Genomic DNA, 121896 nt, shown 5'->3' with positions numbered 1-121896 from the left:
AGTGTTAAAATACCATGTATATTTAAATCATTAAATTTACATTTACATTTATGGCATTTAGCAGACGCTCTTACCCAGAGCGACTTACAAAAGTGCTTTGCTAGTTTGAATAGACTAGAATTCAAAGATACCTTAGCTTAGACACTACTAGACACAAGGCAATATTGAAAATTAATGATATTAGTCAATTAATAATAAATATAATGAATAAAATTTTTGTTACTGTAAATAGTTAAGTGAGTAGTAGTAATTTGAATGGCAGTTTACACTTTTGGAAGCAAACATTAACAGTAAGCTCAGTTTGTATAAAACAAACAAGATGAAGAGAATTATCATAAAAAAAAACACAAAACCGTTGTGCAGAGCCGCTGGGTGTATTGATGGGTAGCACAACTCGTCAGAACACTGGCCTTACACCAAACGACTTTTCAAGTGATTTCACTGACGCAGATTTCAATGTCAGAATAAAATCATATGAGTCTTGCTAGAGTTGCAGCTTGCTCTTGTCATTTTGATCGACTTAACTCAGTCTTTGTCTTGTCTTGATGTTTTGATAAAACCAGCTGTTATCACAAGTTTTGGCTCATGCAAATTGTGACATGGACATTGTGAAAAAACAATAGGTGCTGTCCCCATTCATTTTTCCAGGGTTGTGTTCACATTCTGCACCGTCTTATTTTTATTTATTTATTTTTTTTGCTGTTTTCTTCCGAACAAACTACGGCACACATAAAGGCAGCTGTGCCCAAAAGCTGCTTCTCTTTCTTGTAAATTTCAACTAAAAGCATGATTCTCTGTCTTTGTCTTTAGATGTAAGAGAGTGTCTGACTATGGTCTTTTCAAAAAAGTATTCTAGGGTGTAGTTAGTGGCCCAGCTCACATGGCCCAAGAATTTAACAGTATTCTGGATTCAGTCATGGAATAAAGCTTTATGTTTAGACTTTAAGTTATCCTGCAATGATATGGCCACTCTTTTTAGGCTTTGTATTTACACAGATGTGGCACAGCAGTACCAAGTTAATGCTTTGTTTCATTTGAATAAACACAATAATAAGTCCAGTTTTAGTTTCACACTACATTTCCCAGCGTGCTTTGTGGTACACACAAGGAACCAACCAATCAGCGCGTAGGACCTGAAACATAAAAGGAAACACCACCGTTTCTCTTCCTTTTCGTTCTCTAGTGGAAGTGCTGTGGTGAGTGTTTACAATCCTTAACCATCCAGAGTTTTCAGACTTGATTTTTAGTTATTTGCTCTTCGATTTGGGTAATTTGGATAGCTACGATTAGGTAACGCTAAAAATCTTGATTATGAAGATATGTTAATCGCTTTTTTAAGATATTGGGTCGTGATGGCTCGTACCTTGTGCATTGGCTACACAGTATTGTTGGTTTAATGTGAAGTAGCCCGCTTTTAAATGATTATTATTCTGGGTTTTTATAACCATTTGTCATAACCTGCATCTGATTGTGGATGTTTGTGTGTTTTTTTTTTTGTATTTGGTTTAAGGCTCTTATCGAAGTCGATTTTGTCCGTGTAGTGACCGAATCGGTCAAAAAGGAGCCTACAGTAAAACTTTCACCGACGGTCGCTGTTCAGTTTTTGCAAAAAGTTACTGATTAGCAACAATATGGGGAAGGACACTATTAGCGACTACTTTATCTAATATTTATGGCTTTGAAATATACCTCTTGTGAAGTCTATGCGTTTTAATAGACTACTGAGTAATGTTTTCCTCCCCCCTTTACAGTGATTTACGGAGCCAAACGAAATGGGAGCGACGATCGTGCAATGCTTCTGGGAGCGCCTCAGTCGAGGTAACTTGGCTTACCACACTTAAGCCGGGAAGTTGGTTTGTTAGTTTTGAGAGTTGTCCTGGTTTATACAGTGACCTTAGGGAGCTGCTTAATCTACAGAGCTAGCTAGTTAATGGGGAGGAAAGTTGCAAGGCTGCCCTCTGCTGTTTAAGTAGGGACTCATTGGCACTTTTTGCTGTCCCACCCTAAATGACTGGCCAAATTTGCTTTTGCTATCAACTCCTCAGTGCTCACTCCTCTCAAATGAGGAGGATCCTTTGTTAATGGATATATATAATGGATATACTGCTCAATAGTCACCACTCTTAAATGAGGGTACTTTAGTGGAGTATGTATGTGCAATGTATATGGGACCCATATATGTTGGCTCTTACATGGCCCTTATCGAAGCTGTTCCTGTTTGCATGTAGCTGGTACAGTCAAGAAGGCGCCTACAGAATCACTTTTGCCGACGGTCGCTGTTTGGCTTAAAGTAGCCGTTTCAGCAACATTAAGGAAAAGGACATCTTGCCGCCTCAAAGTTTTTTACGAACTTGGGTCAAGACTGCTTTCTTACAGCTGCTTTTGTTACAGGTCTAGTGGAGTGTTCCCACTGGTTTGGACCGCCCTAAAGAAAGAAATTAAAGTATAATGGTAATTTGCATCCACTATCTATTGTTTTGACTTGGCTGTGATGACCCACTTGCCCTATCTGAGAAATCTCAATTATGAGAACTTTCCAAACCTCATCTCTGAGCCATAAGTTGTAAACAGTTCAGTGCTACTTGGTTGGCTGCTTGGTTGGCAAATTTGACTTGTTTTGCTTGTCTTTATAGACCAAATCTTTTCACCGAATAAGATCCAGATCTTGTGCTTCCAGTATGACAAAGGTAAATAAGTCTTTTTTTTTTTGCTGACTATTACATTGAACCTGACTATGATGACTCACTTGCCCTATCTGAGAGCATCTATTATGAGACTATCATAATCCTCATTTTTTCCTGAGTCTAGGTTTATTTCAGTTTTGCCATTTGTAGTGGTTTATCCTTCTTGTAATGTGGCGGTTTTGTTTCATTTATTTTGTAGGGGTTTAACCTTTCTCAGTGACCTGGATTTTCATGAGTGGCAGGTATACACCCCCCCCCCCCCCATCCCTTTGAACCCAAGTGTGATTTTGCACTGTTGCTTTTAATGAATGGGCTCTTGTGCAAATCCATTCTTCAAATGCTGAGTCTGTTTAATGTCTTGTCTAGGGTGGTGACTTGGATGACGGGTTGCCCATCCTGATGTCCTTCAGCAGGTATGCCAGCACAGAAAAGCATAGATAAACTTTAAATCAGATCAAGGATGACACCATTTTTTTTTATTGTGACTGCTGGATGAAGCTTGCGGATATGGGACTGAGATCTAACAAATTGCACTTATCTATTTCTGTGCAATGCTGGGTTTTGTATTAACTTTGCCTCTTCTTTGCACAGGAATGACGGATGGTTGACTGGTGCAAATGGAGGAAGCATGAATGCAGTTTCCATTATGCACTTACCCTGCTGTCAGTGACCTGGATTTCAATGACTGGTACGTAAAATAATAGGATGACTGACCTGAACAGTTCCCAAATGTCTCTGTAGTATGGACTTTCCACATACATGCTGGAGATTTTTTGCTGCCATACATGCATACATGCTGCCATGTGACCCAACTGGTACCATAGGGGTTACCATTGCCTCCATGTCTAATGCAGCTGACATCAGTTAAAAGAACTGTGTTTTTCATAAGGCGGCCATACTGTCTGATTCCAAGTGCTAAAATGCCACAATACTGTCGTGGTTGACACTCCTCAAATCTTGTCCTCAGAAGCAAAAATGTATCTGTAACCTAAATGTTTCAAATATACTCTTTAAATGCTAACTTTTTGTTGTCCAGGTGGTGATGTGGGTCAGCTTCATTCAGCATGAAAGTGTTGCTGTGCAGCAGGTATGCCATCTTACTGGTTATAGTGATCCAATAAATTAACTTTAAATCTGATCAAGGATGATAACACTTGATGGTGACTGCTGAATGAAACCTTGCGGATATGGGACTGAGATCTGAATATTACTTGTGCTTGTCCATTTCTGCACAATGCTGATTTTTAATTGTGTTCTATTACATTTCCTTTCTGTGAACTACTGTAGGCCTGACCAGCTGTGCAATGAGCACTGATGCTACTCTAGAGCATGTCATGAGAGGTGAGAAATGGCAATTTTCTAACTACAGTGGATAATCTGGGGGAAAGTTAGAGTTGACTAAGGCTTATGTATCTTTTTCTGTCCACAGGATGACTGCAGTGATGGAGACTGAGGCACTTGCAGTTCTTCAAAACAAATCTTGGTGCTTCAATTGATGAATAAAGAGTCTTAACTTATGTTGTACATTGTTTTATTTACATATTCATGAACAACTGATGTTGCCTTCAGTTTCAATGGTAGTAACTGCCTTACACTAGTATATCAAGTCATGCATGTTAAGACAATATAGATGGCAAAGGTGTTCAGAACTTAGGTTTAAGGCTAAACTGTATAGTGAATGCCTAAATCACCTGTTCTAAACTAAAGTCAAGTCAACAGGCAAGACTATTTAGTCTTAAATAGCCCTATGTACTTTTGTTCAATCCCTGATTTGGACCAGCTCCTTAAATTAACATGCTAAGGGCTAGAGCTGCTCAGCACTGGCTGAATGAGCACTTAAAGCTACTCTTCCCCTTAAAGTACATGGCTAAGTTGCATGAATTACCAATAACACTACTGTAACAGAACTTCAACCATTTAGCTCCATGAATACCAGGAAATTCATTAAACTTGAGCTTGTTTTAGTATAAACACCTGTGCAATTTTCCAACTATGGCAACCCTGTAAATAAAATGGCATGAGTACCTACTCTTGACAGGTGCTTTACACAGTACTAAATGAAAACATCTGGTCCTTGATCTTAAAAATGAAGGACACAAAATGATTTAAAAAAAAAAACTTTATCTGTGGCACAATACATAACCCAGGTCCTTGGACACTATTTCACAATTTGCATGTACAACTGCTGGACCCAGCAGAATAGAGAAGATACTGAACACACTTTACTGACTAGGTCAGTCCTGGGAGACGGGGGGCAGTTTGAACTCCACTATCTCAGAGTCTGGAGAACTGCTACCACTGTGGTCACTGTATGTATCGCTAAAGAGGCAGACAAGAAACAAAGGTTAGTCATAGGAAATCTCAAGTCCTTCAATGGGTTGACAGTTACTTTTACAGTACAATTAAGTTTCAGTAAGCAACAGTCATAGCCATGTTACAATTATAGATCTATTATGGGTCCCTAAACAGAGTTTAAACCTAGTGCTAGTACACTTCTCTTTAAAACCATGAATTCTGTGTTGTCCAGGCAAACATTTGTAATAGGGAAAGAACACAAAAATCCACCAACTAGCATTATGCACATTTATTATTTAATATTCTAAGTGTTTATAAAAAGAATAAAAAAATAAAAATAAAAAAAGTACAACATTAGTGGAAATCAGAACAATGGGCCCAATTCACCAATAACTTCCCAGTTCGGTCTTAACCTTGTTCTTACAAAAACTCTACATAAAATGTATGATGTTTTCAAACTTCACAGCTGTGCTTTTAGAATGATGGATCCCACACCCTTGTTTACTAAACAAATCCTAAATAAGAAAACACTGGTCTTTTGGTGAATGAGGCCTATTGTTTATTATTGTCCATGTTTGGTTTAGCTTTTCAGTACTAAACACAATACTAATACATTAAGCTTTTATAAGGTGTGTGAGAGAGATGTATACCGTGGCGAGAGGCGGCAGCCCTTTTGCAAGTAACTGTGAAGTTTTCCAGCTGCGGCCAGTAGCAGGCCAAAGTACGGAGGCGAGGGCTTGATTGGCCTGGATGTGAATTCTGGGTGGTACTGCACGCCCACAAAGTATGGATGGTCTAAAATGTGAAAGAAAAGTGTTAGATACAAGTAGTTTGGTGTAAGCAAAAAACACTAGCAATAATGTTACTGTCTTGATCCATAATTTATAAGGTGGTTCCTGACATAACCTGATGGTCTGTGGGCCTACATAAACTTTGATTTAAATTGTAGTATAAACTTAGATCACAAAATTTAGTTTAGTCTGGACAATGTTAGTAGCTCAGCTGATCTAAGTAAATGGTAAATATTTGCCTAATGTGCTTTCTGAAATTTGAATAGCATGACCATATTGTCTATGAGGGTCCATGGAATATTTCTCCATATCTGAAGGGGTCCAGGTCAACAAAAGGTTTGAGAACCCCTCATCAGCCCATCTGTAACCTTCTTAAACAACCTCTGGAGCATACAATTACAACATGAATATTAGAAGTGCTTTACATAGACTTCTACCATTTATATTTGTTTAGTTTGAGTCTTAGCTGATTAGCTAGTCAGATAAATTAAAGCTGGGTTCCAATGTGTGCTTTTTTTTTAATGTTTGTTTAAATATAATTGAAACAAAACAGATATGACTGTGCTCTTGAAGCTGGTCTCACTCACCCTCCAGTTCTATGACCTCCATCCTCTCTCCTTCTACATCCTGTCCCACAAAGTGGAAGCCTTTTTCCTCAAAATGCTGCTTCAGCTCTGGGTTCACCTGGACAAGCAAGAGTCACAATTCATAACTTCACATCCAGTGTGCCACTCCACAAGATTCCACAATAAAATTAAACAACAACGTTAGTAGGTCAGCAGCAATGCCAGCAACATACTTCAAACCGATGTCTATGCCTTTCATCTACATAATCTGCGTCTCCATAAAGTTTTCCTAGAAAAGAAAATATGTAGAATTAAACTACACAAACATTGGTACCAAACAATGAGTTCTATGGAAAAAAGTAAAACGCTTTCTTACTCAAAATGCTAGACTTTGTTTTGAAAATGGTCCGCCTCTTTCCAAGTCTCATGGTGCCGCCCATTTGCCCAGGATTGTGCTCAGGCATATCAATCACCTGCAAATATGTTAAATAAGAACTATGCACACAATAACCCAACAAGTTCTAAGTCTATCAAAGAAACTGGACCAAACTATGCACACAATAGTTGCACACAACTATGCAACACAGGAGTTTTATAACTGAAGAGCCTGTTTGCAGTCTCTTTGACATGCACACCTACCAAGCCAGACTTCACTGAAGTGAAATGTTTGAAAACTTATCCACATCTCTTTCAGTTACAATTTATATTACATGACATTCTGGACTCCTTTTGTGTACTTTTTTAATGCCAGTTTTACAGTGTGTCCACTGGCTTGGCCAAACTAAAATTCACTGAAATTTAGAGTGACTCACCACAGGGTATTTCGATTCCGGGTCAAATTCAGTGGAGTTGGCATCTGTTAAGTGAAAGAAAGAGCCAGTTACATACTGAGCCACTGACACTAATACAAGGGCAGTGGGATTGCATGATTTGGCCAATTTAAACCAAAAGCAGTAGGACTTACCTGCCCAGCCCAGCATGTTCCTGGCAAATTCACAAACTGCAAGCTGCATACCCAAGCACACACCTGAAACCATTAAAGTGCAAGTTAGCCAGTCTGAAAGAGATGCCAGGGTGTATGATCACAAATTCCCTTTAAACCTTTTAGATCTTACCCAAGAAAGGTTTCTTCTGCTTGCGGGCCCAGCTGATGGCCTGAATCTTGCCCTCTGTTCCTCTCACTCCAAAACCGCCTGGTACCAGAATACCACTGCAAGCACACAATACACAAATAACTATTAATCTTCAGATCTTCAATCTGTCTATTGGATATACGATTTAACTGGTCTGGACACTATTTGAGTAAAAATTTTAATTTTATGGTCTCACTCAAGAATGCCTCTCAGAAATCTCCCTATTTCAACTACAAAACTACTTACTCTGCACTGCACAGTTTTTGCCAAGCCTCATGATACTTCACAGGTTCGTCCTGCAAAGTAGCAGGCTCCAAGTCTGCAGAATCAATGTACTAATGAAAGCCAGAGAAAGACAAGTTAATAAAGTGTAAATACACAAAAGGATAAGATAAGTGAGACAAAGTAAGACAGCTTGTAAATGCAGGGCTATTTAAAGCTCGTTAAGCAACACAATGCACACACCTACATTTCAAAACTGCACAAGCAAGGCAGGCATATCTGGAAAGCAGATGGTAGTGCTAAGTGATATCTTGTCTATACTGGTATTGGTGTTAAACAACAATATTGATTTTAGCTTTATCAGTAGTGACAAACAAGTGCGATGTAGGTCATGCTTTGTGCGCACCAGTGTTTATAATACTGCATAAGATTTCTTTAAGAGATATTAAGGGGAAAAAAGTGCAGTGTTTACATTAACTATCACAAAAGCAACTACTACAATGGCTTGGTGAAGATACTGGTATAATCGCTCACTGAAATTGCCCAAGTGCCACTGTTTAAGTGTAATCAAATCAAAAGTTTAAAGTCTGCATAGTATCAGAGACTTTATGACACTAAAAGGTGAAAAATGCTTAAAAGACCTTTGGCAATGTTTCCTGTTGCCCTACACAGGAGCATGAAGTCTGACTGCATGCTTACCTTAACCTCTAGTTTGTGGCTGATGGCGAGAGCAGAGTGTTCAAGGGCTTTGATGACTGAGGCGTATGAGTCAGAGAACTTTGTGTACTTCCCAACCAGGGCAATGGAACACTGCTCCAACAGTCTGTCTGATCTGATACACAAAAACACACAAATCATAAGGTTTATTTACTATATATATATATGCTTTTCAATAAATCTGCAGAAATGTATTCACTCTCATTATGTTTTTTTTTTTTCACTGCACAAAGCCACAAAAATACAGTAGATACGAACACTATTAAAATAAAACCCATCACATTTACACTTCTCTGCTTCTTAAGGCACCTTCTAAGTGGTCTGAGCAATCGAATCACAATACACAAGACACATGGAGTTCCTAGGTGTAAACATGTTTTATAGTTCACACACCTATCAGACATCTCCTTCCACTTGGCAAGCATCTTTCTGGGTCTGCTTTCGATTGGCAGGTCCAGCCTGCGGCAGAAGTATTTTACTACACCCTGGTCCTCCAGCAGCAGGGGCACTCTGTAGATGGATGAGACATCATGGACACAAATGACCTAGATAAAGAGGGCAGAACACAAACAATAAAGCGAAGGTTACATGGCAGACCATGTTGCTTAAATGCATTTTTTTGTGATAAATCTAAACATTTTTATTAGTATAAATTAATTTTACATCACATACATTAATTTTAAAATCACATATTTAAATGAAACTATGGACCAGTCTCACAGAGAGGGATTAACCCAATTCAAAGCCAATCACAGAATGCTGTGCAGAAGGTTTAATCCCTGTCTGGGAAACTGATTATAAAAGTTTGATTTTAAACTATGATCTGAGGTTATAGTACAGACAGGTAAGGAGGTGTAGTTAAACATGCATAAGTCTGATTCACTTCCATGCAGTTTAAGTTTACTACAAGGACAAAACTGACCTGTTCAGGTTCCACATGGCAGAACATGGAGATTTTCTCTTTCACTGAATTATCAAGCGGTGTGGAACAACGGCACATGATCTTGAAAAACAAACATGTATGTGAATTCTCCTTTTACAGACTATTTTGCATAGAATTATGATGTACAGATTCTTGTTGCGTTAAGCTGTTGCTGGTTATTATGGCTTAAGTCAGAACACACCATTCAGAAGCTCACAGACGATTCCTCAACCCAACCAGGGGCATTAAACGAGCATGGACATAATCAAAAACTGCTTAATGCAAAGAACTGTTACTAAACAGTCCAAAAGCCTTTCCAATATATCATGGTAAAAGAACACCATTGTAAACCAATGGGTGTAACTTCTGTTGCTATGCTACATGTAAAAAAAAAAAAAAACCTGTACAATTTGTTGTTGGCTATCTGACTTTAGTAAACTGAAACTTTGAATAAACAAGAGAAAATAAATATAACAAATAATTCAGTGTTTCTTTTCATATGTGATTAAAGATGAGAAGAAATACTCACCAGGTCTGGGGACAGGCCAAGCCCTCGCAGTTCTCGTACACTGTTTTGGGTAGGTTTGGTCTTCTGCTCACCAGTAGCACTAGGCTGAATATCAAACATGTTTTTATATATATATATATATATATATATATATATATATATATATATATATATATATATATATATATATATATATATAAATTTTAATTATACAGAAGAAAACTAGACATGCTGTCTTACATTTTTTGCTTGCGTTAGGCTTGCATTTTTACAAGATTAGTGACTTCATTTAAGACGTTTATACTGTAGTGTGGGTGGCTAATCATGAAGGAGTGCTCACCTGAGGAACCAGACTGACGTGGATGTTGCAGAAATTTTCCCTTTTCACTTTAAACTGGAACTGTCTGAATGCCTCAATGAAAGGCATGCTCTCAATGTCTCCGACTGTGCCACCCAACTGCAGACACCAAGAACACATACAAAAAAAAAAAAAAAAGAACATAAAGGGCTTGCAAGGTGTGTACAAAATCGGTGTTGATTCTGTACACCACTGACTTTACAATTGTGGAAAGTTTTGAATATTTGGGATAGCTCAGCAACAATGCTTTTGAGGTACACAACTGGGAAACGTCTTGTGAAGATCATGTCATCTACTTGTGTCAATCATCAATCATTTTAAAAGGGGAACTTAATAAAAAATAAAATCATTAATTATCACTCCTGTTGTAAACCCGCCTACTCACAGTCTTCACAGTAAGATTTTCCAGTTTAAAGAGTTCTAAAGAAAGTTTTTGTCTAAGAAACACTGGTGTGCTTTGAAATAGACAAAAAAAAATTACTTATAAAAACTAACTTTTGTTCTTCATGTCAGTGACAATTTTAAGACTGTATAAATTGCATTTTGAGGGTACAAAGACCTTCATCCCCCCAAAAATATATAGAAAATAAAAAAATAAAATAAATTAAAAAAAAAAAAATAGCTAGAAAACATTGTAATGTTTTAAACAAAAAGAGGCTGTTTAAATTTCTATCTCTTATGTATGACGGACATTGGATGCATGGGTAATTTAAGCTGAAGTTGGCTTCTTATTTGAATTTTGGGTTCTACTTAATAGTGTAATTTTCAGTGGGAGTAACACATGCTATTCCTTATGTTAAAGAGTCTAGGCTACTCAGACAGTCAGTCATTTGAGAAGTAAATATTAATGTTATTTATATATATATATTTTTATAATTTGAACATGGCTCCCTAGATTTTATTTGTAAAGACTGTACAAACTATTATGCGTTTGTGAGCTGCAAATACAGGCATCTTGATGAGGAATCTTTTTTTACTGTGTTGATATAAAAACAGTTGAAATTATTTGTCTTGAAGGGTTTAAAGTATTAAGTAGAAGCTTGACATATAAATCAATCAACAATATTGGCAATCGCTTGCCTACTTTTAATATTTTATATTTATACCAGTGCTATTGAATGACTGTTTGGGAGCTGCAAGAGTTGGGTCTTATTAACAAAACTTACCTCAATGACACACACTTGAGGCTCCATGCCATCATCATCTACAGGGATTCTGGCCTGCCTCATCACCCACTCCTGAATAGCATCAGTTATGTGTGGCACCACTGAAATGAAAGATGGATGGATGGATACAAATGCACAAGTGTCAACAGAGAATATATATTCAATTTATTTCCATTTATTTCAATTTGTTTCCAGTACTTTAGACTGTACGAATGTCAAAACCCCACAGACTCTGATGTGGAAGTGTGACTGATCAGCATGTTCATTGTGCACACTGATTAGTTATCTATAGTCTTGTGCAATGTCACTACAGCAAAGGCCAATAATGTGACAGAATGGAATTACGGAATGGTACCCTGTGCAGCCCTACGGAGTAAGCATTCATGTTCTACAAAATCTCCAAAACAGCTGAACTTACCCTGAACAGTTTTGCCCAGGTAGTCTCCACGTCGCTCCTTGTTAATCACAGACTGATAAATCTTTCCAGTGGTGAGGTTGTTGTCCTTGGTGAGGCGGATGTCCAGAAAACGCTCATAGTTGCCCAAATCAAGGTCTACCTCTCCGCCGTCGTCCAACACAAAAACTTCACCTACGTATTGGCATTAAAAATAAAATCCTGTACAGTAAAGCAACCAATCATCTAGACCTTGCCCACTGTGATTTATACATGCATCACAATAATCCACAAAACATCTGGTTACCTGACATTACTTATTATATATACTTAGACACTACTAGTATAGACTTCATAAGGCTCTGTGGGAACCTTTGGGTTATATATATATATATATATATATATATATATATATATATATATATATATATATATATATATCCCAAAACCCTGACCCACTGACTGGTGCCTCTACTCAGTTTACTAAACAACACTGCACACACAGCAATACTGTTCAGACCTTAAGACCTTACCGTGCTCATAGGGAGAGAAGGTCCCAGCATCGATGTTGATGTAGGGATCAATTTTAATGGCAGTGACATGGAGGCCGCAGGACTTCAGAATGGTACCAACACTACTTGCAATAATGCCTTTACCAATCCCAGAGATTACACCACCCGTTACCAGAATATACTTCATTATGTTATTCATCCACTGCAACGACAGGAAAGGACATGGGCATGAGGCACAGGTTATAAAAACAACCAGCATATAAAGCAACTACTTTGTATTAAGGTTAAGGTGCACATCAGGTAAGCTACAGTACGGTCTGTTAAGGTAATGTCTTCTGAAATCTAGGCTAGGCTTAACACAGAGCTACTTGTGTTCTCCCTTTGCAACTACTCTTCTGGGAAGGTGTTCCAAAAGTTGTTGGAACATTGCCATAAGAATCTGATTGCATGCAGCCATAGCATGGTTAGATATGGATATACAGACTCCATGGAATGCAAGTTCCAAACCTCTATCCAATGCTTGGCAAAGGCCATGGTGACTAGCTGCTCCAGATCCTGCATCCCACTTTAACTATTGTTTATGCTCTTCTATTCATTTAGAAGGAGTGTCTGGATAGTTTCAGACATATAAGTTAGTGTAGATCAATTGTTTACTGGTGGTCAACACAGCATCATCTTATCTGACCACCAGTCGATTGAAGTCGACGACCAGAAGGTCTTTTGCACAATGTTAGATCACGTGAGGTCCTCTGTTCGCCTTCTCTGGTCCATGTGGATGCAGGACTTGCACACACACACTTCTCCATGTTGTTGCGCAACAACCCAACACTACTGTCCATCGTGAGCTCGCCATATTTCAGAGATATGAAACCCATCTCGACTCTAAAATACGCATAAAGCGAGCGAACGTAGCTGGCGCTAGTAAGATCATGAAACGAGGTCCGTTTACTACAGTGTAAACAACCTGGACCACATGACATCACACATGGACAGCAAGCTAGCTAGCTAGTTAACTACACCATCTTTTGAGGCAAACAATGGCGCTGTGGCATATTTCCCCCCCAAATATTACAAGGGCCGTGTTGACTTTGCTGACTGAACAAATACAACTACATTACAGTGTGACTAGCTACATTACTAAAGTAACACTCGGGGCTAACCAACAACAAGTAGTTATCCGATGGGCAAAAATTAAAACGATGTAGCCAGAGAATTAAACACTCAAGAATGCACCAAAAAATCCTTTAAATTAGCTATATTTGTTATAAAGAACAAAAAGATGTCTATTTATATTATATAGCTAGCTTTTTTTAAAGAGAAAGCTGGGTTAGTAACCGCCTTTTCTAGTCTTCTGACACTTTTTTTAGATTGGCTAATTTAAAAAGACATGTACAGAATTGAAGGCTGTAGTGAAGGACTCACCTGCGAGAAAAGAAGACGTTTTAAACAGATTACAGTAAACTAGCTAAAGTCGTGACGGCTACTGAGACAGAAAACGTGCTGAAAGCTGGACACGCTTCATCAATTCCCGGGTTCCACACCACTGCAAGGTCTCCAACACGTGTTTCTGGGGAAAGGCGCCAGAACAATGATAACCTCAGTGAAGGCCAGTCTTATTTTCAAAATAAAAGTCCAAGCGTTTTCCGGACGGGTATCGTTTCCCAAACGCGCAAAAGCTCAGTGGAAAATACCAGTTATGTAGCTAGTCCTGTGAAGGCCCCCACGCCAAAATGTGCACGTGGCACTAACATCACCATATACTCTATAACTGACAAATCTAAATCTAGGCAAATCTAAATCTCTCTTTTTGATATACCCAAAATAGATTTATTTATATATTAGCGGTGACAATGAAAGAATGAGATAAATAAATCATATAATGGTTCTCAAAACTGGACTGATTTGCTGGACTGATCTGTGGCAGGTCATTTCAGTGCAGCTCATAATTTTTTCACCATTACTTCACTCAAATCATGTGTTCATTTCTTTCCTACCCTACTTCCATGTATTTGTTGATAGTTGTTTGGATGTTTGCGTTCAAATACTAGTCCACTAGACCTCTCTACAAAGCACAATTTGTGTATTTTAGGCTCTAATGACTTTCTTTGGTGAGCCAGCTTAAAATGACGTAATCACGCCTTCTGTAGAAATATTATTTATTGTACGAACAATAAAATAAATACATTTCACATTAATGTTTGGGTGTCTGTCAACTAATAGCATGTTAATGTAAACATTTTCAAACTATTTTTTTCATGCACTGTTAACACCTTTTTTCATCATACATCCATAATTTTAGGTTGAAGCCCAGTTGTTTGCGAGCTGTAGTTGCTAAAAAAATACAGCCATTAAATTGTTTTTAAAGGAATACCTTTAGCACTGTCAGCAGTGCATGGTGGGCAGTACTCATGGGTGAGTGATGCATCAGTCAAGAATGTACAAGCTGTATGTCTGAGAGTGAGAGGCTACAGTAATGAAGGAGCTGGACCACTGACTGTACATAGTATCAATGTTAGTATATTATATTATTATATTGTATTTATATAATGTGTTATTTTATATTTTTTTTATTTTGAGTGAGCACATGGCATAGGCCTAATTTATCCAGCATGTCAGAAGTATTGGTCTAAGAACACCTCTCGTCAGCTGTGTCACAGAATTCAGAAGTCTGTAGAAATAACATACTTTAAATGTTTCTGTTTCTGAAAGTATTATTATTATTATTATTATTATATAAAGTTACTTTGACCACTTGCATATTTTGTCACATGTCCATATTCATACAAATGTGCTACATTTTTCAGGTTACATTTAAATCTGTTGTTTTAAGCTTTAGTTGAGGACTAAGATTTAACTAATGACTCGTTATAATTAACATAGAATTACATAAATCTACACATAATTAAATCTACCTCAGCGTTGGTGTTTTAGTTCCTTGTTGTTTTAATGTCAGAAGGCTAATTCTGATTTGTTGAGGAGTTGAATCAGGTTTCTTAGACAGGGTATAATGCTAAACTCTGGTCTGGTAACAGGGTAACTTTTTGATGGGTTCAAACCTAATCTTTACATTTACTGAATGTGTATGTTTATGCATACTTCCTAGATATTTACAGTCAAAAGTTAAAAGTAAAAGTACACACAATGAAATGCTTAAGGTGATTTTAAGACCTTATACCTTTTCCTCACCTTATCAATGTTGAGAACAACATGTACATATGTATGACTATAATTAACAGAAATAAAATAGTAAGTACACCCCTACACATTAGTGTCATCTGGGGTTAAATATATTATTATAAATTCTAAATACTAGAATCAATCATTTAACTGTCTGATGGACCATCAGACAATCTCCAGGCTTGGTCACCACATTACATTTAACCCAAGAGCAGACAGTAAGATGCTAAAAAAGGCTCTAGGAAACCCCAAGTTTCATCCCAGGATCTGCAACCAACGTCTGTCACAGATGCACTGTCTGCTCCAATCTGGGCAAGACAAATGTTTGCTAATGAATATCTAGGCAAGGACCAGGACTTCTGGAACAATATGCTATGGACAGATGAGTTAAAGATAGAGCTGTTTGGCCGCAGTCACTTGGCTTTCATCATGAGTTTAGCACAAGCTAAGATTAATGATATGTGCTAGCTATAGTGATCATTACCAAGAAAACAAATAGCCACTATGTTTTTGCGTAATTGGTTTATATTATAACATATGTTAATATAATTGTACATTCTTATATATATAAAAAAGTATGAATTATATAATAAGAAGAAGTGGAAAGAATGTGGATGAATAATTGAAGGAATCGTTACACCAGATTAGGAGACATCTTCCCCCTGGGGCAGTTTTTAAATGTTATAACAACAACAACAACATAGGCAACATAGAGTTATACTATCAGGTATGAAAAAGCCTGTGTTGGTATTACACCGTTAGTGTATTTGGAGGTTCTTCAGACCTTTAGTCTAGGTTTACAGTGCATGGACATTGATTGTAAGTGGTCCTCTCCACCCATTTTTGATGCCACCTGCAGGTGGCAGCATTGCTCTTGCAATCACTGTCAAGGCCACTAATCTCAATAATACTGACCTTGAAATGAGACTCATTCAGCATTTCTCTAACGTTACCCCTACGCTAGCTAACTCTCCACTGTCTCCTTGTTTGGGAATGTGAACACGACTCTCAACAGATGATTCAGCGGCGAGCAGAATTAATTGTTAACTTCATGAGTCACTCTATGATGGCAGTGTGTGGTAGGCTTGAGGTTAGGGGAACAGCATGGAGGAGGGAGTGTTCAGAGATCTACCCTTAAAAACGCAACGTAACTGCCTCAGGCTGTCAGCAAGATGTGGGAGGGCCATGTTATTTCCACTGGAACGACCATGTTTTCCAGAGAGGCATTGAAGGCACATGTAGACGTACGCACACACACACACACATACACACTCAAACCCACTTCCATCCAAAACACTTACACCCTTGTGCGCCATGCAGTGTGAGGGTGAGACACAGTTCACTGGAGTACACTGAGAGGTCACTTCCCAATTTGTCTCAGTCTGATTACCCAGCACCCCCTATCTCATCATAACACCCGCTTTTCCAGTAACCCTCAGACTACGCAGCGGACACAGCGTCCTTTGTAACCGCACTCTAGACTATGGACTAATTCATACCAGGGGACCGATCAATACATTGTTTTTCTAATAAAATCGGACAGCATTTAGGTTCCAAGTGGGCAACCTATAATACACACTGATCTTTATAAGACATCAGTTTAATCACATCAGACCTAACATACATATTGTCAGCCATCCATTCGAGACCTTTTTAAATTTGCACCCCAGAGTAGTTAGGCTACATGCTGCCACTATAATCAGAGGATTGCTGGTTCGAATCCCAGGCCATGCTGCTTGCCATCAGCAGCCGGAGTCAGAAAGAGAACAATTGGCCTTGCTCTCTCAATGTCACTCCCTGCATAATGTTGGTTAGCACAGGTGTCTGTTAGCTGTTGTATCGGAGCTGGGGAGTCGTGCTTTCCTCCTCTGCTGGCTGCCTAGCAATGCTGCATCAGAAGCAGTTTGAAAAGTGCCGGTGGCTGGCTTCACATGTGTCGGAGGACATAGGGAGATGAGGAGAATACTGGGTAGGAACTGGATAGAAAATACAATACAAGGGGTACAATAGAAATACATTATTGCAATTAAAAAAAGAGAAATAAATGCTTCAAATGTTTTTCCCAACAATGTCATAGAAAAACCACTTTTGTTTCCACAAAGAAACCATGTTTCTAATAGAGGTGTTTATGTATGAAGATCTAGTTAGAGATCTAAAGAATCATCACTTAATTTTATAAATGGATAATATAAATTGGCCTTTTAATATAAATTGGACTCTTAATGTCACAGTGAAAACCTACAAAGTAGGTAATGTCAATAAAATAAAAATGTTATAATGTAAAAAAAATGTATTTTCTAGTGTAAAGTAAAATTACATAATAGCGATTGCATGATAGATAGGGACAGTCCTTTTCAAGTCCAGACACAAGTCCTCTATAGGATTGTTTTTTGGACTTTTACTTGACTACTCCACAACATTCTCCTTGTTGTCTTTAAACCTTTTCTGGCTTGCTTTTGCTGTGCACTCCAGGTCATTGCTGGAAAATAAATATTCTCCCAAGTTGTAGTTCTCTTACAGACTGAATCAATTTGTATTTCAGGATTTCACTATATTTTACTGCATTCACTTTACCCTCTACCTTCTCAAGACTTCTAGGGCCTGCAGCTGAGAAGCATCCCAAAGCATGAGACTGCCACCACCATGATTCGTGCTTGATGATGTGTTTGATGTCCGCCAAACATGGCATCTAGTCAGACTGCCAAAAAGCACCATTTTAGTCTCACTAGACCAAAGAACCTTCTTCCAGATCTCCCACATATCTTTGGGTGAACTGTAGTGAGGATCTAATTCTCTTTGCTGCACTCCAATAAAGCTCTGACTTGTAAAGAACCCAGGCCACAGTTGTTGTATGTAGAGTCTCTCCCATCTCCCAGAGTAGTCATAGGTGTCTTGGTGGCCTCCCTCACTAGTCTCATTCTTGCAGCATGTAAAGAAGGCCTGCTCTAAGCAAATTTACACACATATGCCACATTCCTTCCATTTCTTAACAATTAATTTAACTGAACTTCAGGGGATGTTCAGTAACTTGGTATTTGTTGTATCCATCCCCTCTTCCATAACTGTTTCTCTGAGTTATGTGGAGTGTTCCTTTGTCTTCATGGTGTATTTGTAGCCAGAAAAACTGATTAACCAGTGTCTGGACCTTCCAGACCTCTTGCAGTCATGTCCAGAGAGGTTGGCTACAGTTCTGTAGAACTTAAACCCCAAATAATATGCACAATTGTAGTGACAGGAACATCAAGCTGCTTAGATACGGTCCTAAACCTGTCTATAATTTTCCAAACTGAAGACTGTTCCTACACCTCCTAGCCCAAATACTCCAGAGGTATATAATAATTCACAGAAAACAAAGACAACTGCTATGAATAGATCACTGACATGACATTAGGTCTAATATGGTTAACTTAAGCCTTTCAACATCAGTGAGGCCCAAGCCCTCCTACATCTTAATGAAACAGATAAAGAAAGAGAGATTGGAGTGAGAGTGAGAGAGAGAGAGATATAGAGAGAGGGGTGGTGGTGTTGAGCTGTGATGACCGCCAACATCGTTTTGTACGAACATGCACGATTCTCAGCTGGAAGAGCTGCAAATATGGCAGCTAATGGATATTGGTATTGAGTTGTGTGAGATAAGACATGAAGCTGCTGATTACTCAGGGGGCGGAGATGACTCAGTTAACTGCTAGAGAGAAAGAGGGAGGGAAAATAAGAGCTGACCACTCAAGGGTCCGTGGTTATTGCTGCGCTCCAACCGTAGATACCGCTGTCTCACCACGCGCATTATCAGCCGTTCTCAAACATAATGAGACAGTTTTAATTCATCCCGGACCACAAGGCTGATTTAATTAAACTGCCCCAGTAGTACAGCACCACACACACACACATCAACACACATACTAACTCCACCACCACCACCACCAGCACCACTACCTCCAGCCATCCTGCAATTTCCTTTAATTAAAAAAAGCAAGAGCGGCAATGAGATTCAGAGCACCCCAGTTAATCAGACCCTCTACAACATACACACACACATTCACTACCATGGACACACAGACAGGAACACTCAGTATCAAAGAACAACAATGCGGGATCATGAGTTATGGTGGACCATGGTGGATTTTGCAATATTGCAAAATGACGCAAAAGGTCGTGTGCAAAAATAGAGCACAAAGGGTAACAGAATCTGTGTACTTGTTGACATCATTGCAAACGTTCACTGGAATATTTATTATATTGTAAAGGTAAATAACATTTGAAGTGATTTATTGTGCCATATCAACAGTAAATGACAGTAAAATTGCAGTTTACTACATCACAGAATTATGTGCTGTACAATTACAGCAGTGTTTCAAGTGCAAAGCTCCTCATGGACCTAGTTTGTAAAGCACTCACTCATACACGTTTAGCAGTCTCAAGACTTGATAGCGCCACACGGCTTAAGTACACTTGGTGGCCTCCCTCACTAGTCTCCTTTTTGCATTGTCTCTCAGTGTGTAAGGAAGGCTTGCTCTAGACAGATTTACACATATTATATTCCTTCCATTTTCTCAGAGTTATGTGAAGTGTTCTTCTGCCTTCATGGTGCATTTGTAGCCAGGAATACTAATTAACCAGTGGTCGGACTTTCCAGACAGGTGTCTTTACACTACAGTCACTTGTGATATAGGTAATCTACATTTCCAACTGCCTGGACCTTTGTTAAATTAAGTCAGTCACTTTAAAGAAGGTGAATATTTATGCAAATACTGATTTTACATTATATAGGGTTTTTTTTGTAAATTCCTGTTAAAAATTATATTATATATTATATTATATTATAAATGATACTTGCCATTTATAAAAACAATAAATAGGTGAAAGCATCCAAGGGGTGAATACTTTGTACAGGCACGGTACTATTTGTTGCTAAGTTTCCTTATTATCATTATTATTAGACGCAAAGCACCTTATTGGCCTAGTTTGTAACTCAATTTATGCTTCTGTGTTGAGTCAACACAGAGCCTACGCCATAGCCTGCAAGTGCGTAGATGCGTCTGCATTGCTCTGCAGCCAAAACACTAGTCTGGTAATGGGGGGGGGGTTCTTAATGCCACTGTTTTGACTGTGTTGGTGTATTACAAACAGTGGTGACTGAAACTGAGCGGATTATGCTGGGGTTGTACTTTTACTAAAATTTCTGCAACAAAAGAGAGAAAGGACGTCGGAGGAGAGGAGAGTCCATATGGCCATTGAACCGAGGCAGAAGAAGGGTGAATTTTCACATTTGTCCAGCCACTGAGATACCCAATGAGGAAATGTAGGTAGATTCCATGACCTGTGTTTGTAAATTAGATTTTAACTAAATAAGATGCCACCAAACGGACCAATCACAGTTGTTACGGTCTGGGTTGCCACAACACGTAGTTACGTTTCTGGGGAGGTGTGCGTCAGGCTGTGATTTAGGCTACAGCACAGGGTATGCGGATATAGGTGATGTAGGCTATAGCGTAGATTTGACTGTTTCTAAGTCATTCTATGAAACGGATGTCATTTGTGTCTGCAATTTTGAATTTCATGCATTATGCATGAAAAATGTGCTTCCAAAGTTTTAATATTTTAATTGATTAGTTTTAATTGATTAATTAGTTGTTGTCAACATTATATATATGTATATACTGTAGTGTATAACTTTGGTGATGCAGGCAGGATAATGCTCATGTGAACTATACAACGCTGTATAAACCAGTCATATTTGTGTAACATTTAGTAAATATTACTACATTTTATACTGCATTAGTCCACATATTTCTTTCACTTTCAGTGACGATTCTATATCTCTAAACTTGTAGAGCGTGTCCATCTTTAGTGGTGGCTAAAAGCACAAATGATCATCCAAACCACCTCGTCATGCAAAATGCAAAAGGGAAAACTGTTTTTTTTTTTAGGTTTAACACTTTTAATACAGATAAAATTATCAAATTGATTGGCATGTGTGCTAGGACAGGAACGTGACCACATGAAGAACTACGGCCATTTTAGGAGGAAATTTTTCCACTCCATCACGTAAGTATTCAAGTATTTATTTGAGTTGAAGTTTGTTCTGTATGTTACCACATGAAAAAAAAAAAAAAAAACATTTTCAGTGTCGGCAAATTTTCTTTGGAGGATGAACATGTCTTTTGCATTGTGGAGTTTTAAAGAATTATTCCTTTTGATGAAAATTTGTAAAATTGCAATGTGGAAATGGCACCCATTTTGTAGAATTTTTTTAAGTGTTCCATAAATTCAGTATTTCCATTAGCTACTGTTTTGCGCTAATCATTGAAAGTGAAGTGACATGCTTGCAGGTGAGGAAGGGATGCAAGCATTTAGAGACAGCCATCAATCACTTTCACACAGCTGTAGCAACCTACATTAGCACGTACTAGCGTAAAAGCAACCAGAGTGCATTGTTCCAGCTTATGTGATGATTCCTGTACTTGTGCGTGTGCACATGTGTGTTTTATGGTTCAGTCTGCTCCTCCATGGCCACTCTTTTTCTTATCTAATTATGAGGAACAGATGACATTTGAGCAGGCACTCCACACAGTGAGCTATCTGCCTGTCATCTGGACGCATCGCTGGGTCTCCAGCTGCCCCTCCCATGTGCACGAAGCCCTGGCTTCTTCACCATTTTCCTCTATGAGTTAATTACATTTGTGATCTCTCTCTCTCTCTCTCTCTCTCTCTTTTCACTTTCTCTCCCTTCTTCCCTAACTCCTGACTCTCTTCTTAAATGATACAGGGCTTTAAACTTGTTTTGCGTCATAAGCTAATTACATTCGCTCTCTCTCTCTCTCTCTCTCTCTCTCTCTCTCTCTCTCTGTTTTTTTCCACTCTTTCTCTGTTTCTCTCCCTCTTCCTCTCTCTCTGCAAAAAAAATCCAGGCTGCTTCTTTATATTTCACTATAACCTAATTACATTTACTCCCTCTCTGTCTCTCTGTCTCTCTCTGTCTCATCACCTGCTCCTCTCTTTGTGCTTTGTCTCTCTATTTCTATCTACCCCCCCAACTCACTTTTTTTTTCTCTCTCTGTCTCTCTCTCTCTCTCTCTTTTTCTGCAAAGAAGGCCAGGCTCATTCTCCTTTCTTCACAATGAGCTAATTACATTGCAATTCTCTCTCTCTCTCTCTCTCTCTCTCTCTCTCTTTCTCTCTTTTCTGCTCTGTGTTGCTCTATGTCTATCTCTCTGCCGCTGTCTCACTCTCTCTCCCTGCCCCCCTCTTTGCAAGAAAGCCTGGCTGCTTCACCGTTCTTCACCATGAGCTAATTACATTTGCGTTCTCTCCCTCTGTCTCTCTCTCTCTATCGCAGCTGGTCTTCTTCTTGGAGTTCAGATACCGGGAAAAAGTAAAAAAAAAAAAATCAGCGGCTCTCCTTCTCAGGCCTGCTGTGTTGCCTGTGAATATGAAAACACAAGGCCAAAAAGCCCTCGCTCCATTCTGCAGGGAGTCATGCCAAGTCAGCCTGATATGGATCTCTCCTTGGGAATTTTCACAGAACTGTGATGTTACCAACACGGAGAAAATCGAGGCTGAGTCATCGAGGCCACTCAGCTTCTCTTTTTTTCTCCACCTCTGCCAATGTGATCTGTTCATTTATCCCTTCATCCATTCTAGCAGCCTCGTGACTGACTACTTTGTGTTAAGTAAAAGGTTTGCAACATGATACTTCATATTAACCCCTTAAGCCACAGACTTATCATTTTGTTATTAACCTAAACATAAAGAATCATCCAAGAATCAAATAAACGTTTTCTCACTTACCCCAAATGTATTCAAGACCTGTTTGGTGACTAAAGCTTACATCTTTAGCTCCAAAGTTAATGTAACAAGACTTGTGTAACATGTCTCTCAAACAAACGTTAGATAATATCTTATAGACTTGCTTGTATGGTTCCAGATATTGTATGACACAACTATTAAAAAGGTTACAAATACAGATAAAACATTCAGATGGCTGATGCTACTGTTTTTAGCTTAGTGATACAAGTTTATTTTTCTTACATAACAGAACTAACAAAACTACTTAAAACATCTGAATAGCAAATAATTTGGATAGTGAATCTGATTGGTTCCTGTTTGCACTAGCTAACTGACATTTACTCCACCTTGAGTTCAGTCTTCTGATGGTTGTGGTTTTTAAGTTTTAGTTCTGATTTTGTATCCATTTTATCCCCAATTTGGATCGCCAATTACCCAACTCAACCCATTTATATTCTCCCCCGCGTCACATGGAATGCGTCCAGCACCGGGAGAGTGAGGACAGACACAAGCTTTCTCAGACACATGTGCATCTTTTTCCAAACTGCTGGTACTGCAACACGACCGGACAACCAACGCACTCGAAGAAAAGCACCAGGAAAGTCCCTAGCTCTGATGCATCAGCCAGCTGAAAGCCAAAGCAAGCCAGCATTGCACTTGAGTGATGTTGGCAGAAAGTGCCATCTACCCACCCTGGAGAGAGCAAGGCCAATTGCCCTGGCTGCCGATCGCTAGCAGCATGACCAGGATTTGAACTAGCAAGCCTCTGGTCTTAGAAGCAGAACCTTATTCCGCTGGACCACTCAAGGCCTGATGGCTGTGATGCATTTTTCAAGTAGCCCAAGAAGCCCTGTGCCTTGCCATTTTTGACCTGTGACTGCCTTTTAAAACTGCCCTTGCAGAACTAGATGGCTTGTGTGGTAGGAAGCCAAGCCAAATCTAAATGGCATGTTGAAGTCTTGTTTTCTCTCCTATGCAGCCCACAAAAAGCTGACAGGGTTGTCTTATTTAACAGTTTGACAACTGGTTGGTAGACATGCTAGTTTGTTGGTTGGTAGTGACGCCATATTGTCAAATGCATTTGAAAGTGAGTTTTTCATAATGCATCCAGTATCCACTGCACACAGTATTTAGTGTGTAGCACTGCAGTTCAATCTTGCAGACTAAAGGCTTGTTATTATCTGCTTCATCAAATGTATTGCCAACAGAATGGAAGGCACTGGAGTAGCCAGTCCTTGACCTGTAGGGCACCTTGCCTAGTATTAAGAGTCCACTAGAAGGGTGTAAAGCCCACCAGCATTCCCTGTGATTGAGTGCCATCAAATACCCTTAGGAGGTGTTGGAGTGGTGTTTGTGTTCCATAAATAATCATTCTACATCAGTACTAGACTCCCTACTGAACATGTAACAGTATTCCCTATTAACATTCTTGATTTTATGAGCTTGTTACTACCAATTTTTGAGCACATAGTTTATTTGTTGATCCCTGTTAGTTTTGGTTTTTAAGCTTTGCTTTTTTATTTTTTTGCTTTGGAAGAAAAATATTCTGCTGTTTTTTTGTAGTTTCTGTAGATTTCAGATTCAGGAGGACTATACAAAAGGACTATAGTTCCATTCTGGGTGTAATTTGTCTTTTGCGCTCAGTTACTCATTGTGTATGTCCTCTGCATTTTTAATCTATCATTGTCCTGTTCTTGTTGTGTACTGTCCTGTACTGTCCTTGTGCTGTCTGTCCTCATCTTGTGCTGTATTTATCCCACATCTCTATCTCTCTCTCTCCCTCCCTCTCTCTCTTTCTCTGTCCCTCTCCCTCTCTTTCTGTCTCTGTCATATAGTCGCCCTCCCCACATCATTATGTGCTTGAAGTGCCCTTTGTGATGCTGTGCAGTTTGAGAAGCCGAGCGAATTGGTTGTATAATTGTCTCTTATGTAACTGAGCGAATTAGGCAGCAGATACGTTTAAAAAACGAGGACAGGGACCAGTGGCTGAGTGTGCTGCGCGCAAACTCGAGACGTGGGGGAGGGGAGCTTTCCACATGAACGTGTGTTTATGTGTGTGTGTAGTGGGTGATATGAGAAAGTCATGTAGGCTATTGCGTTTGTGCGTTTTGTTTTTTTTTCCTGTTCTGTGCACTGTGTAAAAAAAGGTACAGCCCAAAGGCATGCACCAAAACAGTGAGGGAAGATACCCGAGGCCCTGCGATTTGCACACATACAAAGGGCTGATGGCCAAGAGTGGGTGGGTGCAGTCCCCTTTTAAGCAAATGAAGAACAGAGAGCTGGGGCTGCTGGAAGCTGTGGCAAGGGCAGGGCAGTGCAGGGGAAGCTATGAGGGGGAGGGGAAGGTTCAGAGCTGCTTGCTGGGATTACACCAGGCGGCCGATGGGAGTGGAGATGCAACACTGCCTTCACACCCCAGCCTAAAGAGAATGTTACACCTAAAACATGCTAGGCCACCGCTGCTGTCCTGTGAAGCAGCGGTTCTCAATGCTTGATCATGGAGTAACACTGGAGTCTTTCTTTTCCTAACACACCTAATCAGCTCATTAAAAGCCCTGGCTGAGTTGAAGTGGGTGTGTTGGTTTGCAGACAGATTTGCATAGAAATTACACAATGATATGAACTTCATGTATTTGTTAATTTGTACTAGGGTCCATGGTGTATTTGGTCTTTGAAATGTGGATCCAATACAGAAAAGTAACCCTATTCTGAACAGATATGGAAATAAAAAATTTCCCTCACATGTCGTCAAGCTTGCTGACAAACCGAAAATGAAACCTAAGGTGTTTAACACACAAAGTATGCACTAATATAACACTGATTTTTTTATGTAGTCAAACAAGTCCGTACAAGTGACTGTATTCAGACTGAGAGTTTTCAGGATTTATCTTGGAGAATGGTTTATATAATACACTGATATCATTTCACTCACCATCTTGGTGGCTGCAAAACTGGCCAACACAAATAGCTAGTGTGTTTTTAGCTGACATAACACCAACTAGCCAACACAGCTAGCTAGTGTATGTTAGCTGCTGTAATGACAACCAGCCAACAGAGATAGCTAGTCTTTGTTAGCTGATGTACCAGAAACCGGCCAATGCAGTGTCTGTTGCCGTAACTGCTACCAGTTAACATATCTAGCATCCTTTAACTTATGCAACAGCAACTAGCCAACATGGGCAACTAGCGTCTGTTAGCTGTTGTAACAAAATCGGCAGTTCTCCTCCGAGCATGTTAAGCTGTCCAGTGACTTTAGCATTCATAAAAAAAACTAGCATTCTTGGCTCTTTATTTGACTTACTTTAGCCTCCCAGAGATTGTATCATTTGATGGGGAATCCTTACATGTGGATGGAAATTGGCAGTAACTAAATTGTTGCTTTGACTAAACTTTCAACATTAAAAACATGGATCCAACTGATTACAAAATGAGGATAATGTGTTTATTTTTTTGTACTGGACGTAAGCCATTGACGTTTAAGCGCAGTGAGTGCTGTGATGATGACCTTAAGTGAGGTAAAATGCACATGCACCAATCGGGAGAGATGGAATGTGAGGAATGTTCTGAAGCTCCCAGCAGGGCGAAGAGAAAATGCACACACACACACACACAGACACAGAGAGAGAGTCAAGGGGAAACATCAGAGGGGGAGGAGGGGGTTGTCACAAGTTTGCAAGTTTGGTCCAGGAGGTTCTTTCAGCAAATTTCAATAAACCTCTCTCTTTCTGCTTCTCTCTTATATACACACAGCCTCCCTTAAACTCAGTCGTTATGGCAGTCCACAGTAATTGGTGTATTCTACAAGTATTCTACAAGGCACTACTAATTAGTGGCTTATTTGTCTGAGTGACATATAACGATAGATTACACATACAGACATTTTTGCACCTGTCATTCAAAAACTACTGAAGGAAGAAATCATATGCAAAAAAAAGAGACCACACTCAAGCTTTTAGAATTCTGTGCTGTCCTTTTCATTTCCTAAATGTAAAACTATCTACATGCTTCACATCAATGATACAGTATGTCATTATTTCTACAATATTAATGGGACATTTTGTCATGTATCCCAGGTAGGCCTAGAACTAAACATAACCCTAACCTTAACCTGAGTAATTTTGGGTACTTAGGTTAATATCAGGGTTATGTTTAGGCCTAGGCTCAACAATATTGCAAGTATTGACTTTTCATTAAAAAAGGTGGGCTAGGTAACTTTGTCACTGATACCTAGTCGGGCATTCATATTTGGGGCCAACATAGAACCAGAGGACAAAACATTTTGGTTTCGAGTTGGGCGACCCATACAGGCCCCACATTCGCATATTAGCTGGAACATAGGGAAATTTGTCAACTGTTCATGCTAAGTATAACCACATTATTCATGATTAGCATGTAGTACATTCTAAAAAGATATAAATAAAAAATGTGCTATTTTTGTCTGTTGTGTAGGCCACATTTTTATTTGCTAGGAAATGTTGTGGCTTCAGCCAAATATTTTGTTGAAAATTCCTTTCCTGTCTGTGCCCCCTGATTCTGCTTGATCTGTAGCTTAAGGCCTCAGTAAATATACTAACAGAGCTGACTAGCTCATGGATCCACATGGCTACTAGATCAGACAAGGCATAGAAAACAATGCTTTTGTAAAGTATTCAGGCAAGACTGAGCTCGCTCCACTAGTCTGACCTAAACACTGCCTAACTGAGCTCCAAAACAACACTATATTTCTATACAAACTGGCCTGATGTAAAAATGTGTGGAAAATTTTAGTATTGCAATACAAAAACGTGAAATGTTTTAATTAAATTATTTGTTGTTTAGTGTATTTTTCTCTCTCAGTGTAATACTTGTTTACAATTTGTTTGTTACATGTCATACTTGTGTTGCTCTCACCAAGTAAAATTTCTTTTATGTGTAATATACTTGGCGAAATAAAGCGATTCTGATTCTGATATCTAATGGAAATATATTGTTTGAACATCAAGATCTGTGAATGACCAGCACCAACCCACAATCCGCTTCAGCACTTCATCATCTTATATACTTCAAATCCCACGCTGAGCACTGGGCAGCAGATCTCTGTTGGCTTCTTAAAGGACCTGTTAAATATGAAGCCTAAGTTCTGGTTTAGGCCACGCCCACTTCTGATTCAAATCTAAATATAGATACAAATATTGTAATCACTAAACAGGTACAGAAATTGCCATTATAATAAACCCCTTTTACAGAGTACTAATGTTGAGCTCTGTTTTTCCCACAAAATGACAACTTTCCTTGTAATGTGCTGTAAATGTACTAAACAAACACACACATTGGCATGTACGGAGTTTGCGGTGAGGAACAGAGTGTCTTGTGTCAGCTGAGGAACAACAGGGCCTGCGATAAGGCCGGAGATCATGTTGTTAGGACATTCATTACTCATACATTCATCAACACGACAAGAACAAAACATCCCCGCAAAGCAGGGGCTCCTCAGAGATACTGCTGAGAAGAAAACACACACATACACTAACACGTGCACGCACACACACACTCCATCTTAAAGGTTGTACAGAGCTTTTACCTCTGCTGAACTGAACCCTTGGCTGAGTTCCCTTGGTGTCAGACACACTGGATGAGCTTGGCTTGCGTAACCAGGGTTAGATAGAATAACGTGAAAATACGAATACTCTGTCCCAAATGTGCTCAAGAATATATATTTAATTAAAGTGCATAAAAAGAGCAGCTCAGGACACATTGAGAGTACATTTAGACAAAACCAGGATCAGAATAAGAACAACCTTTTTTAGGGTGGGTGAACTATAATAACAACTGCATGGTTTCTTCAAAAACATGTAATTTCTTCTTTCTAATCCCTTTGGAAGATTTAGAAATAAAGTAAAGGACACGGTTTGTAAAAAATAATAAGATCAGAGATCTTTAAACATACATACTTGCATCCTTTACAGCGGTGCCACGACAGTTGCTAAAGCAGGATTTTCTGGTTTAAAAGCTACCATCCTAAGAAAAACGGCACAGGCCAGCATAAATGAACATTTGTTGTGTTTTGAACACTGGTATGCTGGTCAACCAGCACCGCACCAACACCAGAACTGGCTCAGACCAGCTTGGAATTTTATGTCGGTCTTTGCAGTGTTTTTCAGCAGGGGATGTATCATGAAGGCGCAAATGACACAGACCTAGGTTAGCTGGATGTTGGTTAGCTGCATTGAATGCTAGTGTCTACAATATAGGATACATCCTTGCGCATTATGTGCAAGGTCTTTTTTTTTTTATAAATACACACCTTTCCTAACATACCTTGCTACTACTAGTAGTATTATATTATTAGTTAACAACAACAACAACAATAATAAAACATAATAAATAAATAAAAAATAATAATAGTAATATGAAGCAAAATTTACTTTTTCAAATAATATTGACTGAAGTACTTCATTACATTTGAATATATATAATTATAAAGAGCTGTTGCGATAGCAGTGGCATTCCAGCCTGAACTGTGAAGTTAATTATGCTACTATACATTATGCTGTTCAATTAGCATTATAGCTAGGTCTACATAAGACTACATAAGACTACAAATGACTGTCATTAGCATTATAATAAACTAGAAACTTAAAGAAAAATGTTTATAGTAACCCAGAATCACAAGTAAATTCAGGAAAATGTACCATTTTCTTCCAAAGGTGTAAAAATAAGACCCTGCTAGCATACATGCTAAAAACGGAAGCAACAGATTATCTGAGGAGCACATTAATATGGGGTCAGCAAAGTAGCTGCCTGGCTATTTAGATTTAGTATGGCTCATTTTTTATGTGGGTAGAGTAAATTAACCTGTCTTTCTCCTTTTGTTTTAAGCTAAATAAAGATAGAATTGTTTTTTTTTACTATTTTGTTTAATGACAGAGGAAACACTAATGCTAGCTTGGTTGTATTAACCTGTAGATCAGTGGCTAGGCTAGTAAGCTTTCTGGATTGACCTAGCACTGTTACTTCGGCTACATTCATGTTGCCAGGCTAAGATGCCTTGAATCTGTTTTTTTGTCTTAATGTGACACAATTCAGATTTTTTCAGTGCTGTGTGAACATGTTAAATCCGTTCTTTTCAAATCAGATTTGTGGACATGTGACATATATTTCAACGGTCAGATTGGATTGCCTGTACACATGCACTTAGTGCTATTGTCATGTTGTTGGCAAAAAACGTGATAAATGCATCGGTGTGCGAATGCATGCCGTTTTGCAATTTATAATTATCTCCAACAGAAAAGGTAAAGAAAATGTGGTAAACTGTGGTAAGGAATATACCAGATACATACGCCAACTCACCAGGTTGGCTCAGAATGATAAATTCTCGACAGTGAAATGGTTAGCGCTGGCTCCCTAAATACCCCAGCCTCAGGTGAACCCGAATCAAATACACGTGAATACAACTTAAAACGTGGCTTGAGACATGAACAGAATGGCAACATAAGAGTCTGAGACCAAAGCCGTGAACGACGGGGACACCCCGGTCGCTGGCCAGCAACCTGCGGCGCATGAACAGCCGCCGAGGAACCCCGCCAGCCAGGAGTGCTGGGACTGACCGCTGAAGACGCAGGGGCGCAGTACTAGTGGAGAGGCGACCATCCCGGGGGCTACGGCCGTGAAGATCCCGCTAACATGCAGGGCCAACACCCTGATCGGCCGGCACCCAGGAGCGCACCTCAGGACCATACCCCTCCCGGACCATGAATTGGGGCATTGGGGTATTGGGGCAGCAAGCAGAATTTGGGCAGCCGGCACCGCTCGCCTTGGGGCAGTCACGGGAACCACCACCTGACCAGACCTTGAAACTGGGGCAGCTGGAGCTGCTTGCCTGATAAGAGGCACAGATGCCACTGCCGGGACATGAACAGAGGCGGGCGGAGCCGCCTTCATGACTTGAGTAGAGGCGGGCGGGGCCACCGACATGACTTGAGCAGAGGCGGGCAGGGCCACCGACATGACTTGAGCAGAGGCAGGCAGGGCCACCGACATGACTTGAGCAGAGGCGGGCGGGCGTCGCCTTGACTTAAAGAGCTAACTAGACACTACGTGGACCAGATACAGACAATCAATGAAAATCAATGAAACAAAGAACACGAATCAAATACACGTGAATACAGCTGGAGGTGGAGTGGAGGTGTGTATGGCTGTCACTGGAACTGCCTCACTTTCAATTATGTGAATGCTGACAAAAGCAGCAGGATGAATTCCAAAGTATAACATGTCTGTATTATCATGACACAAACTGATTGCCTTGCACTGCACAGTAGACTTGGCATTAATGTGACATGTATCATCTGCAGAATTACAGTGATGAACGATAGTACTGTGATGCAAATTTAATTGTGTAAAGTATTCCATGTGGGCACATTACAGCAGCCTTTTGCTTCTTTTAGTCATGTGACCTTTTACTTTAAAGATCTGTTGGGTTAATTGTGGGGAAAAAGTGATATGTTTAGGAGACAGATGTTTGGATTCATGAAGAGTTCCCAGTAGTTTCTGAATTAAGTATTGAGCAACACACTTTTTCAAACATGTTCGGTATGGTAAGTTTCCAGTAGAACATGCACATCACATGACTCCCCCCATGAAGTTCATTTGTAAACCTAAATATTGCTAAACAAGCATATTGGCAACAAGCGTACCTCCTTTTGCATAAGCAGAGGAAATTAACTCTAAATGCCTGTGGGGAACTATATTACAACTCATCTGAACCATCAGGACACTTAAGGTGCAGGAAATGCTGAGCTGGATGATATATCCAGAGGGGTACTTACAGATTTGTAGTATTATCATCCTTGTTGATGATCTGTTTGCTGTACAGAAGGCATGTAACTCTGTCAACATCCAGTGGATCTCTGCATTAGTCTGGTTGGAAACGGAAATACTGCCAAACTGGTGTGTGCCCCCTTATCTGGACAAGCTCATTAATTTTCTCTTTACAGGGGAGTATGCATGGAAGTGGAATGTGAAAAAAACCCCTACAATTATTTGCATTATAAATCCCAAAGTCCAGTTAACATAACATCCGATATATCAAATATCACCCCAAGGCTTCTTTACAGTGCAAATGGACAGTGACCCAAAGCATACTATGAAAGCAATCCAAGACTTTTTTAAAGCAAAGAGGTAGAATGTTCTGCAACAGCCAAGTCAGTCACCTCATCACAATCCAATCAAGCATGGACTTTCCCTTGATGAAGGCAAAACTACAGGTAAAACGACTCAAGAACAAGCAGAAACTGAAGAAACCTATAGTGGAGGTCTGATGTTGGAGTGCTGGAAAATTATCTCCTTTTTTTTTTGCACTTTTCTTTCCTGCTTGCTGTCTCTTCATTTATTATGCTTAACGATGGGACGTAATTGCTTTTGATCATCAGCTGCTTGATAGAGTGTTTCCCTGGTGAATTTGTTCTCTCTCTTACTCTTGCTTATTGCACGTAAAATGATTAAGGCATGGATGCAACTGCTGAGAGATGAGAGGTTTATCAAATAAATGCACTCCATCAGCTCTCTCTTCATTTTTATTTCATTTTTGTTACTACCTTCTCCTCCTCCATTTATATTTTCACCCTCTACTTTCTGCTCATCTAGCTGCAACCAGTCTTAAAGAGGAATTCAACCAAAGTTTGGCATAATTAAGAAGTGGAGATGTAGTCATTCAGAGTGGTTTGGTGCGAAATTGTCAAACATATAATTATTATTCTTTAAAGTGGTGACAGTTGCTTTACAAGTTCAGGGAATACTGGCCTTGGCAGAAAGAGGCAGCTATCACAGGCAGGTTTTCAAAAATCCCTAAGTGACTGCAAAAGACCTGAAGGAAGATTTGTTGGAAGCAGGCACTGATGTTTCAGTCTGCACAGTAAGGCCCATACCAAACATTGAAGGTGGAACACCATTAATGGTGGAACACCTCTACTGACCCAAAAGCACAATAAAATCCAGAGTCTGCCTAAAACCATGTAAATGAGTCACAGAACGTTTGGGATTCTGTTCTGTGGAGCAACAAAACATTTCTGGATTATGGATTAGCAGTATATCTGGAAGAGGAATGATGGATTCAGCCAAGTTTTAGGACATCCTAGAAGAAAACACCATGCCTTTTGTTGCTGTAGCTTGGGTGTCATTAGACCTTCCAATACGACAATGATTCCAAGCATACCTCAAAATCCACCAAGGCTTGGCTTCAGAAGAAGTCCAAGGATCTCCCTTGGGATCCCACAGGCCCATATAAGGACTTTTGCCTTGTTTTCGGTTGATTTGTGTTTGATCCATGCTCATGTGTTGCACCTGGGACTGGGATCACTTAAGGAGCTTCCTGACTGCGACTCTCGGCCGTGAAATAATTCTCCACCAAGCTACTCTTGTGGTTTCATTTGTCCCCTTCATTTGTATAGTTTGTATCGCAACAGGCTGACCAACAGCAGCAGGTGGCGTTCAGGGTTCACAAAGCTGGTGTAAGCTTTGTTGGAGCCCACTGGTTCTCCTAGGCCAGTCACCACCTTCCATAGTCCGTATCTGGTGGGCAAACCAGATGCGTATTCTGGCAATCCTGCTTCAGAGCTTAGTGTTCTAGCAATCAACTGGACGGCATCGACCAGGCGAAGATTGTCTTTTTGGTATCCCTTCTCACGGGCAGAGCTCTGGATTGGGCCAAAGCCACCTGGGATGAAACTACATGAAAAACCCTCCTCGGACTACCTCAAGCAGTTTAAAGCTTTCCTGGCCCGAAAAGAAAATTGTGTCCTGGTCCTCCTATTGTCAGGAGCACCTAGCCCCTCTCTGAATCATGTCAACCACTAGAGAGAGCACTGAACATGAGGTTCAGGTCGATCTGCCCCCAGAGTACATAGACATGCAGGATGTCTTTAGTAAGACCTAGGCTACAAAGCTTCCACCTCATTGCTACGTATTGACTATCGCTTGCTGTACATGATAACTAAGCGCTACCCCTGGTCCCGTCCTACGGGCGCCTACGGGCGCTACCCCTTGACCTGCCCACATATGTGCACAAGGTCTGTCTAGTCCTGGCAAAGCTTAGGGCCCACCAGCTCTTTGCTAAACTCAAAAAATGGAGGGTCAGATGGACCAGATCAAGGTCCAGGCAGTCCTAGATTGGCTTTCTCCTGGCTCTGTAAGGAGGTCCAGCAGTTTCTGGGGTTTGCAAATTTTTATAGACGTTTCATTCGTCTATAAAACGAGTCCTTCCAGACGCTGAAACGCGCGCTCACGTTGGCCCCGTTACTTCGCCACCCCAACCCTCTAAAGGCATTCGTGGTTGAGGTGGATGCCTCTAACACCAGGGTGGAACACCGGGTGTTCATCCCACCTTGTCTGGCCAAACACGCCATGACACTAAACACTAAAGATGCTTTGTGTGGAATTTGGATAAAGTACTTGTTATATTAGTTGTGTTGAGCTATTTAAATTGATCTTGTCTGATTTGGTTGATCTAGCTTTTAGAAGAATTGAATACTACAGATGCCCAAGTCCTTCTTAAAATGTAATTCGGCAGACATAAAAAAAGAACTAGTGGAAATCACCTTTTAAGCAATTATTCCTTTTGGCTTGTATTATCTCCATTCATCATCACTTTGTTCCCCTTTCCTCTCACTTATTCTGTTTCTCACTCCATATTTTTTCACTCTCTGAACACTCTCTTTCAGTCTATATTTAACAATAGTTCTCCTACTGCTCTCTGACACACAATTCTATGTATAATTTAAAACCTAAGCAGGCAAATATGTTAGAACGCTATTTAACAGTGGCCTGAAATTATAAGTGTGTAAAAATAACTCTTCACAACTAGAGTTTTTACCACTGAAGTATATACTTTTACAAAACAGGCTGTGGGTGATCTGGAGTTCTAGGAAAGCCAGGCTTTTTCCTTGTGAGAAGTAAAGACCTGCAGCAGGTGCAGGTAAATTCAGATGTGTTTACATGTAGTTAGACATTTACTACAGTGCTGAAATAACAGACGCCACCCTTCTCACTAGCCTCACTTATTGCGCAATTACATTTGCCATGACTTTGAGGTTATTTCATTGATCATTTTGTTAAGAACCTCACAAGAGTTCCTTGGCAATTACCAGCGGCCTAGTTACACAGTCTGTTTTTATCTCTAAACATTTTAATAGTTTTTATTTCTTTCTTTTTTTCTTTTTTTTTTACAGGAGCTGCCATGCGCACACCAAATTAGTGGACTGAGATCCCCTGAGGAGGTTGGTCTCGGTCTGCTTCAAAACAAACTCAGATGCGGTTGGGTTGAAGTAAGAATGCACAGCGGACCAAAAATGTCTTACGGACAAAACACAGAACAAACTGTTCTGTCCTCTCTGTAGGCCTTCTTTACTACCTGCAACAGACGAGTTTGTCATGCTCTCTTGACACATGGACATATTTTATCATCACTTTATGAGTTGTGAGATTAATTCATGCAGTTTTAACATTTGTAGCGGCAAGCTAAAAGCTGTTTAAAATGCTCATTATTCACACACATATGACTGCACAGATCAAACACGTACATGTACAAAATGCAGATGTTATTCAAATATTTCACATTTAAAGAACCCATATCGTAAAAAAAAACCCAACAACATAGGGTTAATGTATGGAAAAGAACTCAAAAGCGACTGATATTGTGATGTTATAAATCTTGAGCAAAAAGTGATCAACAGTAATGAAAACAAAACAAAAAAGTCTCTCTGATCTGGAATTTAGATTTATTTAATTTATTTGTAATTTATTTAAATGGTATAATTACAGACATACACTGTGTCCACAGTTGTACTTGTCAAAGGCTAAAGTCTGCATACTATTTGCCTCCTTTCTGTAGCAACTTGTTTTAAAACCATAAATCGCCTGCTTAAAACATTCACTTGCTGCATAATATATCTACCCCTTGACAGACGCCACTGTAGATGATAATAAATATATATATATTTATATTCTCATCTACAGTGGTATCTGTCAAGGGTATATATTACATTTCATTCAGCTGACAGTTACTAATTATAATTGGTGTGTATTTAACAGTTCCTGCTTGTACTGTACCTTGCTGAAATGTACGTTTGTAAGAACATCTCATAGCAGCTGATGTAGAATGCTTTTTCATTTTTGCCAGTCTGCTAGGGGAGACCAACATAGTCACCATATTGGAACCAAGGAAGCCAAACTTTAGACATTAACAAACCCTAAGTCACACAGCTGACTCTGAATGAGTATTAAGCAGTGCTCTAGTCAAGTCTGAAGGAGCGAGTCAACTGTGAGTGGCTGACCGGAGCCAGGAGGGTCTCACTCCAAAATTTTCCCACGGCAGCAGTGGAGCATTTTTTTCATGTTACACAAAATGGTAAATGGTTGTTAAGCTCTCCATGTGGTCAGAATGTCTGAATCAGTTATTTGTTTTCTTTTAATTACTACATTCCATGTGCAATTCTAGAAACTTACATTTAAAATTTCTTTATGCCTTTTTGACCTAATGGGTACATGGCAAATTCTGAAATCCAATATTTTATTCATATCTATTCATAATGTAGAAATGTGGACCATATCCAACTGTATTAACAGTATATCGACTTGTAGCATTTATTTTGTAGAGGGTTAGACACACTGTATGTCCAAATGTTTGTGGACACCACTTCTAATAAATACTTTCAACTACTTTAAGTTGCACCCATTGCCACACAGATGTGCAAATGCACATAGCGATGCCAATAGTGTAGAACACAGATCTCGGGAATGATGGTTCTCCATTCAATTCTTTGGGATGTGTTAGATTTTGGAGACAAATGCTCCTCCAAAAAGTCTTCCCTGGACAGTAGAGACAGTTCCTCCAACAAAAGTATTCTTTTTAATACCCTTGTCTTCATAAAAGACCATGAATGAGCAGGTGTCCCAATACTTTTGTCCATTTAATGTACTTTTCTGTCAATGCTGTAATCTGCACTTTTAAACCTCAGGCCTTGCTGGTTATTTACTTTGCTTTGTCTTCTTCATCATTGCTCATTTTTTAACTACCATTAAAAATTAATTGCTGTCAAAAATTGTATTAGTCAAAAATTATATAAGTCAAAAATTATCATTAGGGCTTAATCCATGAACTAAATTCATTTGTGTGGCTGATGTTGAAAAAGCTTTACAATAATCTTACCTATTGACAGGTATAAACATTAGTGACTCTAAATTAAATTAAAAGGCCATAGATAGTTTGAGAAGGCAAGAAACATCAAATCAGGTTATAACACAAAGAACAAATAGGCAGAGAATGGGTGAGCAGTGAACTAGTATGGGAAGGTTACTACCTGTGCCACACCTGGAATGCTAAACACCCTGTATGTCCTAAGAACATGTCACTCAACCTCCTGTGTGTCAAGTGTCCATTACAACCTGACAGCATTATCAGTACCTGTGACAGTCATGAGGAAGGTGGACAGACAGCATGCTGAAGGAAATCAGTACTGTAGTATTGTGCGCCATCATTCATTTTTGACATAAAAAGACATAAATGGTTCTTGATGGCTAAATGGTAGTTTAGATATCAACTAATAGCTGCTCTCTAAAATGCTGAATTAAAAACAACCCAATTTTAATTTAATTTAATTTTCACAACCCAGCTGAGGGTTACTATATAAGTAAACATACGCTGGATTACACTGACCCAGTTTCATTGGGTTATAAAAATAACTTAGTTGCTTTGACTAAGCACTGGTTTGTATGCAAGTCTTCTGTTTGTTTGATTTTTTTTTACAATAACATAAGTATAACGTCAGAGCATAATTAATATAATGACACAAATTTAATAACTGCACTATGGCACCTTTTTTAGGAAATTTTAAATGTTATCACATATTGCCAACTTAGTTGCCAACTTAACAACTGCCTTTTGTTTAGTGGTCTAATATGTGGTTTGGTTGGCTACACACCTTAAAACATAAGCGTAAGTGTTCTATGAATGGCCTGTGGTACATGTGCATGTCCTGGTCCACTTACTGTGATTTTTATATTTAAATCTGACTTCATGGAAACTGAAAGCAATTCCACAACAAGCGCTGGGTTACTATATAACAGAACACATGCTTATTAATAATTAATAGTTATATTAATAATTCGTTTTATAATAAAAGTTATATTAATAATCCAACATGCTGTATCATAAGTGTTACCCACATATGTGGTGATTTTGACTAAGCACTGTATTGTTTTTATGTCTTCCTTTTGTGTGTATATATACATATATATATATATATATATATATATATATATATATATATAGAGGGTAGTCTCACAGGCTACAGACTCCACAGATTAAATCAAATTGTTCCAATGATATTAAAATTAGCTAACTACACAGATAACATTTACATTGACTTAGAAATTCCCCTTTTTATTATTATTTTTAGCTATACATTACAAGAAATATCACAAAATGGGCTACAACTACAAGTGACATTTACCTCTAGTAAGACAGGGAAAAAACATTATAACATCAAATGAAGGTAGAGAAAGTTAAACCTAAAAGTCACACAAAAGCAAAAATAATTGATTTTACTTCAAACAATAAATACGCCCTGAAGAGGGATCTTTATATACAACTGCTTGCAAAGTCTGTACAACACTGTCTTCCCTGTAGACCTAGTAAACTAAACTAATTTCCAGCATTTGAAAAGTAACCCATGAAAACAACTCAAGATCCACACAGAATTTAGATTAAACTTTAAATTAATAATAATAATAATCATAAAGAAATAATAAATAAGAAATTATAATCATAATAACCATAGTCATTTTCTATATTTTATAGACCATTACTGACCTTACTGTAGAGTGGTACTGATGTGGTGAATTGACCTTTGAGAATAGTTTGACAGCAGGTGTTTTAGCCTTAACTAATTTGAGCATGTTGTAGTTGGCAGCAAAGTGGAAATAGCTAGACATTCTCATATAAAAGTTAGTTTTACCAGTTACCTAGCTACAACTACTACTAATCAACATGGTTTCAGGCCTTAAATCTGCTAAAACATCCTTTAAGGCTGAGATCCTTTAAGGCACAGGATCACTGACAACTCACTATTGTTTTACTAGGACTGCACTTTTAATTTTGAGGAAAAACCATGCAATGTTCTCATAGAAATGGAAAGCTCACAGTAAACTGCCGGAAAAGCATGGATTTCAGTGAATTAGACCTCAAGAACTCTCCATCCATTTCCCCTGGCTCTGAAGTTCCAGGCAGGGGAAGACACTCATCCGTAGCCTTGTCAGCAGCAGATGTCTGAGGCCAGATCAGGCAGCTGGCTGGCTGTGCTGTGACCAGGCTAGCAGAGTGATCTGCAGAAAAGCACTGGGGTCAGGCCGCTGGGACTGAGCCATGAACTCGCTGGCCTCCAAGCTTCTAAACCACTGCCATATTTTATACCCTCTGTTGTCTACACAGACCATAACATTTGTGGTTGTGTGGAGGTAAAACAAAATAAAACATAATCTATTAAATTTGATTACATCACATAATAACAGCTGCAAATTTAACGATTACCTTTTGTTTAGAGGTCTTATGTGGTTTGGCTGGCTATAGGCTTTAAAAAAAGCATTAGCCCTATTTTAACTGTTCTGTCGCTGATCTGTGGTACATGTGTCCTGATCTACCTACTATGAGCTCCATATTGAGATGCCTCTGGTCAGGTTAAGTTAATAAGATGCTGTGTACATTATTATCTTTTGACCTATGGAGTGGTTTCACATCCCTTCAATGTGAGAAGTTTAGCTAGTTACCTGGTTAGCAGGACCCAAAGGTTAGTTAGTATTTTGGTTTCTGGCTAAGCTAGGAAACAGAAACATGGCTATTTGTAAATGTGCGTGTGTTAATGAAAGCTGTTAGCTAGATGGAGTCTGTTACTGCTGGAAGTAGTAACCAGCAGTAACTAGCTAGTTAGCTAGCTAGCCACACAAAGTGCAGGTTGGATTTTTTGAGGAGGTTGCAACCCTGTCTAGTCATGTTTTGGTACTGCCAGAACAAGCTCAATTGAGCATGGTTTCTCTTCTCAGCTTCATCCTTTTCTTATGTATTTTATCCAAATCTCTGATTGTCTCTGATCAGACCCAGTGTATTATATGCACATTCTTTCATTATTTACATGCTTGTTGTTGTGAGTTTTGCTCCTGTCATGAACATCCGGGATATGATGACCTAGTTTAAGTACTTATCCTGTACAAACCAGTATGTCAGTTCCCTTACAAACTGCATTACACAGCCCTTCTATTAAAACCTGATTCAGGGCAGCGTTGTTTTATAGGGCCGCTGATAAGAACTTATGTTCTTTTTCCACAGCTCTGTTGCTTTACCAAACACTTCAGTAATAAGCGCTTTCACGATCAAGTTCACAGATGTGACTGTGGAGGGGCAGTCCTGACAGTCTGCTTTCTGGCCATTTTCTATGAAGCCTTTCTTCTTTTTCTCTTTGCTTCCTCTTCAGCTTTTTCGATGACCCCCACCCGTCAAACAAAGGAAGCCATTTTGTGCCGCTGGTTTCTGTGCACCGAGGGTCCTTTTCACAGGGAGCAGAGCAGCTGCAAGAGACAGGCGGCACCGTTGTCATCGGTGACAGACGCAGCAGCTTGTTCTGGCAGCACCAAAACATGACTAGACGGGGTCGCGACCTCCTCAGAAAAATCCAACCTGCACTTTGTGTGGCTACCAGGCTCTGTCTTTTTAACCCCTTCAACTGCAGGCTTATTATTCAGATTAGGATTTATTAGCAGGATTTAATAACTGACCTATCCATTTTCCACCAACCTGGTAGCACGCCTGAAGCATAACCATGCTACCAAAAAACTGCACTAGCTAAAACGTCCGATTAGCTACATTTACCTCACACTACACCCCTTGTGGCCACAAAGGTGGCCTGCAAAAATTCATGCTGAAGCGATTGGTGACTAGGAAATTCAGTACACTAGCTACAGTTACCATTACCAAAGTTAACATTAACAGAGAAATTAAACAGCAACAAATCAGTCCATTTGCATCACTGCACAATTAATAAAAAGTCTGACAAAAATGTCCACTCGACTGTGAACCTTCACATTAACTACGGTATTAGCTAGCTAGCTAAAGGTAGTTGTCCAGTGAAACAAAGGATAGGCAACTATTAACTAGTATGAGGTAGGGAGGAAAAAAAGTCATACGCTTTACCAATCGATTTAGGAAATGTACTGTCAGTGCAATGAACACTTTTTATCTGGCTGTGATCAACACTTTTTGCCCTTTCATCTAAAAACAGTATAGATCTGTATCCAGGTAATATATACCTGTGTCCATCTTCACGCTCCAAAAATGTAGTGCACAGCAACAAAAATGTACAAATGAATAAGTTAGGGTGTCTTTTAGTAGCATGGTTGCAGTTAAGGTGTGATACCAGGTAGTTCTCCACATGTGTTCTTTCATAGCAACTTTTGCCAGTTAGGATAAGTTTTAGAGAATACTGTCAGATGTCCCTTTCAACCTAATAAAGCTAGTTCAGAATTGTTTGCAATTACCCTCCTATCATGATGGATGCCATTGTCCTTGGAAACTGGACAAATCCCAAAAAAGAAAGCATTGGTGAATGTCAGGATCTTTGTGAAAACTACATAAGTGAGTTTTAAGGATGGTCAGTTAATGAGGCCTATTGTCCATTTGCTGTAAAGCTATAAAATCTATAAAAACATAAAAAAAACATCTTGGCCCCACAATCAAGGTAGGATGCCTCACTACCTAGAGTAATAAGCCACCCTGGTAATGCTGCATTAAAATATTTATTTTATATGTCAATTAATTCCTAGTATTTTCATCAATAACCAAATCAGGCAGATTTAAGCAAGTAATTTTCTTTTCTTGGCCTGGTACCAGGTCCGTTGGGTGCTAAGGGTTCCTAAAGAAGTTAACAAGGCACCAATTCCCTGACTTCATTAAATCAACATATCAACATGTTTATTTTGTAAGCCGACACTCGGATCTGCCACTCCTTGTCTTAGTGAATTCCAAAAAAATATTGCTCCAAATTCTGCCTGGGGAAAGTATCGAGCTTCAAATTCTGCCTGGGGAAAGTATGAAGCTTGTTATTTGGACTCATCCCGAGCCTTTATTCTATGCGCAGTAGAGTGTGAAGAGGAAACACCGTCCCCTCTCTTTATAGGCTCGCCAAACAAAGCAGTGGGTTCGACCTGGCCATATTTGCACAAGGTTTTGTGCTCTGGCTCCATGCATATTTCAAAGAATGTGGCAACACCCTCCACATCTAGGGCAGCCTGGCTCTGACTTAATGAAAAGAGAGTGGCCAGTAAGATAAGAGCGGAGGGGTGTTTCCTTTAGGGACAACAGGCCAAAATATATCGTACATACACACACTGCATCTTACCTCGACAGCCATTCAAACACAGGTAAATGCAGTCAAATGCGTGCAAAGCTTGCAAGGATGGAGTTAGAAGATGATTAGTAGTCAACGCTGTCAACGTCATAAACACCAAATCAATAGTTGACATTAATCTGGATAGTGTACTAAACATAAATACATATTACTGCCATTGAAGTAATGTACAAGAAACTGATGTACCCTTTACACATATATACATACATAAGGTGTCTCCTTAGTATTTCTTCTTATGTTATACTTTTGGTGATTATGTCTAATCTGTAAACCACATTATCTAACATCAGTGGAGCAGCCCTGCTAACTAGTTAGTATATAACATTCACTATGCCAATGAAAGAATGACAGCTGTTAACTGATTTCGGCTCGTTTTTTACAGTCATTTAACCTCCAAAACTGACGTTATTTTGACCCTATAGGCAGGGCTAGCGCGTTATTTCCTGTTTTGAGCTGCAGGACAACTAATACAGAGTGAATTAGAGCGGTCAGCTGTAAATCCTGCCCACAGAGAACACTGATAGGTCCACTGAGCAAGAGAGATCAATCAGGATGCTCACTCTCTCTCTTGCTACGTGTGTCCTTCACTCACTCTGTCTCACTATCTCGCTCCCAAAAAGAGTAGGAGTCTGATATAATCCAAATTCTTGGATAGTTCCCGCAAGTTACAGGAAAGGTGGGACGTCTGCCAAACACACCTCAACATTTACATCACTCAAAATCTTTGGATAGACCTCAAAAGAGCAGTGCTTTAGGTAATTTTTCGTTGTTATTTTGAAACTGTAAAATATGGAAATAAAAAAATGATCTTGTTTTTAAGTAAATTAACATGTTGTGCCATCTTTAACTTCATTCCTTTTGGAAATCATGTCATCTTTTACTCGCATAGCTATTTGCAGTAACACATTTTTACCATGGGTTCCTAAACTTTTGCATACAACTTTTGCATTAATATAAATCCTCTCCTGCCTGTGCTGAGTATGAGGGCCATGACTGAAGATGTGCATCACAGATGCCTCTACAAAAATCGCATGTACTTTTTGCATTTATTTATCTTTTTTATTGAAATACTACAGAAATAAATGGCAAAATATTGCACCTAATAACTGGGATGACACAGAGGGCCCAGCCCATTCCTTGCACCCATATTTTAATCACCCATTACCTCATCAGATAGACATCTCCCATAGTCAGTGTTCCACAGAATTAAACCAATGGCACCTCCTGCTCAAAAGGCTCAACACTGAGGTTTGGCATCCCAGACTCACTCCCCTCCAAGCTCATATCACGGAACTCTCACTTAACCAACTTCATAAATGTAGAACCACACTGGCACAGTTGATGTCTGCTCAGTGCCGCCAGCTCCATGTGGATTTCCACACAACATCAACAACACTATATCTACATTTGCAAAAAACAACCTACATCACCCACCACGCTACACCTGCACATTCAATCACACACTGCCCTTCCCCACCCAACACGAGCCCTTCTTATCCACAGCCACTCAATCTGCAAAGATGTGACAGACTTTGCTACAAAACCTCTAACACTTATCTCTACTGGTCTAATATATGCCTGCCACCCACATTCTCTCACCTCAGCCACCAGATCTGTTACTTTTTCCTAAGCTCCACCCTAACAGGAATGGTTACAAAAATACAACATTTTTGTCTTAAAAATGTTCAAAAACACACATAACGACACACACACACGTACACATGCTCGCAAGTAGTCGAAAAAGAGAGTAGGCCAAAAAATAGCCTAAGGCTCAGATGGCCCTCCTTTTCCTGTGCTGGAGCACATTACATAAGTGGATTGAGCCCAGAAGCCAAGGCTTGCCTTGTCTCTCGCTGTTGCATCCTGGGATATTGTCTGTGCGTGTATGCTTGTGTGTGCGTGTAGAGACAGACGTGCAGAGCTTTAAATAGTTCTAATCCTGCCCCACACCCTCATAAACACATGTTAGGCCACTTTTCTGCCCCCGATTCCTCTGACGGAGCACATGGCAGATTTATAACAGGCCAATCTCATATCTGCAGCTTTCAGAGTAATAAAATACACCTGAGGTGTGTTTGTGTGCATGCTCTTGCTTACATGCTTGTATTAGTGTGAGTGTACGTGCACATGGCTGAAACACTGCCCTTGAGATAGGGGAAGGAGAAAAAAACAAAATACCAAAACAAAGAGACAAAAGAAAACACTTGATATCGGGAAGCTAGTAGCACACTTCTTAGCCAGTATTAAAAGGGCAACAAAGACCTTTTTGCACAAAATGCTGTTTTTATGTGGTTTTAGATGCATATGGTTTAAAGCATTTGGGTCAGTGAATCAGTGTGTGCCAAATTTAACAAAGCAGAACTTCCCATTCCCTCTTGTTTTGTGTACATTCTGTGTTGGTGACCGAAATAATGCACTAAAATTTCCTCATAAACTCAAAGACTGGGCCCATCAATTAGCAGAATTATGGAAATTTCAGAATAATGTCATAGTAAATAAACATTTTTCTGTCCTGTCTTCTGCATAATGCTGCTGATGTTTTTCACCTCAAAACTTCTGCTACCGTAATGCAAATTATAGCTAACACTGTAGAATTTACAAAGCTGTGCTAGCACCAGACTAACACATGTACATGTACTTTCACACACTGGGCCCTGGCTTAAAGAAGCATTAGTCAATTTTCTCTTACTTTTCGTACTAACTCAAAACTGTGAAATAAGTAGAACATAAATAAATAATTAATTATATACTATATACTATATACTATAATATATACATCAATGGCATCAGCATATGTGTATTAGGTGCCTGGGAAAACCTGTTTTAAAAACAGTGCCCGGTCTAGGCTCCTTCTCCATGTTTACACTGATCCCCTCTCAGTCTGTATGAGATACTCTTCAGCACCCCATAACTCCACCCCATCACCCTATCAAAAAAAAAAAAACACACACACTGTGCTGCCAGAAAACATCACAACAGGAAACTTGCTAAAACAGGAGTTAACGCTGGAAGTGCTTTTCCAAAATGGAGAGAATTATTTCATGCAAATGGGACTCAACGAAAGTTGGAAATAAAATTAGCAATGTTCCTCCTGGATGCTGTAAACCTGTATACTATGCAGAACTGTTTAAGTGACAAACTTTAGATAATAAAACGAATAGATAAATCTTTATCAGTTAGAGAGCTACGTAAAGTAAAGCTTTGGGTGACCCACCATTCAGAGAAATATATATGTAATACTGGTCAACAGCAGCCAACAAGGCTAACTAGTTAACACAGGAGTGAGCAACTATTGGACAGTGAATACATTCAACTGCTCTTGCAGCAAATCATTATGAGCTGATTTCTAAGTGTTTGTAGGTTTGTAATTTTACTAACAAGAAGCTAAATTTCTTAGTGGCAGCACCACCCCATATCAGGATGAAATGCTAACACCATCGCACATCTCAGACATGGGAGTTTGATGCCTACTCTTGCTAAACACCACTCCTATACCTAGAAGAATTTGTAGAATAGCAAATGTGTAGCATGATTAGACAATAAGTCTCTTAAGATCTTTGTGATAATGCCCTCTAGATCCCATTAGAGGTTGTATTTCTTAAATCTTGACTAATGCTCCTTGAAAAATGGATATCTGAAGCTTGTAAGAAAAGTAAGCTCCAAAATCATATTTTATGCAAAACCTGATACCTGATACTTTCCGAAAGCATGATTGACACATGTTTGATGTGCTCACTAAGCTATAGAAGTCCTCACAGATAGCATATGAGCTAGATGGAAGACATAGCGGAATGGAGTGGCCTTTAATTTGAACTACGGAGCCACTGCAAACCTGACCAGGAAGAAGTCTGGCTAAAAGAGCTAGCTAAAAAAACTAGCTAGAACAAAGTCCCAGGTTATTGTCTGAAAAGTATGAGGTCACAAACAGGAAATGTACTGCTGCATTTGGCAAAAATAACTCGCATGAAGGATAATCATGCATTCAGTTCCTGTATTATCAAGCACAGACTCTTGAAATGAATGTATATATTTATTTTCAGCCAATTTCAGTTCACTGTGTATGTACATGCATTTAATGCACGGCAAACAAGCGTAACCCAAGGGCAAACACTAAGCATTAACATAATTTGTCACTCTTGCCTTTTAACACAGACATCTTCCCCTCAGCAGTGGTAAGAGCAAGCGGCTCTGTTAGGGGAGCTCCTTGATAAAGGATTTATTTTCTCCCACTTTCTCTTGATTTCATCATATCCAGTAACTCCCTCTTGTATAATAGAACAGTAGTACCAATGTGGAAGTGCAAAGGCCAGTGTGGAAAAAAAAAATACTCTGACACGGTAGTGCCCACGCACTCAGAGGAAAATGCTAAGCATGTGACTTTGGTCATGAAGCCAATGCAAGATACCCACCCAACTGCCTCAAACAAAGAAATGAACTATCCCCTCACTTACAAGTGAGCGTTCAGTAATCCATGGACAGTGCATGTCACAACAGAGACTTGAGTGTGAATTCTGGTAAGGATAAGTCCACATGTGCTAAACAAGGACACTTGGAGTTCTACTAGCCTAGGCACAAAACTCTCTGCCACAGAAGCAATATTATAAACACATGTATTCACACATATTTAACCAGGCTGGTGCGAGACGCCAGTGAAGAAACATGGTAATCAATGGGAGAGTTGCAAAGCCCAAAACACTACAGACCAAAAAGAACACAAAGGCCCATCTCGCATTTGCCCAAAAACATCTAGATGACCCCAAAACTTTGAGATAACATTCTTTGGACTGATGACCATGACCATCCCAGATAGCAAGGTGATGTTGATACATCATTGATTTTTTAATCAGAATCATCATTTTGGTTAAGGTTTAAATGTTAATATCAGTACTATGTTGGATTAACGGTAGAGAATTGAAGAAAGGTGCCCAATTAAAATTGATTCACTGACTGGTCATCTAGATGGTTTTTAGCGAGGCCTACCCGAGTCACTGTCTGCACTCTGTCTGCACCCTGTTTTACATGTCCAATCTGTGTTTTTCTTTTTCCGAGCTGAGCCGTTCTCCTGTCTGGTTTGATGCTGTTGTAAGATCAACACTGACTGGGTGTTCCCGCTGACTACCCACCAGACCGATTTCATTGCCATGGAGCTGTGTGCATGTGCCTTTCACCCTCTGGCTGAGCCAAAAAAACTCACCAGCATGTGCCTCTCCCACTGATAAGACTCTTACTTAATCCATTACTATTAAAATAACTAATTATCCTGATTTCACTACATACATTAACATGGCAATAATAGATCTAATCTGCATTCTCAGTGATAATACATCTAACATTAATTAGTTTTTTCAGTGGTTAAATCTAAGCACTATTATGTAGAATTGGGCTTCTTTGTGTTTCTTTATTATTTCTATATTCTGTGTTTATTAATTTCATGCTTTTAAATTGTGATTTGTTTTGCAGTTTGGTATCAACCAGATGAGGAAAGGGACTCTATTTGAGCCTTGGTTCCTTAGTTTCTTCTTCTTAGTTTTTCCTTGCCACTGTCACCATTGCCTTGCTGCTCACTTGGGGCTTGGACCCAGAACTCTGTAAAGCTGCTTGGTGACAACGCCTGTTGTTAAAAGCACTATATAAATAAACCTGACGTGACTTGACTTGACTTGGAGAGACATGTGCAGGATGTTATAAGGCAAAAAAATCTTATCCAGACCGACCGACAATGTTTACTCAGAAAAATACCCTTAGTTAGTTTGTATAGACTAGGATCCAAAAGATCCCTTTAAACTTAGATACTACTAAATACAAAAATCAATATGGAGACAGTAATCAGCACTACACTTTGCTCTTTACTCTTAGAAGAGATGGGTCAGTGTTTGAAGACAGGAACCGATCTTCGGACACTCAGGGAAAGTTCGTTCCACCATTTCAATGCCAGGACAGAAAACTATTACCATCATTATGTATCAAAACTCAGAAGACACATGTATGTTCACTGGACATATTAAATAGTAAATAAACTATCCCCTGGTCCCTATCACAGAAACACAAAGGCCCTGTCCACACGTATTATAGATATTTTAAAAACATTAGGTTTTTGTCTGCATATTGGCCTCCCGTTCACGCGTATTATAGATATTTTTGAAAATGGAGGTTATTGTCTGAGCTTTGTCTGAGCTTTGGTTTTGATGTCTCTCTTAATAAGGTATTATCACCCCAAACAGAGCTAGCATTTTCGTCTCTGTATGGATAAAGGAAAATCTCTTTTTTTTTCAAATATACAGATACATATAGACAGAGCCTAAGTTTCTTTGCTGGGAACCATTTCACACCAAACCACTCCAAATACTTCTGTTAATGTATCACCCACTGAGTTATGCAGAATTCCTGAAATGTTGGTCCCCCTTTTCCAATAAGATTTGACCACACACAACTGATGAATAAGGTTCAATGTCTCTGAATTCGCTGCAGCCAGAAGATCCGACAGTAGATTTGCAGTGCAGTATTTAGGTACATTCTCAGGAAGCAAAGGAGGCTGTAACCTGGCCTAGACGTTGCTGACTCTCAATAAAACATCAATGGTGGACTCTGACTGTGAAAGACCACATCAGTGAGCACTGAGATGCTTCAGAAGAATTTAAGACTAAAGAGAGAGAGAGAGAGAGAGAGAGAGAACAGAGGGAGACAGACTTTTTTCCTCCACACCATCCTTGTGTCCATTAGGCTTCACCCCCTCCTCCGTTTTTTCCTCTTTTCATTCCCTCTTCACTCTGAGGCAACACTCCGCACCTCCTTTTGTCATTTTGCTCCTTTTGGCTCTCCAACAATGGACCACATCTTGCATCTCGGGGGCTGTGTGTGTGCGCGCCTATGTGTGAATGACAATGCTGCTTTGTCTCTCTTAGACTAGCTTTCTGCTTACAATAGAGCTTTTTAGCCAGTGTGTGTTGGGTTTCGAGACAGCAGGGCCTCCGCTTAAAGTCAAAAGTAAGACAGCTTGCAGATATGCACTAGCCTTAGCCACTTTCAGCACACACACACACACACACACACACACACACACACACTGGTTAGTTTATACACAATGTCAAGACCAGTGGGCATGTGTAGGTCCCATATGTAATATGTATGTAACTTGCTGTCTATTATTGTTAAATGTGCAGTGATTGCTCCTGTAGAAGTGTGCACACACTGAATCACTGAAGAAACACTTACTGTTGACTTTGGGGTAATCAGAATCCAAATAACATACTAACACAAAAGTATTGGGACACTTGCTCAATCATTGTTTCATTCATTGACCAAGGCTATTAAAAATAGTTTAACTTTAACGCTTTGGTTAGAGTAACTGTCTCTACTGTCCAGGGCAGACGACTTTCTACTAGATTTTGGAGCATTGGTGTAAGTATTTGATTGCATTCAGCAACAAGAGTGTTGGTGAGCTCATAATGTTGGATGTTCAACACCCCACCTTATTCACTACTCCCTAACTCATCCCAAAAGTACTGGATGAAGAACCATCATTCCAGAGGGCACAGTTCCACTGCTCCACTGCACACACCTGGCATTGAGCATGGTTCCATTAGGTTCATGTTTATCTGCTCTAGAGAGTCCTAATCTATTGGCTATGCTTCACATAGTGTATGGATGAAGTGTGAAGTATATTCTTGTGTTGGTACTATGGTTACTCATGCTGGGTTATTTTTTCTACCCAGGCGTTGGGTTAAGCCATTTAGTTTTGCTGTATTATGCTTTTTCGTCACTCCTTTATGCAGAATTCAAGTTTTCAGTAAAGAATTTGGCAGCATTATTTTACCCAGCACTCAGCCTGCTTTAAAGTTTAAAATCTTAGGTGAAAGGGAAAATTTGCCTAGATGCGGGCAACTAAAGGCCCTGGTATACTGGAGACAGCATTAGCTTAGCTTCAGCAGCCTAAATGATAAAGTAAAATTTTAGAAACTAAAAATAAATCCTGTTACACTTTCAGTTTTTCTTAGAAATGACCAAAAAACACTAAAGCACACAAACATGTTTGTTTTTATTGTAACGATACCAATATCATTACGTGTGTGTTGCATCACATCTTGCACTACTCTGCCACCCCAGCTACCCTCTCTGAGTCAATATTCACAATGGAATGTGCGGCGCTAAATAAGGACAATGCCACTGGGCAATATATGCCAGGATCCACAGAGAAGACAGCCTTTGTGAAGCTGATACAGTTTGTGTTAGGGATGGTAATTAGATTATTGCACTAATGAAAGTGTCACCACCACTAATAGTATCAATGGCCTATTTCTTGCTCTTATATGAAGACAATTATTTTTATATGAAGTGACACTAGTGGATTTCATCGCTGTCATAACAAAACCCAACTACACTTTTTTTTAACATCATTTGAAAATGGCAGCTGTCATTGTACATTTCATGATGAATACAAGGGACCAATGCAAAGGATCCAGATAGTTAACCAGGAAAAATATGCTTCTGGATTTGTCGGAGCATCATCAAATATCATTGGGACGAGTTGGAGTGGCATGTCTAATCCAGAACTAATCATTTGATGTTAATACTCACTAACGAATGCAATGAAATTAGCAACACCCCAACATACAGTTTAAACCCCTCCCAGTAGAGGAAAGCATGTTTCTGCAGCAATAGGAGCGAACAAACTCCCTATTAAATAAGTGGGACTACATTGGAAGATGCTAATGTCAAGTTATCCCTCAAATCAATGAGATTTAACCCCACCCCTCACAAACCCAATTCTGTTAAGTTGTGCTTGACTGGCTAGTATTTTTGAAAACACATCTTATGGTAAACAGCACAATTAACAAAAATAATAATAATATAACAGAGGTGTTTGACATGACTCTCGCGCCCTTTCCTGTGACAGGGTGTCTGAGCTGCCAGGCAAAGTAAATAAACTACTTTAACCCCTTTCCACAGACTCCACAGACAGATGAAAGGTTGCTTTTTCTGCTGTTTAGTGTTGTCTAGTGTACCTAATAATGGATGCATTAATAACGAATGCCGGACGTGGTTGATGCATGTACTTGTGTAATTAATCAGATTGATCAGAAATTCATTTTAAACAAGAAAACATATGAACAGAAATTCATAGGAATTCATATGGTTTGTTTTACCATTAACCATGCATATAAATAGGAATAGATAATAAAATAAAATAAAAGTCTGATTCTCTGGTTAAAAAACAACAGTAAGTACTTTCCGACTCAAACTGCACTATACATTTTGACGCTTGTTTTTTTTTTTTTTTTTTTAAAGGGTATAATAAAGGAATCCTTGTGAATTGTTTATACTACTTTCCCATTAATTGTTTGCAATTGCAATGCAATTAATTACAACTTTGTTTTATAAATGTAGTAGGTTTAATCCTAAACCCAACCCCAAACTGAGCTTCAAGACCCCCAAATCAATAGATGAACAATATGAATATCCTATCATATAGTCACACATTTCTCACATTTTATAATTTCTCTGGCTGACAAACAACAATAATAAGCACTTATTGATCCAAACTGTGCTCTGAATACGTAAGTACAGGCCGTGGTAAAAAGCATAGGAAACTTGGTAACACACAGTGAGATCTATCTGTACACGGAGATGATGTGTGATGGCAATAGTGACGTGAGCATGGCATCAGACCTCTTTAAACCAGTAAAGAAAATATTTTACCAGTCTGTCTGTGGAATGGCTACTAGAGGCCCTGTAAAAAGAAGCTACCAATTGCAAGTGACTTTTACGGTTATGCTTTAGTTAATGCTAATACCGTTGCATTACTGACCTGTTTCCTATTTACATTGGCCACCAACACTCACCACTACCTACCCTAGTCACTTGTGGTCAAACATCTAGTAACTTTATATATACTGTATATGGGCAAGACACTTTCAATACTATGCATTACATGATACAAGGGTGCAAATGCACACACACAGCTTGTCTAGTTTGTGTAGAGAAATACTGCCAATAAAATAGGACTCTCTGGAGCAGATAAACTTGAACCTACTGGCTAGAGGGGTTTAAAGCAAGCAGAACTGAGCTGTGGAGCAGTGGAGCTGTGTTCTCTGGAACTATGGTGCTCCATCCGTTAGGGGGTGAGATGGGGTGGTTATCATTCAACATCCTGACCTCACTGACACTCATGTCACTGAAAGCAATCAAATCCTTACAGCAATGCTCCAAAAACTAGTTGAAAGCCTGCCCTAGACCGTAAGGACAACTACTCCAACGAAAGGAGGATACACTTTTTCTTTTTAATACAGTTGATTTCGGAAGAAACAATGAATTAACAGGTGTCCCAGAACTTTTCATATAGTGTATTATAATATATTGTGGTACTGTACGCAAGATGATATAGGATCTAAATAAAAGAAAAGTTTATTGTTTATCTAATCAGAACAGTGGGATCTGAAGGTTGGTCATCTAGTGGTCGGGGGGTTTAGCACAACACAAACTGAACCACTGTCTGCCACCAATCTCTGCATGTAAACTATTCCGAAAAAAATCAATACAGCATTGCAAAACATAATATCACGATACTTTGATATATTAATGTTCTCCTACATCCCCATGCAGTGCCCATGCAGTCCTGATCAGGCAGTGAATGTGATTTTTATTATTATTAATTTTTTTTTTATTTTCCAACTTCAGTTATGGAAAACTGTCTTTGGTTAAAGATCATCACTTTGATTGTTTCAATGATTGAGGTGCCTTTAATACCAGTGATTTTCAGAAGAAATAGATTCTGAAAATAAGGAAGTGTCTACAAACCTTTCAGAGGTTATCAGTATCTGGAAAGGTGTGTGTAAATTAGCATGAACATGATACGTCTTGTTGTTATCTATTGTCCCGTCTGTCTTTCTGTCTGCCTGTTTGTCTGTCTTTCGGCAGCTGCTCCAGCTGATCAGCCTTGAGGGCTCCCTACAATCTGCCCCACAGCTGCCTCAATTACCTTCGAAGAGCTGATCTCGCTGGTTGCCCCTTACTAAGCACAGGGCTTCTCTTAGTTTCTCTCTCTCTCTCTCTCTCTCTCTCTCTCTCTCTCTCTCTCTCTCTCTCTCTCTCTCTCTCTCTCTCTCTCTCTCTCTCTCTCTCTCTCTCTCTCGCTCTCTCTATCTTCTTCCACATTGCAGCTCTCCTTCTGAGCCAGTCCTCTGTCTTCCTGCAAGCTAAACAGAGCCATTGTTGTTGGTCCGAAAGATGCCATAAAAAGCAGACTTTGTTCAGTCTGTGATCTTGATGATCTCTCTCTCTCTCTCTCTCTCTCTCTCTCTCTCTCTCTCGCTCTCTTTTAGTGTCTCACTCTCTCTCTTTTCTAAACAGCAGATGGTTAATGATTCATGGACTGGTTTGGTGGCAGCACACACGTGCTTGTGTGAGTGTAGCCTTACTGTGGACGTGATAGTCAGAGTGTATGGTGTGTGAGTGTGTGTGTGACTAGGCATGCTGTTGGGGTGGGGGTGGGGATAATTTGTTTATGCAATGCTAATGCACTTGGGAGCAGTCACAGAATATTCATCATGTTATTTTTATAAAGTGTAGTCATTTGCTCTTGAGCATGAGGGCCTTTGTATTAAAATAATTCTGCCATATTTTATCCAGGATAAGACTCATTTATCGGATGTGCACAAAACAGAGTCAAATATGGCACAGATGAGTTTGTGTGCTTCTGGATTAAGGTGAAATAAAAACATTTAACGAAACAAGCATGTACTTCCCTTTTCTGACCACCTCATGAGGTCCACTATACACTATGGGTTGTTTTTCCCAGTCAGGGACTAAGCCTAGTCCTGGATTACATTTTCCTTTCAGTGTATCTCCATTTCAAATGTGCTGTGGCCTAATCCCTCTCAGGGAAACCAACACTGTATCTCCAAAGATTTTAAGAACCCTATTTATCTGATGTTTGTTCTAAAATCAAGGGTATTAACAGTTTACCCCCCTCCACACACACACACACTGAAGTAACAGCTTCTACTCTTCTAAATGTTGGAACACTGCTGTAAGGATCTGATTGCATTTAGAAACCAAAGGTATTCACTGGTGCTCCAATCACTTCCACTGCTCCTAATTAATACAAATTTAGTAAGGGTGTCTGGATACTTTTGGACACATAATGTGCCTGTATGTACTGTATATACAGTACTGTATACACTCTTCCAAAAGAAGGTGCTTCAGATGCTTTTAAAGGGAAGACATAGAAGAACCACTTTTGGCTCCATAAACAAATATGTTTGTAATAGTGAAGAGTGGTAAAGTGAGTGTGAATAACCTTTAAGAACCATCAAGTGAAGGTTCTTCACACTCATATAATGAAGCATGTTTTTTTTGTAACTAAAAGTGGTTCTTTGATGACACTGCTTAAAGAACCATTTAATTAACCTTCAATTGTAAGAGTGTTGGTGTATAGTCACAAACTGTGGCTCATCTGTTGCTGCACAGTTTATCAGCCCCGTTCTACCTCATTCATCATTGGTCAGGTTCTGACCACAGGACCTCTGTTGACCAGATATTATTTTGGTGGTGGGCCATTCATCCTGACTGATATTGCCTTCATCATATATTATGTTGTGTTAATCTGTAGGCTTTTTAAATGCATGCATAATATATTGAATATTAATTGTGAATGTTTTTTTTGTCTGCCAATGACATTGCATCAGCATGTACTTGGTTGGTATTTTATTCACAGGGTGCTAAACTGAGTTTTGACAATCACTCCAGAGCAGCACTTTTAGAGACTACAATTAGGCCAAGATCTGTCCCAAGATTAGCATAATGCCCTCATTGAGCTGCTAGCACAACAAACATCTGGTAAATTGGAATTGTAGTGCATTTTACAATTCATATTTTTATTTTTATTTTTATTTAGTGCATTGCATTCATATTTTTTTTCATATACTATATTGTGACACATTCAGATTTGGATCCATTTAATCAAATCTTACAGTCATGGCCAAACATACTGACACCCCCTACACTTCTTTCAGAAAGTGCATCACTTCAGCATTACAGCATTGCAGAGACTTTATCATTCCACACAGGACTGGACTAAATTCTGGATGCCTTTTCAAAATTGTATAAAGAAATCATTGGCTTTCCATCGAGTCTTTTTTAATTTGTATTCCTGGAAAGCAACAGGGTGCTATTAATATTAACATTAAAAAGGACAAAAAATGATTTCATCTTTGTGTCTGTAAGAAACAAAACAGTGGAAAAGTATGGACAATTTCCTGAATGTGGATGGAAGAGAAAACTGATGGAAGATTGCAATTAAGGATTATTCGAATTGGTGGCTAAAGAACCTTAATTAACTTTCAAAACAATTCAACCTGACCTGCAGACACAAGGTACAACAGTGTCAGCTCGCAATGTTCTACACCATCTGAAATAAATGGAACACTATGGTAAGGTATGGTATGGTCCAGTTTACACAGAGACATAAAAAAAGCAAAAAGCCAGAACTTACGCGAGGACGTCACAACCCTTCTTGAAGAATATCATGTGGACATATGAGACCAAAATGGAGTTTTTTTTATCTCCAAAATGAGGGGAGGATTGTACAGTAAAGCCCATGTCCAATCCTTGTACAGAGGATTGTTCTTTACCAAAATGCTCTCTTTTGGTAAAGCCCATACCAGTATTTATTGTCAGTAGATGACAGCTGTTTTGAATAGGCGGACCCATTCAGATTGAGTTGCTGACCAGTATACAATGCTAGAGTTATGCCCAGAGTTGGGTCAAAAAATAAAATGTTTGATCTGAGCCAACTGGTCTGAAACCGATCAAGAGGCCAAAACTCGAACAACCCAACACCCCCCCCCCCAACTATTCTCTCTTCAAATGTCAACTCCGACTGCAGGCTAGAGCCAACTGGCATATACAAAGGCAGACTGAGAATCTGGGTAAAGCTTTAACGATCTGATTGTGTCAAGTTCAGCTGGATAACTATAATTATCCAATATATATTAGATGCTTGATTGACACATAATGTGCTTCCAATACTTATATTCATTGTGAGTGATAATGCAATGCTCCTTTAATTCATTATTCTCATTCAGTTCCTTCATTCAGCACTTTAAATTTATGGCAAGTGTATAAGGCTGCGATAGGGGCTTCAGAGCCTGCAATGCTTAGCAAATGCGTCATCTTTAACATGGAATTTTGAGTGGAAGATGGAACTGTGAACATGGCTGATATTTCCCAAGTACATTTCCATGTGTGTTTTGGTTTATATATTCATAATACACTATATGGACAGAAATATTGGGACAACTACATAATACACAGTTGATATGATATCCCATAGTAAATCCATAGGCATAATCATAAGGTTGGTTATGCATGGCTTAGTGCTTGATTTTTTTTTTATACTGGTGGCAATGGGAATTCAATGATTAAGAGGTCCATATAGTGTATTTTCACACTGATATTAAGCCTCAGCAGTCACTTTGGTTGGGCCAGTGATAGAAATGAATGGCTTAGGCCCACAGAGCCCAATCATAGTTAAGTGCCACAAAGGACTGTATCTGGAAGGATTGTGTAGTTAAGTGTGTTGGGAGGGACTGACACTTAGCCTGCTAGTAATGTTTGTTAGTTACATCATAGTTCCTCCATTGATTACAAGTTGAACAGATGTTTTGTGAACAAAGACATTGTTGTGGCCTTGCATGATTTTATAGTTTTATAGAGTATAAATTGTCTAAAAATCTTGAGTGATTTTCCCTCCATATGAATTATTTGAATTGTTGAGGTTTTCATTGAATTTCATAATTTTGGGTTGTGGCCAAATGTCAATGACTTTCTTAGCACTGAATTATATCTTGTTCCCAGTCACAAGGTCATCCCCACATTCCATTTACATTTATGTTGAATGTCACCTCAACCTCCACTCTCTTTAAAAAACAATTAAATGATAGCAGTTGACCTCAACCTCACCACCTTCTCAGGATAATGATGTTAAGCTGATGATAACTGGGAAATCGTTGATTTATTCTGTGAACAAATATACGTGGATAAAATTGTTGGTACCCCTCGGTTAATGAAAGAAAAACCCACAGTGGTCACAGAAATAACTTAATTCTGACAGAAGCAATAATTAATAAAATTGCTATGAAGATTAACCAATGAAAGTCAGACATTGCTTTTCAACCATGCTTCAACAGAATTATTTAAAAATAAACTCATGAAATGAATGCCTGGACAGAAATGATGGTACCCATAACTTAATATTTTGTTACACAACCTTTTGAGGCAATCACTGCAATCAAGTGATTCCTGTTTCTGTCAATGAGATTTCTGCACCTCTCAGCAGGTTTTTTGGCCCACTCCTCATGAGCAAACTGCTCCAGTTGTCTCAGGTTTAAAGGGTGCCCTTTCCAGGTGGCATAGTTCAGCTCCTTCCAAAGATGCTCAATACGATTTAGGTCAGGGCTCATGGAAGGACACCCTGTGCGAGGTGCAGCAAAGCAGCCCCAAGACATAACAGAGCCTCCTCCATGTTTCTTTTCTTGATATGCTTAATTTTTTATCTGTGAACATAGAGCTGATGTGCCTTGGCAAAAAGTTCCACAGGACATTTCTTCCAGAAGTTTTGGGGTTTGTCAACATGTAGTTTGGCAAATTCCAGTCTGGCTTTTTTATGATTTGTTTTTAACAATGGTGTCCTCCTTGGTGGTCTCCCATGAAGTCCACTTTGGCTCAAACAACGACGGATGGTGCGATATGACACTGATGTTCCTTGAGCTTGAAGTTCCCCAAGTTTTTCTGGGCTCTTTTGTTACCATTCATATTATCCGTCTCTTTGATTTGTCATCAATTTTCCTCCTGCGGCCACGTCCAGGGAGGTTGGCTACAGTCCCATGGATCTTAAATTTCTGAATAATATGTGTTTCTGAATAATAACTGTAGTCACAGGAACATCAGGCTGCTTGGAGATGGTCTTATAACCTTTACCTTTAACATGCTTGTCTATAATTGTCTTTCTAATCTCCTGAGACTACTCTTTCATTATTCGCTTCCTCTGGTCCATGTTGAGTGTGGTACACACCATGTCACCAAACACCACAGTGACTACCTGTAACCCCATATAGGCCCACTGACTGATTACAAAATTTTAGACACCTGTGATGCTAATTAGTGGACACACCTTCATTTAACATGTCCCTTTGGCCACATTATTTTCTGGGGTACCATCATTTTTTGTCCAGGCCTGTTTAATTAGTTTACTTTTAAAAATAATTCTGTTGAAGCATGGTTCAAAATCAATGTCAGATTTTCATTTGTTCATTTTCATATAATTTTTATTTATTATTACTTTTGTCAGATTGAAGTTATTTCTGTGAACATTGTTTTTCTTTCATTAACAGAGGGGTACCAACAATTTTGTCCTCGTGTGTACATTAACTTTTCACCACCAAAGAACCATTTTACCTCCACAGAACTCTTTGGGAAATCTTTGGGAATGTAAATGTTGTCTTTAGGTTTAGTTAAGATTTCACAGCAGTAAAAAGACACCTGGAGTTGCAGTCTGATGCAGCCACTCAGATCCTGAACTTCAGACCGCATTTGGCTTCTGCAGTGCCCTTCAGCGATAGAACGACCTTACTTTTCTACTCCACCTCTGAACTCCTTCCATCTTTCTGTTGCATGACTCACTTCTTCAGGCTGGTTCTTGCCCAACCCTGCTGTGAAACATTAATATGCCCTTTTGCCTGTGCATGCTATTATATAATGGTTAACTCTGACTTGTAGTTATTGCTGCCAATAAGGGAAGTATACTGTATTTTAATATTAAGAATTTCTTATGTAAAAGAACAAGAAATCTTTGATCTCACTCTTTCACATACAGTGACGCCAAGTTTGGAGGGTGACAGTTATCACATGCTTCCCCTGAGTCATGTGAAGCACCACCACCTGTTTTTGAACTTCCACTAATGCACCATCAACTCAGCATGCTTAGAGCTAACAATTAGCTAACATGATCTCTAATACGGATAATGATAGGGAGAGAGAAGGCAATCTTTTCAGAGTGAGTGAGGCCAATTATACTCTCCCTCACTCTTATGGCAAGGATGTTACAGGATGTCACAAGGATGTTACAGTGCTAAGCTATGCCAGGCTATGCCAAGCTAGGCTATGCTGTGCTGTGCTACGTAGCTACTGAAATTGATGGACAGGATCAAACTAAATTAAATTTGAATGTAAATGTACTATAACGTTAGGTTCTTACTCTTGTTGTACTATTTTGCTGTGAAACATTCAAACATTTCATTTCCCTTAACCACATTTGCATTTGTCCACATTGTGGACATTGTCTTTAAGGCTCATGAATGCTATTATACTCTTTATGTACAGTCACATTTATTCGCATTTATTTGGACAATGACACAATTTAGGTCATTTTATCTAAGTACACCACCTCCATAAATTGGAAAAAAAAGCAGTCAAGAAGTGACCTAGGTGTAGACTTTCAGCTTTAATTCAAAATGTTTAAATAAATAATTGCAGTTATTGTAATTATTACTGAACAGAATTTGGACAAAAGCTATTGGAAAACCTGGAGAACCACAGGACACAACTAAAATATATGAATGCAGAGTTCTTTCCTTGGTGGACATCATAACGTCCTGTCAAGTAAAAACAAGAAAATCAGAAAAAAAGTCTACAATCAAAAAACACTTCCATGAATTTAAATGCAGGGGGTTTACTTCAAGATACGAACTACTGGTAACAATCAGGAACAGAAAGGTCAGATTAGACTTTGCGAGAAGACATTTTAAAGGCCGCCCAGTTCTGGAACAAGATTGTTCAAAATTTGAAACATTCCACATCATCTGTCAAACATGGTAGAGGCACTGTTGTGGCATGGGCATATGTAACTGGGTCATTGGTGTTTATTAATGATGTGACTGCCAATGCTGCCAAATGGACAGAAGGACACTTCACTGTAAATATGGTTAATGGCCCAAAACAATACAGCAAAAATTAAATGGGACAGTTAGTCACTTGACCTCCACTCCTGATGAGTCATTGATTGCAAATATTAGTATATATATGTAGTACCCATACATGTAAACTAAGCTACAAAACAGGATTGTTTCCAAATAGGAGTGTTTTAACTCTACTACTTGTTGAATAAGGCACATCACAAGGCTGTCAGTTAGAGCCAAGGTTGTTAACATACTATATATGTCAATCTTAAAGGCACAATACAAAAAACAGCCTGCTTAATAAAAGGGCTGGAAAGTGGTCACATAGAATTATATGTTGGTACACAAAGCCATGCAGCTATCACGTTTTAATAAATTAATAAATGAATAAACAAAATACAAGGAAAAAAGTAGTAAGCAAGTTGTTGATGATAGGATCTGCTGAATGACTAAATGGACGTTTTCAACTCAAGTCTTTTGTACATTGTGTTCATTTGCCTACATAAAAGCATTCATGTACTGTGATCACATACTGTCATATTAAAAACCTATTAAGTGTCGAACTGGCTTCTCCTCTTAAGGCAGTGGCTTGTCGTCCTGTCCGTTTACAGAGGAAACTGCCTCTTTGCCCATCCACTTCCTGCTGCTCACAATAAGAGGAAGTGATTAAGGAGGGGCTGAGGGCAATGCCACACTTCACACACTTCAGAAACAAGCTCTCACTCTGCCAAGTGTGCTTGTCAGATGCAGAGCTAGTTTTCGTCTTTTGTCCCCTCAGTTCAAGACCTACCCTCGTCATCAAAACTGGGAACAATATATCCCCAATGACGAAGAGAAGGAGAGGAGGACAGAGACAGAGAGAGAGAAACATTGGAGAGAACAATGAAACATTGGAACGCTGGGTACACCGGAAACCCAGAGTACACTAGAATGCAATCAGGCCCTAAAAAAGAGTGTGAATTGGAAGAATATATTCTGGACTGTCAGAGGCCTAAATCAGAGACAAACCATGACCAGAAATGGACAGAATGACAAACGCTTGCCCATAGAACAGGACAAAAATAAAACCCTGACTGCCCAGAGAGCAAATAGCATATGGTGGATATATGACAGTTGAGGCTGAGACATGTCCATTTTAAACCAAAATTTAGAAAAAAAAATTAGTACTCTTGGTTAACACATTCCATACCATTGAGCAACACACTCTTTAGACCTCTGAAATCCTCATTCTGTAGTCACCGTCATGCCCATATTAGGAACTCTAAGCCTACTACTCTGGATTTCCGTATGAAAGAACTGAAAGGGATTTTTGAGGCTGCTATCATGCCCTGTGGTAAACAAAAACGTTCCACGGGCCCTTTTAAATTATAATGCCATTAATGAGTCAACAAACAAATTTTGTTACATTTATGCTACAAACAGGCGAACAGTGAAATTAAATGACATCACATGAAAGTAAGTCAAACATTGACTCTATTGTGCAAAAACACCCTTCTTTAAAACTACATTTTAAAAAAGTAAGCTCTTTACGGGTTTTTCTTAGTAAAAGCAGTTGTATGTAGAACCGTGACAATTCAATGATTTAAATGGTTCTTTGCTGTTTGTCTCAATTAGTAAAATACCTTTTAAAGATGTTACGATTTTTATTGAACTTGGTGCAATTACAGAGTCTACATCAAGAGACATCTTAATAAATTTAAATACAGAAGGTTTGCATGAAAAAAGTACAACCACTGATAGCACTCAAAGACAGAAAGGCCAAATTGGACTGCTAGAAAACATTTAAAAAAAGCCTGCCCAGATCTGAAACAAAATTGTATGAAACCAAGACCTAATTGAGTATGAAGAAGGAAAAGAAGGGTTTGTGATCTGAAGGACATCATCTGTCAAACATGGTGAAGGCACTCTGGAACATTGAACTTGGTGCAATTACAGAGTCTACATCAAGAGACATCTTAATAAATTTAAATACAGAAGGTTTACATGAAAAAAGTACAACCACTGATAGCACTCAAAGACAGAAAGGCCAAATTGGACTGCTAGAAAACATTTAAAAAAAGCCTGCCCAGATCTGAAACAAAATTGTATGAAACCAAGACCTAATTGAGTATGAAGAAGGAAAAGAAGGGTTTGTGATCTGAAGGACATCATCTGTTAAACATGGTGAAGGCACTCTGGAACATATGGCAAGAGTATATGGAACTGGGGCACTGATGTTTATTGCCTTGATGAATTCTGAAGTGTATGGAGCTATACTTTCTGCTCCAATTCAGTCAAATGCTGCAAAACTGATAAGATGGCGCTTCACTGTACAGATATTGACCCAAAATACACCATGAAAGCAAGCCAATAACTTTTTTCTAGATTATTCTTTGTAGAAAAGGGTTCTGTGTTGCACCTAAAAGGATTCCAGTGTTGTTGTGAGTATCAGTTTCTTTTAGCTTGTTTATTTCTGGTTTATTAGACCCAGAGTTCCTTAGATGGGAATTAAAACTTTTCAGTTCAGTCTATATTCCCAAACCCTAATGTCCCCTACCACTGCTACCTATATATAAATAATAAGAAACCAATTTAAATACTTTACTATATGATTACTATATGATTATAATTATTATTACTATTTTTACTGTTGATGTCAGTGTAAATTATGTCCTTGTCTTGCATGGCAACATTGTACTTCATACTGTTACACCAACAAACCTACAATTAATTGGCCTAAACTAAGAGAGAGAGAGAGAAAGAGAGAGAGTGATAACTCACCTACATTTACGCATTCACCTCTACAGTAACAGTGAAAAAGGGATGGCAGTAAAACCTGTATATAAATGTTGCTTTATTACCTGCAGGTCCTGAGCTCGATCCAGTCGCACAAGTGTGCGGAAGTTGCTCTCTATGAGTACTCTATGAGGCTGCAAGACCTGAAACCATCTTTTACCTCTGCCCCATACCAGAGCACTGTCCACCCTCATGCTTCTGTGTGCGGGGGTGGAGTTCAATGGCCAAAGTCCCAGCAGCAGCAGATGGAGCTTAAGACTTGGGCCCAGCAGGACATCAAGGATCAAAAATGGGCAGTTTGGGACCTGACTTTTGATCCTGAATGTCCTACAGTGGGCTTACCTGCCCCAGGCAAGCACCCGAATTGCAGTCACATGCAAAAGTTCAGTCATGAGATAATATGATAAATTTTTAACATTTCTGAGCAATTTTCTGAACACATAACATTAACCATGTGTCATGGCATTTGCACATGCTACCTTTAGGACAGGTTTTCAGAGATTTAGCCTAGAAATCTTCAAATTAGGCAGGTTATGTGGGGTGTTCCCGTTATTCAGCGGTCAATACCTACCAAAAGTGGTCCAAGAAAGGACAACCGGTGATCCAGTGTCAGGCTCATGGGCACCTATGGCTCACTGATACGATCCATAGAGACCCTAACTCACGACTTACAGGACTTAAAGGATCTGCTGCTAATGTCTTGGATAACACTGGACCCTTCAGAGGTCTTGTGGAGTCCATGACTCAAATGGTCAGATGTGTTGTGATGGTACAAGGGGGAGCTACTCAATATTAGACTGGTGATGCTTACGTTATGGCTGATCTATACATCCATCTATTTAGCCTAGTGCAGTTTAGCCCTGCCCACTCACAGTGAACTCAAGTTATAGCTAATTCCTGACTCCTTTTTGGCCCTGTTACAGCCAATATTTGAACTTTTATGCATTTTAAACAAGTAACCACTATAATCCATAAATGAAGAACCTTAATGCCAGATAAGAGAAATTCATTGGTGAAGGCACATTTTATAGTGTGAGCACAAGTGAAAATGTGATAAACCACTGCAATTCCAGTATCAGACAGGTCATAATGGCATAATTTGATCATTCATCTGCAAATAATATATTGACCCACAATATATTGTGCACCATAATCTGAAAAGGAAGTAGACAAGGTCATTAAGGTGTAAGTGCATGAAAACATCACAGAAATAGCCATTGACCAGCAATTTTTCTGTGTACTCAGAGTATATCAAAGTGTACCTTTTGCTGGGACATTCTACACCAAAATCCAACAGCCTCTTTGTGCAGTGATGCAACGATGATGCAAGCTATCATGAGACAGCAATGCAGTATTGCAGGACTTGTGTTTGAACTGCTGTATTCAATGAACAATAATAACCTAATATCATGCACTAAAAAGTCCTCCCATGGAAACTATAGGGAGTACTTTAGCCAGGACTACTTTTTGAATGAGACAGTCAATCAATACTGAGGCCATTTATCTGTTTAATTGGTGAAAAAAAAAGTTTTGGACAATTGTTATGTAAAAATAAATTATGGCTGAATTCAACATAGAGTCATAAGCAGACAAAATAAGGCAGGATGTTGGCCCTTTTAATCTCTTACTCAAAAAGCCTCTAATAACAAAGTGCTCCAGTAAGTTTATCAGCTGCCCACAGGATTTTGATTCTGGGTCTACTTTCAGAGCGTTTGGTCTTTGGACAGGTATGTAGCAATAGCCTAAGCCACCGGCAAAACAATGGGAAATTAAGCTCCTGCTGTAATCAAAGATGAGATCCTGCATCATGTTATGTTCTACAGTTGCCTTTGCCCCCCTCTTTTATTTTGCTGAAGTGATAACCAAAACCAAGGCAGTTGTGATATTGGGGTTGCCACTGGGGAACTGTCAGCCCAACCTAAATAAGGGGAGGGAGGAAGGAAAACTGTGATCATCTTGAAATGAAGCAGCTCAATCAAGCAAAATCACTGAGGCAGTCTGTGCTGAGACTGGGGGAAAATAGTCCTGAGCTCAGCGGCCCGTCTGTTGGAGTGAGCGTGGCTTGGGCCTCGGCGGATGACAAAGAACAATTGGGATTCAGAAAACAAGGAGATTCCTTAGCTCTGAAGTCTCCAACAGTGCTTGGCTCCCGCCATTACTACTGAGGCCTCTGGCGCTTTTTGCCTGCCTGAAAAGGCTGACAGAGGCACAGGGAGAACAGTCTTTAAAGTAGAGAGAAGTGGCTGAGGCCACTCAGAGAGAACCCCTTTGGTTTTGGGTTGTTACTGAGGCACCCCACTGGGATCTCTATGGAGACAGGGGTTTGACAAGATCAGTCCGGGACTACTTTGCAACTGTGAAAGCAAAGTGCTGCTTTCTAATGGGCTGTGACAGTTTAGAATGAGGGCACACTAAAAAAGAAAAATGGTTTTCTCACTTTTACCACTTTGACAGGCCTCACACCAAAGACATATTGTTTTTTATGGTGCTTTATGTATATGTGGATAGTATGGCCTCTATTGTACGTAGGCCGGTATTAGAATTTATTTACACTGTTGTTACAAAATCTTGTACCTTTGAAATGGGAAAATGCTTGTATAGTAATAAAATATGCAGCTGTATGCCAAAGTTTGGGCACCACTAGCCACATTACTGATTTTGATGATTATTGAAGTGAATGATGAAAGATGATGTCACACAACCTTTGATGTTGCACACACCAGTGCAGACCAGTGTGGACACACAGTGGTGCTCTGCAAATTGCAGAACTGTTTAATATCAGTGCCACACAACATGTGTCATGGCATTTTGCTATTACTGTGTTAAATGAAACTGAGACCAGAAATCACAAAAAGCCATAACTTTTGCACCTAGATAGGCAGTGACTCTCAAATCACAGTGATTCTCACAATGGCACTTTCTATTCTGTGCTTTGCATTGTCTGTACAAACGTGTTTGCTGTGTTAGCCTTGAAGATCTGAAGGAGTATGAAAGAAAGGGTATGAAAAGAAAATGCTTTCCAAGTGTCCACAGGTGACAATGTCCCCCATAGGACCACAAAGGAACTGCAGGAAGGTTTCATATACATTTAATATATATCTATATGTATATCTATCTCTATCTCTCTCTCTCTCTCTCCACACACACACACACACACACACACACATATATATATATATATATATATATATATATATATATATATATATACAGAATGCTATTTTACTATGTTGATCCCAGTGTGATACAGATCAAGAAGATACATTTGTGCATTGAATTTCAACATAGAGATATAGCATATGTTTGTGCGTCAAGCTGCTCTAATGCAGAGTCCAGTGGGCGTCGTAAGCCTTTTCGAAGGCGCTAAGAGCATGCTAACTAGAGAGATCCCTGAGCATTGATTCAATTTTTCCCCCCCTTTCCTATTCAAGCAGGGTCCTTTGACAAGAGCAGCGGGAAGCTATTTAGCCACAGTCTCCAGAAATCAATAAGCTCATTCCTCCAGGCCCTGTGGCGGCGAGACTCGCAATGTCACACACACACACATACACAGTCACATTGACCGATCATTTGTGCTCTTGCCTCGACTCCAAGGGAGAGGCCTCCCATGTGTTATTCATGTTGTAATTAACCAGGCCGATATGCAGAGATGGGCAGCACGCGAGGATATTTGCCGTCCTGTTGGCACTAAGCAATACACTGGGTGGAGTGGTACGCTTTGGCAGGAAGTCAGGGAGGGCGCTTGCTGGACGCCACCCACTGAGCAGTGGGCCACACCACAGGATGACCACATTCAAAGAGAAGCCATAGAAGGCGACAAGCTTGATATCTGATTAGGAGTTGTTAAAAGAGAATATCAAACAAAAAGCCTGGAGCTTCTCAAAGATCAAAATGTACTGTGGCAAAGCTGGATAAGCCACGGTCAACAACTGGGTCAGAGTGAGCTGAACATTGGAAGAGGAGGAGGAGGGGATGGGGAGTAAATTATCTAAGGGGCATGTGGGTACATGTTTCAAATAAAAGAAATGTGTAATCAGCAAAAATGTGCTCATGAGAGAGATAAATTGCAGGCCCAGCGTTTGTAGACATCTGCAACCAGTGGTATGGAGTTCCACTCCTCTTTGATGCAATCACAGGCTTTACTCATCTCAAGATATTCCTTTACACAAGATATTGAAACATTAGTGTCAATAATCCATTTAGTTAATTTACAAGAGCATGAGACCAGGTATTGTAGTTGGTTGATTAATTAAGTTGGTTGATCACTTAAACTCATCCCAAAGCTACTGGAAAGAGCTTTATCACTCCAGAAGATGCAGCACCACTACACAGATTTCTCTGGGGTTATATACCCCTCCAGCGGATGTCTGACATTGAGCATGGTGACCTCAGGTTCATGTCCAACTGCTCCAGAGTATCTTATTCTGTTGGCAATGCTTCTTATTGGCAGTTATACTGTACAAGCAGTGGACAGTTTTAAAGAGGACCTACTATGATAAAACCTCACCTTTTCAACGCCTGTGCATATACACTTGGGTATCTGGTGTGCCTACTGACCCACAAGCTGTGAAACAATGTACAACCCAAGCACACTTCCTGTGGACTTCCTAAGTTAGAGAAAAAGGAAATTTAAGCCATTTTGATTTGGCTCCTCTTCATAAGTCTAATAAGTAAGCTCATTATAATAACCTAAGTATCTCCACAGATTACTTGAGAAGTTTCATAGTGACTAGTGCCATTTTTTTCTCACAAGGGTGGGACCCATTAGCCAAAAGCCAAGCACAGTAACTGCTCTGTTGTTGGCTGCACAGACCAGCACAATTCGCTAAATTTCCCCCTAGCCCCAAAGGACAAAAGAGCTGAGTGGATACCTTTTTTGATGGCAACATCCCAGCTATAGTCATCAAAACCTGTATGTGTGCACTAACCGCTGTCTGCTTTTCCAACCTTTCCAACCAGTATGATGCAGGACTGACAGTGAAGCTTTACCTAAGAGAGGGGTCACTGGCAAAAATGCAAACGAAGGAAATGTAGGTACTTAAAATTCTGCAATAGCTCATGCTAACAGCTAAGGTAATACATTAGATATTAGTAATTTTGTAGAAAGTTATTTGTTGCAGGATCCACAAACATTAATAGTGTTAGTGTAGCGTAGATATTGTAGATGTGTAGCTGAGTTTCTGTCTTGCTGAGGCCATTTCTCTTTTGGCATTCATTAGCATGGTGTGCTAGAAGAAAATGTAGTCTGTTAGTGTGTTTGTGTTGTGACCTGAGAGCAAACTGAAGCTGTGCTTGAAATAGTGCCCTATTCACAAGATAGCGCACTACTGTGAGGTTATGCTATTTTGTAGTGGTGTCTGGAAACATGGTGCAGACATTTATGCAGGTGATAGTGAGTAGGGCACAATTTCAGAGTGTTGTTTAGCTGTCCATAGCTCTTCATATACAGCCTAGAAATCCAGCCTTTGTTCAGAGCAAATTTGAGGATGCAACTGATTGTCGTCCATTTTCCTCGCTTACCCACAGTTCTCTGCATGCATGCCATTCGAACAAAAAAAAAAATAAAGTCACATTGTTTTAAAATGTGAGCTTTTAGTGTAGAAATAATAATAATAAAAAAAACAAGAGGCACAATTCAACAGTTTCCAAGTTTTATGCTGCAATTGCAAGAATGGGACACTTCTGGTAATGTCACCACACCGCTTCGTCTTCCACCTGTGTCACCAATAGGCTACTAAGAAGGAGCGTTCATGGGAGAGTCCTACCAAGGGCCCGCCCTACCTTGGCTGCAGCCTGTGCTTTGGAACGCAGCTCATGTGTTTTCACACGCTGGGGGAGGGGGTTGGGATAACATTGGTTCATTATCATTTAAAGGAACAGGCACTCGCACCAACCGTTCTCAGTAGGGCTGTTCAGACAGGGTCAAGGGGGTTCTGTGGATCTTTGTGGTATTCTGACCTAAGCATGTCAGAGACATTTCATTAAGACCCCAGGGAACTGTGTTAACTTGTGAAAAAAGGGGTGTAGTTTGTGTAACATGTATGAATGGAATGAAGTGTGTCTTAAATTATGTATATTCCACCAGATATACTATTAGCTACATTGAACTCCAGCTTGATAAAGTCTTATTGAGTTTTATGTCAGGACTGAGAGAAACTGGCTCCTCTAAGACAAGCAGGATTATATTGGGATCAAGGCTTGCTTCTCTCTCTCTCTCTCTCTCTCTCTCTCTCTCTCTCTCTCTCTCTGGGGATTGGGGGAGGGTGATAGAGGATGTCTCAAAGCCTGTGAAGAGGAAGTTGTTGGTGCAACAAACAAAGCAATCAAAAGGTAACATGCCTGCTGCCTACAGCGATGGGTACACAGGAAAGAAAGGGGGAGGGGAGGATGGGCAAGATGGTAAAGCAAGAAAGAAGCTCTGAATAAAATAATGCATTGAATTGACATGTTCCAAATGTCTTCATCATATCCACCACCACCATCACCCAAATATATGGTATCACCACAATTATTACCAATAAATGTAAAAGAAAGATGCCACAAAAGGTTCTTTGTACAACACAAAAGAAGAACCACAACCTTTACAAATGATCTTCTTTGTTGTTTTTTAGGTAGACAATGATTCTTTATAAAATCACGGCCATTCGATGAACCTTTTGAAGGCATGAAGGGCTCTTTGGCATGTTAACTGCATATGATTCATCAAACACCTTTTTTTAAAATAGGTCAACAATAATAGTTTGACTATTGTCATGAGCCAAAGAACACCTTTTAGGACTATATAGAAAGAAGCATGTCTGAAAGTGTGACACTGAAGATGCATTTGCTGATACAGACACACACAGCTTGTCAAGTCCCTGTTAGGGAGTTGGGGATTAAGGGTGTTGGTGATCTTGCAACATCCTGACCTCACTAATGCTCTTGTTGCTGAATGCAATCAAGTCCTCACAGCAATGCCCAAACATCTAGTAGAAAGACTTACCTGAACAGTTTACTCCAACAAAAGCAGAACAACTCACAATAAAATTGACTTCAGAAGACACAGTAAGTGAGCAATACTTTTGTCCAGTGTATAGTGTATCTTTTTCTGTCGTAACTCCCTCAGCATTAGCAATGACACTAGGAGGGTACGGACTTAACACATGTCTCTTCTTTGATACATGCGAAGCCAGCCATCGTCCCTTTTCCTGAACTGTTGCCGATATAGGGGCGTCGGGCATTAGAGAGAAGCGCCAGGTCCCTAGCTCTGCCATACCAGACGCCTGTGCCAGCCAACATCGCTTTAAGAGTGATAAGGGGAGAGAACGACATCTTGCTGTCTCAGACTCCAGCTGCTGATGGCAAAGTGAAACATGGCTCCGGATTCAAACTCGTGACCCCTGGTGGTATGCATTACACTGTCGAGCCAAAAAGTAAAAAAATATAAACAGTATATAAAGGGGGGGCCCTTTTTACTTTTTTGACATAATTTGAAAATGGCAGTTGCTATTTAAATTGTTTTAGATTTTTGGACCAATGGACCAATAGAAATGCTCCAAAATGACTTGTAATAGGCTCTATAATCTTACAAAATCCTTTCAACCATCTCCTATTAAGAAACATGAGATATATTTCAGATGATATTCTCTTGCTGAGATATCATTTCTTGCAGTGTAAACTTCAAAATGTGCTCACCGCAGCACCGCTGTGTGAAGAGACAGGCTTGAATGGCACTCAGCCAGTGACGGAGCTGAGCAATCACAGGTTGCCAAGGTGACAGGAGACCAATCAGTTATGGAGACAGAGGCAAGGTCAGCTGGGTTAAGTGGGGCTCTGTGGGAACAAAAACGGCTCACTGGCCGGCCACTCCAGCCACTCACCTTCAACAGTCATAAAAATGGATTCCTCTCTCTCTCTCTCTCTCTCTCTCTCTCTCTCTCTCTCTCTCTCTCTCTCTCATCTTTCTCTCTTTTTTTTCCTGTTTCCTCATTCTCTGTCTATCTGAGTGTGTGTGTGTGTGTGTCATACACAGTATGGTTGCTGTAGGAGGTGTAAACAGTGAGATATTCATCATTAGTCATATGTGAACTCAGCATCTCCTGCAAATAACCACAAAACCAGAACGCGTCTCCATGTACAGACCACAACAGACACATGTACTCAAACACACACATGCAGACCCACGCACGCCTACAGACACGCACCTACATGCACACACCTACACTTGCTCATTGCACACTGCGTATCTTGCTAAGTGAAATCATTTCAAATCTAGTCAATATATCTAATATATCTCACTATAAGAATGTTATCATCATGAGATTGTTCAGCTTATTGGTAGACATATTTCACTGGTTTTCAGTAAACATGGTCTAATGAAAATGCTGTAATCTATTGGAAGATCATTTGGCTTGTTTTGAGAAAGAATGATAAGAGTAAGGATGGAATATGCTTTTGTTGGATATGATTATATCAGTTTAAATAAGTGGAATAGCCTTATTATATTGCTAAAACAATCATGTAATGAAATACATTATTATTATTTTTAAGATATTTTCACTTGCCAAGATTAAGTACACAGTACACACCAGAATACATGTTTTTTGTATTATTATTTTAAAGTGTTCCTTTATTTTTTCTCATAAAATGCCATAGAATGCACTTATTCAGTAGTTTATGTTGTTGTTTTTTATTTAAAAGAAATATGTATAAATAGTTTAATGTAAAAAATGTTTTACATATGCATTAAAACCCTCCTCCTATGTCCAAATGTTTGTGGACAACCCTTCTAATTATTGCATATTCAGCTATTTTATGTTTCATAGATGTGCAATTGCGCACACTCAGCTCAGCACACAGCTTGTCTAGTCCCTGTAGAGAAGTACTGTCAATAGAATAGGACCCTCTGGAGCAGATAACCATGAACCTATTTGCATCCTGCCTGCAATAAGCTGTGGAGCAGTGGAACTGTGTTCTTGGGAATGATGGTGCTCCATGCAGTACTTCTGGAATGAGTTGGGTAGTTGGGAATAGGGTGGGATGGTTATCATCCAACATCCTAACCTCACTAATGCTCTTGTCACTCAATCAAATTCTCACAGCAGTGCTCCAAAATCTAGTTGAAAGGCTTCCTTGGACATTAGAGACAGTTCTCTTTCTAATACCTTCATTTGCTTAAGAACAAAATGTGCTGATTGTCTTCATTACTGCTTTTATTGACTTGGTTACTTTGCTGCGACAGCTCACAGGAGCCATGTAGCATGGCATACCATACCACAGCATGGCTCTGCACTGTCACGAAAACACTGTAAGTATTCCCAAGTCTGACTGGATAGTGTTGCTGTTGTCCTAATGTCCTCTTGAGTGATGCGCGATTAGCTAGCTTAAGTCAGACGATTGTAGCCAGAAAAGTATTCTGTAAAAATGACTGACGTGGCACATTTGGACTGGACAAAAATCCGTAAGAAACTATTATAATAATTACATTACCCCACCTACTTGTGTAAAACTAACCCTGTACAGGATTCTAAATGATGTTCAAATGCTATGGCTCAATATATAGAAAGAGTGAGGGATGTAAACAAACCCTCAATAGACAGAACAACCAATACAATGACACTCATGCATGCACACATAGGCACACGTGGAATGCCACAGAGGCGCCAATCAGCCTTGCGTCCTGTCGTGTCACTGCACGGCTCTAAATAATTTAGTGTCACTCAAATATTGATATGGAAATCACCACTGACTGATCTGAGAGAGAGATTGTCTTTAGCATGTAGAGCCACTCTCTTCTTTGAGAAAGCAAAACGGGGCTATAGAGTCCCACCTTTATAATACATTCAGGACCAGCTATTCCATGATGGTGATGATGTCTGGAGCATAATCATAATCATGGCTACAGAGCAGCACTACAGCTTCTGACTGAATGCAATGTTGTTAAGCAGCAGCTGTTTACTAGCTAAAGAGACCCCTGTGAAAGATGATATGCACTTTATACACTATGTGTCCAAACATTTGTGGACATCCATTATAACGAATGAATTCAGGTACTTTAAGGGTGTACTCACACCAGGCCCGGTTGCCTTGTGCCATGCATGAGCACAATAGTCCCCCTCACCCACTGGCCTGCACGCACACTGCGCTTAACATTCTGGGCCCAAGCCCGCTTACATCATCATGATGCAGCTTTTTGGATTAAAGAACAAATCTTTAGATTTTATATACTCTAATGCTTGTCTAGAGTTATCATCTCTCATGGATTTGTGTTCTGTTAATTGTGCTGCATGTATAAATTTTTTTTTACAGAGGCAGCATCACTGACGTCATGTTTTAGTTCCATACTTACATAGATCACACTAGTCCAACTGAACCATACGAAGCGATCACACTAGTCAAACAAATCGGGCTTTAGGGTGACAACGTACTTGGGCACGGCCCATGCCTAATTTGAGTATACCCTTAGTGCCACATATTGCAGACAAAGATGTGCAAATGCACAGCTTTTCTAGTCCCTGAAGAGAAGCACTGCCAATAGATTAGGAGCAGATAAACTGGATAGACTGGAGCAGATAAACATGAACCTATTGGCATTAGGCACCATGCTGCATTGAGCTGTGGAGCAGTGGAACTGTGTTCTCTAGAATGATGGTGTTCCATCCATTACTTTTGGAATGAGTTACGGAGTTGGGGATGAGGTGGGGTGGTGACCATCCAACATCCTGACCTCACTCACACTCTTGTTGCTGAATGCAATCAAATTGTTACAGCAATGCTCCAAAATCTAGTAGAAAGCCTTCTTCCCTGGACAGTAGAGACAGTCACTCCAACAAAAGCCTTGATTTCAAAAGAGACTATGAATGAGCGGGTGTCCCAATACTGTCCATATACTGTATTAATTCAGTGCTTTCTTAAATCTGTCAATTAACAATTTCAATGTGAATTAAGCCTATTGACAGAGTAATAGCATATAATTCATAAATGCTTCCTCAAGGACATCTTTTTCTTTGAGGAATAGTAAGATCATGACCCCTATTGCTGAATAGTGCAGGGGATAATAATACCTTCACTGTAAATATAGATATTTATATGTTTCTTTAGTAAAAACTTGTGAAAGTTTACTCAAACACTGATATTATGGAAATGTATTATTAATCAGCAAATGTATATATTATAGACTATGTAAAACAACTTTTGCATCTCACTGTTTGGCTATGTACAGGAAACAGAGGCCGCATTGCTGTATGACTAGAAATACCTGCACATCAACTGGGGTGGGAATCACAAGAAGACTCACACTACTATATATTTTCTTAAGACATTTGTATTTTTATTAGCACATGCAGAATTACAGTATACAAAATAACATTTTCCCACATTTACAACAAAGGTGCCATCCACTACAGCAACCAACCACCACTGATAGAGACCACAAACTTACCACAGAAGACATCCCTGTAAATTAAGACAGCAATGTATGCTGATATCCCACTAGTTAACCAAAGAGATTAATACACATGCCAAATAATAGTTCAATAAAAAAGTATTAATACTTGGGATTATAGTGTATCAATTTTCGTTTTTCGTAATTCTTCAACCCAGAATATAGTGTCACTACGCTCTACTGATCTATTCTCACGTCTCTTCAGTCTAAACATCTCAGAACCGTTTAGGCGGTTTGCATTTATTCTGAGAGCCACTAAGTGTAACTCATGCAGGATTGATTGGGCAGCTGAGGGCCTGCGACTGCTCACATGTAAACAGAATCAACTCAATCAGCTGTGCGCTTAGGCACTGGTCTCTGCGGCCCGCTTATAAAGACAAGCAGGATAAGAGTTAAATATACCCAACCAGATGGGCTGAAAAAAGGGAACTAAAGAGGCATGGCAGTTGTGATTCACACACAGGCAATCAGACATTCATACAAATTACACACACACATACAGAATGACCCTGAGCCTGGACTGACAAAATCCCAACGTTAGTGATTACAGAGACTGTGGCACAAGACTGCATGCCAAGTATCCTAGTATTCAAAGACACTGAATGCAAAATTTTGTAAAGCAACAGCCATACTTTGTCATTACAGTACAGCATGCACCAGTGCTGTTACCATTTGCGACGTCTGCATTTCAATGCATTACATTACATATTGATTATAAAAAATAAAATGGCGCTTTTAGTCAACACAAAATATATCATTTTAGTCTAACCCCTGTAGCTAATCAAATATAACACACATTATATCTGAGAATCCTAATGCATAATTACTTTTTCTTTCATAACATAAAAATACAAATCTGAACTGTGGCTTGTGTAACATTTTGGACACCCTAAGCATTGCAATTTTTTTTTTTTTTTCTTCACAGGGCCTCGGACCATGATTAGCAAATCAGGCCTGAGGCATGTACATGTTCCTAAAAGAAAATGTGATGCAAAAAGGGTTGATTCTTCTAGCACTTCATGTTGGTAGTAGATCTAATATGCAAGGCCTGCTGTTCAGGTAATTTTCTGTTGGATTTCTTTAAAAGGGGCTTCTAATTGAAAATTTGAAAATGTTTTATGACCAAGAGTATATGCATTGAACATAACTGATGGTTTATGCTAGAATGTTATTTTAACATCAGCTTTTTATCCTGCAAAACTAAATGTAACAATTAAAACGGGTAAATCTGTCCATCTGGTCTTGGATGTTCCTTGTTCTGTTTTTTAAGTTTTAAATTAAAGTTTTAAAATTCTCGAGAAGGACTATTTTTAAAAGACCAATTGAGACAGCATGAATTTCTATGCTTCTATAGCTTCACCTTATAGCTTCTAGCATAGCTTCACCTGGAAAGCGTACTAGTTTCAAATTCAGTAGCTTCACCCAGAAGGCGTGCCAGTTTCAAATTCAATTCATGGATGGTAATTGTGGTAATATGCTCTGATATACAGCTCTGATATACAGCTCTGATATCCTGAACCAAAATCCAGATTTTGTCCATTCACAATTAATTAATTCTGTTTTAGTATGTCTTTGGCCTTTTTGGCATCAAATCAAAGTCATTGCCAACTAGCTAAATAAATGTCACTCATCTGAAATTCATCTAGAAAACTAGTGAAATGTTCACCTCTGTCAATGTCGTCCAATTCAATTTGGAAAGAAGCTTCTCAGACTTGGTTAGGTGCCTGATTAGAAGCTGCCTGATTAAAAAAACATTACATTTTAGAGTATCAAGCCTCGTATCAAGTTTTAAAAGTATAAACAGTCCGGATTTATCTTTTGGAATGGAGTGAATGTGTAGAAGTAAAATGCCTTGAATGACAGACATTCTAAAGTATACTACAGATACGTATAAAATTACGTAGGTACAGTAAATAAAATGCTAGTATTTAGACTTTGTTCTGTTTAAGGCCTTACAGTATAGTATGAGTAGACTGGCAGAGTAAAATCTGACTGTGCTTTCTGTACAATGTGCATGTGACAGTATCTGTTTTTTTGCGTTCACATCAGTATCCGGTGTATGTGTAAGTGAACTGTGAATATGTGTGTGTGTATGTGTGTCATCAGCAGGATAAGGTCCTGGCAGAGGTACAGCCCATTGTAGCAGAGTGCCCAACTGCACAGCACACTGCGTTCTCTCTCATTCTCACTAATGCACCTTCATCCACCTCCTCTTCCTTGCTCGGCAGGCACCACACCACCCCCTCCCTCTGCCCAGTGATTGGCTGCACTCCCAGAGCTGATTGCCCATGGAGATCTGAAACACTTTTTTTGTACTCAGTATACATTGCAAGCGCCAGCTTGGCCAGCAGAACCACAAGTAGCCTTAATAGAACAAACACGTTAATAATATGATTGAATACAAACATGAAGCTAGCTGATGTTGTCACCAATGGCAAGGAATTATCATGTATCACTACTGGCTGTTATGCGCTGTGTCACCAACACTTACACGATCAAAAAATAATATCACCCACATCCCAGCAGAAACTAATGAAGTATTCACCTCTATTCACAGCCTGCATCCAAAATCACATATTGCTATGTACTGAACTAATGAATGCACTGTTAACTGTGGAGCATTATGCTGACATACTAGACCTTGTGCTCAGGACAGCACTTCTACAATACATCATGCTAGCACATCCCAGAGGGATTTAAAAGTCTTAGCTCTGAGCTCTTATGGACATTTTCTGGATGTCTTATATTAAACAAAGACATCTGAAGTTTGAAACAGACATTAGCATATTATCCTGAATGTTGTGGTTTTAGGCACAGCAGCCACTGCTAATTAAAATGACTTGCTGATTCATGTTGATATGTAAAGACTCTAATATTAATAGTTTGCAGTAAACCAAACAAACAAGACCAATTTAAATAGCTCAACACAACTAAAAGAACAAGTGATTTCTCCAAATTCAACACAAAATGACGACAGCAGTCTAAGAATTATTTAACCCCTTAATGACAAATGTCTTTAGTACCTAGTTGAGCATTCCTCATGGGCAGTGGCCTCCAGCTGACTAATTTTCTTGGGTTTGTGTGCTGTAACTGCCTTCTTCAAATTCCACCAGAGATTTTCTGTGAGCTATGGATCATTGTCCTGTTGGAAGGTCCAATGACACCCAAGCTTCAGCTTTCTCACAGAAGGCATGGTGTTTTTTCCTAGAATTTCCTGATAATTGGTTGAATCTATCTTGTCCTGCACATGTTGGAGGTTTCCAGTGGCAGAAGAAGCAAAGCAACCCCAGAGTATCACCAAGCCACCGCCATGCTTCACTGTAGGCAGGGTGTTCTTTTCAGTGTATGCTTCAGTTTTCCTCCTCCAGACATATAGTTCTCTTGTGGTCACTTGAGGGTTTTTCACCACCTGGAATTTGGTGGAAACCGGTGACAGCTTCCTCTTTCTGCCATGTCCAGGTAGTGTAGCTGGTGTTCCTATAAATTTTAACTTGACAACTATGCTTCTACCTATATCTCTAGGAAATTTAGCACCTTTGTTTGTAGCTTTTCCTTTTTTGTACAAGGCAGTGATCTCGTCTCTGAACTCTCTTGCTAACATACAATAAAATATCAGTCAACAAACCTCTATCCAGTTCAGGTATTCGATTTGTTTTATCTCAAGCACTCTTGCTGCAACTAACAAATACAAAAGACAAATAAAAATGTGTGAATGTTTGGCTTTATTAGATCAGATTCTTTATATATGAAATTAAATGCAACCACAGCATTGAGAAATTACATTAGATGAAATAGAAGATGATACAGGATCAGAGTTCTTGGATCAGCCTTACAGGATCCCCTAATGCCAAATAGTATTGCAGAATGCAGCCAACATATAAAGATATTTTAGTTAATAAAATAAAAAATTTCTTCCTGTAACCATGTTTGGACTAATTCAGATGCTGTTGATTCGAAAATGAGAGGTGTGAGAGCCTCCTGCCACCATAAACCCAACCTGCCACAATAAAAGAACAGCATTTAAACACAATAAAACACTTTTATTTTTGTTAACTTGCTTGCACTAGTTCACTTCTACTTTTGCGAACCATTTACCAACATTGAAATGTGTTCTATCAGCAATATGTAAGACAACAAATACATACTTCAATTGAGGGGCCTGCAAAACAGGCAGAAATGGCAGGCAAGTTTTGGCCTAAGCATTATCAGTATGCAAGTAATCTACTGGCTTTTCCATGTGAAAACACATTATTGAGAGATTATGGATCGGACAGTTGCACCTCCCTATTAAAGACACACTGTTGATGCTCTCGTGTCACAACAACTTTCTCTATGATTGCGCTTCACAGGCATTTGTTATATAAAGGCCATTTTTAAAATGCATACGAGTGTCTATAATGGTTGTCTGCCTGCTTTTGTCTTATGCTGAAGAGCTACAGCGGAGTTATCTGCTATGCAAACAAACAGCGGTTGCTGGGGACGCAGCGAACCAGACTGCACTCTGATTGGATAACCACTTACATAATCAGGCATCCACGGTGGCGCCTGGCTGAGTAGCTCGCTCCTGAAGAGAGAGATGGCGTCTGTCACAGTGAGCGCACACACATAAACACACAAGCACACTGCTTCCTAGAAACTCGTCAGTCAGGAACATTTGGAGAAAAAACTGGTAGAACTGCTGGTGAAATTTGTGTGTCGTGAGAGGAATGGTCATGGCAGCTGTTGTAAGACTTGAAGAAGGGTCTAAGTGTACTACTGGCCTACACAAAATGTGATATGTTGGAAATATATTACAATATGTTCTATGCAAAGGCATATGAATAATGGAGCGAGTAAAGTGGGTATATCCTTTATCAGCATTAATAGCTTTGGGCATAAGGAGTTCCAGTACCCTGTTAGCTTAAGACCAGCTTTTGCTATAAGCTGGTTTTAGATGGTCTAAGGTAGTCTTTGATGGTCAAGGTGGTTACCTGTGCCGGTAAACAAGATGGTAAAGCTGGTCAACCAGCTTAATTCCTGACCAGCATAGATTATGTTTTCATTTGATGAACTAGCTGGTCTACCAACATGGCCAGTATTAACAAGCTGATCACCAAGCTGGGCATACTGGTTGACTATTTTGGTAAAAAACTGGTTGAAAAATTGGTCATGCTGGTCGACCAGCTTGGTCATGGTGGTCAAGCTGATCAACCAGCATTGTCAACCCTTTTGGTCATGCTGGTTGACCAGTTTGAAAATGCAGATTGACTTGGTCAGACCTGACCTGGTTAGCTAAACCATAAAACCCATACAAAACCAAACCCTATGCTGGTCAAGAGCTAAGATGGTTAGCCAGACAGTTTAGCCAATCTAAAGAATTAGCTATCTAGACCTAATGCCGCATAGTTAATGTTATCTAAAACTATTTAGCTAGCCTACTTTAGCTTTTTTCCCTAGACCTTTATTTAAGTCAACAAAACACTAGCAAAAAGCAAAAGCTGTCAGCAGTCTTGCTTAATTTAGCATAGCAAGCATACACCGCAGCCAACTTTGCTCTCTCAGTACATCTTCAACAAAATACTACATTGTACTCTACTTTTCATATGTATCTAATCTGCGGTCACAAAATACAGTTATTACAAAATCTAATCTGTCTGAAATGTTTTGAAATCAGTCTTTTATTTCTAGCAGTTGATCTTAATGTGCATGAACATAACAATGCACACATAACACCAGAGCTCATAGCTGACGCTAATGTGTTGTGAAAGACTTCCTGGTGTACAGGAAAGTCTTGTAGAGTAATATCCTAGATGATATTAATGAGGAGACCAATCACTGGTTGAAATATAAATGGGAGTTCTTATAATTCTCAACATGGCCCGACAAACTACTTTTGAGGTTTTTGTCAGATTTTAGAGCTTGAGGAAACTTTGGCAATTTGCAGATGATCATGATCATCAAGTGAACAAAAGAAGCTAAATGTTTCTATGTTTTCAACTGTTGGAATGTTTCATGCAGCTAAATGTTTCCAATGTCAATTGCTAATCAATCAGGGGACGGATTCACAAAAGCTTACAAAAGATCTTAAGATTAAGACACTAAGATGTTCTAAGATGTAAGAATGTTCTTAATGCAAATCTTCAAAAAAAAGTATAAGTATTGTCTTAATTATTTTTCTTAAAATCTTCATAAGACACGCATCATTGTTTTTCTATTTAGGCCATTTTTGGCTATTTTTGCTGTTTTTTATAGCTTATCATAAACAATGCAAAATGACACCTTTGATGTTCCAGCCGTGAGTTCTTGTAATACTCAACATGGCTTCAGTTTATAGATAAAGTCCTGCCTTTAAACAAAAAGAGCCAATCAGCTTGCTGCTTAAACAGCACAGTGACCCGAATTAGATGAATTTTTTTTGTAGCCAAACGCTATGAACTACCTGACTAACATTTTTATTAACATTAAAAAAATATCAATAGTTCTTAGAATTTTTCTTATGTGAAGAGTTAAAAAAATCAGAAAATTCTTAAAGCATAAGCATAGATTAAATCACATTTACAGTGGAAGGGCAAATTTGTCTTTGCTTTTGCTCCATGAATGCGTACCTGCTCTCTCTCTCTCTCCCTCCCTCTCTCTTCTATCTATCTTCTTCCATCTCTATCTCTTTCTATAGATTAGAGGACAGTGTATAGAAAACACAAGTCCAGCTTGTTTAAGAAGGGTGAAGCTGAGCTCACATCGAAGCGGCAGGTGGCTTTATGTCTCCTTTGTTTGTGTGTCTGTGTGCGTGTGTGTCTGTGTGTGTGTGTTTTGCCCGTGGGTAAAAGCATAGGTCTGCCAGAGAGACAAAAGACACTAGCCACCAAATCATCTGCTCACATGTGCATGTTATTCTTGCATGATGTTTCAGTTCCTGGAACTGCCTGACCTTTGTCAAAAGGTACATCAGGTACAGCCTCTGTCAGAGCAGCACTACAGGGCAGATTTACTACAAGAGTTGCTAATTTTCGATTCACTTTACACTGGTTGGGGTGGCCAGTTTATGGAGTTATCTGTTAATTGACAGTTGCAAAACATGTAGCTCACTTACTCTTTCTCAATTCTCAATTCACAATTTCTCAGTTCAATTGGCTTATTAGTATGACAGTTGTTTTGCTCAAAGCTTGGGTTATTTAGTTTGGGAATATTAAGAAAAAGCACAAGAAGCTCATATTCCTGGTGTTGTTCTTTATATTGTGTCAAAATCTCATTGTTAATTAACCAAAATGGAATTAGAAATGGAATCAAATATTTATTAAAAGCTAAGAAGGGGTTTCCTTTGGCTGGGGGGCAGACGTGTCATGTCCATATGTCTGTATGGTATTGTATACATAGTTTTTTGTGACCAAAAAAAACAATAAATCCCAAATTAGCTTAGTTTAGGGATTGTGGAGTAAATGGTACCTGTTGAGAATTAACTACTATATTACATACTACACAGCACTCCACTATTTCTTGTATGATCTGAGCCCTTTAAGGTTTCCGTAATGAGCATTGAGCAATGAGTATAGAGGTATAGACTAACTTTAAAGTAATCCATTTGGAAGGAATAAACTCATCATGACGCAGGCCATGCCTTTCTAAGACTTCCTGTGTTGCTCAGTCCTGATCCGCCTAGTCGCGTATCTCTCTCTTCACTGCTGTTTTCCCCCTCAGTGGGGGAGGGGCTGGGGGTGGGGTTGGGTGGGGGGTAGAGGCCGGCTTTGGTCGCTTCCTGTTATCCGTGACCGAAGCCTGTCACACTACTCTGACATAGCTTTCCTTGGTTTTGGACACGCAAGTCCTACTGGTCATGGGAAGACCAAATGACTCCTGCCCACACAGAAGACAGCGTGACGTATACAAGCATTCGGTCTTGATCAGAAATTTAGACATTACTGGGCTGAGCTATGTGTGTGTGTGCGTGTGTGTACAAAGTGGTGAAACCTTTCCCCAAGGTTTACTGTGGGTCATTTGTGGATATTACACTACTGGTCAAAAGTTTGGAATGTCCTCAAATAATTAGTGTAACGTAGGAACAACTCAGCCAGTTTGCTTTGCTTTTAATGCACTAATAAAAGTCATGGAACATAAGAGGTTAACTAGTAGAGAGAGTGTCCAGTGTAATGCTCACTCGACTGTTAAAGAGACCACTTTATGCTGAAATGCTCTCAGGAAACCCAGCCCACTTCATGCTTTTTTTTGCAGCTACCTAGCTTCAAATCAAATCATATTAAATCCAATCAAATCAAGTTTATTGTCACATCACATTAACACAGATGTAAGGGTGAGTTACATACATACACGTACATAGACTGTGTGTACACTGTAGCACAGTTTAAAATACAGGTTATTATATAATCTGTGAATCTGTGGACACTAGATAAGATGTGAATTCAGATGTAGTGTAAGTGGGGTCTTTGGTGGGTGCAGTGTGTGACTGAGCAGTTGTTCACAGTTCCAGGAAGTAAGTTAGTGCATGGCGCAAAGTGTGTTCATATGGGGTGGAGGCGTGATGAAATATCTTGTGAGATGAGTCCGGTGAGTAGGTTCCTACTACTTACTAAAAACCAGACACATTGCACATATTACAGCTTTTTTAACACCTTGCAAATAATGTCTAGATCATATCTGGTTACAGTTTGGCCAAATTCCATTTACACTTTTCAGTAAAATGTGTTCCTAGTGCATCCAGATGAGATCCAATATTACTCCTGCATATAAAGAAATTCATTACCCTAAACAATTTATTGGATGTTATTATATTACATACTGACAAATATATCATATGAAACCATATAAAACTAAAAAAAATGATCCTGTCGTCTGCTGGTCAGTGCGTGAATGCATTTCTGCTGTAACAGTTAAATGTATGTAGATGTAGAAAGCACATTGCGTTTAAACAAGGTTAAGATCCGTCTATGACCTACTCTGAATGCGGTTTAAATAATCTGATTGGAATCTGATCACTATGTATTTTAAGGATACGCCCATACTAATACGTTTTGGCTACTAATCTTTATAATAACACACCTGGAATCACCTGTCACATGACCATTGACACTAGGCATGCGAATGCTGGTGTAAACAGAAAGTACAATGCCTTCTCTGCAACTACAATGCAGAAAATACTATGAAGGAGGAACATCAATGTTTTCTGGGAAGAACTTCCACTCACTGAAGAACAGAACTTAGAGGATGAGAAGGAGCTTCTTCCCGCAGGTCATTAGGGCTCTTAACCAGGACAGCAACAAATAATACCTCACACACAAACACACACAACATTTCAATGAACATTAATCACATTTTGCACTGCACACTCCAACTGCACAGCTGATCTCTACATTGTAAACTACTGTTAGATTCTTATGTTTATATTGTGTAAATTTAGCATATATAGCTATTCCATTTGATATATTTTAATCATGTTATATATATTATTAAAATCTTTTTCTTATTTTGATTTTTGACATCCTAGCTTTATATTTTGTATATACTATCGTATATCGGTTATATCTTGTTTCATGTGAGCGGGCAGTCACCCCAACTTATGTTGGCATAGCAATACTTCATCACCTCCTGTTAGTATGAAACGGGCTAGTATGTTAATATTTTGTGTACATGGTATATGTTATTAGTGGGACGCAATTGGGACGCAACCACTGTCTTGATCAGTCAAGCGATTTTATAGGTATTATTGTATCACTGAACACAAATGGTGTCCAGTCTTTTGGATGACAGTGTATGTTCACACTTACATCAATTAGTAGGTGTAAATCAGTTCAGTCATACTGTATGCATGACCTTACCAAATATGGAGTGGAACTGAGATTTAATGGAAGCTATGACACAAACAGCATAACCACTCACTGTCAGTCACTCAGTAAGTCATTCTTACTGAGCAGTCAAAGCAAGTGCGACGCAACTGACAAATTCCCCTTTGCTTAATGGTCAGGGCTAATCCGGTGATGTACGCCAGCATTGCGTTTGAGTGGAGCGCTAAGCTTGTCATTAAAGAGTGGGAGAGAAGGAGACTCAGCCATACAGCGTGGCTTTACTCACCTCGCTGCAGCATATGGCAAAGCTACTAGGGAAACAGCCAGCAGGACCCAGTGCATTCAGGCAGAAAGTTGTGTGTGTGTGTGTGTGTGTGCGTGTATGTGTGTTGCAACAGTATTGTTTTGGCACTACACACAGAGTCACAGAGACTGCTTTTAATACTCACAAACAGGCTGCACGTCGTGCATAGACGGTTAATTTAAGCTTATTTTATGATGCTATTTACCCCTTTGCTGTCATCTGTGCTGTGTGGGTTTTTCCTACAGTTAAATCACACACATCTTGAGTTATACTGGACTCCGATGACCTGGATGTAACGTTGTTGCCTTTGGCTCATTCTTTGTTTCACTGTGTTCTACTATTTCATAGTAAAACATCTGTTATTGTGTGTATCATAAAGACACAGTACTTGGGCCTCTCTGTATCTGTAGTTTAAGACAGAGTGTGTGGTACCATAAAGCACAGCTTGTTAGTCACTGTGTCGTATTGCATTGCTCTTAGCCTGTCTCTTAGTCTCTTTCGCAGTGAGGGTGTGTTTGTGTGTGTGACAGAGCGTCGCTTCTCAGAATGCCTCCTCCCCCACCCTGTCCATACTGAGAGGGAAGAGCCACAAAGGAGAGAGAGAGGCAGAGAGAGGCAGGCTTAAGTATGCTTTGAGAAACTGGAGAAACACACTTATCCTAATGCATGCACATTGACTAATGCCACAAATTGACTATCCAAGCTCCGCCCACAATTGCTCAAGTTCTACAGGACATTAGCAAAAAAACAGACAAACAAAAAACCGACCCCTTTTAATGAGAAACTGTGAGAGCACCACCAGTGCGGTGCACCAGTGTGTGTGTTCAGTGTGGCGTTTCTAGTTTAAAGTGCTACCCTGAACTTTGTTGTTGTAGCTAACTGAAACTAATCATGTTTAAAAACACAACAAGAGATTTGGCAACCACGCTAACCTTAGTATACAAAACGCAACATGGCCGGTCAGAAAAGCGTGACCTTTCACACACATACTAAATAAATAACGAATTATGTACATTAAAGTTTGCTGTTTTAGCCGAAACCCAGAAAACAGTTCACATTTGGAGATCTTTGTCAACACTCTGTAAAGCTTCTGTAACCTCAAATTCGTAGTTACAACAGAATGCATCAGCGGTGCACTGTGCTTGACCTGACATGTTTCAATCAACATATCAAGCATGCTATGTCATTGTAGCTCTGGGTGTTTGACTTTGAGTCAAAGTTAAATTTAGGTCAGTTAGTCATATCTACCTCTTGAACCTCACCCAATGTGTAAGTGTAGCTTTTTAGAAATTAGTGGTATTTTAAACGTATCAGTTACAGGAAAGTGAGCTCATCATCTATCCTTGCATTCCTGGCATGCTCTGCCTTGCCCTGTAGGCTACAGTGCTGATGAAATGATTGCAGGATCACATCATGTGGATCATGTGGGCAAAAATATGGGAAAAGAGGGGCAGGGCGGGGTGTCATTAGACCAAATATGATCAAAAATGTTGTTGTGTCCCACTACATGTCCCCGGTAATATGTCCTCCAGTACAGTTTGTCATCCAAGTGAACAACAAGGTATTAATAAGTCACAACCAGCTCCACATCCATATATATATATATATACACTACCCATATTTCCTATAAAGCCCCAGCATCTTTGCAGAAGTACTAGTCAAAGCTAGTTTATTGCTTTTCTCTTTTTTTGCACGGAGTAATGGACATTTGCAAGTGTTGACAGTCACAGTCACACTACAGACAAGGTAATGATAGCTCATAGCTATATGTTTTGGGTAAGGCCACTTACGTATAACCTACCAACGTTACGTATTAGACAACTAAGGCAAAGGCATTAATTAAATTAGCAACGGCATCAGTTGACCTTGGCATAGGATTTATTTATTTATTTAGCTAGTAGGACATTGATAACACGAGTTTGCTTATAAGCCAGAGTTGTCTAGCTAGCTGACAAGAACTGATGATGTAAAGACAAAACCACAATTTCACATGAAGCTTCATTCTGCAAAGGAAATATTTTTTTATAATATTACAATAGTATTAGTAGTAGTAATTGTAATCGGCATTGTAAAATTTTATGGCAGTGGGTAAGAATGATTTCACTTCGCTTTTCAACACAGCACCACTGTATTAATCTGCCACTAAAAGTGCCTCTCTGTTTTTTCAGTGTTGAGTGCAGGGGGTGTGAGGTATTGTTTAAAATGCCTAGCACCTTATTGAGAGTCCTTTCTGACACAAGCACCGGAGATTCCAACTTTACCTCTACAACTGAGCCGGCCTTCCTAATCAGTTATTTTTTTCTGAGTGTTTTAGTGTATATTATTGGCCCAGCACACAACAGTGTAGAAGACAACACTTGCCACAGCAGACTAGTAGAATGTCCATAGGAGATTTGTGAAAACACCAAAGAACCTCAATCGCCTCAGAAAGCGCAGACAGCTCTGGCCTTTCTTGAACACTACATGGGTGTTACTGGACTCCAGTACAGTTTGTCATCCAAGTGAACAACAAGGTATTAATAAGTCACAACCAGCTCCACATCCATATATATATATATAGTCTGTACGGACTGCAAAGAGAGTGAGAGGTGCGTGGCACAGCACATATTGGAGCATACCCTACGTATGAGGCAGATGTTGGCTTGTTATACAAATTTCCATTCCACCCTAAATGGTGCTGCAGTATCAGTACTAGCACCAGAATGTAGTTAGTGGATCATTTAAGGTGGAACATAAAATGAAAATAAGAAACTGCCTAAAAGCGTCACTTTCCATGCTGGTTTTTCATTGGCTATTGCTGGAACCCTTTCAGATGGAGTTGCTGACCTGTATACACTAGTAGATTACACTCAGAGTCAGGTCTAAAAAAATCATACATGTTTGATATGCTCTGACTGGTCTGAAAGGCAACAGGGAGTCTGCACCCCTCACACACTACTCGATTCTCTCTTCAACTGTCTACTCAGACTGATGAAAAAATCTGCAGACTAGAGCCAAGCAGCACAGACTCGGCCAGACTGATAACTGGGGCTAAAATCAGGGTAAGAATCGCCTGGTGTAACCCCCAGCTTAAGTTGGTGGATTCATTCATCTGCATCAGTTGAAGCTACTCCACTAGTAATGCAGGCTGAATGCTGTTGAATGCTTACTGAAGGCTGTATGTGAAAGAAAATGCTAACTGCCTGATCCATCAGTAAACAGGCAGTCCTCTTTTCTGGCAGGTAGTCCTCTCTTTCCACCAATTCTTAGAAATGTTTCTCCAGGTAAAAACCATTAAAGCATATGTAGAACCATTGTCTTTCCTGAAGAGCTCTTGAAGAGCCTTCCATAAAAGATAAAAGTATATCATGAAAATGCACACTAGATTGAAGGGTAGTTTTGGGAGGAATCAAGCCTTGTGTGGCTTCCTGCTGGCTCCTGTGTGCAGATGATCTAGCTCCAGACAAATGGTAGATAATGCAGGCAGCGGGGCTGCCGTTAATTAGGCTCAGCACTGATAAAACATTAATGTGTTAGCCTTAACACTGCTGTTTTCACCCAAGCCCTCCATGCCTGCCACTCAAGGCACGTTCTACACTGCCCTTCTCTCACCTTTCAATTGAATACTTTTTTTTCCATTTTTTCTTCCTCTGCTTTCAGAGAACAACACAATTTCAGAGCGTTTTTTCCATGATCGTACCATTTTTAAGGTGGGAAAAACCCCAACCATGAATTCTCTTTAAATGCTCTTTAGCAGAATGTAAGTAAACACTCTGATCCAGGAACACTGAAAAGACGCTGCGGTTAATTACCGGGGGCGGAGAGAAATAAAGCCAGACCGAAAAAGAGCCAGGCAGGACAAAGGGCGAGTAAGTGAGGTGCTGCTCCGTTAGCATGGCTTTCCTCCAGACCTTCAAACATTCCAAGCCATGCAGATTGTGACCTTCCCCCCAGGGTCGCCATGGAGACGCTGTTGTGAGGCCGGCTGTTCCTTAGCAGCAGCGTGGTCAGGGTGACTCAGCGAGAGAGAGACAGAGACAGAGAGATAGAGAGAGACTGAGTTGAACATTGGACCCCATCATGTCATGCTTATGCCACAGTTGCTTGATGCCTGAAGTCTGCTATTCGCAATCTTTGACTGCCCCAAGTAAGAAGCACTCATAGACGATATAGAACATGCATGCATGTTTTATGGGTCACCACACACTGAAAGGTGAAATCCCCTTGCGCAATACCACAGAAAGTGCAAACATGAATCATACCACAATCGAAAATCTCCCCAGACAATGTCTGGCATTTTCATATAACTGCTGTCTTTGGCGATCCTACAGCATTCATTTCAACATTACTTAAGATCTGTTCGTTCTACAATTGTGTTTGTGAGACTTTGAATGGGACAACTGAAATTTGGGTGCCATACATTTCATTTGCTACTTGACTTGTCCTGGTCAGGGTCATGGTAGGCCTGGAGACCACCCAGAAACAACAGCGTTCAAGGCACAAATACACCCTAGACAAGACGCCAGCACATCCCAGAATAAAACACATACACATTTCCCCACACCTAGGGGCAATTTAGCATAGCCAATCCCCCATATAGCCTGTTTTTAAGAGGTGGGTGTAAACCAGAGAAGCGGAACAAACCTACATTGACTCAAGGAGAACACTCCAAACTCTTCACAGAGAATGACTGGAACCAGAATCAAAGCCACAACCCCAAACGTCTAGAGCTGTGCAGCACACACTACCTGCAGTGCTACCAGGTCACCCTACTGCCATATACTAAAAAGAAATGACTGGCAGCAGTTTCACCAGCATAGATGTATATTTTGTTTTGTTAACAGTGCTTAGTCGGGGAGCCCTCAAGGTCTTCTAATGATTTCTGGGATTTAAAAAATACATGACTGTAATGTTCAATATAATAAAACTCGGCGGGTATTACTGTGCTACTCTTTTTTTGCATTAAACAAAAGCAAACATTTTGGAAACAGAAACAAATAGCTATACAACTAGATTTCCCCCCTGTGGTATCTAAGCAGATACAGCCAAGCAAGCTCTCCCGTCGATTAGTCCTTCAGGAGTTGCTCTGAAGGCCTTAAGCACATTTCACAGTGTTCACAGCAAACGTGCTGCTTGACGCACTTTGCCAATACACTCTCATATTCAGTGAGTGAAGCCTTTTACATCGCAGTGGTACCGTGTGTCAAGTACAAAAATTCACTTAGTAGTATTTGCAGTTGCACATTTGCAGTATTTTTGCTAACTGTGCAATGTAGACCAATAAACATTACAACAAATAGCTACTTTTAAATGGAAAGGATACTGTTCATTATATGATTATAATAGTTATATTGTATTATGATTATATCAGCACACCGGAGTACAAGTAGAGTCTTAAGTGGTGGTACAGTGGCTTTTTATGTATTAATAGTTCAGAGGAGGATGGGTCCCCCTTGTAAGTGTTGGTTTCTACCCCCAGCTCTGAGGAAGGTTTTCATTGCCACAGTTGCCTTTGGCTTGCTCACTGGGGTTTTTATGTATGATGTTTTGTTGATCTTTTGTCCTCTTACTGAATCCTGTAAAGCTGCTTTGTGACAACACCAGTTAATTTCCAACAGGTCATATTGTATGTGTTTTTGTGGTTTCATTTTGGTTTCTAATTAATGTAATAATGAATAAAAAAATCCTGTGTGGCACAAATTGAACAGTGCTTGAGCACCGCCACGCTCAAGAACACTATAACACAAGAGGGAGTTATTATGTTATCATGTTATCCTGAAAAATCAGCACGTATAGCAAGTATTTCATCACAGCCGTGCTGTTATTTAACGATAACGCACATCCTCTCATGTTCTATTGCTTTTATACAACAATTCAGAATTCAGTATTTCCTTCCGCCAAATTATAGTTCTTTAACAAGCAGCTTCGTCACAGTACCAACCTCCACTCACTCACTAACGTTACACAGCCTGCAGTATCCTCTCCAGCTTCTTACATAAACAAACCAATTAAACTCTGTTTCTCACTCACAGTTTATTTCTTCTGTTTGTTTTTTGTGTATTCTTGTCATAATCCTTTTTATGTTTGACTTAGGTCATTCTTGTTTTTTTTGCTCTGAGCACTTATGTTATTTCTTGGTTCATTATATGATTTATAGCAATGGTGTTCATTTCGCTGCTCCTCAACCAATCAGCTGGCATAGGTGAAACTAATTGTTCTATAATCTGCCAATGAAAATGAAAGAGCCAATGAAAGAGGTCTGCTGACAATCAAATCAAATCATGTTTATTGTCACATCACATCAGCACAGGTGTAAAGGCTAATGAAAAAAGTTAGGTGAATAGTCCTTCACAAAAGTGGAAATAAATAAATAAATAAATAAATAAATAAATAATATATTCAAAATATAAAAAAATCAGTGTACACATTAACTTACACTATATGAGGACTAAATACACTCTTAAGCACTGTTTAAAATGTACAGATAGTAATATAAAATCTATGATATGTAAACTTTACTATTATTATTACTTTACTATATACCTATAGACATTGGATAACATGTGTAGAAGTGTTTGGTGGGTGCAGTGTGACTGAGCAGAGGTCACTGTTCCAGTAAGTAAGTAAGTGCAGGGTGTGTTTGTATGGGTTGGAGGGGTGCTGAGATATCTTGTAAGATGAGACAGTTGAGATAGCTTTGTGATGGACTGGACTGATACACTGTACTACTGGCTGTTCAGGAGGCTAACTGCTTAGGGGTAGTTGATAATAAGATGTTCAATATGATAATTTTGCGAAAACACTCTTAACTTCTAAAAGAAGACAGTGTAGCATATTTTAACCCCTTAAGACTCCAAGGCAATACACTAAGGTGTATTACTCAGTAACTACAAGGAATTCTGTACATTTTGGAGATTTTAAAGATTTTCTTGAGTATTCCTATGTAGTAAGTAGTCTATGTTTGGTAAAAACATATGGGTAAAGAGTTTCGCTGTATGATTGTTCTTGCAAAGCTTGTCACACCTTTGGCCACGGCTGCCTAGCACATGTTTGGCAAGCTGCTTTAATCCAACAATGAAACTGCTACCACTTACATAATCACTCCACCACATCACAAACCTAGCATCCACTCCTGGTGGACATTAATGAGACTGTTTCATTAGCACTGTTCACAAGTGCAAGCTGGCCTGCATTTGGACGCCCACTAAGGTGGACAGTCATTACCAAAATACTGAGCCAATAATAACCTAATCGATTGTTTCTGGGCCTGCGAAAACACTGGGCACCTAAGAGAGATCGAGCTTCCTGCTCACCCTTCTGGGCAGGGCTAAGCGTAGGCCCGGGAGGAAGAAGCATTGGTATTTATAGAAGTCTCCTTCACCAGAGCGACACATGGATGGCAAAAAAACACCCGGCCCTGCCGGAGTCTGTAGCTGTGGGAAACAAAAATGAGAAAAATAATGCCAGAAATAGAGTGAGAACATGGAGAACAAGGAGGAGAGTTTCCTGGTTATAGAGCCGGTACATCAGGCATGGTTTTGATAAACAAGTTGAAGGGGAGTTCTCAAGCAGAATGAGCTTGATCCTACACTCATAAAAATAAAGGTTCCCAAATGTGGTATAGAATAGTCACATTTTATCTCATTTACAAATCTTCTAAAATTAATCCATTATGACATTTTTAGGGAACCAAAAGTGCTCCCTTGGATTTCAGTTTGCTTCAAAGAACAAATTTTGCAATCTTTATTTTTAAAGAGTGGATAAATTATGAAATGGAAACAAATGGAGAAGCCTCCCAGCTGCACTACCATTCAAATGTTTGGAATCACTTGTCATATTAGGACCCTGGACCAACTAACAAATTTGTGAAAGGAATTGTTGATTTTCTTATTTCTTCCAATAATAGATTGGTTACAACTGTAACAACCTGGTTAATAGTTATTACAGTCTGAAAAACTCCAGCAAGAGTTGATTAAATTCCTTTTCACAGTAATTTCTTTTTACATGATCTGCCTCTAGATCTGATCATCATTTTCCATTAATAGACATTTAATTTTCCATAAGAGACATTCAGGATATTCATTTTATTTTCTTCTCATTCTTAAGGCTCTACAGCTCTCTCAGGTGTTCTCATTGGAACTGTTTCAAGCTCTGCTCATCGTTCTGAAGAGACAAGGATGTTTTTCAGCTTCATACAAGATCTTGGAAACCTATGCATTTGAACCACCATCTTAATAAAACCATTCCATTTATTCCCCTTCCAGTTAAAATGGTCATTAAGTACAAGATAAATCTTCTTCCATAATACCATATATTCCATAATTCCATAATATAGTTGTGGGCAGTGGTGGCTCAGCGGTTAGAGCGCCGGGCTATCGATAACAGGGTTGTGGGTTCGATTCAGTGGCAAGCTGCCACTGTTGGGCCCTTGAGCAAGGCCCTTTACCCTCTCTGCTCCCCGGGCGCTCGAGCTGCCCACTGCTCTGGGTGTGTGTGTGTAGTTCACTAGTGTGTGTGAATGTGTGTTCACTACCACAGATGGGTTAAATGCGGAGGACACATTTCGCTGTACAGTGACAAATACGTGCATCTTTACTTTACACTTACAGAATGACAAAGTCAAAGGGAAATTAACAGAAAAAAATAAAATCTTTAATTTCGGTGTGTCTGGGGTTGTGTCGCTTATTCATGCACATGCACAATGATCAAAAAACATTTAGTACACAAATGTACAACTTCCTCTTGAGACAACACTGATAGGTAATGCATTCACATTTCAGAAATGCAGTTCAATCTGATTATGTAACAATAATTAGCCATTTCGCAAATATGATCAAACCAGTGGGATTCAAACATTCTCAGTAGAAATTTCGGCTTCGAACAATCAACTAATCAACCTTTTCATCAAATCAATCTTCTGATTTGTCCTTCCGCAGCACACACTATGTGCCCAACTTAGCCTAAACATGGCAACACTGGCAATCTGTGTTAATCGACACACCAGCTGCAGTCCTGCATATTTATGCTCCATGTTTAAGGAAGCATGCTCAAAACACATTTCTGTAATGTCTCATTTCTCGCTAAAAATATCATGGGAATGTTCTGTATTGCCGGCCCTGCTTCTGGAAATGTAATCATCTCATCACATAATCTCAGCATACCACGTCTGCCATAGAATCCAGAATGCTGTCATTTATAACATCGCAAACAAACACTGCTGCGACTACGAGGCTGAAGTAGGCCTCTTATTCACCAGGTTCCAATTGGAGTTTTCTATCCTACCTTAAATGGTACAGAAGTTACAGGTGCCAGAATGTTCTAGTAAATACAAGAATTGCAAGACACAAGAACCATGCGTTGATCTTGCATCCACATATAGCTACTGATTCCCACACTGCGTAATGGTCACATTCTGGAACTGTAGCTGCGCACATGCTAAATTAACTCAGTCTGGGTCAATCATTACAGATAGCCAGAACTCACTTGGGAAAGAAAGTGGTCAAAGGAAGGGATTAAGTCAGAACGCAATCTGGAGTCAAAGTCCTTTTAAAGTTACCCAGTACAGTTAATGACTGGGAAAGCTCTTGTGTGAGCAAAAGCCAAAACTATTATGTGTTGCTTTGGTTTTTAAAAAGCATGGATATATATATATATATATATATATATATATATATATATATATATATATATATATATATACATATATATATAGATAGATAGATAGATAGATATAACTACATGCCAGTCTGTTGTTCTCTCTCTGAGGTAGTACGTCTGTGAGCTCGCCATGTTGAGGTCAAGATCCCCTTGTAAACAAATAAATGTGTATTGGGATATGAGGAGTATCAGGCATGTCTGCATGTTGCTGATGAATTCTTATTAAACATATATTTTAAAACAGGCAGTCATGCATTAACTGTCCAAGTGAAATGCAGTTATACAGCAGTGATAAAGCAGTAAGACTGAGTGAAATTAAACATATTTATCTGTGAATACAGAAGTAAAATACAAACAAAATCAAGCCTCATACAGTGAAACAAAGCCAGTTGGCTAACTTTGGTACATTTATCATTATGTGAATTAACATACATTGTCCCTGATAAATAAAAAAAATAAAAAATAAAAACAACTGTTTAAAATAAACAAAAAAACATTACATCAATGGGTAATTTATTAACCACATAGTCAAAATCTATACACAAAACAATACACAATTCCTGCATTCCCCTTGTTACAGTTCGAAATGATTCATCCCTCATTGTAAATTAGGTTTATGAAGTTTACAGACATCTGGCTGTTTACAATAAACCAATCAAACAAGAACAATTGAAATGGCTCAACACAACTAATATAAGAAGTGCTTAGTCAAGATTCAACACAAAATTCCACTCTTAATAAGTACTACAGTCTCAGCATTATTCAACCTCCGGAACAGATTCAGAAATAAGCTCTCTTACTTGTGAAAGATTATTCCCTTCTCCCTTGTCTGCAAACCTCTCCTCAAAACACAGCCAAAAGTGTATTTGCAAGTACTTGCAAGTGTATTTTTGTATAGGATTCAGGAGCAAAGAAGCTGCGGGGCTTGAATTAAAAACACACTTTACACAGCATTGCACAGAATTGAGAACACACAGAGTGGTGGGCAGCCACCTCAGCACCTGGGGAGCAATTAAGGTAGTTGCCTTACTCAAGGGCACCTTAACTGTGAACATCATGCCTGCAACCCCCACTTCCTGCCAGTCCAGGGGATCAAACCAGTAACTTTTTGGGCCCAAGCCCATTTTGTTAACTTTTAGGCCATGGCTGCCCAATTGCACATAGTTGTTGTTTTTATAAATGAGTCAGTGCACACAATGTACTCATTTAGAGAGCAGTTAAGATTCGTAAACTCTGCTTACTGTTATTTTATTTTTAGAGAGATACAAATGAGTTTTTGACTTTAGATCAAGTTCATTACATAACGAGTAAATGTAACAACATCAATGGCATCACGTTATTAATAGAGAAAAGCTGATTAAACAGTGGAAACTGTGACCAGCCATGGGCCTGCGGCTAGAGATTAATGTTTCGCGTTGTGCTTTGAGTGTGAAGGTGGCTTAAAACGTGTCCAACCTTGTAGCAGGAGGAACCCACTGTGGACATGGATGGAACGAGCTTTTATTTGACTTAAACCTGCAATTTTAACTACCTGTTTAATTAGCGGTAGCTGTTCCACAGGTCCCTGGAGGAGCAGATGGGCAAAAGAATGCAGGTAACCAATTGCTCTGTTCTTCTGAGTGTCTGAGCGTCTGAGAGCAGAGATGTGTGAGAACGGCAGAGTTGACTTGGGGCTCAGGCTGAGGAGGAGCATCTCAGGTTGCCTGGTGTGTTGCACCACACCAGGGTGGGGGATGGGCCTGTGCAAGTGTGGGTGTGTGAAACAAAGAGGAAAAGAAGAAAATACAGAGAGAGAGAAAAGACGAGATAGCAGGGAAAGAGAGGGGGAGAGAGAGAGAGATAGAGTGGTGGTCTAACGGCTCTTTCTCTCTCCCTGCAGCAGAAGGAAGCAGGGCAGAGCTAAGGGGGTGATGGGGTGGGGGGTTGAAGGGAGTAAGTAGGAGAAAACCCCTAACACAGCAGGTGTGCTGAGTCTGTGTTATGGGTGTTGGGTATATCAAGGCTAACTTACAATGTCAGAAGAGTTAGGCTTAGAAAATATCTATAGAAATGGTTAGAAATTACATGGATAATTACATCAACCATCACAATAAGGGGGAAAATGGGATTTTGAGCGTGGTGTGATTGTTGATGCCAGACCAATATTTAATATTTCTAGAACTGCTAATCTCCTGAGATTTTTTAGCATAACAGTCTCTAGAGTCAACTTGGAATGATGCAATAATGAAAAAAACATCCAGTGATCGGCAGTTCTTCTTGATTAGAGAGGTTCATTGAGACTGGCCAGACTGGTTGGAGCTGACAGAAAGGCTACAGTAGCTCAGATAACCACTCTACAATTGTGGCGGAAAGCATCTCAAAATGAAATGTTGAGGAAATGGGCTACAACAGCCGAAATCCACATTACGTTCCACTTCTGTCAGTCAAGAACAGAAAGCTAAGGCTGCAGTGGAAACAGGTCACCAAAACTGGAAGAACATAGCCTGGCCTGATGAATCTCGGCACCAGCAGCATAAATCAATGAACCTAGTGAGCTATTAGACCGTGTGGGAGACTGGGGTTAATAAGAGTCATTGGGCAAGACACCTAACTTTGTATTGGCTCATCTCTGTAATACAAGTAACCTTGAAAGTCGCTCTGGATAAGAGCATCAGCTAAATGTCGTAAATGGTAATGGTGTGAGAATGTTTTCTTGGCAAACTTTGAGCCCAATAAAACTAATCAATTTGTGAATGCCACCGCTTAGTTGAGTATTGTTGCTGACCATGTGCATCTTCTAATGGCCAATTTCAGCATGATAATACACTCTTCTCAAACTGGTTTCATGAGCATGACAATGCGTTCAGTGCACTTTGGTGGCCTTTCTAGCCATCACATCTGAATCCAATAGAGCATTTTTGGAATGTGGTAAAATTGGAGATGTGCAGCATGAAAAATCAGCATGAACTGTGTGATGCAATTATGTCAACATGGACCTGAATCTCAAAGTAATGTTTCCAACATCTTATGAAATCCATGTCACAATAAAAACTAAGGCTGTTGTGAGAGCAAAACAAGGCCCTACTCAGTACTAATATAAAGTTTAGGTGCTTTGTGAGTGTGTATGTCAACACCCTTATTATGAATTAATTAAAGTGCATTAAAGTGTACTAATTTGAGAAAGTGGTGTTCAGATGCACAGTCCTCTTATATAATCTCCCTAGAAAAGCTCTGCGAATACAGTGGGACACTCTGGCCCAGCCACACTCGAGCCTAAGGTCACAAAGCCCAATAGGCAGCTTCAGATACGTGAGTATAAAGCTCCCCAGACTTGCTCTGTAGAACCGTTTTAAATTCTGAATCTATGAGTGCAACCATGGTAATGATATGATATCAGTTGTACAGACTATTTCAGATTGGTTTTCATCAATTGTGACAGATTGTGACAGCTGGGCAGTAATCAGAGGGGTGCAGAGTTGTGTCAACCCACACTCAAGTAAAAGTGTTTTTACTGTGAAAAAATTACTCAAGTAGAAAATGTCAACAGAAAACAAACTTAGATTAGAAGTACAAAAGTAGCAGTTCAAAAATGGCATTTAAGTCATCAACTAAAATAAGAAGTCCAGCCTGAACCCTATCCTCTATGATCAAAAATAATAGTAGAATGTGAAGGCTTTATTGTTTCTTTCAATTAATTACTTTCCATATTTATTGTACTCTGTACTCATTGTTTATTGTGGTTCTGGTGTATGCTTTGGGTCATGCTGCTTTGCCAAAAACAGAGCATTCCTTTGTTGCGTTCTTTCATGCTTTTTCCTTCTCCGTCCACTTCCAGGAAGGTTAGTTGAGATTGTACTTTTCCACTATTTTGGTTCTAACACCCTAGAACAAATTTCTGCTCTTCTTTCTTCTCAGTGTGATACAAAGACTGAGCCGACTTTTCTCAATGTAAACAGGTTGAACGTGTGATTTCCGTATTGCTAGCACCACAAATACACTTCACATGATTGAAAGGTGCCAATAATTGAGGCCAGTCCATTGCTTTTGTGTGCAAAGCAGCACACACTCCACAAATGCCAAATGAAGGCGGCAAAAATCTATAGTTATGATGCTAGTGTGTCCACCACAGACACAAGATATGGTCTCCAACATTTTCAGTACTAAAAATATAAAGACCATGGATCTTTCAGCACAAAAATGACGCAAATGCGGAGCCAATCAGTGGATCCTTACGTCAATAACCTTTTCCATCAAATGGCTGTGTGGACCCATGGTATGGTATGGTTAGCTAATCATACCAAACCATCTCTGAAAAGCCACTGGAATGGTTACCCTCTGTGCTCAGAACCCTGCGGCCCTGCAATGGAAAACAGGCGTATATAACATTTTTGCTCCAAAATCTTTGAAAGTTGGTTGAGAATTGATATTCCTATCCTCTCATGCTCAGTGGAAACTACAGCTATAAATGAACATACAATAGTGTGCAAAAAGAAGTTACAGAACTCCCATCATTTATCATTTATCTTGTTTACATGCTACTATATTTAAATTCAGAGTATCAAGAGCTATCTCTCTCAAAGATGAATGCTTTAACCCAGCCATGTTCCTATCTAGACCCCATATGCAATGTACAGCCCAGATGGGGCCCATGTTTAACCCCTTCTGGTCCAATCACTGACCCTGGTGGGCATCCATATGTGGCAGCCGTATGTGGGGCCAACCTGGAACCCATGGACAAAACTTTCTTGGCCTCACATGGGAATGTTAGCTGGGAAGTGCGGTTTATGTACTGGTCACTGGTCAGTTTGATTCCTAACTTTTAGAAATTCCTTTCTTTCCTTTCACTTTCAAATGCAAGCGGATTCTCTACAATCTACTATCCTTGTTTTTTCCCATCTGGAAGTTCAATAAATAAAAGACTTGTGCACATATATCCTCATGTCCTGACAAGGTATAAAAACAACCCTGTGTGTGTAAGAGTGTTTGAGTGTGTGTGTGTGTGTGATTGGATTGATTTTAAAGTCCAGACAGATGCATGGTTCCGGCCTCTCTGCGGGAGCTCAGTCTGATTTGTTTATTGTACTGCATGCTTCCTTGTATTCCTTCTCTCACTCCGCTCTTTCATCCTGCCCTCTGCTCTCCTAAAATTCCAAATCACTCTGCCCTCCTTTTCCCCTCCCCCTTCTACACACCTCCTCTCACGTGTCTCTCTCTCTATCTTTCCATCAAAGAGAGAGTGGGAACTGAGCACGTGTTTAAGTCTGTGTTGTTCTGAGCACTAACACACGCTGCACCTTTCTCACTCTGTCTTTCCCTCTCTCTCATTCTTTCCCTATGTCTCTCTTTCCCTTCTTTCTTGTTTCTTTTTTTTCCTGCCTGTTTCTCATCTTGCTCTTTCACAATCTCTCTTCCTCTCTTTTAATGTGAGCAGTTCTCTCAGCATGTAAACATGTGACTTCTCGCCATGTTCCCAGTTTTTTGAAACACTCGTGTCCACTTATCAGCGCCAGCTCAGAGCCGCTTTCTACACAAGCACAGGCTGCTTTAAAAATTCTCCTTTCTCGGTGCCTTGTTCAAACGTGGCTTCTTTCCATTCTCCTAATAGAGGAACCGTAGAACTAGAACTGTGCCAAATGCCTTGATTGGCAAAGAGGTATGTTGTGCAAGCCAGTTATTTGAGCATTTTCACACCTTGTTACACATTGCAATTTAGCAAGCGCACTAAAGAACTTTACATGATATGCCTATGTCCTGTCGTCATCACCTACGTGGACTTTGTCTCCTTATACTCTGGATTGAAGAAGGTGTGCGGTCAGTTCTGCCGGTAGCCTTTCCCAGAAAAAAATGAATGAAGATTCATTTAGTTGCCACTACTGCTAATATGATGGCATTACCACCACCAAAACCACTACCAACGTCAAGCACAGTGCTTAAGACTAATACATATTTGCCACTTGAACATACTCATCAATCAACATTATATAATCACTGACAGATATAATCATCATCATATGCTACTTCCCTAGTTCTTTTCTTCTTCAATTGTTTAGTGGCTGATGATAGCCTGTCTCGACTTCCTGTCATAGGGCCTAACATCTGAATCATCCACTAAAGTGTTTTCAAACTTTAAATGAACTGAAGCATGGTTGAGATGGACCATCTGGATGAACCACCTTTTTTTGTTGGACCACATTTTGGTCTTTTGGTTCAGACCATTGGCCAAGGAATCATTTCATACTTGCTATTTTGGTTAAGATCGAAAAATCAAAAGTCTAGAAGGTCTGGACCAAACAGTGTAGGTGGGAAAGCACCCTTTGAATGTTGCTAAAGCAGGTCCCACACTGTATGTGTACGGTGGTGGGAAGAGCTTTCACTGAGATTGCTAAGCAATCAGGGAAAAGAAAGCCATTCTAATTAGTATTCATCACTGAGAATGGTCCAAAGCAAGATGCACATTTGCTTTGAACTAGTTTAAGTTCTTCCACTGGTACAAATGTTCAATGCAATACAATGAAAACGTTCTACCTAGAATCCAGTTGGGATAAGGATTTCATCTAATCTTACCTGGTTACTCCTATCCATACAGGACCTCTACAACAAGAGATGTCTCCTCTGATCCCACTCACCACAGCCACTTCCTGTTCCAACCTCTGCTATTGGGTACAGAACCATCAGAGCTAGAACTACCAGATTCAAGAACAGTTTTACCAATGCGCAATACATATATATGAAAAAACAGCCTTGAATAAACACTGTCTTTACATTGGCATAGCTGAATAAGAAGATTTCGGAATATGGAAGTAATGTACCAAGAACCTCAAACACTGTAGTCTCTTCATGAAAAGGAACGGAGGAAGGAAAGTCTGGTATAACCAAAGCAGGTCTGTAAAATGAGCCAATTTCAAAACTTGAGTCTTGACTTATTAGTTTAATTTACATCCCCTAAAACCTACATGCATCCAGCCCCCAAGCGAAAGTCTTGCTAGCCCTAGCCAAACTTGACAAAGCAGTACGCAACAGGCTGCTTCGTGAACCAGGCATCTGTACTAGGCCAAAAACTAACTGTAGCTGTCTGGCTTTACCATTTCTTCAGCTAGCAAACACACTGCAGGACAAGATATCAGCACTGTCCAGTACGACTTGGGCATACTTGTAAAAAAAAATACAATGTTCTTGTTACAAAAAACGAAACTATGCTATGCGACGCTATGCTATTTGGCTCCCCATCGTGGTTATCAAACGAATTATGAGCCCACCAGAAACGGAAAATCAGAGTGTTCATTCTAAGACTAAAACATAGGGTTGTAAATGGCCAAATGGCATGTAAAACTGCACCTGAGGACCTCCCACCTCAACCAATGTCACATACCTTCTATGGAAGTTATTAAAGAACAATTTAAAATCCTGAATAAATGCAAACACAGCAATGCAAACACTGGCCAAACAACAAGATGGGTGGAGCTCTAGAAGTGTACGCACATTTAAAGTAGATGGTGAGTGTTGATTGATTACAGATTAAACAGATTGCTAAGGAAAGGGCTGAGCAATGACTAGACCTCTCCAGTCTTCAAAAGCAAGAGGCACTCAAAGCTAGTCTTAACCCATAGCTTTGCACCTTAGGCAAGCAAAGCAAGTCAGGAAACAAGTTATGCAAATCCCTTTTTTAACATGTGTACATCTACACCCTAGAGATGGTTGGGATTCTTTTTGTACATACAGTGCAAATTAACCTGGAAGCAGCTCCTTTTTTATCAGTTGCACTGCTTTTAAGTAACAACACAGGCATCAGAGATGAGATAAGCATGTGAGCGTTTTTTTAAACCAACACACAGATCCAAAACAAAATCCCCAAATCAAATTACAATATTAGCAGCATTATCAAAGAAGTCTAGGAAAGCTGCGAGCTGGGAATGGCACCCAGAAATGCAAACACAACTGTAATGGAAAGCTTTCGCAATGACTGTCAGGTGGACTGTGGTATTCCAATCATTACAAATGCTCAGTTCCAGGGAAGCGGAGCAAGGTGGAGCTTAAGCAGGTGTAGGTGTGGCTGGTGTTGCAGCAGGAATGGTTACAGCAAATAGACATTATTATTATTATTATTATTATTAAGTGAACTCATCTTACCTATCCTAGTCAAATGTAAAAACCAAATGTAGGATCATTTCACTTGGAGATATGTCATTTTGTTGTGGTGCACATTTGAGATTTTGGGCTTTTTTAGTGTTCCTGGGCAGCCTGGAGTTGTCTGCCTGGCATATGTCGCAAGTGCAATGTTGAAACAAGCAATAGAGTCAGGGCAGAGTCCACCAGACCACAGTGTCATAACCAACCTTCGACCTGAATAAGCCTCATGGGAATTTAAGTTGTTCATGGAAATCGAGTCGTAGGGTGAAGGAAAAAATGCATGTGTTAGCAGCATGCGTTAGCAGCATTAAAAGCAATTTTATTTTGATTTTTTTTTTGCAGCACAGAGAACCTGAAATAATAATGGGCAGACATCATTTAATAGTTATGGGTAAACAGAGCTTTACTGACTGACATGATGGTCAACTGAGATATGGCTGTAACAGATCTGTCACTTTTCAGATGTCAGTGGGTCTCATTCACCAATATTGTTACATACATTGTTACAATCTTCTTGAATTTGTCCTAACACAAATTCAATGTCTATGTCATATTAATGTGTTTTTATACCTTATAATTGTTCACAGCTTTGTTCTTATGAAACACAGCTATGAAAACTGTAAGAGGGTTTTAAGAAGAACTTTCTGTTTAAGAACAGTTAGCGAAAAAGGCCTGTTATAAGCTCAAATAAACAATTTCTCACTAAAGTCTTAAAAGTCCACCAATTTATCGACTTCTGCTTAATTCGGTAATTAAAATGTAACTGTGTTCCTTTACAGTGGTGGTCGTAGCAACCAGGCATTGCAATGCCTAGTACACGTCTATAATCATTTTAATAATTATAATCATACTATCCAAAACCACAGTGAATCTACACACGTCTTCTGGGTTTTAAGTATAATTGTTGAGGATAAAACCTGGCCTAAATAAAAAAAATCATTAGGGACCTTTTTTTAGCTTAGAGCACATTTTACAGCATGGCTAGATTGTGTAAATTATACACAACACAATGTCTCAGGCATCAGCTATTTCCCCTAAGTGAAGAGCAAATTTCCCTAATATGGCACATTTCACATTGAAGCATTGTAAATAAGTGTTTATATCTCAAGTGGAGTTGCTCTTCAAATATTATAGTGCTAGAGCTTCTAGAAATTCTGAGCAGTTTTGTTGATTTATGGTAATGAGCTCCTATTGTGCCTTAGCAACACTTGTGATCATGCATGTCACCTCCAGACTGTAGATTTCCAAAAACGTGTTGCTGTGCAATCCAGGCCTTGTTCCTGTGGCTTTGCCTGAGGGCTGATCCGGAAAAGGTGGAGTCTAAAGATGTTGACCACAGGAGGATAGGTTCAGCTAGTGGGTATCCGTGCTAGGCTAAAAGCAAAACTTACAGGTTTTATCTCTTCAGTGTTACTGTTTTTCTAAATAGTTGTTCAGATTTTAATATTCATGGAAGCATAACACCGCCTGATTTTCTCGATATACAATATCGGTCTGGCACTGGTAGCCTTCCCAGGCACAATACCTGGCATTAAGTTAAGAGTTAAACAAGACAGGGCAAAACAACTGAAACTCAAAAAATACATATCATTGGCCAAATCCAGTTTAAGCTTGTTTCCAGTATTTCAAGGGGCTTCTATGATCTTGCCACTGGAATGGCAGTTGTTTACAACCCACCCCCACTCACACCAACTCTCTTAATCACTCTTCCAAAGGACAGCCTAAAGAGAGAGAGAGAGAGAGAGAGAGAGAGAGAGAGAGAGAGAGAGAAAGACAGAGAGTGGGAAAGAGAGCGCAAACAAACGATGGGGTGGGGAAACCACATTCCTTGAGTGCTATGAATAGCTAATGGGATCCTGCAGTGTGAGGCTAGGGTGAAGCTTGCCTTAGGAACTGAAGGACAAGTTGATGGTAGGTGTTATATAAGGAGATCATGCTACATTAGGCTGTAATATAGTTGAATCTTGAGTCGGGGTGGTTAGGGTTGAGGTTTTGCAAGTGCACAGGCGTACATGCTTATATGAAACACACAAATACTCACGGCCGCAACATCTGTGAGTATTTTGTCAAGCCCTCAGCTTGATTTCACACACCCCAACCCAGGCAGCTTAAGCTGTTATTGTAGACAAGCAAATTTGTAGCAAAGTGTCATGGCTGTAGTTATCACAGTCACAGAGTTGCAGAAATGATCCTGAAGCACTAGTATACTAAGAGAACTGTATTATATACTAAATGGTGACAGTAAAAATGACTTTTTACAACAATTCAACTACATTTCTAAATAAAATAGCCTACTTTGCACTTCACAGTCTGCAGCATGTGTTGATACTATGAAATAAACTGTCCAAAAGTATCCAAAGTAAAAGTACTGTGAGCTAAAGGTATTATAAAGCCAGGATTGTGCAGTAACAGAATACATGTAACAGTGTTACATTATTAGCGTTCAAAAATATAAAAAAAGGCAGCAATCAAATTACATATACACACAAATACATAAAAATAAAATAATTACTAGCCAGATTACATTAAAATGATCTTGAATCTGATAATTATTGTTTGTAGTCTTATTTATTTGTTATCTCCAGTTACTTGAGCTGAACCCAGGCCCTAACCCTAACTAATCACTGTTGATGGGCATTGCAACAACCAAGCCCATCAGATGGTGCGGTCACCAGCAAGCTGAACTTCTAACTTTTAAAGGATTAGATGGTTTTTTGGTTTGTCACAATAAGTGCCATTTCTTCAAAAGCTGCTCAAACAGAGTTTGTGAGTTTCAGTGTTGAGTTTTTGTAAAAGAGGACAAGAATGCTCTACGTGCTCTGTGGTCACTGATCGAAATTTGTAATAGAATTCTTGCTAGTTTGCATCTATGCAACTATGTTATGACTAGGGCTGCATTAATCCAACACTTCTGTCCGATTCTGGCCAAACTCATTAACCCCCTAAAACTCACCCCCACCCTAAACTACCATGTAAATGGTTTAAGTCTACATGCCGGTGTTCTCGGCTTCGTAACTCAGGGTCAGTGTACCTTACAGACAGATACACATATGCATAGCAGTAATACTTAAAAATCCAAAGAATTCCATGCTGTGTTAAAAATTGTTTTGATTTTTTTTTCTTTTCTTTTTTTTCTTTTTACAATTTTTAGCCAAATAAATTATAAATAAATCATACTGTCATTTTCAGATGACAGTCACATATGTCATGTTATTTTCAGGAGATTCTATAAAATATGACTAAATTTTCAGACATTGGAATTTTTAGATGACCAAATAATATTTAGGTTATATCACATTTTATCAAACTATCAAAAAATCTCTTATCAGTATCAAACATGAAAAGGTGGTATCATGCCAGCCCTAGTTATGCTGACATGGAGTGAGCAGTACAAAGACTTTTATTTGGATTTTATAATTGTTGGAATTGGTCTTAACTTATTTAATTAAATTACATGTGAATTATAAGAATTGCAAAAAATACTTTAAAATGAATGAATATTAAAGTGTGTAATTACTCATGCAACAGTGGAGATGTATGTAAATGGCAAAAATACTTTTATATAAAGGTGTATGTGTGTGAAGAATCTTTTAAAGTTTAATGAAGTCGATGTAAAGGTTCTTTAGCTTTTACAAAAATGGTTCTTCATGGAAGCAAAAAATGGTTCTTCTGGTATCGCTTAAAGAACCCCTTGTAACACCTGTAGTTTAAGTGTGCACTTTTACTGGACTAATGTTGCACCATGGCTCTCTCTCTCTGTTTTCAGTTACGTGCAGGATCTGTGTGTTTTGGCTGCACATGCTTTTGGTATTGTGTGAATGAACGGTGGTAATTTTCAGTAGGAGTATCATAATGAGATCAGTGAGATGGCACCACGGTGTAAAATTGTTAAGCGCTGAGCGTTAAGTGTTAGGTCAGAGCTCTGGCTGGATCCAGTTTTTTCAGGCTGGACTTTGGAGGCCGGCCTTGTGGAGACAGCCTGATGGAGGAGGGTTAATGACCGCCAAATGGAACCAGCGAAGCAAAACATGGTTTTAACAACACGAGGAATCCACTGCCCCCTCCTTTGTTTTTCTCTCGCTCTCCCTCTCTCTCTCACACCCTCTCTCCATACCTCACTTTCTCGTCTCCTCTGCCTTGCAGTTGTTTGTGCTACTCTCTCGATCCACCCCTTTCTTTCTCTCTCTCTCTCTCTCTCTCTCTCTCTCCCACACACACAGACACATGCATGGGCATATACACATGTACACATTGCCTTGCACATGATGTTGCTTACCTGGCATAACAGGTGGGCGGCCCCTCCCTGTTGCTGGATAGCTGATAAACAGGAGAGGGGGAGGAGAAAAGGGAAGGCCTTTGCACACAGCTCACAAGCCAGACAAGCTGAAGAGATATGGTGTGTGTGTGTGCATGTGTGCATGTGTGTGTATACTTGTGTGTGCGAGTGTTTTGGTGGACCTCAGACCAAGGAAAACAAGCTAGCTGAGTCACTGTTACCTCACTGCTACCACAAGTCACATCAACACTTCAGACAACTGTAGTTGCAAAGGTGGCAATGTTTATAACAGTGAAAAGGAAATGCATGGCCAGGACGATTTTAACCCTTTGTAACCATATACATAGTTTTTCTAACAGTATGCATGTATGAATGTATGCATGTTCCAAATGTATGTGTGGTAAATCAGAATTACCTTCAAGACCTTCTCAACCTAAAAGTCTATCTAGGTCTAACATAGTTTACAAAAAAGGGTTTAGTGGCATTTTTGAGCCACTAACATATATATATTTATTTTCTTATGGTATCTAGGTAGATCCAGCCAAGGCAGGTCTCCCATTGGTTAGTCCTACACAAGCAGAACTGAAGGCCTAGTCTATTACATTTCTTAGCAAAATCTACAAACTCTCAGCTTTTTGTAATAATCCATTTAAATATGACAAATTGAAACAGCTCAACTAACCAATATAACAAGTGCTTTCTCCACATTCAACACAAAATGACATATTTAATGAATTTAAACATCAGCTTTTTGCAGCATTTCTGAGGAATCATAGCCCATTTCCCATGAGCAGTGGCTTCCAGTTTACTAATATTCTTGGTTTGCATTCTGCAACTGCCTCCTTTAAATTCCACCAAAGATTTTTTATAGGGTTCAAGTCAGGTGACAGCGACAACCAGTCCAAAATCTTCCAGGACTTCTTCTGAAACCAATCCTTGGTGGACTTTGAAGTATGCTTGGAATCACTGTCCTGTTAAAAGGTCCAATGACACCCAAGCTTCAGCTTCCTCACAGAAGGCATGTTTTGTCCAAGGTTTTCCTGATACTTGATTGAATCCATTTTGCTCTCCACACGCTGTTTATTGCTTCACTGTATGCAAGTTATTTTCAGGGAATGCCTTATTTTTCCTCCTCCAGACACACCACTAATCCATAGGCCCAAAATGTTTAATCATTACATCATACAAAACAGAATCCCAGGACTTCTGTGGCTTGTGTATACTTTTGTTTGTATTTATCTGTTTTTAAGCAGATATAAGCTGTAATTACTTGTGTATTTGGGTCAGTAGAGGCATACATCTTGGAGGTTCACACTACACAACTCCGATTGTTTTTGGAGAGCACCAACAACAGGTTGGAACCAAATCAGCATTTGTTATGCACTGGCTTGGTTGCTATGTGTGAACTGCTGAAAAAGTAATACTACACATTGTTATGATGATGATTATTAATACAAATAATAATAATACATTATGTAACTAAATAGCAGTGGTCAGCATCTACAGGTAAATGGAGATTCCCAGTGATCCACAAATGAGTCACTTTTTTACTCGTAACATTTTCCACCCTAACTACTTTTAGATCCTTAACTGGCTTTTCAAGCCCCTGGGCAGCTGGTTGCACTTGCAAAAATGCTGCTCTATAAAACAGAATCCCAGGACCTCTGTGGCTTTTGTGTATTTTTGTTTGTATTTATCTGGTTTTAAGCAGATAGGAGCTGTAATTGCTTGTGTATTTGGTAGTTTAGTGTAGTCAGTAGAGGCGTACACCTTGAAGTTCAGTGATTAGTATGCACCTTATTGTGCAAACTCAAACTTCAGGTTTTTACAGTCCCTCAAGGGTTTTTGACCACCTGCCTCTTGAGGAATCCGGTGGCAGCTGGTAATAGCTTCCTGTTTCTGCCACATCCAGGTAGTATAGGCAGTTATTCCTTTAAACTGGAACACTGTCTCTTTAAACTGGACAACTCTCTTGACTTATTTGCCATATTTCCAACATGCAATCAAACATCACAGTCAACAAACCCCCTCGCCTGTCCAGGTAATTCATGTGTTTTATCTCAAGCACACCTGATGCAACTAATGAAACCCTTGATTTGCCACCTGATTTGCAAATGTGTGCTCTTACAAGGGATTCTATTCGATATTAATTCTGAGACTGCAGACCTGCAGAAAAGTGACATTTTATTTGTTTACTGTGTTACCTGTGCCTCTGCAATGCTGGAGTAGATGAAACAGGCTATTCTATGAGAACATATGGCAAATATCAAACATCTATGCGTCTATAATGTATCATGCTGCATCAATACTTTTACAGCAGCGTTTTTATTAATACATTATATTAGGGTAAGTCTAGTAGTGTGCTGAGTTTGAGCTTATGCTAAGCAGACTAACACTAATTACCCAGGTTCTTCCTATCACCTACATCCCCAGCCATTCACTAGGTGAAGACAGTTGTGTCCCCTCAGTAATTTATTTTGCCCCTTGTTTAATTAACCCTATGGCCTGCTGCAGCACTGCAATGGAAGCTTGCCAACCATGGTGGGCACATCACTGCCATATCCAGGCATTTTCCATAGGAGCACAGCTAGTGAAGCACATTTTCAAATCAGAAGTGGTAAGCAACTCTTGCTTCACAACCTTTGGGCATTAAATGTTGCACAATTGTCAAAGGGTTGCACGATCACTGTGCTCAGACCTTCAAGATTAATGTGAACTGCACTCCACTAGAAATTCTCATTTCTCAATAACATTCTGAATGGGCTTCTTCTGAAACCAAGCCTGGGTGGACTTTGAAGTCCCCCACATAAAATATTTGGTGGGTATATTAGGTTCACACTACACAACTCTAGCCCCGATTTTCAAGTTGTGTTTATGGAGATCACCAACAACAGGTTGGAAGCAAATCAGCATTTGTTATGTGTTGGCTTGGTTGCTAATAATACACATTGCTATGATGATGATTATTAATATAAATAATAATAATACACTATGTAACTAACTAAATAGCTGCTCAGCTTCTACAGGTTAATTGAGATTCCCAGTGATCCCCAAATGAGTCACTTTTTTTACTCATAACATTTTCCACCCTAACTACTTTTAGATCCTTAACTGGCTTTTCAAGCCCTTGGGCAGCTGGTAGCACTTGCAAAAATGCTGTGAATGTGTTGGTGAATGTTGCTACACATGCCTCAGGTGCACTTTCCAAATGGTCAATGATGAACGAGCTGGTTCACACATTCACACGTGGAATGTTCTCCTTGAACTAGCAGTAACAATGGCAAGCAGGAGACCAATTACTCACTTAATACATTATGCTGCATGTTAAGCTGGGGGCTCCGTTATATGTTTCACAGCACATATCACTGTCATTGTATTAAAACCTGCATAATTCATTGGTTGAACCATCAACAACGTCATTTAGAGGGGTTTGGAGTGAAATAAAAAATTTCCAACTCCAATTTCACATGATTTTACTGTAGTGGTGATATGAACCAGGAATGGCAAGAACCACTTTATAATTTAAGAACCACCTCTTAAATATAAGGGTGCTTCAGAGGGTTGTTTGAGTGATGCCAAAAGGATTCAAAAGGATTCAAAACCTTTCAAAGGTTCTTCACACACACACATCTCAGTTACAAACATGGTTCTTTGTGAGGCCAAAAGTGGTTCTTCTGTGGCATTGCTTAAAGAACCATTTGAAGCACCTTTACCTTTGAGTGTGGATAAGGCAGCAACAGATAATCAATGTTTCTCATAACTTAATAATAAAAAAATATTAATTAGTTGCTGTGGGGTTTAGACATCATATTGATGTACACTTGGCACACAAATTATATGTATTAACCATATATGCAGAGATTTTTAAAACACGGGTAGGATTTCCCTTTTACATCCAAAGGACTTATACAAATTGTCCAAACTCTTGTTACATTAACATACATTAAAGTAACAAAAAGTGATATAACTAAATAAGGTTTTATTACAAAATTGCTGATATTTTGTAGATTACTATATTTCATACTTACTGGAATTTTACTGGAGTGAGAAATCAGCCCTGTCATTCAATAGTTAAGACATAATAATACCTGCTTCTTAATTGCATCAATGTAATGGACTACAAAAGCTAAAAGCGGGCCTTCTTTCTCTGTCCCTGTCTCCATATAAGGCCATGCTGTGTGGGTCGGAGGCTGAACCAAGTGTGTTGATGCCAGACACAAGTCTAAACACACAAGCAAACAGCTGTGTAAATATGTGCATTCTCCTTTATACTATACCACTAGTACTGTTCTCTGAGCTCAGAGTTAACATGTCTCAGACGCGGTGTAGCTAATTTGCACCGCTGACACACGGACACAGGCAAGTTTGGCTTTAATTCGAAAGACAATTTATCCCAGTGACCTTTCTACCAATCTATTCCGCCGCACAGCTGCCGTGAAGAAGGGCAAGTTGGGTGTAAGCCTTGAATTGGCCTTAGCTGGTTGTAATTACTTTCTGTGCTGGCTCTTCATTTGTCCTGGCCTGTAATTGTATTGGCAAACCTATATTAACCATGTTGTGACAATGCATAAAGCACTGGTTAGAAATGAATACAATGAGGATAGTGTGGGGGCTGTGCGGTGCAGGGATGGGGGGAGGAAAGGTTAGAGAAGGTTAGTTGTAGCGGATACCAGTAATAATTAGCTCTACTACCAGGAACTATTAGCTCATTTTTTTGACCTTCTTCCATATATTGAGTGCAGTGTTTACAAGACAGGATAAAGATTGTACTTTATATTATTTTTAACTTGACATCCATTTTTGATGTCATGGTTTTATGTACCAAAAGCAGTCGTCATTCATTTTGACATGGCGATTTTCCAACCTCTCCTAGAATTAAACAGGCTGCTTTTGTTACTGTACCTTTGAGTAAACTACGTCTGCTCTGATTGGCTGCCCTGTATCATTCCCCGTTCAAAAAGCTCAGGTTGAAATGCAACTTCTGAGTCAATGGGCTGTCCTATACTGGTGTAGGCCAAATTGGTGAATATATGTAAATTACTTTTTATAAGATCACAAAAACAAAGAATTCAAGAGAGGATATTTTTTGTGGCTAAGCCAAAAAATCAACTACAACTGCACGACTTTAACCTGTTGCTGAACCGAACACGCGTGCTTTGCATTACCTTGGAGACGCAAATTTGCACCATCATTTGCGCTGACCAAAAAGGAAGGAAACGTGAAAAACGCCTTTGGGTGAGGTTGTGGGTGGGAAGACAGAGTCAGCAGGGTCTCTACAGACTGCAGACGGAATTTAAGCTGAGTAGCACATATTGCTTACGAGGTAGATGAATTCCCGTTCCACCTTAAATCATTTAAGGTGGTATATACTACTAGATTACACAAAAAAAAACATGTTTAATATGCTCTGACTGATCAGTTGCTCCTCACAGACTACTCGATTCTCCCTCTTGTCAACTCAAAATAATCTGCAGACTACACTTAACCAGCACAGACAGCCAGACTGACAATCAGGGCTAAAATCAGGCTACAAATCATGTAGTGTTACTCCAGCTGTAGTTTCCGTACACGGACTGTATGGACTGGGGAAAATGTTTATGGTTTTAAATAATGATTACATACTACATCAAAAATATACATTTACTACACAATATTTGTGTTTTGAGTTTCTATGGTATGGGTCTTTTAATTTTACATATCCATGACATACATAATTTCACAACAACTACTATTTAGGCAATTGTCAGGTCTTATTCCAATACAAAAACAACAATAACTATTACATTATCCAATAATTAGCAAATTATAATAATCACTGATATTTCCCACACTTTTAGTTTGTACATGAAGGTTTGTATATATGTGCACAACATGAGGGCATTTGTGTAAACCCTAGCAGTGCAACTCAAAAAGCCTAAATCTTGCACTATAGGAGTTGCAATTCCACAAGGGAAAATGAGCATGCTCTGAACGGGCCTAAAGTGGGCCTTAGCAGTCCTCCGAGGTACAGACGGATACAGATAGGAGGTTAAATTTATCCTCTGTTATTACATTAGTCCTGGTCCCACACTGCACTTGACACATTCTGACAACCTCAGAGGGATTTGGGAAGAAATTGGCTTTAGTGCCAAACACCTTAACATAAAGTTAGGACAAAACGTCCTGTCCTAGAAAAGAGCTCAAGGAACAATGAGCTCCTCAACACAGCAAAGAAACAGAGAGATAGACAGTTGGTTCAGGTCAGAAAGTAAAGTGTTTTTAAGTAGAATTTGTTCAATGTCTTTTACACCCTCTATGAAATTAACTCCAGCCCATAGATTCTACAAAACAAAGGTCACATAGTTCCAGAAAAAAGAAATTCCCACAGATGAACATGAGTGACTTTTTAATATATTGGGGAACTGATGTCCTACTTTACAACCATGTTTACTGAACCTGGCATGGACAAAACTGTTCTAAAGACACAGATGTTGAGCTGCTCTGGTTAAATGTTTGGGGGAGGGGGCATGAAACGATGTGTGCCGTTGCAGCAGGCAGATATTAGGGACTTCGAGCAGTGATGGCTGGAAGGAAGTCTACAGAGCACAGACACAAATCTGCATTAGCACCATGGAAACCAAAGTCACTAAGCAACAACACAGCGGCAGATTGGCGTGTTTGCTCATCCGATAGCATATACTCACAAAAATAGAAAAATGACTAAATTCACCAACGTCCTTCAAAACTATGTCATGCATGCACTTATTTATTGAAAGAGCAGTGTTTTTTTGTACGACTAGTTTTGTATGATTAGTTAAGCCCTCTGCTCCCAACATTAGGAGGGTAAGGACTCATCTCCTCCAATAAATGTTACCAGCAACTGCCTCTTTTCAAACTGCCAGGCAGCCAACATGCTTGGAGGAAAGCACGAGGTACTTGGATCCGCCACGCCAGCTAACTGTGCCCATGCTGGCCAATATCACTAAAGAGTAATGAGGAGAGAGAGCATCTACCCACCCAGAGAGAGCATTAGGCCACTGAGCCACTCGAAGCCTGAAAGAGCAGTGAGATTATCTTTGGATCAAATTCTCATTCAAAACACAACAAAAACGAAGAATTCACTCGCCTAAATCTGCCATTTTTGGTGACGACGACAAACTGCCATTGGAAAACTGCAGGAAATGGCACCAGGAAGTTGCAACTACAGTTCATGCCGCCACTGCCACACCGCCAAAGTCTCTATTACGAGTAAAAAAAAGATGAAAAGGAAGGGGAAAAGCCTGTCTGAATTAAAACTGCTTCAGTCCAGAGCTCTGGACTTTTGCTGGTCTCAGGCATGAATGTGTATTTGTGTGTTTCTGCTAGCAGCGCGTGCACTGCTGGGACCGTAGCTGTATGGCACTTGAAAGCAGTATGGCTGGCGCTATGTCATTAGCACATGCTTGGTGCCAGCAGGCCTGCCTCTCGAGGGGGGGTGCTGACTCTCCACACATGCATATGGATCTACGGTCTGTTTCTCCCTTTTCAAATGGTAAACAAGCCATTTGCATGAGGGTAATGGTTCAGGCTTGACCGAAGAGTAGGGGGTTTCGCTCTGAAACCAGGTTGCCAGGTAAACTGCTAAAAGATGCCACTACTGATGAGAACGGAGATGTTAGCATCACAGTGTGATGACAAGTAGCTAATAGGCCAGCATGGACCTGTCTAAACATGTCTTCAGATTGAACAGGCTAACTACAGTTGTCTCATCATGGACATGAATGTCATGTCAATATTAGGCTTTTTGAGTCTGTTCTCTTTCTGGGACAAAATTAGTGTACAACAGACATCTTTAATGTCAAATATAAAACCATACATACATACACCTTTAATCATTAGAATTTAACTTTTCATTTCTTAGGGGTTTTCAAAAATCAACACATGGTCTTACATATACATGATCAAACATATAAATACAGCCCACCTTATACTTGATTTCATGTCCCTTTAATGTCCCAAAGTTGCACCTTGGCCAGATACTTTTGGTAGGCATTAACAAGCATCTTTAATGCTTAAAGGATATTTAACTACTCTTTTTAGCTGAGTTTAATTAAATTTGTTGATTTCCTGCCATAGGCCACACATTTTCAATAGAGTTGAGGTCAGTACTATGGGAAGGCCATACCTTTTTTAATGTGCGTTTGGGGTAAAAGTCCTATTGGAATACCAAAGAGTGTCCACGTTTTAATTGTGTAAATGATTGTAGCTAATGAATTCTCAGCCCTTTTTCATTACTCCATCCTCCACTTTATGCCATGTAGCAGTTCCACTGGCAGCAAAACTGCCCCATGTTACCACCACCATGCTTAACAGTTGGTGCAGTGTTGTTGTGACTGAATACCTCGGGTCACTGTGGCCAAACAACTCAATTTGTGTCTCATCTGACCATAAAACCTTTCTCCAGAAGGCTTTTTCTCTGTCCATGTGGTCAGCTGAAAACTTGGTGTCGATATTGGAGTAGGGACTTCTTTCTCTGACAGCAGCATCTGAGTCCACGGTCATGTAAAACTGGCATGACTGTTGACACTGGTGTTCCAGCAGCTTCTAGGTAATAGCAGGCCTGTGTCTTTGTGGTTCATGGGTTGTTCCTGGCCATTTGAACCAATTTCCTCTCAGTGACAGTTTAGGTCTTCTATCAGACATTGGCAAAATAGCTACAACTCCCAATAGCTTGGGGTGTCCTTATGTACAGTCGTTTGAACAGATGATCTTGCAATCTGCAGTTATTTTAGAAATAGCTCCAAGAGACATTTCTTCCACTTGTGAATCTACAATCATCCTTCTCATAACTGACTTTCTAATCGTACTATGTGTTGGCCATACCAGTGAGTCCTGTCAAACAAATCCTTTTTGTTGATCCTAGAAAAGCTATAAACTGTAGTTAATCATAATCAATAACAGGAAGTTAAGCAGCATTGGCCTTGGATAGGCCAATGTACAATATCTCAATTTTGTTAGATAGTTTGAACCCTGTAGCTGCTCTGTACACTGGGTAAAAAAATTTTAATGGACGTAAAGGTAAAAATATTTTATTATAAGCTTTTTTTAGACTGTTCTATTCATCATGATATGTTACATAAATTCAAACTATGCCAAAAAGAGAAATTCAAAGGAAAATAGTTAATTTGTTAAAACTTTAACTATGTAACTTGACTGCTTTAACATGTCATTTTTATTGTAATAACAGAAGGTAACACCGGCCACTGTTGTGTTCATATTCCACAAAGCTCAATGAACTCAAATAAATGTAAGGCAGACCGGTTACCTTTTTTCTGAATTGTTCCTGAGGTAAACACACGTACCTCACGCAAATACCACGCCGCCTGTCTCCACAGAGGCCTCGTTTGCACTTTCCTTTTGCACGGCGATTAGACCGTCAGCCAATCCGCGCAAAGGAGAAGAGGAGGCGGGGCGTGACTCCACCCCTCCCTCCACTCTGGTCTTCTTATTTTTCTCCCACCCGTTTTCCGAGGAACGCTGTTTATTGCTCTTCGATTGGAGAGGGCGCTCAGGGTTGCTTTGGACTGATTGCTCGTGAGCGCTGAACTAATAAAGCAGGGAACCAATCCCAGAGCGGGAGGGCGGGGTTTGCATGAAAACGTGTGGGGAAAGAAAAAAAAGAAGAACGCCTCTTTCTCACTCTCCTTCGATCTCCACCACTCAAGAGATGTATATAATCCCCGAGTTGACCCAGAAAGCAACCTCCCGAATCAGGGACTGGAACGGAGCGATCGGACAGTGAAGAGACGTCCCTGGAAGAAGATCTGTGGACACGGTTTACAGAAACTGTGTCGGATTTAGCCCACGAGAAGAGTTTGACGACGGCTGGAGTCTTGTGAAAGGAATAAGGACATTTACCGGTACGTTGTGTTTAGCTACATTATACAGGTCGTTGTGTTCAGTTGACAGGTTTAGCCATTGTTCACTTGTGTGGGTTATCTGTGTATCGCGTGCATCCTTTTTTCTATTGGTTGTAGTTTTGTTATTTTCTGTAGCGAATTAGTGGCAGTTTTAGTGCTAAAGCCACTCTGAAGTTTCGCTTAGTGTTAAGCCATTTACAAAAAACAATGTAGCTACTACCCCAGTGCTGCTCCTCAGAACTCCTCAGAACATTGTTCTGTAGCTAGTTTCCTAATGAGCATAATGAACGATTTCATTTAAATCGTTAAGAGTGTAATGTTTATAAAGCGAGGCGATTGAAAGCACTCCCGTCAGCTTTAAGAGCGCGCCGTCTGCGTAAGGAACCATTCAACTTTTCCCAGATAGGACTATTCGTTTAATGAGTCCATTAGCAGACTGGCAATTTAGCTGAAGATGCTCCCCAGCGCGTAAAACGAGAACACTGAAGCCAGTGAGCCGGGTTGAGAACTCGCTCGGGGCCGAAGGCTCGCCACAGGCAGCGCCGAGTTCATGTTTGTGGAGAGGGGAAGAAAGGAGAAGAGAAATTCTTTTGTTTTTATCAAGGCAGCCATAGGTGAGGGCGCCGCGCGCTGCTTTTCGATCACCGCGGTGCGTGGGATCCTTTAATATGGGGGTTCGTTCATGCAGGCTTGTGCAAATATTCACAGGATCAGCGATTAAGAGTAGTTGAGATAGCAGCACGGTGTAGGTCGCACACTTGGTTCATTACCCTGGATGACAGTGTATACCTTCAATGAAAAAAAAAAAACGCTGGATCGTCTCAGTGTCTAATGACATAATCATAAGGGCTCCTAAGTAGAGGAGGTCTTCAGCCTGGGTTAAGATCAAGGCAATCAAACATGTTTCATTCTAAAACTGTAGAGAAATATCATTGACCCATTAGATCGTGGCTTCATATCTCCGCTCAGTGTCTGTATGGGGGCTTTGTTTGCCTAGCACTTTGTCTGGGGATCAGGCAGATATTTGTTTTGATGCTCCCAGAGGCTCCTGACTGCATTGTTTTCTCTGCAGAGAGCTCATGCTCTCACACCTTAGGCTTTGTCTCAGCCAGTGGCTCGTTTACAATAGGTTTAAGGGTTGAGCGATGGCAAGGGTATAACAGGGCCCACTTAGGCCAATTGAATTCTATTCACAAGTGAAGCTACACTTTCAATCAGAACTGTCTTATTTGTATTGTGAGAATAGTTAAGCATTGGAATTCAAACATTTTCCCACATAAAAAATAAAGGAGCTTTTTTAATGTTTTAAAAAAGTACCATGCAATCCCATTCCCAGTCTATACGGACAGTATTATGTTGTGAAAACAGTCCATTGGTTTTGTGATGTTATATATATATATATATATATATATATATGCATATATATGCATATTTAGCATAGAGCAGCTTAGCCCCACCCATTCAGGGTGAAGTTATAAGTACAGTTTCAGCCCTTTTCTCACCCTGGGCAGCCATAACAGAGCTCACAGAAACAAAAATAACATGTTTCTTTTCAAGGAATGAAGAAAAGTTATAAAATGACAACGTTCAAATGAGTTACAGCTGTTTTTATACCTAAGCCCATGTCAGCAGTATAACCCCAGGACACCCGAAAAATGTAAGGTATTGGCCAAAACAAGAGGTGTGCTGGTTCTCATAGCAACATTGTAACAGAGAAAGTGTAAACAGAAACATTCCGAAGAGTCCTTCCTTAGTTCATTTGCATTTGAAGTAAAACTGGCTCAGACGGCCGGCATGTCAGGAATTGTTTGCATTTTTCACTTTCTGTTCACTGACGTTGGTACCACATTTTTTGCAGAATCCCCACCAAGCTATGGCTGATCACATGATGATGCCCATGAATCACGGCTCGACCGGAGGAGGCCTGCACGGGTACCGCATGGGGATGAATGGACACCCCCAGCACGCGGGCCAGCCGGGCCTGCGTGGCCTTCCCAACGGGCAGATGATGCACTACAGCAGAGGCCCGCAGGGGTCCATGGAGGCGGCCATGAGGCAGCGGACCGGGATGGGGCCCGTGATGAACGGCCAGGTCGGCGGTCAGATGGGGGCCGGGCACCATCATCAAATGCAGACAGGCGGCATGATGTACGGAGGCGGCAACCAACAGCAGGGAGCACACCTTCAGGCGCAGCACCACATGCATCCACAGAATCCCCAGCAGCACCCGCAGCAGCACCCACAACAGCACCCGCAACAGCACCCGCAGCAGCACCCACAGCAGCACCCACAACAGTATATGAGCGGAGGTGGTCTGAGTTCATCACAGCAGCTTATGGCCAGCATGCACCTTCAGAAACTTAACACCCAGTATCATGGCCTTCCACTTGGGCCAGGCAGCGGACACCACATGGGAAACGGGGCTCAGTACAGGATGGTTCCAGGCCAGTTGGCAGGCATGCAGATGGGCATGGGCGGTCCAGCGTTGGCCCTCAATGTCATGGACACGGACTTGATCGACGAGGAGGTTCTCACATCTCTTGTTCTAGAACTGGGTCTGGATAGGGTTCAGGAGCTCCCAGAGCTCTTTCTAGGTCAGAACGAGTTTGACTTCTTCTCAGACTTTGTGTGCAAGCAGCAGCCTAGCACCGTCAGCTGCTGAGCAGCTGGTTAGAGGTGGATCAACTTCATATCTGCCCAGTCAGCAGCGGGTCGTTGCTGAGGACATCACAAGAGAAGCCAACCTTTCTGGTCCCAAGTGACTTTGTTTCGTCTGTGAAGTCATGCTATATATACTGTAGTACACTCTGACCTGACCCGTCTGTTGTTGAATGAACCGAGAAGGAAGAGGGGAGGGCTTTTTCCCTCTTAATCGTCACTGCTCTTTTAAGAGCTGAGCTCTGTACATGACCCTTTTTCAAGTGTGGCTTTTGTGAGGTAGCAGGCCTTGTCTTTTTCTATCGGTCCCCTGGGTTGATGATGATGTAGCTCTGTCAGACCAGGGTTGAATGTAACCTCACTTCATGGGAAAAAGAGCCCTGCGTAGAACAATGCATAGACTGCCTTGCCTCCCTGGGGGCACCTACATTCAATGGCATTTAGAAATCTCCTTATTTATGAAGACCACCAAAAAAGTGGACATATGTTGAGCTCTGTTGAAAAAAAACTGCTTTTCCTCAAGCAGAATCTTCAACCATGCTCCTGGAGAGCTACCTTACCTTAGACTTTGGATCCCATCCTAATCCACCCTCCCTGATCCAACAAATTACTGCCTTTAGAAGTCCTTGATTGGCTAAATAGGGTATGTTAGATTTGGGTTGGAGTTGAAGCCTGCAGGACGGCTCCAGGAGAAGGGTTGGAGGCCACTGATCTGGAGGCTTGTGGTGAGAGGAGCAGAATGAGTATTTTGTTTTCATTGAAGGCTGGTACTTCAAACTGGTTTAGATTATTCCTTCATTGCTCTAAATCAACAGGCAAACAAACTGGAAAAGGCAAACAAACTGGTCAGATGGTGAAGTTGGGTATAAAACTATATCTTGCTCCATGCTAGACTGCTCATTTGGTGATTTTGTCTTTACAATCCATTTTTTCACGATGGGCGCCATTAGCATAAGCAACATTCATCAAGGTTAGCATACTTCTAATGCTCGTAACATTTGTACAACTTTAACTGAATTAAACCAAATCAACTAGCTGGCACTTATGTGTCGAGCATTCACTGTAGGCTGTCTCTTTACGCTTATAAAGGATAGAGAGAAACAGCTTTGGAAAGCACTGGAATGTCTTATTAGCTTCTTTTCGCTAACTGCTGAGCCTCTGCTCCCTGCTGGGTTAGTCACAGCTCCAGGACAGCCTTAATCAAGCAGCATTAGTTCTTTTTGTATTGGACAGAATACTGATACCGGTACTTCTGCTAAAGTGGACAGATATTACAGCTTCACTCCATGTGTAGGCTAATACTGGGGATATAGCGGAGCGCCTGATAGCTACACTGAGGGGGGGAAACGCATTTGGTTCCTTTCGTCATCAGCATCTCTATCCGAATTGTACGTTTGTGGTCATGGTCAGTAGATGTAGAATGTCACTATACTGTGAATAACTTGAATTCGAGTTTGACGATACAGTGCCACTGTGTAATCGATGTCCCTTAAAGCCACATTTTTGCTAAGTGATATCTCGTAGCAAGCCGCTAAGTAGGTGAGGACAGCGTAATATGCTATGGCAATACCTTTTCTGTTGCCACCTCTTGTCTAGATTAACCTGAATGTTATTTGTTAAATTATTGTTTGAAACAATCGCCACTTGCGTCGTTGATCTCATTAAAAGGTGTTCATACTTGCAGGCTAGCGCAAAATGGCTGGGCACTCTTCTTCGCTCTCTCTCTCGCTCTGTTTATGTGCTTACATTGCAGGTTCACCCATGATTTGATTTAAATTACACACATGCCACCCCTTAATTGAGGTCAGCATGCCCAGTCTCCTCAACGACCTCATAATTACAAAAGACGTCTACGTTCATTTGCGTACTATTGCTCTAAAGGTAACTAAGAGTTTGGGAAAGGCCCCTGAGATTCTTCTTGTGGCATTTGTGGGAGGTGGTATTTGCTCTTCCCGGTGGGGGGTTGGGCTTGATATGGGAATTGCAGAGCTTGCTGTTGTACTAGGTTAATCCGTTCCACTAGAACTGCGCTCCGCTCCCTTCCCAACCCACCCAGCTTAGGGGAATAGCCCGAAACACCACAGCCAGGCCTGCGACGAAAAGCCAGTGGGGTCATATCCTGTTTTCAAACTCCTGTTTTGTACATTGTTGAACACCTATAGATCAGTTTGTTTATACTAAAATTGAGGAACTAATAAGGAAGACTGTAGTCATATATCAATGATGGTCACCTTTGCATTCATGACATGCCTATACTGTAGCACAGCACACTCTTAAGAATAAATGTTCCTCAGTGGTTCTTGGCTTGGATGATTGGTTCTAGGAAGAATCTTTAATTGAACCTTGACTTTAAAAAGGTTTATTATGCTGGCACATTTCATTTACAATAAATAGTGGTGTTTTTATAGGAGGTTCTTTTTGAGTGTTTCTTCAGTGGCATCACTCCAAAGAACCCTGTTGCCA

At 39.8% G+C, this 121896-nt stretch overlaps 2 protein-coding genes, 1 long non-coding RNA gene and 4 other non-coding genes across 10 annotated transcripts in view; 6 read left to right on the top strand and 1 right to left on the bottom strand.

The window, feature by feature from the left end:
• The first annotated feature begins 1164 nt into the window (after window positions 1-1164).
• LOC140551775 (uncharacterized) lies at window positions 1165-4196 on the top strand. The gene is made up of 10 exons (XR_011979280.1): window positions 1165-1196; window positions 1752-1818; window positions 2392-2451; window positions 2634-2687; window positions 2884-2926; window positions 3051-3097; window positions 3276-3372; window positions 3721-3771; window positions 3972-4025; window positions 4114-4196. It is a non-coding gene; the product is annotated as an uncharacterized lncRNA (long non-coding RNA).
• LOC140552633 (small nucleolar RNA SNORA16B/SNORA16A family) lies at window positions 1507-1647 on the top strand. The gene has a single exon (XR_011979550.1). It is a non-coding gene; the product is annotated as a small nucleolar RNA SNORA16B/SNORA16A family (small nucleolar RNA).
• LOC140552632 (small nucleolar RNA SNORA16B/SNORA16A family) lies at window positions 2192-2326 on the top strand. The gene has a single exon (XR_011979549.1). It is a non-coding gene; the product is annotated as a small nucleolar RNA SNORA16B/SNORA16A family (small nucleolar RNA).
• Window positions 2482-2559, top strand: LOC140552631 (small nucleolar RNA SNORD103/SNORD85). Its single transcript, XR_011979548.1, has one exon. It is a non-coding gene; the product is annotated as a small nucleolar RNA SNORD103/SNORD85 (small nucleolar RNA).
• On the top strand, window positions 3134-3209 carry LOC140552651 (small nucleolar RNA SNORD99). The gene has a single exon (XR_011979567.1). It is a non-coding gene; the product is annotated as a small nucleolar RNA SNORD99 (small nucleolar RNA).
• A 2-nt stretch (window positions 4197-4198) lies between the features above and the next one.
• Window positions 4199-102687, bottom strand: ctps1a (CTP synthase 1a). 4 transcript variants are annotated; one of them, XM_072675416.1, is made up of 18 exons: window positions 102622-102687; window positions 12290-12470; window positions 11781-11951; window positions 11363-11463; window positions 10179-10295; window positions 9860-9943; window positions 9331-9411; window positions 8802-8953; window positions 8391-8523; window positions 7716-7804; window positions 7452-7546; window positions 7301-7363; window positions 7149-7192; window positions 6713-6809; window positions 6570-6625; window positions 6358-6454; window positions 5630-5774; window positions 4199-5003 (listed from the first exon to the last, which is right to left on the bottom strand). In XM_072675416.1, the coding sequence occupies exons 2-18, from the start codon at window positions 12465-12467 to the stop codon at window positions 4919-4921; spliced, it is 1788 nt and encodes a 595-aa protein (XP_072531517.1). In that variant the 5' UTR covers window positions 12468-12470; window positions 102622-102687; the 3' UTR covers window positions 4199-4918. The 4 variants fall into 4 exon arrangements, with proteins under 4 accessions (XP_072531517.1, XP_072531518.1, XP_072531516.1 ...); XM_072675417.1 differs by lacking the exon at window positions 102622-102687 and adding an exon at window positions 84862-84883; XM_072675415.1 differs by lacking the exon at window positions 102622-102687 and adding an exon at window positions 53449-53650.
• Window positions 102688-116558: 13871 nt separating this feature from the next.
• cited4a (Cbp/p300-interacting transactivator, with Glu/Asp-rich carboxy-terminal domain, 4a) overlaps window positions 116559-121896 on the top strand; it is a 5781-nt gene continuing 443 nt past the window's right edge. Inside the window, exons 1-2 of the mRNA XM_072675413.1 lie at window positions 116559-116775; window positions 118634-121896. The exon at window positions 118634-121896 is cut by the window's right edge and continues 443 nt beyond it. Of these exons, the coding sequence (XP_072531514.1) occupies window positions 118649-119437 (789 nt within the window). The 5' untranslated portion in view covers window positions 116559-116775; window positions 118634-118648 and the 3' untranslated portion in view covers window positions 119438-121896. The remainder of the gene's footprint in view (window positions 116776-118633) is intronic.

The sequence above is a fragment of the Salminus brasiliensis genome, chromosome 3 (genome assembly GCF_030463535.1).
Source record: "Salminus brasiliensis chromosome 3, fSalBra1.hap2, whole genome shotgun sequence".
NCBI lineage: Eukaryota > Metazoa > Chordata > Actinopteri > Characiformes > Bryconidae > Salminus > Salminus brasiliensis.
This window is presented reverse-complemented; position numbering and strand designations above follow the sequence as displayed.

What these genes read in the sequence shown, in the direction of transcription:
- ctps1a (XM_072675416.1), bottom strand. Translation starts at nt 12,467, where the DNA reads ATGAATAACATAATGAAGTATATTCTGGTAACGGGTGGTGTAATCTCT. An exon ending in TGGAAGGAGATGTCTGATAG is followed by an intron (nt 8,524 to 8,801) that starts GTGTGTGAACTA and finishes TTTGTGTATCAG; the next exon opens with ATCAGACAGACTGTTGGAGC. An exon ending in CGGAATCGAAATACCCTGTG is followed by an intron (nt 6,810 to 7,148) that starts GTGAGTCACTCT and finishes ACATATTTGCAG; the next exon opens with GTGATTGATATGCCTGAGCA.